At 46.1% G+C, this 121,896-nt stretch overlaps 1 protein-coding gene and 1 pseudogene across 1 annotated transcript; one reads left to right on the top strand and one right to left on the bottom strand.

The window, feature by feature from the left end:
• The first annotated feature begins 2,962 nt into the window (after window positions 1–2,962).
• On the top strand, window positions 2,963–109,839 carry MYZAP (myocardial zonula adherens protein). The gene is made up of 13 exons (XM_056130769.1): window positions 2,963–3,068; window positions 16,288–16,374; window positions 40,246–40,401; window positions 46,992–47,084; window positions 48,809–48,922; window positions 52,245–52,397; window positions 57,321–57,446; window positions 58,745–58,873; window positions 63,036–63,115; window positions 64,881–64,986; window positions 89,972–90,055; window positions 100,198–100,298; window positions 108,978–109,839. The coding sequence occupies exons 1-13, from the start codon at window positions 2,994–2,996 to the stop codon at window positions 109,072–109,074; spliced, it is 1,401 nt and encodes a 466-aa protein (XP_055986744.1). The 5' UTR covers window positions 2,963–2,993; the 3' UTR covers window positions 109,075–109,839.
• On the bottom strand, window positions 96,406–99,240 carry LOC130038875 (60S ribosomal protein L23-like; annotated as a pseudogene).
• Window positions 109,840–121,896: the final 12,057 nt, after the last annotated feature.

The raw sequence follows: 121,896 nt of genomic DNA, 5'->3' as shown, positions 1-121,896 counted from the left end.
ATTTAATTAAATTGATAATTTTTAATTGAATCATTGTGAATTACAAAGTTACAGAGATATTTATGATTGAGTTTCAGGCATATATTGTTTCAACATCAATCTCTTCACCAGTGTCCATTACTCTCCACCAATATCCTCAGTTTCCCTCCCATGTTTCCCCCTGCCTCCACCAACCTGCCTCTGTGGCAGGCACTTTCTCCCTCCTGCATTGACCTACTGTTCCCTTCTCAAACTTATCCCCCTACTCCTCCCCAGTGCCAACTTTCCTACTAAAGACCAGTTTTCCTATTCTTCATGTCTATTGCCATTTCAATTCAACTGCCATTCTATTGCAGTTGATATTCCTCTTTGAGCTTTCTTTATATCCTGCATTTGAAAGAGATCATTCTGAGTGTGTTCCTTTCCCTCGGGCTGACGTCACTCAACACGCATAGTATTATTTCTAAATTCGGTCCATTTACTGTACAATTGCAAGATGCCAACTACTCTCTAATATTTATTAATTTGACCTTTGTTGGGCTCTTCACAACACATCAATTACTGTAGGAGGACAAGGGGTGGGCAGAGAAGTAAACAAGTTCCTCTCCTCACCCTCTCCTCACCAAGGGCACAGAGTGTTGTCCCTGCAATGAGCCATAAAATTGCAGGCTGACTGACTACCAAGTGAACAATGTGAATAAGACTGTGGTAAAGGAGAAGAGTGGAGTCTGTGGACTCCTCTCGAATGGTGACTCTGTTTTGGGCGATCACTTGGGCACTGGCACTCACATAAACAAACAGTGAAGATGCCGGGTTGTTTTGAATCTGTCTGAAGTGTGGTCCATTTCCTTCCTCTTCATTGCAGCATAATAAAACAATAGTAATCATTAACTTCCTCTTCGGTGGAAACCTTGCAGCTATCTCTAACTCTTGCTGCTATTTGGCAGTCAAATTTTGACCACTTTTGTTTTTTTGAATTAGCCCCAACTTTTGGCCTCACACCCCACCAACATAGGATTTTGTGGAAGTAGGATGGAAAGTGACTGCTTGTGAATGACTTCAAGTTGGGAGAGTGAGTGGATGGCGGGATATAGTTGACAGAGGTTGGGAAGATGGTACAAAGGGTTGAGTTTGGCATGTGGGAGCCCTGGGTTCCATCCATGACACTGCATGGTTCTCTGAGCACTGTTGATAGGGACCCTTAAACACTGGACCAGACTGGGAACAACCCAACCCCCCCAAGATATCAAAGCCAAAAATGAACCCAAGAAATGCAGAGTTAGAAGACTAGTTAGATAAGTTTAGTATGCCTGGAATGTAGGGATGATGGCAGTGTCCACCTTGCTGGACATGTGGTGAGAACATGCACACATAGGTGCAGGCACAGCTGCAGCGAGGACAAGGGCAGGGAGCAGATGTGGGATTGAGGTGACTGAGATGCCCCTTCTGCAAAGGCAGCACCCTCAGGGGACCTGCTCAGAAGCACTTCTCAAGCTTCCTCTGTGATGGTGCCACACTGGCATCCAGAAGAGGATGAGCCCTCACGTATGACCTTGAGCTCATGACAAGAGAAGGGGACAGACCCAGGCTCCAGTGATGGCTTGGGTGAAGGAGGAGGCTCTGGAGGCTGAGTGGGGAGGCCTTCTGCTGCAGGCTTGGAGGGAACAGAGAAGCCAGAATTTCTCTGCTAACATCCACTTATCCCTAGGATACTTCATCCTAGTTGGTAACTGAGCACAGCAGATTCCACAGCACCTGGCTCAGTGCCCCTTGGCTGTGTTCCTGCCACCTGCTTCTTATCCCACAGGATTTTCAATGCCTTTAGGCACTTCGAGTCTCTTGACTTCCTCCCATATTTGCACAAGTGGGTTTCTGGGGTTCGAGATCTCATCTTCCGCTGGTGGGAAGTGTGTGGGTAAGTGATACACTAGGTCAGTCAGCAGAGGGTCAAGTTTAACTTCGCCACCTAGCAGCCCATCAGGTCCCTGTGCTCACTCTCCAGGAGAGTCAGCATTCTCATCTGCAAAATGGGGCTTTAGGAGGTTCCTAGCGCCTGACTCCAAGGTGGCCCTGTGCAGTGACTGGATGAAGTTGTGGCCTGCCTGGCGCCTGGCAGTCATTGGTGATGAACTCCATCAGGTTTGTTCCTACCTGTGCGTCAGGGTCCAGTCATCAGGGTAGTCATTTTCTACCCAGGCCAGCTCCGAGGCTGAGGCGGTAAGGGTTAGGGTGAGGGGAACGCTCCCTGATAGGAAAGTTGCGCCTCCTCCCTCTGAACCGCACCTGTCCATTTCCCAGTCCGCACTAGACTTCCCGAGAACAGCAGTGCGGGCTGCTTGGAAGGACACAGGGTTGGCACCCACCCTAGGAAGTGACAGCCGGTGAGGAGTGCCGCGCTTGCATGGGCCATGGCACAGGACAGGTGGCCCTTACTATCGCGGGGGCAGAGGAAACCGGGGTGTCCGGGCAGGGGGCAGAGCTCCTTCCCGCCTGGGGTGTGAGCCTGAAAGGGCTCAGCCCAGTGGGAAAGGGTCGCTCTCACCCTGGCAGCGTCCATCCTCGGTCCCTCGGACAGAGAAAATGCAGCCTGACGGGTCAGGCGGGAGAACTCCGGCCCGCCCCGCCCCGCCCCGCCCCCGGAGCCCTTCCAGCCCCGCCCCCTCCCGCTCCGACTCCGCCCCTGAATGATCCCGCCCCGCCCCGTCCCCGTTCTGACCCCGCCCCTCCGGCGCCCCGCCCCGCCCCGACGCTATCCGGGTCTCAGCCTCAGGCCCCGCCTCCCTTTGATCCCACCCCCTGGATCCCCGCCCCGCTCCGCCCCGACGCTGTCCGGGACTCGGACTCGGGCCCCGCCCCTCTGTGACCCCGCCCACGACGCCCCGCCCCGCCCCTCCGCTGTCCCGGGACTCGGACTCGGGCCCCGCCCCTCTGTGACCCCGCCCCCCGCCGGGCGGGCCCGGGCGCCTATTCCCCGGCCGGCGCGCGGGGCTGAGCCGCAGCTGGAGGCCCGCGGGATGCTGCGCTCCACGTCCACCGTCACCCTGCTCTCTGGCGGCGGCGCCAAGGCGCCAGGGACGCCCGGCCGGAGGGTGAGTAGCCGTGCGGTGCCGCTTCCCGTCTGCGGGACTCGGGGAGGCACGGACGCCAACTGGGGGGGTCAGCTTTCGGCCGGACCCCAGCCACGCCTCAGGCCGCTGCCCCTTCTGTCTGGACTGAAGAGTGCACGCCTTTACTCCGCAGCTCTTCCTTCCCCAGGCGACGGCGGAGACGCTGATTGCTGAGGGGCTCTACCCGGGGTGGGGGGGGGCTCCCCTCGGGCTAGGAGGGAGGCGGCGATCCCCGAAGCCCGGCGCGGTCAGCTCTCACCTGGGGGCCGGCGCGGGCAGCTCTCACCTGGGGACCCGGCGCGGGCACGCTCTCACCTGGGACCGGGCGCGCACCTCTCCGAGTTCGCGGTGCGCCTGTTCTGGGGCATGCCAGTCCTTTCTTCGTCCCCGCAGCGGGGCTGTGGTAGGCATTATCCCATCTCTGCAGTTCTCGAAGCAAGTTCTTTTAAGACCGAGCTTCGCAGGAGGTCTGCTTTCTGCAGTCACCTTTATTTGCTCTTATATTCCCCCGTTCCTCGTGGACACCTTTCTGTTATCTTTCTTTAGCCCTGACAAAAGATGTGGTGTTCTTCGTGTACGTGAGTCGACCACACTGCCAGTTAGGGTTGGCAGAACTTTGGTGTCTCCAATCATTAGATTCAGAAAACAAGATCCCCAGTAGATCTAAGAGGTTTTCCAACAACTTCCCCAGCCCTCCTCACATATGAGTTTTTGCCTTTCATCTATGAAATCTTTCTTTATCGGAATACAAGTGCAATCAGGAAAGAAGAAAATTTAGCCTTAAGTCACACTGGGTCCCTGCAGGAGGAGACTGCCTTGACTTCCCATGAAAGTCCCAGAGATGGGACTGGCTGGGCAGCTAGAGTTCTATGTGGGTGAATGCAAATGGGACTAGTATGCTAGATAAGCCAGTACGCTAGTTATAGTGTATCGTGTGCAGTATAGACAAGGTATATTGTCAATGTATATAGACAAGGTATATATATTAGTACTATAGCTAACATAGTATTTGTATTAGTACTTTAGCTAATATCTCTGAAGATTTTTCTCAAATTTTTCTGAGTTTTATAAAATGCTTTGCAGTGTAGCACAGCGGACAGTCTAGTGGAAGCTGTTGCCTTTTGAACAAGATGACAGGGAGGATGGGAAGACTTGCTGGATCGTATAGGGTTATTTATTCTGAGCAGAGTGATAAAAGAATAGACCTGAAGGTCTAGACCAAAGGAGACACTGAGGTCTTCTCTTATGATACCTACGTCTGCTTCCGATTCACAAATGTCACAGGTATTATCTCTGAGTATGAGGGGCAAGGCCTGGCAGAAAGCTGTTATCTGTTGGTCGATTTATCGATTTACTTGATTAGGTTTATAGTTCTCCATCTCAGTGATTCAGGGCTGAGCATTGAGCATCATGTCACTGATGGAGGCAGTTGCCACAGACCAACCTTCCTCATCCAAAGTAACAGTTATTATGGGGATAGGTAGAATGTTGACAAAGTTGGGTGGAAGCTGATTTCGAGAGATTTTTCCCAGAGTGCCTGAGGAAGGCCTCCCTCTGCAGGAGACATGTGAGTTGAGTCTTCCAGAATGAAGGGGAATTTGTAAGGCAGGTGACATACACATACAGAAAGGAGGAAATCATTCATCTAAGTGCAACCCTTGGCACCTGCTATTCAACAATGGCATGCTGGGTCTGCAAAACATCTTTATTTATTTACTTAAGAATAGCAGGAAGAATAGCCTTGGAAATGAAATTGTATATCAAGTAATCATGAGAAGAGTTCTTGAAGTGAAAAGTTTTTAAATAAAGTTGCGTTATTCTCGCTGAGGTTGGGCAAGCAATAACATCAAGCAATAGCATGCTCATTATTACAATAGCATTCCTGCTTCCTCCCAAGGACTTACCAAATGAGGGGCTACGGGGACCCGGCTGGCCAGATGTGGTGACAGTGACCAGTGACACTGAGCAGGAGCTCAGAGTCAGCCGGCAAGGGCATGCGGCTGTCTAGCCGTCCCCAGTGATCCTTGCCTGGTGCCTGCCGCTTACAGGAGCACTTCCTTCTTATCTGGAACCATCTCTCAAGGGGGAAGAAAAAAAGGTGGGAGGGTCATTTCTGCCAGCTGATAAACAAAGCTTCCAGAGATATTTGTGCATGCCAACCAACAGGAGTTGAGCAATTTAAAAAAAAAATCTGCCTTCCAACCAGTTGTGCTCTAAAAATAGTCTTATCTATGGCAATGGCAGGAAGAGAAATTGGCTGGGGGAGCTCCCCCACCAGAATGACTGTGCAGAATGGGGAGGGGGCCACATTTGGAGAAAGGTCGGCATCGCGCCCTCATTTTGACAGGAATTTTTGATTTCAGTGAATGGACCTTTGAGACGAAAGGTCACCGGTGTGGCCCGATTGTGTACTTTGGGGAAGGCATGTGTTGCTTGGTGCAGCCAAATATTTTTGGTGTGGCTGCTCAGCTCGGAGGCGGGGTCTCAGGGCTAGTATGGGTGTTGGTGCTGCGGCCCCTTTGTGACATTAGGGAAAAAAAAACAACAATAGCAGAACCTGCCAAGGCCACAGGGATAGGCCGGTCCCCTAGCCTGCTCTGGGTGAAATTTCTATTTGACAAAAACTTCCTGCGTTGAAAACGAGAAGGGCTCCCAGGCATCCCTCCCTCTCCAGTGTACCCCTGTCCTCCAGCCCTTCTCTGTCTGGTTGACTCAGCACTGTCTCTGCCTTGGCTACCCCTGAGTGGGTCTGGAAATTTCCCCTTCCTGTTCCCAGAGACAGGGGCCTATGGGCCCTGAGGGAGGGATGCAGGGCCTTGGGGACCACAATATCTGGATGCTGGCTGCAACAGCCACCTGGGAGGGGTGTGCCAATAGTCCCCTGTACCCCTCACCCAAACCTGGAGCCTACCAGGGCCCTTCAGGCTGAGTTGCTGATAGGCCACACCGTGGAGCTGGCTGTGGCTTCAGGGATGAGCCCCTGTAGCCAGCAGTGTCAGTTGTGGGCGCCGTGGAGACTTTGGAGACCTTGGAGCTTCGGTTCACCCTATTTGCATAGTCCCATGTGGGATGGACAGGAGTGAATTGTGGGGACTTTCAAGAAACTTACTTTCCCATTATGGAGATTTCTCCAAAAAAGTAAATAAAATATGACCCAGCGATTCCACATCTACTCCCCATACACAAAAACATTTATGCCAAAGGACATGTGCACACCTCTGTTCATTATAGCAGTTGATATAAGATTGCAGAGTCCAACTATGTATGAATGGATCAAGAAGTTGTCGGATATTTACACAATGGAGTAGTATACAGCTGTAAGAAAGGGCGACATCATACAGTGGCCACTGCATGGATGGAACTGGAGGGTATAGTGTTGAGTGAAGCCAGTCAGAAGGAGATGGACAGATAAAGAATGATCTCTCCTACACCAGGTATCAAGATTCATAGTAAGGGAGCAACAAATGGCCAAAGGCAACAGAACTGTGCTTAGCTGGGAGGAGGTAGATGGGAGGTGTCTTTTGGACATTGGTGGGGTCCAGAGGCACTTTGATTGTGAGTATGGTGTGGGAATGGTGTATGCATGAAGTTATTATTTGTATTTTAAATCATGTTGCCTCAATAAAGATGGGGATAAAAAGGAAAAAGAACTTGCTTTCCTTCCTCATATGGATATATTTATTGGCTGTGCCAGTAGGGAGTGGAGCAGGCCCCTGAGGGAAGCAGCCTGGCGGTCTCTGGCTGCCTGCCTATCTGTGTGGAGTGTATGGAGCACGTATGGAGTATTCACACCCAACAAGAAGACTGAGGTTGGGGTGGGGCTGAACCTGGCTAATTCACGAAACTCTTCGAAGTCTGCTAGTCTCAACAGAACCTGACAGAACTAGCTAGGAAGCATTCTGTGCTGAAATATTTTTGGCGGTTCTTTTTGGGATGGGCTCAGAGTTTCCTCCAGGTGTGTCTGATCCGGAGCCTGTCTGGGGCTTCTGAGAGCACACAGTGACTTCCTCTCCCTTCCTCTTTGCACGAGTGAGATTCACAAAGTGTCAATGAGACTGTTGACTCTGCTGGGCTCTTAAAGGCCAGAGTGATCTTTCTAAAAGGCAAAATCCTGTCACCCGATTCCTTTGCGTCAAGGGCTGCTCATTGCAACCAGGAAAAAGCACAAATGTCTTCGTTCAGTATCTTTCTGCCCGCCATTCCCCTCCGGCCCTGCAGCCAGACCCCAGCTGAGCTGACACATACTCTGTCCAGACGTTCCAAAAAAACTGCCATTTGCCAAACTTTTGATGCTGTGGCTTGCCTTGTTTGGTCCTTCACTTCCAATGAAAGGTCATCTCCTTCAGGAAGCCTCCCATGATTTCCCTCTCCCCCACCCCCCTCCACCCTCCCATGTTCCGTAGAGTTTTATGTACCTAAACCTAGAGGTCGTTGCTTGCATTAGCCATGATTTACGCCTTGAGCAGATGGTGCGAGGGACCCTCTCTCCCCAGGCTTCTTAGAGTGCTTTAAACAGAGGAGCTGGGGCCCAGAGAGAACGCACGGAGTAAGGCTCTTGCCTTGCATGCATTCACCCTGCGTTCATTCTGAGCACCACATATGGGCCCCCAGGTACTGCCTAGAGTAAGGAGTGAGCTCTGAGCACAGCCAGGTGTGGCCCCCACACAAAAACAGAAATGTAAAAAGAGGAGCCTATAGGGTATGAAAGGAGTAACTCTTGGCTTGGAATCGGCGAGTAGAAAACAGGAAGCAGAGCTTGGGCTGGAGCCAGTTCATGAACTGTGACCCGCTGGGCAGGAAGCAGGTGGCTGGGATGGGAGTGCTGGCCCAGGTGAGGTGCTAGACAGTTCTGGAAGCCTCCGGGCGTCCGAGCTGCCTCATCCTGCTGCGCACAGCCAGGATGTCAGCCTCTTGATTGTCAGTTGGTTGTCAACCCTAGATCCACACAGACTCACCAGGAAGCTCCAAATCCTTAGTGTGCTGGCCCAGTCCGGGCTGCTCAGATGAGGGCCAGGGTGGAGAAGTACGTCAGTACTTGGAAGTCATGTTAATGGGCAGAAAGAGCAGAACTAATTTTTTTTTTTTTTTGCTTTTTGGGTCACACCTGGCGATGCACAGGGGTTACTCCTGGCTCTGCACTCAGAAGTTACTCCTGGCGGTGCTCAGGGGACCATATGGGATGCTGGGAATCGAACCTGGGTTGGCCGCGTGCAAGGCAAACGCCCTACCTGCTGTGCTATCTCTCCAGCCCCCAGAACTAATTTTTATTAATTAGTATTACTGAGGACTGGAGCGATAGCACAGTGCGTAGGGCGATTGCCTTGCACGCAGCCAACATGGCGCACCCGAGTTCAATTTTTCCGCCCCTTTTGGAGAGTCTGGCAAGCTACCAAGAGTATCAAGCCCACACGGCAAAACTTGGCAAGCTACCTGTGACGTATTCGATATGCCAAACACAGTAACAACCAAGTCTTATAATCGAGATGTTACTGGGCCCGCTTGAGCAAATCGATGAACAACGGGAAGACAGACAGTGACAGTATTACTGACTTTTGGCTCACACCCAGTGTACAGCGTACTGGGTTATTCTGGGCAGTGCTGAAACCCTGGGTCCCATTCCTGCCCCTGCTCCTATCGCCATAGTCCAGAACTGTTTCTTTTGTTTGTTCTGGTCACAGCTGGCTGTTCTCAGTGCTTACTCCTGACACTGTGTGCAAGAATCACTCATGGCAGTGCTGGGGGGACCCTGTGTGACTCTTTCTTGCAGAGTTCGCCACATGCAAGAAAAGTGCCTTAACCCCTGTGCTGTCTTCTTAACCCCCAGAACTATTTTTGGGTTTGTTTTCAGGCCACAGGTGATAATCTCAGGAGTTTGAGATTGAGAACCAACTGACAATCAAATAACTCCTGGCTCTGCACTCAGGAGTTATTTCTGGCAGTACTCAGGGGATCATATGGGATGCCAGAGATTGAACCCTGGTCGGCCGCATGCAAAGCAAGCACTCTCCCCACTGTTTTATTGCTCCAGACCCCAGAACCACTTTTTTTTTGGTTTTTAATTGAATCACTGTGAGGTACAGTTACAAAACTTTCATGTTTAAGTTTTAGTCATACAATGATCAAACACCCATCCCTCCACAGCGCACATTTTCCACCACCCATGTCCCCAGTATCCCTCCCCACGCCCCATCCCAGCCCTCCCCTCCCTCTATGGCAGACAATTTCCCCCATACTCTCTACTTTTGGGCATTATGATTTGCTCAAAATTTCCCACCACCATTCAAGCCTGCCTGCCAGTGGCAGATGCTAGATCATTTATTTTCTGTTGCTTATTATGAATATCATGAGAGGTTGGAATTCTAAAATTTTAAATGGTTGGGGTCCAGAGACATCTCTGTAGGGAGCTAATCCATTTTGAGATTCATTTGGGAATCTCTGGATCAAGGCAGTTGATGTGCTGAGATGGCGCCCGGAGGCAGATTGTGGGTGTGACAGCCAGGACCCCAAGCTGGTGGGAGATGGGGAGGGATGGCAGGTCTCCCCTGCCGCCATGTGGTCTTGCATCAGCCCTGGAGCCTGCATACCTGGGTTTTGATTCTGGGGGGTTGTGGCTGCTGGAGTTTCATCTGGAGCAGGTAGAGAGCAGAGCCACTTTTTAAAGTGTCACATTTCCGTTCCAGCCTCCTGGACACACATGTGCCCCAGAGCTGTGTTCTGGTAGCTCTAGCTGACCCTGTGGCGGGGGAGGAGCGGTGGGGAAATCCCGGCCCTGCCAGTCTGACTCGGGTCTCAGTGCCTACTCATTCACCCCCATTCTCTCTCTGAACTCAGGCCCCCTGTGAAGCCTCTCATGGTATGGGAAGGAACACGCTAAGAAGTCCTGTGGAGTCAGCATTGCTGGAGGGAGGGGCCCAGACACTGCCCTCAGCACTCCCCAGGAAAGGAGCCTAAGTATGTAGGTCAGGGGCCCCTGGCCAGCGACTTCCGTCTGATTATAGGCCATTGGCCACGAGCAGTTCTTCCTGCAGACTCTCAGCCTCAGTGTTTACCATCTGGAGCTCCCTGAAGCCGACACATCTGCAGGCTCAGGGCCTGGCCAGCTGGGCCTCTTCCGCACATGGCCAGGCCTGGGTTTCTGGTGCTGTCCAGTGTGTATGTGTGCACATGTGTGTGAGAGAGAGACTGTTCATCGAGGGCTTTGTGTGTGTGTGTGTGTGTGTGTGTGTGTGAGAGAGAGAGAGAGAGAGAGAGACAGACAGACAGACAGAGACAGAGCGAGCAAGTGAGAGAGTTCATGTAGGGGTGTGTGTGCACACATGTGTGAGACAGTTCATGATAGGTGTACATTTGTAAGGGAGTTCATGTAGGGATGTGTGTGTGTGCGTGTGTTTAAGAGAGTTCATGAGAGATGTATATGAGAGACTGTTCATGGAGACAGAGTGTGTGTGTGTGTGTGTGTGTGTGTGTGTGTGTCTATCTGTCTGCATGGCCATGCCCACGGGAAACACACCTGTGTTGTTAGGTGGGGCCGGATATGGCCCCACAGTCACCACATGGACTTTGTAAATGCATTTGACATTTCCTTAGGGAAATTTGTCTTTGTAAACAGATGAGCAATCCCTGTTCCCCTCCTGCCCTGTTTATTGGTAATGGATAGATTTGCCTCCAGTGAGTCCCAGTGCTCCAGGAGGGAGAACTCCATGCTAGGTGGATGCTGAGTCTCCCTATGGACTCCCAAGGCTCTGTCTACACAGAGTGCTCAGAGGACCCCGCGGGCCTCCTGATGCCCTGTGGGGCAGACAAGGGCTGGGCAGACAAGGGCTGGTGCCCTGCCTACCTTCCCACCCGTTCCCAGGATGGTCTAGAGAAAGTGGAAGCCTCTCTGGGGAGTGTCAGATACACTTCGTCACTTCCATCTGCCTGGAAAGAAGCCCACGCTGCCAGTTACGGAGCCAGGCAGTACCTATTATGTGTTGCTTCTCTGCTCTGCTCTGTAAGTGCATCAGGAGCTACTGAGGTTCAAAGCTGGCTTGACCTCTGCTCCGCCAGCCCTGGCTCCTTGTGGCGTGGTGGACGGGATATGTGAGAGAGGGCCCATGTCTCACCTGGCCTGGCAGTCAGCTGTGACTCTAGCACTGGATCCTCCACATGGCTCAGAATCAAGAATCTCCTTTAGATCTGTCACCATGTACTTGGTTCACTTTCCTGATTCCACTTTGACCTCTTCACCTCCGGTAATCACCCCCCAAAACACAAACCCTCCCTTTACCCTCCCCCTCCCCCCACACCCCACCTGTTCTTGGACCTGAGAGTTTGCTTTTGTGTTGTGTTGTTGGGTGGCCTCATTTCTTTGTTCCTACCACACAGTCTTGTCTTGCTGTGAGACTTGGTAGTTTGGGTGCAGTGCACAACCCGGGGGCACACGTTTCATGTCTGCATTTACACCCATGCAGTGCTTTTGGCTACTGAATGCCCACATGCGCTTTCCTGCCATCCTAATGCCCTGGAAGGGAGGGCTGGCCCGGGCAGGGGTGTCCTGGGAAAGGTTCAGATTCTTTTGGCTCAGAGCTGAGCCAAAGTCTGAGCCAACCAGCTCTGGATTCCTGGCTAGAAAGTTCCCTGTCAGCTCCCTAGATTAGACCTGACCTCCAGGCAACTACATCATAGCCATCAACATCACAAAAGATTGTTCACAGTTAAATAAGCACTTCTTTGATGACACTGACTGGATTTTCCTGAGGGAAGAGTTTTCCAGGGGAGATTCCTGAAAGAATCCTAAAAATCCTGTAAATAATCAAGGAAGGTGGAGTGGACTGGGTCACCCTCCATTTTCACTGGTGGCTTTTCCTTAGCTTCTGTTTAGGGATCCAGAGTAGCTCAGAGACTTTCTGGGGCAGTCTCCTGTTGCCAGAGCAGTCCTGTGGGTTTAGGAGGGACTAATCATTCTCTCTGAATTTATTCTCCTTCATCTTTATTATTATTGTCACTGCTGCTTTTATTATTGCAATAAAGTACTTACACATACTTGAACTAGTTGTGAGCAATGAGAAATGCTGCTTTCCAAAGGGAACAACTGTTGGGCTGGAGCCATAGCACAGCAGGTAGGGCATTTGCCTTGCACGCAGCCAACCTGGGTTTGATTCCTGGCATCCCATATGGTCCCCTAAGCACCACCAGGAGTAATTCCTGAGTGCAGAGCCAGAAGTAATCCCTAAGCAAAACCAGGTGTCACACACACGCAACAGTTACTCTTCTTTCCTTAAAGACATTTGCTCGCTGGGAGATAGTACAATGGCTGAGGCCCTTTGCTTGTGGCTGTTTGACCCACAGCTCTCTGTATAGTCAGTCCCACGAGCACTGCCAGGAGTGATCTCAGAGCTAAGCATAAACCTGAGCACTGACAGGTGTGGTGGCCTGCCCCAGCCCTAAGACATTTATTCCTAAATCTGCATAGATCATCTGAATATATTTTAAAAACAAAAATGGGATGATTATTTTTCTTTTCTTGTTTTTTTTGAGGGGCTCATACCTGGCTGTGCTCAGGGCTTACTTTTGACTTGGGTCTCAGGTACTGTCTAATCCAGGGACCTTGTGAGGTGCAGGGAATGGAACCCAGTTTGGCCATGTGCATGGCCAGTACCTACCTGCTGGACACCCTCTCCAATAATCCCAAAAATGTAATTATTCTTTATTATGTAGCTTCCTTTTTAAAAATTTTCTCCATAGCAGCAATAGCCCAGTGGGTAGGGCGTTTGCCTTGCACACGGCCGACCCAGCAGACCCAGGGTTCGATTCCTCCACCCCTCTCGGAGAGCCTGGCCAGCTACAGAAAGTATCTCGCCTGCATGGCAAAGCCTGGCAAGCTACCCGTGACATATTCGATATGCCAAACAACAGTAACAACAAGTCTCACAATGGAGATGTTACTGGGCATGCTCAAGCAAATTGATGTACAACGGGAGGACAGTGCTACAGTGCTATAGTGCTTCACAGGACAGTGCATTTGGCTGTCTGGTTGGGCTGCTCTCTGGTTCTGTTCCCACCAAGGGTTCCAGTTGTGTCTGTATAGTTTGTACCCTATTGGTTCTGCATGGACAAAGTATGTCCCCAAGCCCTTCTGGGTTTCTCTAAGGAGAAGCATGTACAGCCCAGGACCGGCATGTGACTCAGGGGCTGGAGCACATGTTGTGCCCCAGGCTAGATCTTCAGCACCGCATAATACCCCATCCCTGCTGGGAATGACCCCACGTCATGAGCTGGAAGTAGCCAGAGTAATCACCGTGGCTGAAGGTAGCCTCATGCTCCTTCTGCAGCACCAGAAATGTATGAAAGCTAAAGTTTGATTTTATAGGTTCATTTTCCTGTAACCTGCTGTCACTGGGTACGGGCTGATAGCTAGGGACAACTGTGCTTATCCCATGGGTTGAATCACCCTTGGTACTCCTGCATCAGGGTTCTGAACATAGAGAGGGACCACCTTACTCATGTGTGATGGGGTCTGGGGCTTCTCTGGACCTGCCTCCTCTTCAGCCTTTTAGTTTGTCTCAGTCTTGGGGATTCTCTAAGCAGTCATCCCATCAAGAGCCATCATCACGGTAGAGTGCTCACCCGGTCCGCTGACCATGTTGTTACTGTCATGGGAAGCAGGACTGTGAGACCACATGTGGCTGTTTTACTCGAAAGCCTGCAGTGTGGAGAGCATATCTAGGGAATGATAAAAAAAATTGAACATTGATAGAGGGTCCTTGTGTTCCTGGCTTGAGAGGAACTTGCCTGCAGGCCCACGGCTTGTAGGTATGAGAAACTGTGTGTCTGTGCATTGTGTGGCCCAGTGCATCTGGTCATGCGAACTCACATGTGATTGCATATGCACATGTGTGCACACTTGCAGGGGCGATGTGATGTGGGAGAGCATCTTGTTTTCTCTGCAACGGTAGGCTGTGGGTTCAACCCAACCCCTCTGAGAAGATCAGGAGGCTCTCAGAGGTGGATGGCCCCTCCCGAGTGATTTCTGCTTAATGTTTTGTGCGAATTCCCTGGTGCAGCCAGACCAGGGCTGCTTCTCTCTGTAGGGACTGGACTTGCCGTCAGTGATTTTGCTCAGAGCTTTATCTCAGAGCTTCTTGGTGGAATGACTTGGCGTCTCCCTGGGCAATGCAACTGGTGGAACTTGGAAGGTTTTTGTGCCAAGTTGCTCCCTAAATAGTGGTGATAGACCTGAGCATGAGAGCATGTGGCAGGGTGGGTGGGTGGGTGGGGAAGAGTGCCTGGCATGGAACGGGAATGGAGGGAGATCCTGAAACCAAGACATGTGCTTGGGAAAAACAATGAGTTTGCTCAGTCATGAGGGAAGATTCGGAAAACAGGAGGCCTATTTCAGAGCAGGGGATTTCCACTCCTATCCCCAGAGTCACCCTGAGTTTAAACTTCACTGTTGGGAAGGTACAGTGGCCTCGTACAAAATGGGCAAGCTCAAAGGGGCACTGGGTGCTTGTGGAAGGGCTAGCCCGGGTTCAGCTGTGGGCTCTGTTTCCTGAGCACAAGAAATTCCAACCTTGGACATCTGCCAGGGAGGATGTGTTGGGTTCTAGGGTCCTGGTAGGTTGAACTTAAAGGTTTTATAGTCCCATCTACCATTGGGCTTCCAGGTGGCAGGGTATATTGTGCCCAGAGGCCACCCCAGGCACCAGGCAGACTCGCGATTGTGCAAACTAGCTTGTGGACTGTGCAGAGTGTGAGAGCTGCTGTAACAGGGCTGCTGTCATGGTAGCCAAAGCTGTATCACAGTATTAGAACCAGAAGCTTAGGATCAGGGCATGGTTAGAGGAAATCATGCAATTTTCTGCGACCTGGTTGGAACCGTAAGATGTAGTGTTAAGTGTAGTAAGCCAAAAGAAGAAAGAAAACACAGGATGATCTCGCTTATCTGTGGGACATAGAACAGTGGGTGAGAAAAACTTTCTAAGTCGTTTCTTTAATCAAATAAAAAATACTTTAAAAATCTAAACTTCAGGGGCTGGAGCGATAGCACAGCAGGTAGGGCGTTTGCCTTGCACGCGGCCAACCTGGGTTCGATTCCCAGCATCCCCTATGGTCCCCTGAGCACTGCCAGGGGTGATTCCTGAGTGCAGAGCCAGGAGTAACCTCTGTGCATCTCTGAGTGTGACCCAAAAAACAAAAACAAAATAAGTAAAATTAAATTAAATTAAATTAAAAAAGAATCTAAACTTCAAAAGGAAAAAAGATCAAGGCATGGGTAGGGCTGGCTTTGGAGGCTCTGCAGAGGGCTCTGTTCTCAGCTGCTCTTCTTGGCAATAATTTCCTCCTGTCCTGGATGTGGACCTGACTCCAGATTCCCCCCCAATAAGAACACTCATCATTTCCTCCATAAAAATCATTTATACATAAAAGAGGACAGGAGAGATAGTACAAGGGTAAAGCATTTGCACCCATCTGGCTCCAGTTTGATTCCTGGCATTGCATCGGGTCCCCTGAGCCTTGCCAGGAGGGAGGGATTCCTGAGCACAGAGCCAGAAGTAAGTCCTAAATACCAAGAGGTATGGCCCTCAAAACATATACACATACAAAAATAGTATATCCCACATTCCTGTCTCCTCAGAGCCTCCGTCCTCTCTCTCTATGAATTTGACTATACTAGGTACCTCCTATAAGTGGGACCATCCAGCATTTGTCACTTAGCATCGTACCCTTGAGGTTCTTCCTCATTACCTCCTGTGTCATAATTCCTTCCTTGTAAGTGCATGCAGTATGCACTCTGTGTATAAGCCACGTTTTATTTCTATGTTCATCCTTAAATGCTGTGAGAAAGGCTATCAGTCAAACCAGTGTATGTGTGTATACATACACACATGTATATATAGTTAAAAGATAGAAGATTCCAGAATACAGCTCAGAAGGCCAACCTCACATCCCATCATGCTCTGTATTTTGATTTTTATTCCCACACCTATGCTTTAGCCTCAGCTTATATCCTCGGGGGCCCTGAGCACTTGGGAAGTCTTAGCAATTTCAGTCTTTTCTGATCATCAGGATTGTAAGTGACCCTGAGGGGCTAGGCACAGGTGGATCTAACTCCTGGGACTCTGGGGTGCCAACACCCCCATTCTCTATGGTGGGGAGAAACAGGACCTCCCCTCCCCCCCAGTGGCTTCATAACAGATCTGTGCTCTGTCCATCCCAGGCAAATGTCTGCAGACTTCGGCTGACCGTCCCTCCTGAGGATCCCGTTCCTGAGAAAAGTGAGAAGAAGATTGAGAGGAAAGATCAGGTAGGCAGTCCCCAGACCCTATGGAGCCCGTTTTCCCCTTTGTTCTCTGCCCAGACCCCCCTCTCCCCGTGCCATTCACAGAGCCCGAATGTCCTGCCGGCGTCTGTGATAAAGGCCTTCTTCTCCTCACCCCTCTCTCCCTTCTTCCCACAACTCTGCCGTGCCTGCTCTCGTTTCGAGGTGAACACAAGCTCTGTGTTGTTGCAGAGCGGTGGGACACTGGACTCGGTGACAGGTGTGGTGGCAGGGAATGTGCTTCTCTTGAAAGAGTCCAGCTGGGTGGCACTAAAGGCCCCTTTGTGAGCGGCGGGCAGGGCCAACCCTCTCAGAGGCCGTGCTGGGACGGTCAGCTGTGGGTGGAGGGGCTGGCACACACTTGCTGAGGCTTGGGCCAGGGAGAGGAGGCTGGCCTGGGGTCCAGGATACTCTCTGGGGGAGACCACATGCTTTATATGTGTGAGGCCCTGCGAGTTACATCCTCAGAATCAGCCCCAGGCAACAGCATTTGAGCCTTTGTTGTAAAGGAGCTCACAGTTTTCTCGTGGGGCAGACCTAGAGCTAAGCCATGGTATGCCAGAGGCCTCATGTTCAGGTCCAGAAGTGTCTGAGAGAGGGGAGGGAATAAATGGGCTCCTTGAGACAGTGTTGGAGCAGGGCTCAAGGGACAAGTAGAAGGTGCAGCTCAGACCCGTTTTTTCTTTTACAAGCAATAAAAGGGCATGTGCCTTATTCTAGGCACCGGTGTAGACATTGTGAGGAGAGGAGTGAACACACAGAAATAGATCTGTCACCTCTGGAATTGATCTTTTAGGGGCAGAGTTCTTCAACTGCCGGTGCACAGACCTGCAGGTGTACAAAGGTTGAAAATCACTGGTCTAGACTGCCTTGGTTATCACTGCCAGTGCAGCACAGATACAGTCCACAGATACTTAAAAAATGGTCGAAGAATGCTGCTTTAGAAGGAAAATGAAAACTTTAAATTGTAGAATAATTTATAGAGTTTAGAAGGTAGAACATGCTAAAGTGGACAGTGGAAGCATGGGATTGAAGTATGGTTGTAGTTTTCTTGTGCATATCTATTTTACATAAGCATATAATAGGATAGTAGCATGATATGTTTTGTAAATATAATTATGTGACAATGGCCATTGAGCTTGAAGCCTTGCTCTGGAACTAGTCAACAATGTCCCCAGCTATAAAATGGGAAGCTTTTCTTTAGCTGGGAGACAGTCGATTATGTCCCTGACTTCAATGATGGTTATTTTTCCTCCCTTTTCTGTCCTTCTCTCCACTTTCAACTGAGTAGTCTGTGCTTTGCAAATGATGGAGGACAGGAAAAGGAGGTCATGAGGAAGGAAAGCAAATGATAATCAGAGTAGAGAAATGTGAACTTAATTGTTTAAAGAAAGTCAAGGAGCCAGAGAAATAATATAGCAGGAAGGGCGCTTGACTTGCATGTGGCCAACCTGGGTTTGATCCCTGGAATCCCATGTGGTCCCCTGAACCCCACCAGGAGTGATTCCTGGTGAAGAGCCAGGAGTAAGTAAGCCAGGAGTCAGCACTATTGCGAGTATCCCCTGTCCCCAAATAAAATTAAAACAGAGACAAAGTGAGAGAGTACAGTGGGGTAAGATGCTTGCCTTGTAAGTGGTTGACTTAGCTTCAATTCCTGGCATCACATTTGGTGTCCTGAGTCCTGCCAGGAATGGCCCCTGAGCACAGAGCCAGGAGTAAGCCCTGAGCCAGCCAAATGTGGCCTCAAAACAAAAACTACAACAAAACCCCCAAACAACCCCCCCAGGCATAAATTTTTTAAGGTGAATTAAAATAATTTTAAAAAGAGGATGAGTCTCATGTTCAGGATTCAGAAAAATTAATGGTCCTGGGAGCCAGCAAGGGAACACTCAGGGAGGAAGGGACAGACCTGGTTTGAATGGGCCCTTCTGGCCTAGGTAGGAAACTTGGGCAGCAGGAAGACAGAGATAGGGCTATGCACATTGAATGATTAAAAAATAAAACCATGAGTAGAGAGCTACGATCCAAGAGAGAGACTTAAAATGAGCAGCTCTTTACAGAAAATCGGCCAATATACTTAGAAATCTCTACTTTTGTGGGCTGAAGAGATAATACAGGGGTTAAGACAGTTGCCTTGCCTTATACTTGACTAACCTGGTCCAATCCCTGGTTCCTCATATGATTCCCTGAGCACTGAGCAAAAAAAAGACAAATGAAAAAGAAGTCTCTGCTTTGCAATCTCAGGCTAAGCTCATCATAGGTGGAGAAGCTCATGGGTGAAAGGTCAATGTGGAGCGGTGGAGCGGTTCCTTACTGTGGTCTCTGGGTGGCACCTTCCAGATTCCTTGGGTCAAAAGGGAATTTGGGATACTTGGCACTCAGTGTTTAGCCAAGGGTCTGAGTTCACATTAACAGTCAGCGAGATCATGGCTGCGACTAAGCAGTCCTCTCTAGAACCCGTCTGAGATGCATGCCAAGCTTGTTTGGTGGAATCCAGAAACAAGGAAACAGAAAGCATGGGCCATTCTGTCATACAGACAGACCTTTCAGGCAGTTCTGTCTTACCAAAAAACGAGAGTCTGAGAATCTCTACATGGGCAATCACATTATGATCGCTTATGTAATGAGTGAATGCTGATTAGACTCTGGATCGAAAAGTTCTCTAAAAGAGATATTGAGATCATGTACAATTTTTGAATATGAGCCACACTGAGATAATAGGGGATCATGGTGGCTTTTCTCATGGGTGATGATACTTGGGTGGTGCAGTGGGACTTTCCAGGGAATGTGTTTGGAGTAGGAGCTCATACCCAAGAAGAGAGTGGGAGCGTCTGGCCTCTGTGGTTGAACCCTGCTCTCCCACCCACCCCTGATGACCGGGACTGAGTGGGGTGCTGTGTTTCGGGGAGGGAGGAACTTCCGGTCTCACTGCCCTTCTCAGTCTGTGACTGTCAGAGGTTGCCAGCTGCTCAGAGAAGTAGGCCTGGCTGTGTTCATGACCATACCTCCAATAAAGTCATGGTTAACAGAGACAGATGAATAAAGTCAGACTAATAAAGGCAGGAGGGCTGAGCACCTGGAGGCTCGGGGTGGCTGTGGGAGAAGAGATCCCCCCAGTAGGATGGAACCAGACAGCGACTTTTGGGGGCTGTTCTGATCTGCATGTAGAGAGCTTGGGGAACTTGGTGTCAGACCAAAGCTGTGTGCCTGGGAGCCATGGATGCTGGACTTGGAGGGCATGTCCCTGCCTAGGTAGAACATTCTGGAAGAAGAGGCACCTGTGTGCTATGTCGTCCAGCAGGTGACGGCCCCAGTGGAGCCATCTGCCTATTGGTCTTTGCAGTGTTTTCCATGCTCCTTATGGCAAGGGACATTTTTCTTTACTAATCAGAGTGTTTTTCTGGACCCTCAGGCATGAACTGACGAAGTGCTGCTGATGGGCTTGGGTGATGAATGTGCATAGTCCTGTGATCTCCTGCAGCCACTTGCGGAGTGCCCGGGAACCCCTGGGGTGCAAGGCAGAGCTGGGGAGGCACGGGGAGACCATGCTTCTGCTGGTTTCTCCACAGGCCACTCAGGTGTGCAGTGCAGACCCGTGGGGACGGGCCAATGACACTAGAGAGCTGGGCAAGGCAGAGGGAGTGGGACTGGCTGTCTCCGTGAGACTGACATCCAGGGGTGCTGGACCAGGGGAGGCGTGACGTCATCACCTCGTTCTGGCTGTGTTCCTGGCCCTGAGCCCCCAGGAGCTGGAAGGTGGGAGTAGGAGTCCCGAAGACTAGACTTGAGAGAGCTTGGAGGGGCCACGTCAGAGGAGGTGGTTTAAGGTGATGGTGTTAGTGGAAGCTGACTCTGGGGAGGTGACGGTTCCCTTGCAGGGGGCTCCACAGGGCTTCCCCGTGCCCAGGCTGAGCAGGGTCTTCTGTGTGCAAGGAGCATGCCTCCCCCATGATGTCTCCTGACCCCTGGCTTTCCCATGATTGTGCTTTCCCCTTCCAGGCCCTTGTTGTTGCTGAGTGGGGGCACCAGAGGCGACTGTGAGGAGGAGTCCCTGCTTGGGCTGCCCACACGGGCTGATGGTCCAGTTGCAATAGAGTGTTCCAGGCTCTGGCTTGCCCTGGGGCCGCTGCTGTCTGGCTGCTCTGGGCACCTCTGGGCTCCTCTTCCCTTCCTGGTCCTGAGAGGAGAGGCTGGTGTGGAGGGCGTGGCAGCGGCCGGTTTCCCGCTTCTGATGCTTCTGACGCTGGGTCCGAGGCAATTACCTAAGGGGCAGCTTCTGGGTAGGGCCGCACTGAAGGAGCCCCTAAGGCAGATGCTGTCTGTGCTCACTGGGGCCCCCCACCTCCTCCCAGCTGCTCTCTGCAGGCCCCAGATGAGTGCCCACCATTCTCGAGTCCTCAACTTTCTCCTTTCATCCTGCCTGCCAAGAGCTCAGACACGTGGAGATCACTCGTGTCCTGCTGGCGCTGCTGATGAAGAGGCAAAGACCAAATGCCAGCATGGCCCTTTGCACCTCCAGCCGGGCCTGCCCCTTGCTCCCTTTGACCTTGGAGCTGGGTCTAGCCCCTCGTGCCTCTCTGTGCCAGTGCTGCCGCCGGGGTCCTGCTAGCCTGTTTCTGCTGCCTTGGGGGGCTTGCAACAGTCTCTCTGGGGAAGAGGCATACCCCTGTCCACTCTCTCAAGCCCCATCCCTCCAGCTGCCTGCTGCCTTCCAGGGCTCTCGTGATGCTAGCATTTGTAGGTACAGCATGTGGGGATTTCACCCATGAATCGCCATTAAATGAGCTATTTATTTTATTTTATCTTGGTGTGTCCCAGAGCTGGCAGTGGCTAACTCCGGCCTCTGAGCTCAGGAACTACTGCTGCAAGGTTCAGGAGACTCTGTGACTACACAGGGACGGGACCAGGGCTGGCAGCGTGAGAGCTAAGAGCCTTCATACCAATCCTAGCCCAGAAGCCTGTAAGTTAGTATTTGAAATGATGGGACTTGGGCCATTTATCCGGAAAGATGTGCCCAGAGCTTCCTGGGCAGCAGTGACATTTTGAAGCGGACACAGCTCCGTTCACTGAGAAAACGTTTCCATCCTGTGTTGAAATAACATGCCAGTGCATTTTGCATTCTCTTGGCCTGCTAACAGTAAGAGGAGGGTCTTTTTCTGACATTTATCCTCTGTATTTTCCTCAGAGCCACTTAGGTCTTGTCTGTTTTCAGGGGACCCTGATGGAGGCCCCTGGAGATGGGCAGGGACAGGGAAAGGTCATGCGGTGTGTGAGGTGGAGAGAGGGGCAGGGGTTGCCTGTGCCTGCAGCTGTCCCGTAACCCCTTCTCCAAGATTATTTCTTCTTTTTTTCCTCCTTCTCCTCCTTCTTCTTTCTCTCTTCTTCCTCGTCCTCCTCCTCCTCTTTCTCTTCCTCCTCTCCCTCCTCCCCCACTTCCTCTTCTCTCTCCCTTTTTCACTTTGGTGACTCTCCTCTCCCCTAGAGGGCACCCAGCTGCCCCTTGCTTGCTCCTCACCTGCTGATCAGAACTCTACCTAGGTATTTCTGCAGAGACAAGGACACACGTGATTCCGAAAACGAGGAGGTGACTTTGGGTTCCGTCTCTACAAGGCTAGCATGTGGTTCTGTATTTTGTTTTGTTTGGGGGACCATTTTTGGTGATACTCAGGTGATGCTAGCTCTGCACTTAGGGCATCACTCCTGGTGGGGCTTGGGTGACCACATGAGATGTTGGGATGTTGGGAATAGAACCTGAATTATCTATTTGGAAGGTGAGTGCTTTACCCACTGCACTCTCTCTCTCCAGCCCTCCAGAGCCTGGCATCATGCCTGGAGCAGAGATGGCACCTCCTGAGTCCGCTTGGCGATTAGGATGACTCAGTTTTGTACTAGCCTTCTGGGTCTGCCTACAGACCACCAACCCAGCACATGGGTGAACAGCAGGAATCTCTTGGCTCACAGATTTGGATATTGGACATGAAGGGCCCAGCAGGGTTGTGCAGTCTCCAGGGCTAGAGAGAGGCGCATCTTTGTTGCTCCACCTTCTCACCTTCGGCCGTCTCCCCACCGTTCTGGACTCATGGCAGGGAATCTTTAATTTTCACATAGGCTTACAAAAATGTGTGTATTTGATCCAAATATTGCCTCCCCACCTCTTTTTTTTAGGGGGCCTTGCCCAGAGGTGCTGGGGAGCTCTTGGGAGCCTGCAGGAGCTAATCCAGTACTCTGACCTGGCAGTGTCGGGTGGGCACCAGGGCAGACCCAGAGGTGCTGAAGGTGGGGCATGTGGTGCCTGGAGTCAAACTCGGGGCCCTGCATGTGTCAGACATGTGTTACCCCACTTTGTCTCTCCTTGGTCCCCAGACTTCCCCATCTTTTTATAAAAACACTCATCATTCTCAGATTAGGACCCACTCTAATGCCTTTGGCATGCAGGGCACTCTGGCGTATCCTTTTTGCAGGAAATAGCTCTATCTGTGAGAAGATTTTCTACTATCACCACCTTAAATTATATTAGCAAGTCAGAGGCATTTTCTGTGGTTTTTTATTTATATATTAAAAACCATTAATATGGGGCCAGAGAGATAGTATAGCAGGTTATACTTGCCTTGCACACAGCTGACCTTGGTTTGAACCCCACAACTGCACGTGGTTCCCTGAGCAGTGCCAGAAATAATTCCTGAGCACAGTCAGGATGAACCCTGAGCACCATGGGGTGTGCCCTCCCTTCTCCCCCCCCAAAATACCCAGACCCAGAAACATTGATAGTATGGGAGAGGAAATACTGGTTATCGTGGGCCCAGATTTTATGCTGAGAGACGGATAAATGTAGACTATGTTATGTACAAAACTGTAGCACATTTGCTGGCATGGGATAATAAATGATTTAATCCTGCTTTCAGACATGCACATGAACACACACATGCACACACAGACACACACACACACACACACAGACACACACACATGCATGCATCCTCCAAACAAGGTATGACAGATATTTTTGTGTTTTATCAGGGGCTGAATTTAGGCAGTAGAACCTGAGGGCTGTGATCTGAGCACCTGTGTCATTTCAGACAATAGGATCGAAGATCCTGTTCAATGGGAAGTCTTTCATCTGTTCACCAAATAGCCCGAGACAGGCTACATTTGAAGTAGCTGCTAGCACCGCTCCTGCCCAGTTGAGCTTTCCTGGCCTGTGGCTCTAAAGCCGCTGCTTCTTTCTAGATAGATCTAGGGCGTGGAAACTGGTATATTGGTGTGCCCAGTGCGGTGAGGTGTCTTAAAGGAGAAAGCCTCGCTTTCCACTCCATGCCTCTTTCTCCAAGGGCCTTGCTGGGCTTCGTTCTTGGTACAATTGTTTTGACGACACAATAGCTGTTGCCAGGGACTGTGTACAGCCGTGATTCATGGTGCAGCTGCCCTGGGTGTGATAGGGACAGGCCTCGCCTGCAGAGATAGCAGCTGGGTAAGGACAGAGGGGAGAGGCTGGCGGCCTTCGTCCTCATCGCCTGCTGCCTTCTCACAGGCCACAGGGGCCATCTCCTAGGGCTTCTGCTCCCCTTTCTGGCTGTGAGACATTAGTCTAGACACTGCCTGCTCTGTGGCTCAGATGAGCGTGTCCGGGAATGGGACACTGATGGGACAGTGGAGCACAGAGCTGTGATTCCGGTCAGTCACAGGTGTGTTGGCTGCCCCCTTCCTGCCTCGATGGCAGAGGGGACCCACAAGGGGCTGGACCGTAGCACTGCAAAGCTCCTTTCCACTCGCCCAGCAGCTGCTGCTGCTGCTTCTGTATGACATTTTGTGGGCTGGAACGATAGCACAGTGGATAGGGTGTTTTCCTTGCATGCAGCCGACCCAGGTTTGATTCCTCCACCCCTCTCAGAGAGCCCAGAAAGGTACCGAGAGTTGTCTCACCCGCACGGCAAAGCCTGGCAAGCTCCCCATGATGTATTCAATATGCCAAAAACAGTAACTGGTGGCCACTCGAGCAAATCAATGAACAACGGGAGGACGGTGCTACAGTGCTACACAGTGACATTTTGTATATATATATTTTTTCCTGAGGACTTTTATTTATTTTTAATTTTTTAATGAATCACCATGGGGTACAGTTACACTTACAAACTTTTGTGCTTGTGTTACAGTCATATAATGATCGGGTACCCATCCCTCCACCAGTTCTCATTCTCTACCACCAATTTCCCCAGTAGCCCTCCCCTCCTCATGCCCTCCCCCACCCCATCCCCTGCCTCTGTGGCAGGTGTATTTCCTATTACTCTCTCTCTCCTTTGGGTGTTGTGGTTTGCAATGCAGGTATTAAGTTCTCCCAACTTATTGCTCTTGCTGACTTGCTGATTCTCCCTGGGAGAGAAACTGAGGCCTGCTAGGGTTTTGCTGTCCGGAGTGAATCTGGACTTGGAAGGAAATAGCAGAAAAAAGATCCTGGAAGAGAGAAGTGCTCAGAGCCGTTGCAGTGGTTTCCAGAGGGCGTGCTGTGCTCCCGCTGTGCTTGCTGGGTGGTGGGGGAGGGGTGCAGTAGTAGCCTCAGTGGCACTGGGCAGTGCTTTCTGTTTGCTACTTTCATGTTTTTGTTTTGGATTTTCTTTTTTTTTCAGGCCAGCGGTATTCAGGGTTTACTCCTGGCTCTGTGGTCAGGGATCACTTTTGGTGGTGCTCGGTGGACCCTGTAAGGTGCCTGGAATGGAACTTGGGTCATCTGCATGCAAGGCAGGTGCTTTACCTGCTGTGATCTCTCTCCAGCTCAGCCAGCCTCTTCAGAAAAGATAGACTTCCAGAGGGAACACTGAATGATTTTCTTTTCTCTAAAAAGGAGGAAGGCCAAATAAATTGGGGTTGTCAGGGTTAGTGGGAATGTGGGAATATGAAGAAACTGCTAAACCGCTAGAGGCAGTTGTGTCCAGTATCTGTTAGATACCATCCCAGCCCGAGTCCAGCGCCTCGTGTTCCCCAACAAGCTTCTGCATGGTGGTTGTGTCCTTTCCCTGCTTGGGGCTCAGAGATGCTGGACACAGGTGCTGCGGTCCCCACCAGGTCTGGGACACCGCCAGGTCACCACAGAGGGTCCCCTGTGCCTCTTCTCCAGCAGGAGAGGCTGTTTAGGAGGGCTCCATATCAGAAGTCTAGGTTTCCCAGAGCATTCCACCTGGATTCTAGAAAAGGGGCAGCTGAAGCTCTGCCCACCCTGACAATCATCTCTTCCTTCAGGGGCTTAGCTAGCTTAAGGAGATGTTTCTTGTGTAAGAGCTGGAAAATAATCAGCATCACCAGGAGCTGATCTTTAGAAAACTGGTTCTTTTGGAGTTCTGCTTGGCTAGAAGATGTTCTTTCCCCTCCACATCTCCCCAGCGGGAAGACGGTCAGAAATGGCCAAAGGCCCACTGAGCCAAGGCTTTCCCCTCTGCAGCCTGCGGTAATCCCTTGGCTCAGCTGTCCTGCTGGGCGCGGGAGGCAGCCCCACGGCCAGGCCCAGGTCATTGCGCAGCTAGGCAGGTTCCAGCACATTCGGGACAGAATGTGCTCAAATTCTGACTCCGCCTGCAGGGTCCTGGCCACAGCGCCCCTCCTTGGCTCAGCGTCCCCACAGTCCCAGGCAGAAGAGATGGAAAGCAAAAGAGTTTGGAAATTATTTGGCTCTTACTGCCTCCGCTCCCGCCCCCCCTCCCCCAAGTAATTTCATTCTTGTTAGTGTCCCTCTAAGTCTTATTGGCAGGTGGACATGTAGACTAGCATGTAGGCAGCTACAGTAGGAGCTGGAGAGGGGCCTCACTGTGGCATCTGTCACTGTTGGGTTTAGTTGATGCTAAACTGTATTTCTGTTGTTGTTTATTCACTGAGATCCCATCCTTTGCCCAAATTAAATCTTTAGTGTTGGGAACGATCATGTACCCCAAATGTTCTGTCACAGACCCAATTCCTCCTTCCTTCCTTCCTTCCTTCCTTCCTTCCTTCCTTCCTTTCTTCCTTCCTTCCATTTTCCTTCCCTCCCTCTTTCCCCACCTCCCTCCATCCCTCCTTCCCTCCTTCTGTACTTACTAAGTAGTGATCTGTGGTTCTGGGAATTGAACCCTGGGTCTCACATGTGCAAGGAAAATGCTTTACTGTTAAGTTATATTCCCGACTCCTGGCCCTGCAGGATCTCGTTGGACTGGTGTTGAGATTTTAGTGGTAAAAATGGTGGATACAGTCTTCCATCCTTGACTGTGCTTGTCTCACTGTAAGGTTCTATATTCTGATTAAGGGTTTGGAAAACAGGGCCCCCATCTCTGGTTTCTCTGACTAACCCTCAGTCTCCTGCGGCAGTATGATTGGTCTAGCAGGATATGGACTGAGTTATTACTCTCACCGTTTATCTTTTTTTATGCTTTTTGGGTCACACCTGGCGATGTTCAGGGCTTCCTCCTGGCTCTGCACTCAGGAATTACTCCTGGTGGTGCTCAGGGGACCATATGGGTTGCTGGGAATTGAACCTGGGTCAGCCGCATGCAAGGCAAACACCCTACCTGCTGTGCTATCGCTCCAGACCCACCACTGATCTTTTCTAAGGCTCTTGCCATCACTGACTCTTTATGAAAACAACCAATGATGGACCTGTAGGTGAAAACGTCATCTAGGACACATCCAGGGAACAGTGGAGGGGAGAGGTTCTTTCTATGCTTCACTGACTGTGCCTCTTGTGTTTTTTTTTTCTTCTTTTTTTATTAGTGAAACACCATGAGGTACAGTTGTAGGTTTACAATTTTTTGTGCTTGGGTTTCGATTATACAATGATCAAATACCCATCCCTCCATCAGTGCCCATTTTCCACCACCATGGATAATATTCCCCCCATCCCCATCACCCCATACCCCCTGCCTCTGTGGCAGGGCAATCTCCTGTGTTCTCTCTCTCGTTTTGGGTGTTGTGGTCTGCAAAAGAGGCATTGAGTTGTGCCTCTTGTTAATTCTGCTATGTTCTCACACTTTCAGCTCATTGCTTCTTTTTCCCTTCTTTGGCACAGCTTTCTTTTTATTCTATTTTTAGGACTTTTCTTTTCAAGCCAATTTTGTCTACACTGGTTTTATATCCAGGAGACTTCTAGTAAGTTTTTACAATTTTATTTTTTAAAAAATATCAAGTAACATTATAAGGGGGCTGGAGCGATAGCACAGCGGTAGGGCATTTGCCTTGCACGCAGCCAACATGGCCGACCCGAGTTCGATTCCTCCGCCCCTCTCGGAGAGCCCGGCAAGCTACCGAGAGTATTCGATATGCCAAACACAGTAACAACAGAGTCTCCAATGGAGACGTTACTGGGCCCGCTCGAGCAAATCGACGATCAACGGGAGGGCCTTTACCTTTACCTTTTTACCTTAACATTATAAGGAAGTTTAAAAAATATAGAGACATAAACATATATGCAAAAGGAGATGAAATTGTGTCACGCTCCTTCTCTCAGCCCCAACCGCCCTAACTCAGGGTATTTTAAAAACATTTATTTATTTATTTATTCATTTTTATTGAATCCCCATGAGCTACATTTACAAAGCTTTCATGTTTGAGTTTCAGTCATACAAAGATCAAACACCCATTCCTCCACCAGTGCACGTTTTCCACCACCAATGTCCCCAGTATTCCTCCCCCCACATCACACCCCTCCCCCTGCCTCTGACTAACTCAGGGTTAATCCTGCCCTGTCCACACCCCCATCTGCTTCCTCTACCTTGAGTTCCAGGTACTTAAGCATGATTCTCTAAAAGACAAAGGCACTATCATAATATAACATAATCTCCTCACTGTTATCAGATCTGAAAATTAATATTTATCTTTAAATCTATGGAAGGAGAGATTCAGTGACACACAAAACCCTCCCTTTGTTCTTTACCTCTTACTGGTTTTGCATGTCTTCCTTCAGCTTTTAATCAGACATCTAACATCTTGTCAAAGTGCTCATAGTCCTGGCTCCTTGCAACATTGATGAGGGAACCAGATGATGGCTGGAGACAAACATCAGCTCTCTGTCTCAACTTCTGAGATGAATTAAGGATGTTGTTCCTTCAGCTGCACCGTATTTGCAAACTCTGAGTCATTCCCTAGCACCTCCCCTAGCTTCGGAGACTCCTGGTCATTCAGCAAATACATATTCAGATCCTTGCTGTGCTCAGTCACTTCTGGATATTGGGGATTAGAGTGGAAAGGAAGACAAACAGGGTCCTCAGTGTCTCAGAACTTCTAGTCCTAGGGGTGCGGTTGTGACTACATGACAACCCTAGGTGATGCTTAGTGATGCTGAGCTCTGTGGAGGCCTGACTCATCTAAAGGGTCACAGACCATGACCTTGAGGGAGGGCCTCCACCCAGCAGGGGGCACTGCAGGCAGAGGAAATGTCTGTGTGAATGCCCAAGGCAGGGAGAGGTGGGCTCACGAAGAGTGGGAAGGAAGCCCTGAGGTGGCCGTGGGGAGATGGGGCACTAAGGAGAGTCTGATGGAAGGAAGACAGAGAAAACCTTTTGTCCAGTCCAGTGGAGCTCCAGGCTCTTTCCTTGTTGTCATTATTATAATTTTTCACTGACTGGGATTCTGTGGTTTATAATACTGTTGTCAGTAATGGTTTCTCATGCACATAGTTCCAGGCTTTTGGCTTCTCTTGCCTGAGGCCTGGGCTGCCTCTGGAGATGCGAGTTCTAGTTCCTTTCTTGGTTCTGAGGTGTCCTGCGGGCATTGGAGGGCAAGGTCAGAGCTTAGATTTGGAAAGACAGTCAGGCACTTGAGTGGACAAGCTAGCGCAGCTCTACAGCAGGCCTTGTGAGTTCTAAGGAACAGAGTGGCAGTGAGCCACCAGATAGCAGTGCGTTCCCCATTCACTCTCTTCACCCCTGTTTCTCCTCTTCTGCTCCTGGAATTCTCTCCTGTGGAGTGACCGATGTTGATGACCCTGTCCTGCCTCTCAGTCCCAGGCTGGCCCTTTCCTTGTTGGTCTTATATTTAACCCCTGAATTGTTGCTGTTCTTGGATCACATGAGGCTTCAAGCATCAAGCCTGTGTCAGCCTCCCAAAGGCAAGAGCCTTTCCTCATGTATAGTCTCTCAGATCCTCAATCTGGATATTTTAAAATAACTTTTTAGTTCTGATTTTTGAAAATTATTAATACAATTAAAGTCAGGAATTAAAAAACTATGTCTGGGGGCTGAAGAGATAGCACAGCGGGTAGGGCGTTTGCCTTGCACGCGGCAGACCTGGGTTCGATTCCCAGCATCCCATATGGTCCTCCGAGCACCACCAGGAGTGATTCCTGAGTGTAGAGCCAGGAGGAAGCCCTGTGCATCGCCGGGTATGACCCAAAAAGAAAAAAAAAACTATGTCTGTTTTTCCACCCTCTAAATATCAGAATACTAAAATAAATAAATAAATAAAATAAATATCAGAATACTGAAGAGCATAAAGATGTTTTACCAACAATAACTCCCCTTCGCCCCTCCCACACCCCCAGAAAGAAGTTTTATGAAGGACACTATCATTCCAGACTAGGTTTCTGGGTGGGGTGACAGATGAGCGTCACTTCTCCTGGGGACCATGGAGACGTGTGGTAAGGACACATACGAGGGTGTGAATTTGTATTTCCAAACTTCTAGTGGTATAAATCATCAAACATTTTATTTTTTAAAAAATGACTCAATTCCAGCCTTCACGATGCTTTACACACACATACACACACACACACACACACAGTCGAAAAATAATGAAATGGCAGCATGAAAATTACACTTTCTTTTAATGCACTTTGGTATACTTTCATGTGCTAGATCCTGACATTCGTAGCATTTAGGATGGTACCTCCCAGACCTTGTTCATTGTCCTTCCTTGTCTGAATTTCCTCTGCTGGTGTGGGCCTCAGCTCTCCTGGTAAGCAGGGGTGCAGAGCCCTCCTGCACCCCCTGCTGCACCCCACCATCACAGGACTGGCCTCCCAGCATCCCTGGCTGTCAGGCGAGTCCGGTGAACGCCTGTGCTGTGGTGTTTCACCAAAGCCAGCGTCAGCATCGGCTTGTTTTGCAGGAACTGGGTGGGTGGAGTTGTGGCCGAGAGAACATGTCTTTGTTTCCTGGTATGTGGAGAGTTTCGTCAGAGTTTTTCCTCTTCCCAATTACGTGGTTGGGAAATCAGTGATCTCCAACTCAGCTGGTTACTCCAACAACCTGTGGCAGCACCTTCATCTAAGCTAGACACAAATGTCGAGCCTGGGGCAGCCTCTGGGAATAAATGCAGAGCATCATGACTGGGGGCAGTCACCACGCCAAACTTCTGCTCCAAGCCTACGCTCATCACAAAGAATGAAACAGACAAAGTGACAGGTCTAGAGATGGCCTAAACAGTCCTGAGTGAGGGGCTGCCTGGTCACTTTATTTGGTAAGCCCCTACACCCCCCTCATCCCATCATATACAACATTCTCCTTATGTTAGTACATGTCTTTTTTTTTTTTTTAATTAGTGAAACACCATGAGGTACAGTTGTAGATTTACAATTTTTTGTGCTTGGGTCTCGATTATGCAATGATCAAATACCCATCCCTCCACCAGTGCCCATTTTCCACCACCATGGATAATATCCCTCCTACCCCCATCCCTCCCATCCCACCCTGCCTCTGTGGCAGGGCAATCCCCTGTGTTCTCTCTCTCCTTTTGGGTGTTGTGGTCTGCAAAAGAGGCATTGAGTGGCAAACATGTTCAGTCCATAGGCTACTTTCAACATGCATCTCCCCTCCTGGGAGGATCCTCCAAACACCCTTTATTTGGTGCTCCCTTCTCTATCTGAGCTGCCCTTTCCCCTAGAATGCCCAGCTGGCCTCTAAGCTATGGAGTAATCCTCCTGGTGCTGATCTCAGCTATTCTTGGGTATTAATCTCATACTTTGTTACTTTATATCCCCCAGATGAATGCAATCTTTCTATGTCTATCCCTCTCTTTCTGACTCATTTCGCTTAGCATGATACTTTCCATATTGTACCACTTGTATGTAAATTTCATGACTTCATCTTTTCTAAGAGCTACATAGTACTCCATTGTGTAGATGTACCAAAGTTTCTTTAACCAGTCATCTGTTCGTGGGCATTCAGGTTTCTTCCAGTTTCTGGCTATTGTAAAGAGTGCTGCAATGAACAAACAAGTGCAGATGTCACTTCGACTATACATTTTTGCCTCTCTGGGATATATTCCCAGGAGTGGTATTGCTGGGTCAAATGGGAGCTCAATTTCTAATTTTTTGAGAATCGTCCATACTGTTTTCCAGAAGGGCTGAACCAGTCGACATTCCCACCAACAGTGAAGGAGTGTCCCTTTCTCGCCACATCCGCGCCAGCATCGGTTGCTTTTGTTCTTTTGCATGTGGGCCAGTCTCTGAGGTGTGAGATGGTACATGTCTTTTTAGAACAAAGAAATTGCATAGACAGGGCAGATGGATATATTGTAAATGAGCAAACACCCTGCACATGTAATGTATAATCTTAAAGTAAAGGGACTGTCTTGTGCTTCTGAGCAAAATAATGCTCTTGGAAACCTGCCTAAGTACCCGTGTCCTGAACAGGACTCTCCTGCTTCGCTGCTGTTTGTGGCCCTGATGCACATTGGAAATGTCCCTCACTAAACTGACTTTCCTGTCCTAAGTTTTCCTAGCAGGGTGTTTCCTGCTTTGCTGCACACTTGTGGCTCTGATGCATGTTTCCATCTCTCCTCAGTGAACCTGCTTCCCCCATGAGGCTGTCCAAATTTTGTTTTATTTTTATTTATTTATTTATTTTATTTTTGTTTTAATTTTTTATTTTATTTTTTCAGGTCAGCTTTGTGAGATCCATTATCTTTCTTTTTTAAAAAATTTTATTACTTGTTTAATTGAATCACCTTGAGATAGTTACAAACTTTCATGATTAAGTTTCACTCATACAATGATCAAGCAACCATCCCTCTACCAGTGTGCATTTTCTACCACCAATGTCCCCGGTATCCCTCCCACCATCCCCACCCCCTACCTCTGTGGCAGGCACCTTCCTTCTTACTCTCTCTCTACTTTTGAGCATTATGGTTCACAAGAAAGATATATGTTTGGTCCTTAATCTACTTTTAGCACGCATCTCCCATCCTGAGCGATCCTTCCAGCCATCATTTACTTAATGGTCCCTTCTCCATCCCAACTGCCTTTTCTCCAGCACATGAGGTCAACTTCCAAACCATGGAGTGATGCTCCTGGCCCTTATCTCTACTGTCCTTAGGTGTTAGTCTCCTATTATGTTACTTTATATTCCACAAATGAGTGCAGTCATTCTATGTCTGTCCCTCTCCTTCTGACTCATTTCACTTAGCATGATACTCTGCATGTCCATCCACTTATATGCAAACTTCATGACTTCATCTTTTCTAATAGGTGCATAGTATTTCACCAGTTGTCTGTTCTCAGACACTCAGGTTTTTTCCAGATTCTAGCTATTGTGAACAATGCTACAATGAACATACAAGTGCAGATGTCATTTCTACTGTGCATTTTTGCACTCCTGGGATATATTCCCAGCAGTGGTATTGCTGGGTCATATGGGACCTCAGTTTCTAGTTTTTGGGGGAATGTCCATATTGTTTTCCAAAAAGGCTGGACCAGTCAGCATTCCCAAGAACAATGAATGAGAGTCCCTTTCTCCCCATATTCGCGCCAGCACTGGTGGTGGTTCTTGTTCTTTTTGATGTGTGCCAGTCTCTGTTGTACTCCATTGTGTAGATGTACCAAAGTTTCTTTAACCAGTCATCTGTTCTTGGGCATTCAGGTTTCTTCCAGTTTCTGGCTATTGTAAAGAGTGCTGCAATGAACAAACAAGTGTCACTTCGACTATACATTTTTGCCTCTCTGGGATATATTCCCAGGAGTGGTATTGCTTGACAATCGTCCATACTGTTTTCCAGAAGGGCTGAACCAGTCGACATTCCCAATAAGATGATATCTCATTGTTTGGATTTGCATCTCCCTGATGATTAGTAATATAAAGCATTTTTTCATGTGCCTTTTGGCCATTTGAATTTCTTTTTTGACAAAGTTTCTGTTCATTTCTTCTCCCTATTTTTTGGTGGGGTTGGAGGTTTTTTCTTGTAAACTTCTACTAATGTCTTGTATATCCTGGATATTAAGTCCCTATCTGATGGATATAGGGTAAATAATTTTTCCCATTCCATGGACTCTTTCTGTATTTTGGTCACTTTCTTTTCAGGTGCAGAAGCTTCGTAGTTTAATGTAGTCCCTCTTGTTTATATTTGTTTCCACTTGCTTGGTCAGTGGTGTTTCATTCTTGAAGATACCTTTAGCTTCAATACCATGAAGGGTTCTGCCTACATTTTCCTCTATGTACCTTATGGATTCAGGTCTGATATTGAGGTCTTTAATCCATTTGGATCTGACTTTTGTGCTTGACATTAGACAGAGGTCTAAGTTCATTTTTTTACATTTAGCTGCCCAGTTGTCCCAGCACCACTCATTGAAGAGGCTTTTCTTGCTCCACTTCACCTTTCTTGCTCATTTATCAAAGATTAAGTGATCATATACTTGAGAGTCTGTGTCTGAATATTCAACTCTGCTCCATTGATCCAATACTGTGCTGTTTTAATTACTACTGCTTTGTTATATAGTTTGAAGTTGGGGAAGGTGATGCCACCCATCTTCTTTTCCCCAAGGATTGCTTTAGCTATTTGTGGGGGTTTATTGATCCATATGAATTTCAGGAGTGTTTTGTCTATTTCTTTGGAAAATGTCTTGGGTATCCTTACAAGGACTGCATTGAATCTGTATTATATTTTTATTATTATTTTATTTTAATTTATTTATTTATTGAATCACCATGGGAAAGGTTACAAAGCTTTCAGGTTTAGGTCTCAGTCATGCAAATATCAAACACATTTCCCTTTACCAATACTTATTTTTTACCATGAAGAACCCCAATAAAACCCCACCCCCCACCCCTCCCAGTCCCTGTGGGGCAGATGAATTCTAGTTAACACTCTATCTGCTTTGATTAGATTCATTGTTTCAATAAAAGATTCACCACTATTATTTAGAGTTTACCCCCCCCCCCCAATCAGACATGCTGAAGAAGCATTGTGAAGTGATTTGCTTTCTACAGCTGGGTTCAAGAATTAAATGTTGGTTTTGGATTTCTGCTATTTTACTTGTTGACCCTGGAAATATTTCTACTGAAAGTCAGATAGTTAAGAAATTGGTTTCTGTGCTCTGGAGTCGTGGCCGTGCGGGAGAGCCGCTAGTGGGGGGCAACTGGTGGCCTCGGTAGGGCGTGAAGGGCGGACCGAAACGCCCCCCTTCCCATGAGGTTTTAGTCGCCCCCACTCCCCCGGCTCATACCTGCTGTCCACAAGGCTACCATGCGGCCGCCATCTTTCTTTCCAGAGAGGAGAAGGCGACTGGGGCAACACCCTTTCCCCTCCAGACAGACCTGATGGCCTGGATTAAAGCATAGTCCGTTCACTTTTCTGCTCCAAGCTGCCGGGTTCTGCATTAAGTCCTTGTGCTTCTGGGGCCGTGGCCGTGCTGGAGAGCCGCTCATGGGGGGTGTATTATATTTTTATAATATAAAATTTGCTCGAGTGGGCCCAGTAACATCTCCATTGGAGACTTTGTTGTTACTGTGTCTGGCATATCGAATACTCTCGGTAGCTTGCCGGGCTCTCGGAGAGGGGTGGAGGAATCGAACTCGGGTCGGCCATGTTGGCCGCTTGTAAGGCGAACGCCCTACCCGCTGTGCTATCGCTTCAGCTTAATATTTTGACCATATTAATCCTTCTGATCCATGAGCTGGGGATGTGTCTCCATTTCTTAATGTCCTCTTTTATTTCTTGAATTAGTGTTTTGTACTTTTCTTCATATAGGTCCCTCACCTCTTTAGTTAATTCCAAGGTACTTGATTTTCTGAGGCACTATTTTTTTTAATTGATTCACCATGAGTAATCAAACACCCATCCCTTCACCAGTGCACATTTTCCACCACCAAAATCCCCAATATCCCTTCTTCTTCTCATTCCACACCTCCCCCTGCCTGTGTGGCAGACAATTTGCACATTACTCTTTTTCTCTACTTTAGTTACCTTCTATATTTCGAGATCAGACCCACCACCACTCATACCTGCCAAAAAGGCAATGCTAGACAATGTGTTTTGTATTGTTTGTTTTGGATGCAATATAATGTCACGTGGATGTGCACTATAGGAATTCTAAAATTTTAATAATTAGGGTCTGAAGGGGCTGGAGCGATAGCATGGTGTGTAAGGAGTTTGCCTTGCACGCGGCCGACATGGCCAACCTGGTTCGATTGCCCCTCTCAGAGAGCCTGGCAAGCTATCAAGAGTATCTCCCCCGCACGGCAAAGCCTGGCAAGCTCCCCATGACGTATTCAATAAGCCAAAAAACAGTAACAAGTCTAACAATTTGTTGTGAGACGTTACTGGTGCCTGCTCGAGCAAGTTGATGAACAGCTGGAGGACAGTGCTACAGTGCAGTGCTACAGGGTCTGAAGAGGTCACCGCAGCAGCAAGTTGCTCAGGTTCGAGGTTCATTTGTGTGTCTCTGGATCCTGGCCGTGTGGGAGCTTAAGTAGATGGTGGCCGGATGTGGCATCATCTCAGAGTCCCATGGGGGTGGGGAGGGAGAGTGCCCACTCCTCCCCTGTCCCGTGAGACCTGACATTTGGCGCCACTGCCACTTGTACCTGGAGCTTATTGCTAACTTCTAGAAAATGGTGGCTGCCCGAGTTCCTAGAGGGCAGGTGGATGTCTGAGGCACTATTGTGAACGGGAGTTTTTTTTAACATCTTTTTCTTCTCTTTTATTATTTGTAAATAGAAAAGCCATGGACTTTTGGGTATTGATTTTGTAAACTGCCACTTAATTATACAAACCTACTGTTTCTAGGAGCTTTATTATAGAGTCTTTAGGATTTTCTTAGTATCATGTCATATGCAAATAGTGAGAGAGCTTGACTTCTTCCTTTCCTATCTGGATACCCCTGATACCTTTTTCTTGTCTGACTTCTACAGCAAGTACTTCCAGTACCATATTGAATAGAAGTGGCGAGAGTGAGCGACCTTGTCTTGTTCCTGATCTTAGAGGAAAGGCTCTTAGTTTTTCCCCATTTAGAATAATGCTTGTTGTGGGCTTGTCAATTAACTTTCCTTAATTGAGGAAAGTTCCTTCGACTCCCAATTTGCTAAGAGTTGTTTTTTTTTTTTAATCATAAATGGGTGCTGGATCTTGTCAAATGCCTTCTCTGCATGTATTGATATGATCATATGGTTTTTATCTTTCCTTTTATTGATATGGTATATTATGTTGATTGCAAGCGTTGATCCATCCTTGTATCCCCAAGATGAATCCTGTTTGGCCATGGTGTATGATCTTTTTGATAAGTTGATCGATTCTATTTGCTAGTATTTTGTTGAGGATCTTTGTGTCTGTATTCATCAGGGATATCGGCTTGTAATTCTCTTTTTTTGTGGTGTCTGTCTGCTTTTGATATGAGAGTGATATTTGCCTCATAGAAATTGTTTGGAAGTGTTTCTGTTTCTTCAATTTCTTGGAAAAGCTTGAACAGTATTGGGAGTGGGTTCTCTTTAAAAAGGTTTGGAAGAATTCATTAGTGAATACATCTGGGCTAGGGCTTTTGTTTTTAGGGAGACTTTTGATTACTATTTCAATTTCCTTGATGGTGGTAGGTCTGTTTAAGTATTCCAAGTATTCTTGGGTCCACTTTGGTAGATTACAAGAGTCCAGGAATTTGTCCATTTCTTTGAGGTTTTCTTGTTTTGCGGCATAAAGCTTCTCAAAGTAATCTCTGATAATCCTTTGAATTTCTGTGGTTTCTGATGTGATGTCCCCCTTTTCATTTCTGATTCTGTTTATTAGGATTCTCTTTCTCTTTCTGAGTGTTGCTAGTGGTTTATTGATTTTGTTTATTTTCTCAAAGAACCAGCTCTTGGTTTCATTGATCTTTTGGATTGTTTTTTGGGTTTCCATTTTGTTAATTTCTCTTCTGAGTTTAATTATTTCTTTCCTTCTGGCTGGTTTAGGCTCTTTTGTTGGTCATTCTCCAAGCTCTTAAGCTGTGAGGTTAGGTTACTTATGTGGGCTATCTCTTCCTTCCGGAGGAATGTTTGTAGAACTATAAACTTTCCTCTTAACACAGATTTTGCCCTGTCCCTATGGCCTGTTTTAAAAGGGTGATTTCCAACATAGCTTCTCTTCCCAAGGATGGCAAGTAACAGGTATTTTGTTTTATACTTAAAAAAAAAAGTTCATGTTACACTTTTCAGAAAGAACAGGGGTTAAGGCCCATACCTTGCATATGGCTGGCCCAATTCAATTCTTGTCATCCCATGGTCCCCTGAGCATCATTGGGTACATTCCTGGAGCTCTCCTGAGCACCTCTGGATGTGGCCAGGGAGGCTCCTGAGCATAGGTAGAGTGCATCAGACCCTTGCACAAAACTGCCTGCTTGGTTGGCTGAGCAGTGCTGAGAGGGGCTCTTGGCCTCCAGAACTTTTAGGAGTTCCTTTCTCAAAAAGAAGGTCGTGTGAGCCAAAGCAATAGCACAGCAGACAGGACACTTGCCTTACATGTGGCTGACCTGTGTTCAATACCCGGCACCCCCTATAGTTCCCTGAGCTTGCCAGGCAGGAACCCTGAGTGCAGAGCCAGGAATAAGCTTATGTTATAATCACACAATATAAAAGAATCTGAGGGGAACAGTGACAGCCATCTCCCCCTTCTTGTCTGTCTCCAGCACCCCGTGCCATCCTACGACTCCTCTCGGAGCCTCTTACTATGAATGATTTGTTCTCTCCTTGGCTTGGCTTTGGCAATTGTCAAATGAATTGGATCATGAAGTAGTTATTCTGTAGCACTGTAGCACTGTCCTGCCGTTGATCATCGATTTGCTCGAGCGGACACCATAACGTCTCCATTGTGAGACTTGTTGTTACTGTTTTTGGCATATTGAATATGCCACAGGGAGCTTGCCAGGCTCTGCCATATAGGCGGGATACTATCAGTAGCTTGTCGGGCTCTTTGAGAGGGATGGGAGAATCGAACTCGGGTTGGCCGTGTGCAAGGCAAACACCCTACCCGCTGTGCTATCACTCCATCCCAGTTATTATTCTACCCCAGTGAATGATCTGTTGCACTGTAGCACTGTCATCCCATTGTTCATCGATTTGCTTAAGCAGGCCCAGTAACGTCTCCATTGTGAGACTTGTTACTGTGTTTGGCATATTGAATAGATCACGGGTAGCTTGCCAGGCTTTACCGTGTAGGCAAGATACTCTCAGTAGCTTGCCGGGCTCTCCAAGAGGGGTGGAGGAATCGAACTCAGGTTGGCCATGTTGGCTGTGTGCAAGGCAAACGCCCTACCTGCTGTGCTATTTGCTCCAGCCCAGTGAATGATCATGAATCACAATTTTTTTTTTCTGGGAGGGGACTGTAATGATATTTCGCAAGTACATGGAAATACACTGTGGGGCAATGGTTTAGAGATTAGAGGGAGGCAAGTGATACCTTTCTGGGATTCGGGCATCTGTGTTGTGGCTTATTAAAAATGTCTGCTTCCCTGGGGAAGGCTGGCAGAGGTCGAACTGCCTACTAAGGCACTGTGCTTGCTTATGGAATCCATTTAATGTATGTTATGGGGGCCCCTACCTTTTAAAACATCTAATAAAACCTCCAGTTTGGGGGCCCTCAGTGTCACACAACATTGGGTTGACTCTAGGTATGGGACTCTAAGCAAGGTGCTAAACCATCATTTACTTGAGTTTTCTCTGCTCTAGCAAGGACAGTTGCTCAGTCACAAAGTCGCCATGAAGATTCAAAGTAAAAAAGAACATTCCTAGCTCATAGCAAATGCTCCACAAACCTTCATCCCTCTTCCTCCTATCTCCAGTAGGCATGTCAGTGTGTGGCCTTGCTCCCATCCAGGGGGACTTGCATGTCAACACTGATTAAGCTTTGATTCAAAGCGTGGGCAGGTTCTCTGTGAGCAGGGGCACACTGTTTCCTCCTGGCTCTCAGGAGGAGTTCATGAACAGTCCCGCGGGGAGAGTGCTCCATTGCCCACTTTCCTAGCACTGGCCCCGAGTTGTGCCAATTTGTCTGTTCAGTGGTAGTTGGCATTTCCCCCCCTACCTTGTACATTTCATGTGTTGAGATGAGTGTGAAGACATACAGAGAAATTAGCAAAGAAGGAAAGTGGCATTCCCCAGAGTATGAGAGTTCTGGTACTCACTCTAATTATCATTCTTATTATCAGATGCACACACAAGTGCATCTGGCACTTTTGTGAGAATTTGGAAAAACTTCCCCCTCCAATCCCTGCCCCTGCCTTTTTCTGCCAAAGATGAAGCTCTACAGACAAACTACTAGAGCTAAAGAGAACATGTTCTTTTTTATTTTTTGGTTTATGAGCCACACCTAGTGGTGCTCAGGGGTTATACTCCTGGCTGACTTGGAGGGCCATACAGACTGCTGGGGATAGAACCTGTGTTGGGTGTGTGCAAGGACCTGCTGTGTGATTGCTCCGGCCCTAAGAGGAGGTCTTAAAGAAGAACTGGAGGAAGTGGCTTGTCTCCAAGGTGAAGGCTGACTCAGCTCATGCCAGGCACCACTTGGTGCATGAAGACCAGGGTGGATTTCTATGAACCACTTCCCTTTGCCGGGTGCCCTCCTGGCTGTGGTCACAGCTTGTATCACTATACATGGTGAGTGGTTGTCACAGATGTTTTTCTGAAGCCCAAAGAATCATTCTTTTCTCCTCCTTTCCTGTTCTTTCAGCCTCCTGACCTCAGCAATGAAGATCAGACCAGGAAACTTCCTCAGGGTGTTGTCTATGGTGTGGTGCGAAGATCAGACCAAAACCAACAGAAAGAAATGGTGGTGTACGGGTGGTCCACCAATCAGCTGAAAGAAGAGATGAACTACATCAAAGATGTGAGTCCTTTTAGGATCCCCCCACACATACCCCTGCCGCTAACCTAGTTTATGTTACTTTGGAGTAGGTACGAGGGCGGACCTGGAAGCAATGATGTGAGCGTGGTAGGGAATTTCTAAAGGATGCTTAGCATTACTCTTTTTAAAAAAATTTTTAATGTAGAAGTATTGCCATTTATTCAGCCATTGATTAGGCTGATTGAATTGGGCATAAACTCCACCTTGCTTTTTTTCTTCTTTTTTTTTTTTTATAAATTTATTTATTGAATCACTGTGAGAGCAGTTACAAAGCTTTCGGGTTTAAGTTTTAGTCATACAGTGATGAAACACCTGTTTCTTCACCAGTGCCCGTTTTCCACCATCAAAAACCCCAGTATACCCCATCCCATCCCCTCCCCTACCTGTGTGGCAGACGATTTTCACATTACTCCCTCTCCACTTTGATTTCATTCAATATTTCAACACCAGACCCACCATTATTATTTGGGATTTTACCCCAACACTCAGATCTGCCGAAAAGGCAACAATAGACAATTTGTTTTCTATTGCTGATTAGTAAAGTAAAAGTAAAGGCCCTCCCATTGATCATCGATTTGCTCGAGCGGGCCCAGTAATGTCTCCATTGGAGACTTTGTTGTTACTGTGTTTGGCATATCGAATACGTCACGGGGAGCTTGCCAGGCTCTGCCGTGCGGGCGAGATACTCTCGGTAGCTTGCCGGGCTCTCCGAGAGGGGCGGAGGAATCGAACTTGGGTCGGCCATGTTGGCTGCGTGCAACGCCCTACCGCTGTGAATAACATATTGTTGCGTGGCTGCAGTAGTGGCCACGCGATTTTGGAATTCCAAATTTTTAACAATTAAATCTGGAGGGATTTCTGCCAAAACCTGCTGGGTTACGAGATTTGTTCCTGAGTCTCTGGGATCATGGCCGTTAAGCAGCTTGATCAGGAGACAGAGAGGCCGTTTGTGGGTGGCAGCTTGGGGGTTTCATTAGGGCGGGGAGGAAAGGACCGGCTCCACCCCATCCTGTGAGGCCCTGAGTGTCTTGTCACTGCGGGCCCAAACTTGACTGTCCAATGGCCTCTGGAGGATGGTGACCATCGAGCCACCAAGGGGGAGCAGGCGGAGGGACAGCACCCTTTCCCCCCTGGGATGGCCTGATGCTGGTAACCTACTGTGGGGACTGGACCTTAGCATTACTTTGGATGAAGATGTTGCCACACATCCTCATTGCCTCATGTTCAAAGTACAGTCTAATTTTGCAGTGGGGTGTGGTGTGAACTTCTGGATGTTACTAAGTAGGAGATCTATGGTCTCCTTCTATATATAAAGGGAGAACTTTTGGGAGCGCACACCCTGTAATACTCAGGGGTTATTCCTGGCTCTGCACTTAGAGATCACTCCTGGTGGTGCTTGAGGGACCATATGGGATGCTGGGGATTGAACCTGGGTTGGCTGTGTGCAAGGCAAGTGCCCTACCCACTGTACTATTCTCAATCCCCTGAAGGGAAACTCTTTAGTGGACTTGCTTATTGTGTTAAACACTCCTGATACTTGAGTATGAACAAGTGTATAAATTTGGATTCTTTGGGATGTACGAAACAAAAAAACCAGCTTTAAGAGGCCATTTATTTCAAGTGGGATAGGGTATGTAGGTTCTAAGGCTAAGTGGGCCAGCTTCCAGGTTTTGGATCTTTTTCTCTGAATATCTCTGGGGCCTGGCCTCCTTCAGCTTCAGACTCATGGTATCATCTGAACAGGTCAGCGTCTAGAAGCAGAAAGGCCTCTCATCTCTGGATGCTCCTCAGCAGCCCTCCTCATGGTCAGTGCTAGATCCCTGCCCCTTCCCAGCCGACAAGGGGGATGGGGTGTCCAGAGCTGGCTCGTCCAGTTGGGTTGAAAGTGATGCTGGGAAGCCAGTCATAGTGAACATTGTTCAACCCAGGTCAAAATAAATGTGATATTGCATTTATCATCATTTCTGGAAAATACAAAAAGTGTCTCAAGTAAAACACAAAGTACCCATCATTCTAGCATTGGACAAGAACAACTGTGAACAATTTGGGGCATTTCCTTCAAAGTTTTCCTCTCTGTCTCCCCTCTTCATTCCTTTTTGGTTCTTGTGGTTTCTGTAGATTGAGTTAATTGACCCTTTTGACAGGGCTGTTGTGATTGTGTTGCTCTGAGGTGGTCCGACCCAGGTCACAGACTGACTAGCATGTCTCTCGATCTGCAGGAGACAGCAGCAGAGGCCTGTGAATGTAGGGCTCACCTCCTATCCAATCTTTGCTCTCTCTAGGCTTGCTTTTAAGGTCAAAAGAGTAGGAGTTGGAAAGGAACTGTTGAGGTCAGAATCTCCAGTTCTGTAAGCCCCATTTTATTTGGTTTGTGGATAAGACATAATATGTCTGTTACTAACTTTTATAGGGGAACATCTCTTATTGGATCTCAAAAGTAGTAAATGCTTTGGATACTTTAAAAATGTGTCTTGCAAGATTTCAATGCTTGTATACTTTTTATTTATTTATTTTTTTGCCACACCAAGCTATGCTTAGGGCTTACTCTTGTCTCTGTGCTTAGGGATCACTCCTGGTAGGGCTCAGAGGACCCTGCGAGGTACTAGGGTTTGAATTGGAGTTTGGTGGCTGTGTGCAGGTACGTGGGGTTTGAATTGGGGCTTGGTGGCTGTGTAGAGGGGAGATGGGATTTCAGTCAGGGTTTGGTGGCTGTGTGCAGGATTACCCCTGTTGTACCACTATGGCCCAATTCTTGTATACTTTTAAGAAATAAAAAATGAAATTTTTTTATTTTAAAAAATGATAATTGTTCTGTAGCAGTGTAGCACTGTCCTCCTGTGTTCATCAATTTGCTCGAGTGGGCACAAGTAATGTCTCACAACAAATTGTGGGACTTGTTACTGTTTTTGGCATGTCAAATACATCACAGGTAGCTTGCCAGGCTCTGCCATGCGGGTGGGATACTCTTGGTAGCTTGCTGGGCTCTCTGAGAGGGGCAGAGGAATTGAATTCGGATCGGCCGTGTGCAAGGCAAACACAATACCCGCTGTGATATCACTCCAGCTTTGGCTTCACTAATTTTTTTTAATCTTTAAAATCATAACCCAAAAGCAAAAAATTTTAAACATCAGAAAATTATATAATATCATTCTTCAAAATACAGAAAGTTTTCTCAAACATAAATTACTGATACATTGGAACAAATTAAAATGAACACTTTCAAGGTCACAGAGAAAGCTCAGTGAGCTGAATACATGCCCTGTATGCGAGAGGCCTAAGTTCAACCCTCTGCAGCATAGATCCCTAACCATCACTAAAGGAGCCATGGAGCTGCAAACAGCCCCTGAGCACTGCCATTTGTGACCAAAGGCTGCCGCCCCTATAAATGAATAGCTTCTGGAGGTCAGGGTTATGTCTCAGCAGTACAGCTCGGGGTTGCCTACGTATTGCTCAGGGGACTGTGTTGCGTGGTCATCAAACGTGGACCCCCCCCCCCCCCCCCATACAACCTGAGTACAACCTGTTGAGCTGTTTCTCCAGCCTCTCTGTTTTTAAAATATACATACTAAACTGTGGATAGAATTATGGTGAGATTTTCATCAGAATATTCTGGGGAAGGAGGATATAGTTAGGAATTAGATGAAATAGGATTGGCAATGAGTTGATGATTGTTGAGTGTATGGAGTTCATTATAGTGTTCTCTTTAATTTTGCGTATGATTAAAATTTTGCCTATGCATTACAACATTTTAAAGTATGTATTCTGTGACTTCCAGATTTCATTATCTAGGTATTCTTTCTGGGCTGTAGGGAATATGCACAGTTAACTAAGTAGAGTCAATTTTTTCTTGGTGTTTATAGTAAAGGGAACTCAAAACAACCACCTCCCTCCCTCCCTCCTCTCCCTCCCTTTCCTCCCCTTCTCACTTCTTCCCTCCCTCCCTCCCTCCCTCCTTCCCTCCCTCCCTCCCTCCCTCCCTCTCTCCCTTCTTCCCTTCCTCCCTCCCTCCCTCCTTTCATCCCTTCCTCCCTCCCTCCCTTCATCCCTTTCTCCCTCCCTCCCTCTCTCCCTCGCTCACTTCTTCCTTCATCCCTTCCTCCTTCCCTCTCTCTCCCTCTCTCCCTTCTTCCCTTCATCCCTCCCTCCCTTCCTCTTTCCCTCCATCCCTCCTTCCCTCCCCGCTTCCTCCCTCCCTTTCTTCCTCCCCTTCTTATGTTTGCCCATTTATTTATTTGCCTTCTTCTTATTTGTGTGTGAAGTTTAAGTATGTTCCTTTGATGGAGGCCTCCCATGGGTCCTGGGAGCTATCAGGGCTATACCCATCAGTGCCAGGAATAACTGTTCAACAGAGAAAATTAAGAAAACGCAGAAAGCCACATGCCAATACAATCAATGCACACAACACCTCCACCCTAACTAGCCTAGTATCTCCAGTCATCAAGCCGCCAAAGATACATTTTAGCCTTTCAGAGTATTTCATTCCCCATTTTCCAGTACAGGGGCTACTTGAACACCTCTATTCTCCTGTCTTTTTCTCATGGAAATAGTTAGGTGTTCTGTGCTCAGATGCCCCAGAAAACAGTGACCTGCAGTCAAAGTAGACCTTCCAAGCAGAGCATGGGGTGAATTGCCCAAGACAAAAAGAAGAGATTCAGGCTGCTCGTGCCTCTGGATGGCACACACCCAGCTTGTGGGGGTGGTTTTGACCCGAAATGCCAACCTCTGCCATGATCTGCAATTTAAAAGTAATTTCCAGGTCCCACCTTCCTCTGACTGGCCTCCAGTAAACCCTGCCTATCCACTCCCGGGTGCGTGCATGGGTTTATTTGCCCTTCCTCGCTTGCTTGCAGGTGACTGTGCTTGGGTGGATTCCTGCAGCGTTTTCTAGTGGGAATGACCACTCCCCCCCAACCCCCGCCCCCGAGTCCTTCCTACCCTCTGCTAGTCAGCCGACTCCGGCCCTCAATGGAGGCCGGAAGGAAAAGCTGTGAGTTTGGCCCTTTCTTTCCAAAATGTTTGTAGTGAAGGGCAAGAAAGTTATTTCTATTAAATAGGTTATAGGTTTCTCTGGATGTGACTTGGTGTCTTGACACCCCATCTTGCTCCCGATCCTCCCCACTAATCTTGCCTGTCTAATACAAAATAATGTGTTGCTCTGGAGAGGTGGGCTCATGATCATATAGCCTTGCGCTATACTGTCCCACCCATACTATCTGTTCTACTGAAACTGCTGTCATTGACTTTTCCTTCTAACGGAGGTTCTTATAATGAGGCCCCCACTGTGGGCCTTCCTGTGCTATGTGAGGATCTTAAGCTCACTCTATTTTGGGGTGCCGGAAGGAGGAGACAGGGCTATTGGTAAAGTTCTTGAAGATACTCCATGGAGAATTCTTTTTTAATTTAATCTAATTTTATTTTTGACCCTTACAAAGCTGATTAGGTTTCAGTGATACAGTGTTCCAACACCCATCCCTCTACCAGTGTATAGCACCAGTGTCCTCAGGTTCCCTCCCATTACCCCTGCACCCCCCTCCCCCGCCTCAAGCCTGTATCTATGGCAGGCACTTTTCTTCTTCTTCTCTCTCTCTCCGACATTGTGCTTTGAGATACAGATACTGAAAGTTTTATCATGCATAGGTATAATATGTATATCCTTTTACCTACTTTTAACATTCAGGTCTTGTCCAGCATGATCATTTGCCATGGAGAATCTTAAACTAATTTGTGTTGGTGGCGATGGATGTGTTGGGGATCAAGACTCTTTTGACTGCTTTTTTTCTTTCTTGTGTCCCAGGCTACTAGGAATAGATTCCTCCATGCCTAGGTCCTCAGGGGCTCCTCTTTCATAGTCCTGACATTAAATTGTTCCTTGTCAGAGTAGAGCTGGGGGAAATTGGAGGTTGTTTTTTGCTTTTGGATATTTTGGTGTTTTCTTGTTTGGGGTCATACCCGGTGGTGTTCAGGGCTTACTCCTATCTGTGTCGAGGTGATCACTCTTGGCAGGCTCGGGATCCATGGGAGGTACTGGGACCATATGAGGTACTTGGATCATATGTGGTACTGGGGATCAAACCCAGGTTGGCCTAATGCAAGGATAGTGCTGTATTATCAGTATGCTATCACTGTATAGTACTGCTATACTATCATTGCAGCCCCTATTTTGGTGTTCGTAAGCCACATGTTTACAGAGTCAACTTAAAACATATATTTTTTTAAACTAGTGGAATTATTTTTCTACTTGTGAAAATGTGAGATAAGAAAAAAGGCAAAACTTGTCTAGATTTTATTTAAAAATTAGTGTTGAGAAGCAAAAAATGAAAAGATTTTCTTTAGAGTTTATTATTTGGATAATTAGTTGTGTTATAATATACTTATTATTTTTGGATTCCTGTCTTGGTTTCAAACTACATAACAAAAGTGATCTCTCTTTTTTTTTAATTTCTCAAACTGTCCTATTTTTTGAGATTTTTTTTCTTAGAGTGGGACCCATCTCTCATTAGAGTCTCTTAAGTATTAAAAATTGCACTTGAAGCAGTTCTGTTTGATCACTGACTGGTCTTTGTGGATCGCAGGTGAGAGCCACTTTGGAGAAAGTAAGGAAGCGAATGTATGGAGACTATGATGAAATGAAGCAGAAGATTCGCCAACTCACCCAGGAGCTGTCGGTAAGTGGCTCTGAGACGGGACACGGGAAGTGGAGGTGTGCCGAGTGCCCCCTTCTCTTCTATCTGAGCTTATGATGGCCCCCTAAGAATGAATCATACTTTAAATGAATGGAAGGACTTTAGCACAAGAAGAAATGTGGTTAAAGAAACATTTTATATGGCGAGAATGAATAATCATTAAATTCCATGGTATTCCCCAAAGAATCAGGAATACAAGGAAACCAGCTATCACCAATACAGCTTGTCTATGAAATTAAGCATATTTTAAGGTATAAAACTCAGACACGTGGGGTAAAATGATCCCTATTTATGAACTATTTGATCTGACAGTAGAAAAGCCCAAGAAAACAAACAGCTACTGGGCAGGAGAGATAGTACTAGGGTTTACCTTGCACATGCCCATCCGGGTTTTATCCTTATCACTGAGGAATACCCTGGGCACTGCCAGGAGTGATCCCTGAGTACAAAGACAGGAGGAAGCCCTGAGCCCCAACCAAACAAATAAAAGAGATGATACTGTTATAATCGTGTTACCTAAACTACTATTTAAAAATATGTTTGAGTGATATGAATATATTAGCTATTTAAAAATTTAAGAAAAAATAATTCTTTTTGACTGAATATTTGTGATTAATAATCATAGGAGAACGCCCATGTTAATTGTTAATTTCTGCAAGCAAAGAACCATAATTACGACAGCCACACATTAGAGTTTAGTGGATGGCTGGGCCACAAGATTATCTGCTTGAGTAAGGCTGATGCCTTCATTATTATAAACATTTCTACCTCTCTCAGTCTCAGGTGGCATTTGCATTTGTGAAATTCTCAGCTACATATGGAAATCTGTCCTGACATCCATTGACAGATGCTGATGGCTGTAATTAAAGCCAAAGGGTAGTCTCTCCAGAGATGCGTACACATGCCACTGCCGCTGCTTCCCAGGGCTGCCTCCTGGGCCACTCCCCATCTCAGGCATGGAAGTGCCCTTCCCTGACCCTTCCCCTTGGGGTCATAAGGGTCCACCCGGGGCCTCCCCCCATCTCTGACTGATCGCCTGCTTCACAGTCCCCCTAATTTAAGTAGTCTCTAAGGACACGCCCTCAAGCACACTGAGTGCATACACCCAGCAAGGAAGCCACTTTGACTGCCACAGTGACAATGGAAAAATTTGATGAGCCCAGAGAACATTCTGTGGTGTGTGGGAAGAGTAAGTTGGGACAGGGTGACACCCTGGCTGTGCCTCTGCAATGCTGCTGTGGGCAGAGCCATGGCTCTTCCCACTCCGTTCTCTCTCTTGATAAGGGAGGGGGAATATTCTAGCTGTTAGGCCTGTGGGGACTGTGTAAATATTGTCCCAGAAATTTTCTTGCCGTTCTGCACCTTGTTTCAAGCAGATATTTGATGGTTTATTTTATTTTAGCTTAGTTTTTTTTTTTTTTTGGTGGGGGAGGGGGATGTTGTTCCTGCTCTGTACTCGTGACTCACCCCTGCACTCCTGGCAGGTCTTGGGGGACCCTATGGGGGACTGGGGGTAGAACCAGGGTTGGTTGTGTGCAAGGCAAGTACCCTAACTATACTTTTTGTGCACTCAGACGTTGAGTTTTGAGTTTAACTCAGGGACAAGGATGTAGCTCCAATCAGGGTGAAGCTCCGATGTGTGAAAGTGATGATTGTTGTGGATATACTTAGACTGATTTGGGGTGACTGTCTCCATGATCTTGCAGGTCTCACAGGCTCAGCAGAACTATCTAGAGCATCACATCCAAGCCCAGTCATCAGCCCTGGACAGTTTCAATTCAATGAACTCAACATTGGCCTCAGATTCTGTGAGCCTGCAGGTAACTGTGCCCTCCCTGTTCGAGCAAGAGGGACCCTGACCTAGTGAGCACGAGGGACCCTGGCCAAGCAAGGCGAGGGACCCTGACTGAGTGAGCACGAGGGACCCTGGCCGAGCACGCACAGCCCTGTGCTTCTGTAGCAGTGTGCTCACTCTTCAGACCCTGTTACGTGTGGCAGAAAGACAGGAGGGGCTGAAGGAAGCACTTTCAGACAGAGCACTAAGCACTGGAGTTGAGCAATTTCTGTTCTTATGAAAGGGGATTTTGATCCTGGCTCAGTGCTAGAGATGTCACTTGCCCTTTTAGAAGCCCTTAGCGAGTGCCTGAGTCAGCACATCAGCCAAAAATCCCCCCTTCCCTGTTGCCCATCACTAGCTCCAGTGTTAGAGGAACTTTCTTCTAACCTTCACCACGCTGTGAAAATGCTTTGAATTCCTTCATGGCAAGCCATACCTAAGCTTAAACACTTCTTCCTAAATTAGGAAGTATTGTGCTTCATTTTTAAAAATTCTTAAATCTTTTCATTTTGGGGTTTTGAGGTGACATCCTGCTATGCTCAGTACCTACTTTTGGCCCTGCACTCAGAGATCACACCTGGGGTACTTAGGGGAACCATGCAGGGTAACAGCTGCGTACAAAGCAGGTGCCCCACCTTCTGTGCTCTCTCGGGCCCTAGTAAGTTGTGCTCTAAAAGAAATCATGTTCATCACCAAGAACCCGAGCAGTGCTGGGTGGGCACAGGTGCTTCCAGGATCCCCCCTTTATGCAGACATGTGTTTGGCCCGGTGGAAAGGCCTGCTCTCCTGATTGAATCAGCCAGAGTTACTCTCTCAGAGAGGGTAAACACTGTTGGTCCTGATGGAGCTTCCCATCTGACATGCAGGTTAACTGAAAAAGGTTCAAATCCAAGCCCTGTATTTCCTGAAACAGCTGCCCTTGACTTTCCTTTCCAAATGCAGTTTCTGCCTCTCCCCCAGATTTATTTAGGTTTGATCTTTTACTCCACTCTTCTAAATCCCACAAGCTACTTCACATCCTTTCTCCTTCTGGGCAGAGAGAGTAGAGTGGATGGGTGCTCGCCTGGGTTTGATGCCCAGCACCACATAAGGCTCCAATTCCTGAGCATAGTACTAGGAGTAGACCCTGAGCACAGCCAGGTGTGGTCCCAAACCAAAATTAAAAGACAAACAAAGACAAACTTTCTGCTTCTCTGCTGGTAATGAGCTAAACAGACACATTTCATGAGGGTGGGTGGACGTCCCAGAGAGCCCATAGCACAGTGACAGTGAGGCCACTGTCCTCTGCTGTCTGGGTGGGCCCAGTGTTTGTGTTTGTCTGGGAGGTACATTTCTGTCCCACCCTTTTCCTTAGCACCTGCCAACTTTCCCCTGGCCTTGGGCTCCCAGGACTGGCTTATTCAGGAGTCTTTGTTCCCCTTCCTCCTTCCATGAGGGCCCAGGCCAGGGCTCCCCTTTCTTCCTTCTTGGACACGTTCTCATTCCCAGATGGCCAAGACCAATCATGCCTCACCTGGATTCAGACTCGGTGGGGGTGTCCCATGTCTCTTCCTGTGGATGAGGCCAGTATTTTCCCCCAAGGGCAGGTAGCCACCTGATCTGGGGAACCTAGTTAATTCCAACTATCGCTTTAGTCTTAGAGCTCTTGGACAACAGAGGGGTCTTGCATCCTCAAAAGTTAGATGATTATTTTTCAAAAAAGAAGAGGAGGGAGCCACTTCGTAGCCAGGAATCTTATGTGAGGGAGAATTGAGTGGATCTGTTATTCAGGACAGGACCTGAGCTTTCCCAGTGCAGTCATAGAGGCTGTTGGTTTGATTCCGTCAATGTTCAGGGCCACAAAGAAATGCAGTTCTCTGATGTTAGCAATCTAAGGCCAACAACAAAAAAAATGTTGTACACAAGGTGTCAGCTAAGGGTGGAGCAGTGTTCAGAGAACCACGGTCCAGGCTGGAGGTGCTCAAGCACTCGCCTGGTATCTTTGGACCCAGTGGTCTGGGAGGTGTGGTGGCCAGTGGCCAGGTCAGTGCTTTCCAATGTCCTTGCAATGGACTCTCCTAAGACTTCCCTTTCTCTAATAGACTCCATTTGTTTTCTAAAATACCTGTTCAGCATCACTGAAAATCCTTCCTCTGATTCAGGCAGCTTTGAGAGGGAGAGGCTGATTGTCCAGATGGGAAGCATGGGGAAGCTTCAGAGAACCTACTAAGAGACACGGGTGCTGGAGAGTCCAATGCCCCAGTCCCCAGACTCCTCATCAAAGGCCACAGGTCACTCAGCACAGGCTGGAGTCAGAAGTGGGCCATTACTATGCCCCATGTAGGAACTCTGGGCCTTTGGAGCTCTGAAAGGACAGCAGGCCAACTAGACACTAAGACTTTACATTGCAGCCATGTTGGTGGAAATGTCTTTGCTCCTATGGACAATGAGAACTGTGGCTCTCGGACTCTTGTCCAGCACGTGTCTGGCTCACTGAGCTCCGCTCCTGGGCACTGTTTTAATACCGAGTGCCTGGACCTCACTGTGCCCAGGCCATGCTGTCACTGTGCCAGCCGGCCGTGTGGAAGCTCCCCTAGTGACAGCCCCTCTAGGGAAACCAGAGAGGACTCTTCAGTCAACAGAAACACGTGTCCTTTTCCTGATTTTGTTTGGGAGTTAGCAGACACAAAAAAAAACGATCTCCCTCCATCCCAGACCATCAGGAAAACTTAGATCATGCTGAATTTCCCATTTTGTTATCTTCTTTTTTTAATCTCTACATCATTATGGTTGAGCAAATGTTCACACATTTTGTTCTTCTTCCCAGAAGGGATGGCTCTATACTTACTATTTTCAGGCCTCGGTTTTCATGTGCGGTGACATATTAGGGACTTTTTTCCATAGAAAGAAGCCATTGCAATTGCTCTTTAGCAGTGGCAAGTGGTGTTGGCAGTGACCGTGGGTGGGCTGGCTCTCTGCCATCTGGGGCGTCGCTGCCTGGCTACCTCCAGGTGCTGACACACACCCAGTGGCCAGTGACAAAGGTGGTGGCAGGATGGGTAGGGGGTCCTTGTATTTCAGTGTTCCTGTTCCCTCATACCTTAGATCAAGTGTGGTTTCTCTTTTCTTTTTCTTTTGGCTTTTGGGTCACACCCTCAGTGCTAGGGCTTAGTCCTGGCTCTGAGCTCAGGAACACTCATGGTGGAGCTTCGGTGACACTAGGTGGTGACAGGGGGCTGAGCCAAGACTGGCATGTGAGAGCAAGCACTATCACCCAGAGATAGCACACTATCTCTCCAGCCCTGCTTTCTCTCCTACCCACACAGAAAACCCTCGTGGACGTCACGCTGGCCAACAGCGACATTAAGGACCAGATCAGAAACCTGCAGCAGACGTACGAGGCCTCCATGGACAAGCTGCGGGAGAAGCAGCGGCAGCTGGACGTGGCCCAAGTTGAAAACCAGCTGCTGAAGATGAAGGTAACGTTGGGAAGGGAACATTCCCTCCGAACCTTCCTCTTTTGCCTTTGCTGTCTCTTCTCATTTCCATCTCTTCCCTCCTGCAGCTGGCTTCTTGCTTGGGTTCTCTCCCCTTTTGTGGACAAGGCTGGGTTGTGTCCTGACGGTCAGTCAGGCAGGGAGTACCTTGTGAGTGCCCCCGGCCTCCTTCGGCCTGGGACCCTGGCTGGGATAGCTCTCCGCTGCCCCAGCCTGAGGCTGGAGGCACTGTTCCAGTTCCTGAGGCTCGGGCCTTTCTGCCTGGCTTCCCAGGACTGAGCTGGTGGGCACCCAGGAACAAAGCCTGCGGGTACCCCATTCCCTTGTACACTCCCTCAGCAGGGTTTCTCATGAACATCCCTCCTGAACTTGACATACCTTTCAGACCAGTGGTAGGCTGAGACTCATGAAGTCCCGAATAAATTCGTTTGTATTTAATGAATCTGGAACTTCCAAATTATGGTCTGGGGATATGGGGAAAGGAGTCAAGGGACTGAGCACAGGGTTTACATGGGGGAGGCCTGGGTTGGATCCCCAGCAATGGGGTGTATAAACTCAAAAAAGTACACAGCACAGTGGCGGTGGCTCTGTCTCTCCCGCCGCCCGCGTTCGGTAGTTTGGTAGCCGGTTCCTCCACCCCAGGGAGGTCGATGGCAATGGGCAGGCGAAGGAAGGAAACGAGGGCCAGGCTGGTTGGTCTTAGTTTATTTCATTCCTCTCTCCATTCTCCTCTGATTCTCCTCCTGCTTCTTCCTCCCCCATGCTACTTCATTCTCCTTCTCAATCCCCCTTCATCCTCCTTCTCAGGAGTCTGGATTCTCATCCTGATCTCCCAGCCCACTCTTACAGTCTAGTTAAATCCCAAAGTATGAGGGGTTGGAGTAACAATTACACATAGGTGCAATCACAGACAATAGGGGTAGAATTCTTTCCCTCAGGGACATCCGCTCCTAGGACAGGTCCTCATTATCAGATCAATCCACCCTAGAGCGGATTCCCCTGGGTGTGTTTCTCCTCTCCTGGTCTAACAAACATATAAGCAGATATAATATAAATCATTTTGTATGGATACAGTAAGAAATACCTTAAACTTATAGAATTGCCCTTGTAGGGTCATACCAATCTCAGACTACAGTGCTCAGGCCAGATAGTCTTTCCTACCCCTAGCAGGATCCTAGTCTTGTCATTACTTTTGGATCATGACAGCATTTGTCTATGATCAAACTCTTAACTTATAGTTAAGAATCGTGGCACTTTGGCCTGGACCATTTTGGTGCCAGGGTAGCTCACCGCTTGCCCTAGGTCCATTCAGTTCCTCGTCAGGACCCTGCTTTTGGGGTGTTAGGAATTAAAGGCAACTGAGGCTTATGTCGAGAAAGCAGATGCCCGGGTGTGAATAATATTCAAAGCCAATTAAATCCTAAATTACAAAGCATAATGTTAACGGTCTTCCTGTATCTATACAAAAAGGACATTGCTTTAAAGTAAACTATTCAAAAGACATAAGGAGAGGATAAAGGCAATATTAACTTACAATACAATTTCAGTGTCCTAGAAGAATCTGACCTTACAAATGAACAGATACTGATTGGGGGGGAAAGCTGATTAACCGGTTGGGAGGAGAGCATAGGGAAGAATTTACAGATAAACACAATGGAATGGAAGTGCCTCAGGAGCACTGTAATAAACCTGAGTTCCTTGTGGCAAGGGGGAAAGGGCAAACCAATGTTAAGCCTAAAATATTTGGAGCTATATTCCAACAATGGGGGACCCCTGAATGCCATTGGGAGTGACCCCAAACACCTTCACAGGGGTAGCCACCAGCACTGCCAAAGTAAAATAGAAATTAGAGTTTGTGGCTTCCCCAGAGGAGAAGGCCTTATTGGTTGGAGTGCAGCCACATAATTTATTGCGTGACCCAGACCATGTTCGTTCAAAAGGCTGTTTCTGACTTAGGGGGAGCCTGGGACATGTCTGTCAGCTCAACCTGAGGGGCTTGGGTGGAAGTGACCTTCACACCTGGTGAGCACCTGCAGGCCGGCTCATGGAACCACCCAGAGATTTTTTTCATCCTTTTGTAATTCCTGGAACTGGCACAGAAGCTCCTATCTGGGAGCTTGCACAGAAGCTCCTATCTGGGAACAACCTGCACAGAAACTCCTCCTCCCCTCTCCCATTCTGCCCTTTCCCATGGCAACTTACCCCACACAGCCGCATGCTGGGGTTGGTGCAGCCCCATTGCCTGTGAACCTTGCCTGGGCGCAAGCGCACTTTCCTGCCCCAAGTCGGCCCTTCCGACCTGACTCCTGCATTCTGGATCTTCTCTGCCCAAGTCCCCAGACCTTCCAGTGTGGCCCTGCCATTGCACTGTATCGGGGCAGCAAGCTGGGGAGCAGAAAACCCTCCCGCCCTCCCGTCTGATCTGTCCCCACACCTGAAGAATCCTTCCCTGTGTCCTGCAGGCCTGCCACACCCTTCTGCTGGTGGGCGGCCGCCCTCATGGCCTCGCTCCTGACGGGCATCTCTGCTCTTTTTGGCTTCCCTGTTGCCAAGGAGCGGGGTCTGGTCCAGTCCACATTATCTGTCGGCTCTCTGCCGCTGTCCTCTGTGTTCCTGATAGCCGCACAGGAGCTGTGCTGTTGAGTGTCTGAGAACATCCACAGGTGGCTTAGCTCTCTGGAGGAGCCCGCCTCAGCTAGCCTATGGTTGCCTGTGTTAGAAACCCATGCTTTGCTTTGCCACCTGCAGGGTGCAGAGTACACAGGGTTCTGGAAATCTGCATTTGTGGTGGACCCAGAGCCCTGGGTCTCTCTCCCAGCTGGTGCCAGTCTTTGTTCGAGGTTCCCCATTTACTGGTGTGCTGCTCCCCAAACTTGCCAGTGATGCAGAAAATAGAGAATTTGAGGGCCTCAAGGAAAGCTTTTGCCAAGTCTTTGGTAAGTAGCAGGTAACCTGCTAAAGTTGGCAAGTATCTCGGCTTCCCCAGAGGCAGCCAGTAGGGATGCCACAGACCGTCTCTGGTAGTGACACCAGCAGGGATGCCACAGGCCACCTGTGGCTTCAGGTCAAGGGCATGGAGCATCTGCAACGTCAGAGCTTGGGCAGAGAGCACAGTGATCACTTCAAGCTCAACCGTTCACAGCTTTTCCCAATTTCCTCCTCTCTTGGATGGGCCTGCTCCAGCCAGCTCAGACCCCCACCCCCCCCCCGTGGGAATATTTCCAAAGGAATGGGAAGGATGAATCTGGATGGGTTATCTGCACTGACTGAAATCAGCCAGTATTTGTCCTCCCTCCAACTTCTCTTCACATGACTCCTCCAGTTCTATCTATGTTGTATTAAATGGCAAGATTCTATCTTTTCTTATAGCTGAGTAATATTCTGTTTCTATTGGTAAGTGTTCCATTGTTACAGTTTCTTTATCCACTCATATATTTTTGTGCTTTTGTGTTGTTTTCATATTCTGTCTATTGTTCTTAGCCCTGCAGTGAACATAGGTGTGCGAATAACTTTTTGAATTAGTGTTTTCAGATTCTTGGGATAGATAACCCGGGAGTGGGATCATGGAGTCATTTTGAAAGTTCATTTTTATTATTTGAGGAATAGCTACACTGTTTTCTATTGAGACTGAACCAGTGTCAATCTTATCAACAGAAAATGAGGGCTCACTTTTTCACCACATCCCTGCCAGCACTGTTCGTTTCCAAACTTTTTGACATATGCCATTCTCCTGGTGTGAGGTTATAATCATTTTGATTTGTATTTCCTTGGTAATTACTGAATGAATGCTTGGCCATCTGTATGCATTCTCTGAGCAATTGTCCTGCTCCCCTTCCCATTTTCTGATAGGGTTGTTAACAGAGCTTTTAAATATTGAACATTGATGAGGTCTAATTTATCATCTATATTTTTAACTTTTGATTCTGTGACATTAAGAAGTCATTGCCTAACCAAAGTTTGCAAGGATTGGCCTTGTGTTTTATTCTCAGAGACTTGTACTTTTAGTTTATTACATTGAGATTTTGATTCCAATCTGAGTTACTTTTTGGATGTGGTATGTTAGGCGTATAATTTTATTTACCGTAGTTCACTGTTATCATTCACTGTAATTCAGTTCTCTTTGAAAACACTATTGTTTTCCCATGATTGATCTTGGTTACTTTGTGAAATTAATCTTTTTTAATTTTGCTTTTTGAGTCACACCCAGCGATGCTCAGGAGTTACTCTTGGCTCTGCACTCAAGAATTTCCCCTGGTGGTGCTGGGGGAACCATATGGGATGCCGGGGATTGAACCCAGGTTGGTTGCTTGCAAGGCAGACGCCCTACTTGCTGTACTATTGCCCTGGCCAGAAATTAATTTTTTAATATCAGATAATTTATGTTTTACTATGTTCAAGGTCAAATCTATAAAACCAGATATATTCTGAAATAGAATATGGGTAGCTGTAATATCCCTTTCTTTCTCATTCCCTCCTCTCATATGTACAGGTATATATGTGCATATGTTTCTATATATCACCTTTTCATTTTTAATTTTATAATTTATTCTACTACAACCCAATTCTAACAATGAAGTGGTCTTATTTTTTCAGCCCACCTCAGACTGCTAAAGAATTTAAAACCTTATCTTTCTGAGGTTCATATTATCCAGAGGAAAAAACTTCTTAAAGCAGAACAAGAGGGAGCTGGAGAGATAGTACAGTGGGTAGGGCTCCTACCTTGCATGCAACTGACTCAAGTTCAATATCTCTGACATCCCACATGGTCCCCAAGCAACACTGGGCGTGGTCTGACCTGTGTCTGTGCAGGGGATCCTCCCAGGCAGCCAATGCCGTGTCTGACATTGTGTGTGCAGGGGGGTCCTCCCAGGCGGCCAACGCCATGTCTGACCTGTGTCTGTACAGGTGGAGTCCTCCCAGGCAGCCAATGCCGAGGTGCTTCGGGAGATGGCCCGGAAGCTGTACAGTCAGTACGAGGAGAAGCTGCAAGAGGAACAGCAGAAACACAGGGCTGAGAAGGAGGCCCTCCTGGTGTGTATGCTGCCTGGGTGTCTCCCCATCAGACTCATTGGGAGGCGTGTGGGGTGGGTGCCTGGGTGTCTCCCCATCAGACCCGTTGGGAGGGGTGTTGGGGGGTCCATCAGGCAGAGGGGACCGGTTGGCGGGGAGAAGCTGAGTAGCTCAGCAGTGCCCCTGGACCGAGCATGGTCCAGGCGGTGCCTCCACAGCCTGCTATCTGGGCATGCTGCAGCTACAGGCCGAACCCGCAACTAAAGGTTGGAACCCCATGAGTCCCATAAGTAACCACATGAGTGATGTGACTAAGTTGTGACTCCCGAGTTGCTTCCATTACAGTAATATGAACAAGGGTGGTGGGAACATCTCAGTTTATGAGTGTTCTCTTAAAGAGCATCTGTGAATACTCATAGGGGGTGGAGAAATGTATTCACCTGCTCTCTTCCCCATCCCTTCCTTGATTCATCCCAATACTTGCTTGGAATAGTCACCAATTTCCTGTTCCCCACCTCCCTCTTTTTTTTCCTTTTCCTTCTTTGGGCTTGGAGCAATAGCACAGCATGTAGGGTGTTTTCCATGCACGAGGCCGACCTAGGTTCGATTCCTCTGCCCCGCTTGGAGAGCCCAGCATGCTAGGGAGAGTATCCCGCCTGCATGGCAGAGCCTGGCAAGCTCCTTGTGGTGTATTCGATATGCCAAAAACAGTAACAACAAGTCACACAATGGAGACGTTCCTGGTGCCTGCTCAAGCAAATCGATGAACAGTGGAAGGACAGTGGTACAGTGCTTCTTGGGGCCACATCTAGTGGTATTCAGGGCTTATTCCTGGATATTCACTCAGGGATCACTCCTGGAAGTGCTCCGGGGACTCTATGGGGTGCAAAAGATCAAACCTGGGCAAGTACTTTACCCACTGCACTATTACTCCAGCCCTAGCCCCCAATTTCTGTCTCTAAGTCTCCCCTTTCTCTAGCTAGCTTGGCACTGGGCAGCATCCAAGTCACAGGGAGCTTTGCGATAAGAGACACAGATAGAACTCAACATCCAGCCAGGGATCAGAAATATTTGTCCACTCTTTCTTAGACATCTGGACTCCAGAGGGCCAAGGGGAACCAGTTACCAGGCCCACTGCAAAACCACATGCTGTGTCTTTCAGAGTGCCAGCCAGAATCGTGGAAGCTGAGTTCTTTGAGATGCATCTGGGTCCCAAGGTTGTGTTTTGAAAAACACATCATGTTGAAGCAAGACCAGATGCTGTTGGGTGGTCTGGGATTTCCGTGGCTGTGCTGAAGAGAATCTTGTTTCTTTTGCAGGAGGAAACCAACAGTTTTCTCAAAGTGATTGAGGAAGCCAATAAGAAGATGCAGGCGGCAGAGATCAGCCTAAAGGAGAAAGATCAGCGAATCGGGGAGCTGGACAGGTTGATTGAGTGCATGGAAAAGGTAACGGACTCTTCTCTGCCTGTGACCCACTTGCCTGGACCCCCTGAATTTCTGCAGTTCCTCGTGTGTGGGCTTGTCTGAAGGGGCGAGAAGCCTCCTATACCAATGGAGGGACCTCTCTTACTCCTTCAAACTGTGATATTCTTATTTTTTTAAAAAAGGACAAAACTGTTAAATAAAATCAAAGAATACTACAAGGCCCATTTAATAGTTTCCATTGTAACTATTTTAATGCCTGAAAACCCTAAGGTTCTATAGAAAATGAAATCCTTAGCAGTTTCACTGGGGCCCCACACCAGGATTTATTTACTCAGTGGGTCTTCAAGCCCAATAGTACATCTGGGTTAGCAATCACCTCAGCACCAGAACCTGTTGTTCTGGGGACATGTGCGTAGAGGGCTGGTTTCTCTGCATTGTCAGAGCTAGGGACACCCCGGCCCCATGGGGCATGGTAAGCAGGAGGAGGCAGGAGCAAAGGGGCTGAATATGCCAGAGTGGAGAAAAGCAGGTTGACTGCTGGCAGTCGAGAAGCCGGAAGAAGGCCAGGAGGGAGGAAAGAGGCCACAAAGGAAGTGAAGGGTCACAAAGGAAGGGTGATCATGAGCAGCTGACTTCTCGGAGAGGGGAGGCATTTTAGGGCCAAAGCTCTAGCTGGTTTCTGGGAAATGACTCTCTACTTTTTATTTCCGGGCTTCCGTGAAGAGTCACTGAGAGAATTCAGAGGGCCAAGCATGATGCCTGGCAGGGGGGAGGCACTTGCTCTTTCAAGCCTTGTACTGTGGACCCATTTCTCCTCCTGAGCACTTCATTTGGAGCATGCGCTTCTCTGACAGCTGAGGGTCTTGGGAGGCCCTTCCTGTGGAGCAGGCAGTGCCCCGTACCTTTATCCTGATTGTGGGTTCAGAGATGTGTACACGTGTGTAAGAAGCCCGTGTGCCAGTGCACACACAAAACTTTGCTGTACCTCAATCTAGACATCCAAACTTTTAAGTGTGCTCTGAGGTGTTGCCCTGCTTTGTGACAGCTTTGTTTGGGTGGGTGGGGGGGCGGTGGAGCGGGACTCACTTTTAGGACATTTAGGAATGTGCAAAGGCACATTCCTAGCTTGTGGCAACTCACCAGGCAACAGCAAAGTGAGTTGTCAGCAGAGACTTAAAAGCAACTACCACCAGCTGCCACAAAGGGAAAGTGAAAGTAAAACAAGGCAAAATATCTCACTAAAAGTTGGTCTTCCTTTATGATTTTAAGTACACCGATGGTGACATTTTCCTTCTGGTCAGAGTAAGTCTTTCCTCCACTTCCATTGTCTAGCCTTTGGTAAACCACTTCAAAGCTTCACAGTTAAATAAATTTTCAAAAATTTATTTGAACAATTGGAGATAAAGAGGTTTGAGATCTCTGTGACTGGTAAGAGTTTGTTGGAGAGAATTTCTCAGTCTAAAGACAAGGGGCATTATCACTTAGAGGAGAGCCTATAAATTAGCCTTCTAGTTGAAAAGAAGGACTTGAAAAGCTTCATTTTAAGGAAATTTCTGACTTAAAAAAAGTTTAGCTTATTTAAGTAATAAATACATTTATTTTAAATATTAAATTTCTAATATCTATAGAGCATTACTAGCACAATTTTAGTTATGATGGTAGCACTACTCAAAAAATTGTCTACATTGTTATATTATTCTTGAGGGGGGCTTAAATTTTTTAATGTATATATTTACACTAATATGTACAAACCTGTTGTTACATGTACCACTGAGTTCTGGAAGGTGAAAGTCAAAAAATTCAGGTGGTGGCTGGGAGGGTAGCCGGGAGGATCCATTTCCTGTTGTTTCCAATTTCTGGACTCACAGCTCCGTTTTCCAGTTCCAGCATGTAGCATGTAGCTTTAGCAGTTTCCAGTCTGGCTTTTCCTGATCATGACTCTGCTTCCTCTTTCAAAGGGCCCAACTGGATAATTCAGTTGGGCCCTTAGAAAGAGAATGCAAACTTAGAAACAGATAATTTTCCCATTTTAAGATCCTAAACATAATTACATCTGCAAAGTTCCATTCATTGTCCATGAAAAGGAACATATTTACAGATTTCAGCAATAAGAATATGGACATTATCAGGGAAACCATTGTTCTATCATAGTACCTTTTTTTCCCCCGCTTTTTGTGTCACACCTGGTGATGCTTAGGGCTTACTCCTGGCTCTGCACTCAGGAATTACTTCTGGCGGTGCTTGGGGGACCATATGGGATGCTGGGAATCGAACCTGGGTTTGTTGCATGCAAGGCAAACGCCTTACCTGCTATTGCTATTGCTCCAGCCCCAGTACCTTTTTTTTTTTACACTGACCTGCTTATCTAAATACCACCCAGATTGCTTATAGAATATTATCTGCATTCCAGAGCTTTTTTTTTATAATTTGAAAATAATCAAGAATTTGCAATATCACAGGCTATTGGTAGAAAGTATTGATTATTTACAAGTGTACATTTTCATAAGAGGTTTCCCAGCATTGCCGAGAGTCAGCCCTGAGCACCACCAGCTGTGACCCCCAAAACAAGTTATTTTCCTCAAAGGTATCTGATAGAGTATCTGTGCTGATGGAATCCTTTTTAAAAAAAAAAACGGCTTGATGGACCAAGCGTTAAACTACCAGTGCCATGCCTTCCCGGGAGGGAAAGGGTGTTGCTCCCTTCTGCTCCCCCGCCTCCCCACGTCAACCCCCCCTCCCCCGGCAGCAAGGTGGCTGCCGCCTCAGAGCTTATTGGAAAGCCAGGTATGAGCCAGCGGTAACGGGGCAACTGCAGTCTCATGGAAAGGGGGATGGTACCGGCTCGTCCTTCACGCCCGACCAAGGTCATGAGTTGCCCCCCACGAGTGGCTCTCCAGCAGAGCCATAACACCAGATGCACAGAAACCAATCTCGTAATGATCTGGCTCTTTGCAGAAATCCAAAATCATTATATGACATTATATGATTCACATATCAGCTATAGAAAACAAAGTATTTCACAATGCCTTTTCAGCAATTCTGATTGTTGGAGGGGGGGAATTCTAAACAATAATGGTGCATCTTTTGTCGAAATAATGAATATAATCAATGTAGAGAAGAGCTAAGTAGAAATCATCTGCCTCACAGGCATTGGGAGGGGTTGGAGGGGGGTATATGGGGGTTCTTGGTGGTGAAAAATGAGTACTGGTGAAGGGAAAGGTGTTTGATCATTGTATGACTGAGACTTAAACCTGAAAGCTTTGTAACTTTTCCCACAGCGATTCAATAAATAAATATAAGAAGAAAAATAAATAAAATTATGAAAAAAAAGGTAAGGTGGAGTTCATGCCCAATTCAATCAGCTAATCAGTGGCTGAATAAATAGCAGTATTCCTATTTTAAAAAAAGTGGCTTAAATGTTAGATATGTTAACATTTGTTAAATATGCCTCTCTGTACATATGCATTCATGGTTAGTTCATACTGGGGCTACAGGGATAGTATAGTGGCAGGGCGCTTGCCTGGCACTCCTTGTGATCTTCTATGCCAGGAGGAAGCCCTTAGGACTGCCAGGTGTCACCCCCCCACACAAAAAAATAGCATGATTCATTCATATTTATTAGACAAGAATTATAAGGAACTCTGAGAGACCATGGTTATGTTTTTTTCCTACATCTAAGGAAGATATCTTTGTTATCAAGCATACAGTTTGACAATAAGAAAGGAGAGTGTCCCCTGTCCAGTAAGCTGGTGTGTCCCTGGGCAGTTGCCCAGGTGACAGGTGGAGTCAGATTTCTTTCAGAGTTCTAAAAGAGACACTGTTTCTCACAGTTCTGGACCTTATTCCTTCAGTCCAAAGCAGAATCTCACAGCAACTATGGGTGTTTGTGCAGTTTTGGAGTCAAATGCCAGGGCCAGTCCTGGCCCAGTTTCCTGTTGTATTGTAATCCACGTTCTTCATCAGGTTCTCCTTCATCTAGGATATTTATCTTTAATACATAAATGTAGTCTGCAGATTTGGCTGCAGAATGATCTGTTCTGAGCTTCATTTGGGCTTTGGGGATGTGTGAAACCTTTAAGGGGCACGACATAAAAGACAAAAACTTGAACTTCCTGCAGTTGGGTTTGCCCGACCTGTGTTCTCTGCACTTCATTAGTTAAATATTGGTCTCTGTTTGCTTTAGGAGCGCCATCAGTTGCAGCTCCAGCTAGTGGAGCATGAGACAGAACTGTCGGGGGAGGTCGCGGATTCCGACAAGGAGAGGTGAGATGGTTGTCGCTGTCATGGGTTTCGGTGCCAGGCACTGTGTTCCTGTGTGATCCCTGGGTCCTTGTGTTTGGTCACCAATGCCTATGGACATGGACGTTCAGAAGTCCAGGCAGAGAGCTTCCCGACTGGAGCTGGTATTTTTAGGAGCTGCTGAGGAAGTTTTGGGGCCCAGGCTGGCTGTGAGTGCCATTGAGCAGAGCACACACTGGCGCCAATGCGAAAGGGCGATCTAGAAATGTCCTCCTGACCATGGCCTCACGGATGTGCCTTAATGACGAGAACAGTCATCAGGCCTGACTAATAAAGTGCCTGGGAAACACATTTGAAAATAGTGTTGTTTCCAAACACTTCTTGGCCACTCTTGGCCTTGCCCTCTGGTCCTGAGTACCTGAAGCAACACGTACTCTTTTCTAGAAACTGAAAGGCAGAGAGACTATGTGTGGCCTTCTAGAGAGGGGAAACAAGCTGGGATGTTCTGAGCAGTGGGGGCAAGTCCCCAAGACTCTTTGAAATCTATGAAACTGGATTTTTCCCCCCTTTTCTTTTGTTTTTTTGGTGGTATTTGGGCCATACCTGGAAGTGCTCAGTGGCTATTCCTGGCTGTGTGCTCAGGGATTGCTCCTAATAGTGCTCGAGGGACCATGTATGCTGCTTGGGGTTAAATGGGGGCTTGGCAGCATGCAAGGCAAAAGTCTTAACCCTTGTACTATCTTACTGGCTTGAGATTTCCCTCCCCTCCCCTTTCCCTTGTTTGTGAAGTTATAGCAGTTTCCTCCAGTCTTTAAGGTCTGAGGGAGGACCAGGTAGAAATGGGAATAGTATACTGCCTGCCAGACCTTCACGCAGTGCCCCCTTTGAACTGCCCCAACATGCTGGAGGACTCGGTTGCTAGTTCCTTTGTGTTTTGGGAACCAAGCAGAGAGTGTCTTAATTTGTGATAGTTATGGTGCTGGGGGAGTGTTGGTACTCAGAGGCTAGTCCTGGCTCTGTGTTCAGGAGTGACCCCTGGTGGTGCTTGGGGAGCCCTGCAGTGCAGGGACTGAAGCAGTGACCCGAGCAAGGCCAGCACCTCCCCCAGGACTATCTCTGCGACCCGCAAAGACGGCCTTTAAATGGCCCCGCAAATGGTGCCGAGAACAACTCGATTCCAGAGATCCCAGCACACTGCCCCATGATTTCAGGTGTTTCCTTGCATCCTTAGTTCTCTCTCCTTCTCTAATCCTAATCAAGGGGATTTACTGGATGTCCCAAGACTGTATTAACCCCCTACAGAGTCTCTCGTGCCAACTTGTGGTGTTGAAAGAGGACTTCAGACTCTGGCAAGGTGAAACTTGCCAGTGGGAATCTGAAAAGACGCTCGGTCTTCCCTCTGCCGTGGGGCAGTGGGGTGGATGTTGGTTTCAGGAGTTAACACAGAGAGAAGACTATGTCTTTTTCTTTTTTCTTTTTCTTTCTTTCTTTCTTTCTTTCTTTCTGTTTTTTGTTTGTTTGTTTGTTTTTGTTTTGTTTTGGGCCATTCCCAGCTATGCTCAGGGCTTAGTCCTGGCTCTACACTCAGGACTTACTCCTGGTGGTGCTGGGAGGTGGGTTAGGGGACATATAGAATGCTGGGGATGGAAGCCCTGTGCACTCTGGACTACAGCTCTGGCTCAGGAGGCTGCACTACGGCCCTGTCTTGGTCTGGCTGATCATCTTTTCCGACTGCGTCTCTATTGCTGTTTGGACAAAGCCTCAGAAGCTTCTCTGCCTTTTCTGCTAGGTATCAGCAGCTGGAGGAGGCATCTGCCAGCCTCCGGGAGCGGATCCGACACCTGGATGACATGGTGCACTGCCAGCAGAAGAAGGTCAAGCAGATGGTGGAGGAGGTGAGTCTGAGAAGGGACCTGGACTTGGCAGGGATCCCTAGGGGTGGTGCCTGGTGGGCCCCGGATGACATCCCACCCTCTGGGCTTTCTGTGACCCGCAGAGAACTAGTTCAAGCCTCTCGGTCTCTGAGCCCAGAGGAACTTCTTCATCTGTCTCTTGGGGGCCATAATTATCTCTCTGCCAGAGGCCCAAATCCACAGCAAATGCTGGCATGCTGTGCGAATCTCACTCCTGATCAGAGACCACCAGTGTGGCCCCAGGGGTGTCTCAGCTCAGGGGGGAAAGGACAAGCATCTTGCCCAGCTGGGCTGCCCCTCTGGTTGGGTTCCTTGCTGTGCTGGAACCCTGTCCAGGGCCCAGGGCCTGCTCACTCTTTCCATTTCTCCCATCTCTCCCGCTTCTCCCCATCTCTCCCCATCTCTCCCGTCTCTCCCTGTCTCTCCCCATCTCTTCCATCTCTCCCCATATCTTCCCATCTCTCCCATCTCTCCCAAGTCTCCCCTCTCTTCCCATTTCTCCCCACCTCTTCCTATCTCTTCCGTCTCTCCCCATCTCTTCCATCTCTCCCCATCTCTCCCATCTCTCCCCCTCTCTCCCTGTCTCTCCCTATCTCTCCCCTCCCTATCTTTCCCCATCTCGCCCATCTCTCCCCACCTCTCCCTATATCTCCCATCTCTCCTGTGTCTCTGTTTCTCCCATCACTCAGGTCTCTCCATTCTCTCCATCTGCTCCTCTCCCTATTCCCTCCCTCCCTCCCTTCTCTCCTCTCACTGCTTTTTTCCCTTCAAGCTTTCCCCTTCTCACAGCCTTTTTCTCTATGTTTGTGCACAGGGAAGCCGAGTGATGTGTTTGTTATAGCTTGTATCTACCTACAACTTTGTTTTTTAAACTCGAAGACCAGATTGAACATTGAGAGTTTACTAAGGGTCGATCAATGACTCTTTCTTGCCAGATCAAAGGGAATCTTTGCTGCAGTGAAGCGAATCCCATTGCATCCAAGTTTGGTTTTGTTTCTTACTCAGAAAGGCAAATGAGAAATGGGACAGTTAGAAATGACGGGGTTGTAAGAATTCCACAGGGGCAGAGTCTCCCACAGCAGAGCAAAGAAAAAGCTGTGGGGCCAGAGAGAGAGAGAGAGAGAGAGAGAGAGAGAGAGAGAGAGAGAGAGAGAGAGAGATTGCTCAGTGGACTCCAAGCAGGCTTTGCATGCAGGAGTCCTGGTACCACTTGGTTCCCTGAGCACTGCCAGGAAAGAACCCTGAGCACCCAACAAGAAAGAGCTTTCAATAATTGCTGGGTATTGCTCAAAATAAATAAAGAAAAGAAAAAAGGTTACAATTTTAAGTAACATATATTTAATAGTAGAAACTGGGGTGGCGGGGGTGGAGTTTTCATCTCTTTCTATTGTTTTGAAAAATTTCTTGACTTTGTGAACAGATCACTAACATGTAGCATATACCAGCTCCTACTAAGGAGCACACAGGACAGACAAATAGAAGAACAGGATGTGTCTGTTCACTCAGCTAGGAAACACTGGCAATGTAGCAGGAGATTAGGGCTGGGAGTTGGGAGGCCAGGGAGGGCCTCTCACTCCTCCTGCTGCAGGATGCTCAGATGTTGACCAGGATGTGTTCTCCAGTGAGAAGCTCAGGCAGACTTGAGCGCTATGGCTCACGGGAGTCAGAGAGCACTGGGTGTAGGGTGGGGAGAGGAGTTCGATGCAGAGTTGGACATGCACCGCCTGGGGATGCCCGAGGGGCCTCGCCCACACAGTCTCACCATGACTGTGCCTTTCCCAGGGGACAGAGTCTGTCATCTTAGCCTCCCCGAGAGTCAGGTGGACTCTGCTCCTAAAGTCTTTGCCAGGACAGGCTGTCCCGCCCCCATTGGGACTCTGCAGGGCAGGGTCTCATTCCCTTCTTCCTAAAATCAGGTCACCAGGGGCTGGAGAGATAAGTTCCCTGGGTAAACCATTTGCCTTGCATCCAGCTGACCTGAGTTCCATTCCCTGAACCACATAATGTCCCCTGGAGCCCCGCCAAGAGTGATCCCTGAGCACAAAACCAGGGGGAAGCCCCAAGAACCGCCAGGTGTGGCCACCAAACAAAAGAAAGAAAGAAAGAAAGAAAGAAAGAAAGAAAATAAATTTAGAGCAGCAGTAGCATCGCCATAATGCTCGATTGCTAATTCAGGGGCCAGAGTGATAGTACAGCAGGGAGGATGTTGGCCTTGCATGTCGCCAACCCGGGTTCAACCCGGAATCCCATATGTTCCTTTGAGCCCTGCCAGGAGTGATCCTTGAGTGCCGAGCCAGGAGTAAGCCCTGAGCACTGCCTGGTATGGCCCCCAAACCAGAAACAAAAAGAAACCATAAGTGTTAATACTATTGTAACCATATTACCTAAGCTACAATAAAATCGTTAAATATAAATGAGTGCTGATCTTGGGCCTCTGTCTTGTTATCCCACCTGGGATTTCTTATGCCTTCAACAAGCTTCCATGGGCACTGGTGGGTTTGAAATCAAGTGTGAACTTAGATCTTCCCCATGAGTATTAGTGTCTGCACCTGGATCTCCCCAGTGAGGATGGAAGGAGGTGCTAATGAATTACCTTTCCTCTATATTTGAGCAACGATCATGTAGTAAGGATTAATGTTTGTGTTTCTTGTGTATTGCAGCATCTTAACTCACACAAAGGATGGTTTAAAATTACAGTTGTTCTCACTATCAGTGTGAATCTTTATTTTAAAAAGGCAAAAGATGCGGGTTGGAAAGCAGGGAAAACTTGCCTTGCATGCAGTTGACCTGGATTTGATCCCCAGAACCACATAGGGTCCCCTTAGCCCCACCAGGAGTGATCCCTGAGCCCAGAACCAGGAGTAAACCCAGAGTACTGCCAGGTGCGCCCCCCTCCCCACCCCACCCCAAATCAAACTGAAATAAAAAACAAAAATCAGAAGCGTAAAAGCATAGAGGTACATTGGTAAGTGAGCACATCCACACATTCAAGAAAAGGGAGCATTCTAGCTATTCAGAGAGTGCATCGAGAAACTGAGGAAGAAATTGCCTAGGTGCACTGAGATTGCTGGACGCAGGTTTCAGGAAAGAGGCATCAGAAGAGAGAAGAGGTTTTGTTATATATTGGGATGCAGGATCCAGCCAGCACCACTGGGGGGCACTTTCAAAAAGGCAATTTTCAGCTTTTCATTCAGTGGAATGAAAAGATTTCTAAGGCTTGCAGTTCTGGGAAGGTACTGACCCCTTCCGAGGGTGCATTTCTTAGGAGATAAGAAGTTAGGGTAATAATCCCTCACACATGCCTCCCCCAGTAACTAAAAAGGACCAGAGATATAATATGAGGGGGTGAGGTTCTTGCTTTGTATATGACAACCCTGTTCAGTAGCACTGCATATGGCATTCTTGAGCACAGACCCACAAATAACCTCTGAGCAGCACCAGTGTGGTCCCCAAGCCCCCAGTAAATCAATAACAAAGAAGAGGCCATAGAACTACAGAAGCTCCATGTAGAGAATCCTCTGTATGGTGACAGGAGCCTCCTGGTGTTATGATTCAGCATTATCATGATTTTTGTGTTGGCAAAATCAGCATAGTCAAAGCAAGTGCTCTTCAGGTTTTGGGCTGAAGTCTGAGAAACCTAGATGGCTGGAATGCTCACTTACAGAGTCTTGAATTTGGACTGTGGACTCTAGCTCCCTGCACAGAGAGACGAATGTGAACTGGAATAGAGGAGCTTCTGGGACACTTCCTCCTTCCCATGAAGTCTGCAGGTTTGCGGTGTTTCAGTCCTAATATCAGTGAAGGAGCTGGTTTATTCAATGATGGGCTTCGTTTCTGAAGCCTTGATCACCCGGCTATTATTAATAAGGTCCTTGGTATCCTTTATGCCGAAAAATGCATGTTCTTTCACCTCAGTAGGATGTATGCTCATCCTCATCCTCACCTTGGATTGAGGAGTCCAGTGGCTAGCACTGCTCAGCTCACACACGGGCGGAGGCCCCTGTTTAAAGAAAGTGTTGGCCTGGTGTTGCTATTCTTTGCTCAACAGGAGTTTAGTGTGTAGGTTATGTAGGAAGGACTAGTGTTAGGATGCCCCTTGCCAAATAAAGGTGTGAGATGCATCTTAAGAACCACATTTAATGAAAAAAGACAATGCCAGAATGCCAGGTGTCTTGTAGGAAGTGTGGGTGAAATTCCTCTGAATCAAGTCTGCTTTTGTGGTAGTGTCAGGGGCTGGATATTTCTGTATTGCTAGTTCATGGGATTGGCTTTGGCTCAGACAAACATCAAACCCAGATACATATTCCCTGTAGACTTTTTAAGGGGTTGTCAGGAAATTGGATCTGCAAAAATAGCATTCAGGAATTGGCCCCCTCGGTGGCTGGTCCTGGCCTCACAAATCTCACACCTGGTGTTAACTGAGTCCCAGAGAAACCATGGTCCTGGGCTTCATTTCTATGGAACAGAGTTGTTCACTGTTGAGATTAGATCCCTGGAGTGTCTTGAATCTTCAGCAGTGTCCCAGGAACCAGAAGACTAGAGAGGAGCAGAGGCCGGAGGGAGACAAAGTGAATGTCCTCACTGACCATAGGGCAGTTCCCCTTAGTGGGGCTGTTCCCGCCTCCCACCTTGTCCTCTCCAGCCCAGCCCCTAAGAGCCAAAACGAAATGGGACACAGGGGAGGTCTGCCAAGGAGTATGTCTCTGGAAGGAAGAATTATTCTTATTTGTCCTCTAAAGGGCGGGGGTGGTATTTACATTCTTTGGCCAATGGGCAATGATATTTTTCAGCTGTCTAGGTGATATCTTAGTAGGAGCGACTTTACCTCTCCCGATGAAAACCCTAGGCATCCTTCTGTTTCATCATTTTCATCTTCGGATTTCCTGCTGCACTTTGCTGAGGAAGTGTTCCTCCAACAGAAAGGGTCTGAGGGCTTGTCTTTCAGCTGCAGAAGCAGCAAAGGCATCATCCCCACGTGATTTTGGTGCAAAATACAAAGGTGTGAAGGAACAATTTTTTTATTAGTATGTTTCTACCCATACTGGACTTCAGGATTGCTTGGGAAACTTAAAGAAACTGGCCAAGGAGAGAGAGAGTACAGAGTTAGGGCACTTGCCCTGCCATGATGGAGTTCAGGGAACCTGTGATCCCTGAGCACAGGACTAAGCCCTGAGCACTACTGGGGGTGGCTCAAACAAACATAAATAATAATAATAAAAAACATGAAATAAGAATATATTAAAAACTCGCATATTCTTTGTCTGGAGAGATAATTCAAAGAGCTGGACACATACTTTGTATGTGAGAGGCCTGGATTATTCAGTTGTCAACACCACCTGGCTGCCTGGTACCACCAGGAGTGAACCACAGTTACAGAGCTGTGAGTAGCCCCTAAGCACAGCTGGTTTCACCATCCCCAAACAAATAAACAAATGAACCAACCCTGAACTTACAAACTTTGGTAGACAGAGCTGCAAAGGGATGGGATAGAGGAATCTTTAATAGCATGTTACACTAATGGTTTTCAGAGAACATCTGGACTCTAGTTGGTGATTGGGGGCCAGGGTGGTTCTGGGGATGGAACTCAGGGTCCTGGGCATGCCAGGCACATGCTTAGTCATGTGAACTGGCTTTCTGGATCCTGGTTCATCTTAAAGCACCAGAAGATGCCCATTTGTAGCCAGAGTTGAGAGCCTGTGTGTGGGAAGGTTCTGCTCCACCCTGTGTCGTTGGCACTGAGACCACTCAGCAAAGCAATTAATTGAAGAGATCCTCGTGAACCTCATTCTCCTGTGCGCATGTGTCCCCTCACACCCTGCTTCATACAGTCCACTTCTGTCTCTACTGAAGGCCTTCCATGTGGCCCCCTTGCTCCTCTTTAGAGAAGAATTCAATGCCTGATTGAAAGGAGATAATTAAAAAATAATAAAAGAGCACATTTGCAGTGCAAGATAAAGCAAGATTTGTTTTTCTGTTCTTGAGAAGTAGTTTTGAAAGTATTCATTGGTCATCCCTTAGGTGTTTTGCTTGCTCTTAAGAAAGAATGAGGCTGTGGGGCCAGCAGAGAGTACAGGATAAGGCACAGGGATAAAGTTTGATCCCTGGCACCCCATATGGTTCCCTAAGCCCCACCAAGATGATCCCTGAATGCAGAGTCAAGAATAAGTCCTGAGCACTGCCAGATGTGGCTCCCAAACAAAGTAAGATCAAAACAAACTAAAACAGAATGATGCTATGGGCATAATGGAATATTTTTTTGGAGAGCGGGTGGATGGGTGGGATAAGCTCAAGTAGAGAGACTAGATGATGCAGAACTCCAGAGAGTTTGATGTTCCTAACCCAACCAACCTCCAGTGTCAGAATTCCTGCTCCCATGACCCTTGCTTCCCTCCCACCCACCCCCCACCTCCATAGCAAGGAGTCTTTGATCTCCAACTTCTGTGCCAGTTAACAAAGAACTTTCCTTTTCCTCTAGAAGTTGAAATAACTCACCTCCCAGCCTCTGAATCCACTTGCACTCCATTGCAGCTAGAGACTTTTCCTTCTGGGTAGAAATGTAAGGTAGCCAAAAAGATGGAGTTAGCATGCACTTTAAAATTAGACCTGTACTTATTAGATGTGGAAACTCTAAAAAGTTCATGTTCTGGTCTGCAAAATAGGGTACAGGGTAATATCTAACTCAGAGGGTTTGGAGGGACCTGAAAGGTGAGGGGTGGGAGGAGAAATAATGAAATGATGTATATAAAATGTCTATAACATGTTAATCAAAGCTTAGAAAACCCTGCAATAACTGCTGGCACTGCTGTGACTGTCGCTGCTGGGTGGGGTTCTGCTGTATACATCAAAAAACTTGAATTAAATTAAAAGCCAAAGTTTCTGGGTTGATTTCTTGACAATACAGAGATCTGCTCTTCTCTTGCGAGTCTGGGAGTCACATGGAATCTTGGGGTATGCTTCTCCCATCTACATTCTGTGCCGATTGCTAGCTAAACCATACATCTTTTGAGTAGAGCCCATAAACATAGAGCAGTTTAAACAACGTAGATCTTCTCCGTCCCAAACATCTTCCCCATTTGAAAGTACCAGCCCTTTGTAAGCACGGAATCTATTTGATAACTATTGTACTATATGCTGGGATGCACAACACAGAAGTACCTTTTGGCTAAATGCTCTGTGTTTAAAGGATTTTGACTAATTCCGACCACTGATAATTATCCACATGGGGATAGGGGAAAGGAAGTAGTGAACAGACCCCACCACCTAATCCCACTCAATTCGACTGTTCCAGATCATGTCTCACGAGCTCTTCTCCAGATTTAGTCTCCGGTTCTTTGGAAGATGATAAAATGGTAGCCCACTCTGGGTTGGAAGCAATTCCTTTTATTGTTGATGATTAGAAGAACATTTGTGCTCTCTGCTGGGAGGAGGTGGCATATATCTGTGACGAACTGATGAACCGAACAGGAAGGACTGCTTTTGAGAGGAAAAATTAGCCATGTAGGGCTCATTTGTGAAAATACCCGCATACTGTGACCTGACCTTGTACAGCCTTCAACCGCAGAGCCAAGAGAACTCAAAGATCCAAAGAGTATTTTTTAGAAATGTGGGTTCCTAGGCATCAAGGAATAAGCTGCGATGAAAGATAGCACTTAACAGGCATTCACCAAGTACCAGGTGGAGACTTGTCGTAAGCCCTTGGACAATGGAGTCTGATTTATGGGAAACTTCAAGAACAGGACACATGCCGAGGACATGGGAAGTCTCTGGAAGGTTCCAGTGCTCTGAGAAGGAAGTCTTCCAACCATTTTCCCTCCTGCCCCCAAAATTAGCAGTGGCCAAGTGTCCATGTTGTTTGATTATCTCTGGATGTGAGGTGTTGTCTGAGCCTGTCATTTCTCATCAGCATCTCTTGTCAACTCTACACTACTCTTGTTTCTCAAACCTGGTTTGCTTTTACCTCTAGGGGCAGCTTGTCTGAAGAGACAGTCCCAGTATTTTTATGAAAAGGAGTATGTCTGGGGTCAGAGAGATAGTACAGCACGTAAAGCACTTGCTTTTCATGCAGCTGACCCAGGCTCAATCTCTGGCACCCCATAGGGTCCCCTGAGCACTGCTAGTAGTGGTCCCCTAAGCACTGAACTAGGAGTGAATCCTGAGCACTACTAGATGTGCAAAAAAAATAATAAATATTCTGCCTGAAGAAAAGAGAAATAGGTTCAGCTGAAACAGAAATGAATTGTAGTGCAATATATGCCTTGCATGCTTTACTTTTATGTTTGTCTTTTGGGGCCTGCCACAGATGCTGATGTCTTCTCGGCATTGCTGCTGCAAAACAGTAGCAGTGGTAGCAACAAGGATGCTTCAGGGCACCAGGGCTGTGTGCCAGCCTGTGATGATACAACCAGAACCACAGTGAATGGTGGTAGCCTGTATCAGCTGGTTGATGGGCAGAGGGAGGGAGTTCATTGCAGGGCTGGGGAGATGTAGGCTTTCCATTTTCACCTCTTCGCTGTGGCAGCAAGCAGACCCTGGTGTCATGTGAATATTTGTCTTTGGTCTTTCATTAGGTGCTTCTTTCTAGCTTAAGCGAATAAAGGATGGGAAAGGAAAGCACTGGCTACTTTTTCCCATTAGTAATGAACTAGTCTAGCAGGTAACCTGTGCTATTATTGTTTCATTGTTGGCCCCAAGACCCCAGTAGCCAGACTTCCACAGGAAACTTTGGGTGTGATTTGAGCTTCGCCTAACTAGCTAGAAGTTGCTTTAGCTTTGTGACCCACTTGCACTGCTTGGAGAGATACCTTTCATGTCATGATATTTTCCTAAATCACCAATGGAAAAGTTATGGCATTCATTCAAGATTTATTACCTAGCTCTTAAAAAAATCCTATAAAATAAGAGAATGTAATAAACTGTCTCTTCGAGTTATCCGTTCCCGCCTACACTATGAACTTGACTCACTGCCTTTCTGTTGTGCGTTAGGTACTCAAATCCCACCCTTCACCCAACCTTCTATTCATCCTGCCCCTTCGTGCTTTCCCCTTTACCTTGGAATCAGGAATGTAGGGCTCCTAAAACTCATGGCCATTGCCATCCCCACCTCCTTCCAGGAAACATGATTCAGAAATCTGAGAAGAAATTTGTTTATAACAAATGAAAATGTCATCGTTTCAGAGTCTAGTGTTTAGTATTGCAGTGCTTGCATATTTTAAAATCTTAGCTACTTCGCCTAACAGGTGAAGTGTTTAGATATGATCTGAGAGTTTATGTTATGAGTGCCTATGCATTCCAGAAATAGTGTAGGTTCATTTGAAGACACATAAGAACAGAAGTCATCCTTTTGAGAAGTTTTTTCTCTCTTCAAAGGCCAATACAGCCTCTCCCTGTGGGGACATGGTCCTAATGTGCTGGGAATGATCTTAGAGCTTCAGCATCTACTTCTGTCCAGGGGGGTCATGTGAGGCTATACCACTGCTCCCATTAATTACCAGCTCCTGAAATTCTCTCCTTCAAGGCTGCACATAGAGACCTTATTCCTATATTGAGCCTCACAGGTCACCATCAACATCAACTCTTGTGTTGATCATTAGAGCAATTTTTTTTCAGCAGTCTCAGCATGCAGCGTGCTGGGGTACCACCCCACATATTGCTTGTTTGCTTGCTTTGGAGACAACACCTAGAAGTTCTCAGGGATCACTCCTGACTCTCATTTGGACAGTGGTGAGCTCAGGGGACCATTGGGGGTACCTAGGATCAAATCTGAGTTGGCAGTGTGCAACGCAAGTACCTTGTTGTACTAGATCTTCAGCCCACCCAATTTTTCCCCCCAATACCAGCCTATGTGATTGGTTTCAAAGTTTTATTAATTTAAGTTTTCTTTCAAATGTAAGTAATTATAGGAAATGATGAACATCAAAACCCACATACTCTCCTCTGAAATGAACAAATGTTAACATTATGCTATGTTCCAGATTTTTTTTCTAAGAAAGAGCAGTAGAGAAAAGAGAGTTTTTCCTTTAGTACCAGGAATGGAATCCATGACTTCACATGTGCAAGACAAATGCTCTACTATTGAGCCTCATGCACATCCTTTCAAGAAGAGACCCTTGGACTGGAGAAATTGTGCAGTAAGTTAGGTGCTTGCCTTGCGTGTGCCAAGCAGCATTTGATCCCTGACAACATTTATGGTCCCCTGAGCATAGAACCAGGAGGAGCCCCTGAGCACCACTGGGTGTGCGCCCACTCCCTAAAAGCAAATAAAATAGAGACTCAGCGACTTACCAATTCTATCTTTTCTCTTTCCCCCTCTTCCTCTCATACTCCCTCTGAGAAACAACTTGGTCCCTTATCCAGGCCAGGTTTTGATGTTTTGTGCTTTTTCAAAAATGCATTTGTATGCCTCTATTATCAGTATATCATTTTGTTTCTGTGTTTACAAAGATTTTTTAATTTATAATATATAAGTAATTCTATTGTGAATATAATTGCAATTTACTCTTTCTTCCAATTTAATTTTTTGTGGTTTCCACAGACACACCTGAATTTTTCATTATCTAAAAATCCAGTGTGTGAATATATTGGAATGTTTCCTATGGCCAGACATTCAGCCCGCTTCCAAATGTATATTCTTCTGTAAGCAATGCTGCTTATCTCTTGTGCTTCCCCAGTAGGGAATTGACTTGCAGGAAGGGGGGCATCGCCGATCCCCCTCCTTCATTGGTCCACTTTTGTTTGCCTGCTGCCCAGTTGTCTCCCGCCTCTGTCTCCTCCTGCACCCCCATACCTTTGCTTACCTGCTCCACACCCTCCCCTCTGCTGGGCACCAACGGCCTGTACTTTAAACTAGTTGTGAAATAGTGTGTATTAATTTTAATTTGCATCATCCTGACCGCTAATCATCCTGATGGGTGAGGCCGAGCCTCTTTCCATCAGCATTTGGCCATCTGGGCCTCCCTCTGTATGAACTAGATGTTCCCTGGTTGTTTCTGTTTCTTTTTGGTGAGTTGCCTTCTTCCCTGCTGATTTGTAAGCACTCTGTATATGCTCAGTGTTGACCATTTTCCGCTCCCCCAAATATTTGGATGTCATTATATTCTCCCACTCAATGTTTTTGTTTGTTTATAGTATATTGTAGATATGGTATATGATACAAGTTCTTCATTTTAATCGTTAAAACTTCTCTCTGTGTGTATTGTATTATCTGTCTTGTTTATTTGCATAGGGACTTTTTTTTTTTTGGATAATGGTTTGAGTTTGATTTGCATTTTGAGATTTACAACTCCTGACCTTAGGTCCTCCACCCTCTTTTAACGATGGCACTTAGCATCTTGCTTTATAGCCTGAGTTTTTGTTACAGTGTGCTTATTTATTTTATTTGTTGTGTGTTACACAAGAATGTAAGCTCCATGAGGGCAGAGAGGCATTTGTTTCATTCAAAGCTGTATCCCAACCCCTACAACGACCACCAGCATATGGCAGGTGCTCAATAAACATTTGCTGAACTAATAAAGATTCGTCCATAGATTCATCCATGTGGAGTTTATTTTTGTGTTTATGGCATTGATAGAGACTGCTTTTTTGGGGGGATGGGGGATGTTTTCTGGCTTGTCCATTCTTGACCCCCTGTCTTTTCTTTATATTCTCTTTATCTTGCTGCAGTTGTTACTGCAGTTGTTTCTCTGGTGTGGTTGTCTTTGCTTATTTTCATTCCTCTGCTAAAATTACCAGGAAACCAGGCTTTGGCTTTAGGGTTGGAAATGGTGTGGTAATGAGCCAGGTCCAACTTTTGGGGAACTCTTCTTGGAGAGTTAGTCGGTAATCATTTATGAAGCACCTTCCATGAACTGAATGCAGAGCAGACACGAGTTCCTGCCCTCAAAGGACTTTCTAAGAAAATTCTTATTAGTTTGAAGCAGGTTATTTGTGTTAAGCAGAGATCAACACGGTCTGCTAAGAACACAGAAAGTGGTTTAGTTCATAAATTAAGTGAATTTGACCTTGAAACCTGCCCCTGCTCCTCACTGGACTTTGTCTCTTAGGTGAGGTACTCATCCTCTCCAAGGATCCGTTTCCTATCAGGAAAATGGGAATGATAACAGTCTGTGCATCATGTTGTAGTGCTTGACGTAATCACCATATGGGGGGTGGGGCTATAGTACAGCACCTGTCCTGTTCACTAATTCTGGTGTGGGGAGAGAGTATTTAGGGAGACAGTAGGATTTGTTTGAGTCTCACAGGATGAATTGGATTTTTCAAGGCAGGGACTGAAGGGGTGGCTGAGGAACTCTCCAGACAAGAGATGGAGTTAAACAAAAACCCAAAACCCCAAACCCAGAAAGCAGAAAGCACAGAGTGAGCTCAGGGTGCAGTAATCTTGTCTGGCTGGATTGTCATAAGGAGCAGTAACGAAGGGGCTAGAAACGTAGGCTGAGGCCTGTTGTGGTGGGTTAGCACAAGCCTTCATGACTCTGCTCCTCATTCTTTCCAGACTCCTCAGGGCCTGAGCCGCTGAATGAACAGGGGGAGAGGAATGAGTAGCAGAAAGCAAAGGCAGTAAGGAGACAGCCCCAGAGCCCCTGCTGTGGGAGGGGCCCTGTATTCTGAGCACTTGAGCTGGAGGAAATGTTTTAAAGTGTCGGTTTCTTTGCCCTGGCTCTCACCAGGTGTGGATCTAGTAGCTTCCCGGTACATCCACCCGTTACTTTGGTCTGAAGCAGTTCTCTCCAAGACTCCTCCTCTCCAGCTCTTTCTTGGTCCTTTGACCCTGAAACAACACCTACAGGTGAAGGCACAGTGGGGGTGACACAAACATGCCCCCTGCTCACATCTTGCCACCCTCATCCTCAACAGCAGCTTCTCAGCACTTTCCCGCCTGCGTTTCCTTCCTCTGCTACCTGCTGGCCTCATCTCACTGCTCTCCCCACTGACAGGATTTTCATCTGTGGTGCCCCTTGAAATGCCTGGGGGAGGAGGAAAGAGTAGCCTGCTACGACATTCAGGCCCAGCGGAGTCCTGGGAGAGAGGCACTCCCTCAGCCTCCTGCCTGTCGGGCCGGCCTGCGGGCTACTGAGGGGGGATTGCCTCACGAGGGGGGGTTGAGAAGGGTGTCCTTCACGAAGGGGGTGTCACCTCAGCAAGGGGGGTGTTGCCTCAGTGGGGGGGGGTGTCACTTCACGAGGGGGGTGTCGCCTTATGAGGGGGGTGTTCCCTCAGTGAGGGGGGGTGTTCCCTCAGTGAGGGGGTGTCACCTCATGAGGGGGGTGTCGCCTCAGTGAGGGGGGTTGCCTCACGAGGGGGGTGTCACCTCATGAGAGGGATGTCGCCTCATGAGGGGGTGTCACCTCAGCGAGGGGTGTTCGCCTCATGAGGGGGGTATCACTTCACAAGGGCAGTGTTGCCTCAGCGAGGGGGGTGTCGCCTCAGTGAGGAGGGGATGTCACCTCAGCAGGGAGCCCGCGTCCGGTGGGTGATGGGTAGGCAGAAGGTGTCACCTCAACAGGGGGCTGGCATCCCGCAGGAGAGAGCCGGCTGGGCTGAGGAGGAGCTGCCCGCCTCTGTCTTGGGTGACTCGGCCAGGTTGGCCCAGAAGGAGATTCTGGCCCGTGAGTTGTGCCTTGGGGACGGCCACCAGGGATCATTCCTGAGGAGAGTGGCCCGCCCGCTGGGGGTTGTTCCTGAGGAGAGTGGCCTGCCTGATGAGCCTGGTCTGCCGGCGTGGCCCTCGCCCTACTCCTGGCACGTGGTGCAGTAACAGGCCTGCCCGAGGTCCTGGGCGTGGGCTCCTCCAGGGGGCAGCCGCCCTTCGCTAAGGCAGAGTCGAACCCTGTTAGATAGTCCGGCTACAGAAGCCAGCGCCTCCGACACCTCATGAAGGGATGGCTCTATTATATATGACTGCAAACTTAATAGAAAAAAATGGACAGAAATATGTGCCCTGTTCCTAGGTCGCCTGGCCGAATGCCATAAGACACATTAATTGAAAATGAATTTCTACAAACCCAGTCAAGGCCCATGAAGATGAAAAATGTACCCTTTTCCCTTCGTTCCTTCATTGATTTTTCATTTTCCCCACTCAGAGCTGCATTTAGCAATTTTTCAGTTTCATGTTGTTGTGGCCTTAATTCATTCCCTTCACTGCCCCCGAAATAAGATAATGTTCCATTTTCCTTGTCCTCTCGAAACTGTTCATTCTTTCCTCCTGCATTAGTCTGGGTCACGCTCTGAGATGGTCATATTTCCCTGCTTGCAATTGTTTTTTTAGGAGAAGGTGGGTAACTCTATTCATTTTTTAAAATTCTTATTGTGGTAGTTTTCAATCAAGAAGAATATACTCGAAAAGCACAATGACTTTGACATTGTAGAGTTAGAAGAAAGGAAGCGATAGCAAAAATTACAAAAAGTTTTTAAAGGAAGAAATGTGGGTTATTCTTTTTTATTTTTTTTCATGGTGGAGTTCATGAGGATCAAGCATGAGCCCTGTTTTGTGCAGGGAAACTAAATATTAGATCACAGAGAGAACAGGAGGCTGACAGAAAACCAGGTCCTGTCAAGGGTATGAGGAAGCAAAGGGAGAAGGTGACTAATGCCCTGAGTGAACTCTAGAAGGTTCTTGCCTGTCCTGTAGCATCCTTGATCACTTACTAATCCATGGGTTTTAGGGGAGTTAAGGGTCTTGGGGACCTTTAAGCTATTTCCTTTTGGAAGTTTCATATGACCTAATAGCCATGACTTCCTATGAGAAGTCTATGAGGGTTCACCATTAAGTGACACATGGCTTTACTCTGACCTAGAATTCACACCCTGTGTTATTTCATTTTGACTCAAAGTTTTGATGGGCAGTTATTCATCTCTAATACATTTTTATTAGGAAAACAATTTCCTTATTAATGCAGCTTAATTCCAGAGGTCTTATAAAGTGAGGCTATGTGGGAGGGACCCCAAAGTGGAAGTATTGAGAGAGGCAGTGACTTTATCCACTGAAGTCTGGTGTTTCCGAACACACATGAGCACAACCACGCTCAGCCCTAACCCGTGTCTTGTTGGTCCTCAGGAGCTATTCCTAAAATGAAACTGTCACTGTCACTGTCCTCCTGTTGTTCATCAATTTGCTCGAGCGGGCCCAGTAACATCTCCATTGGAGACTTTGTTGTTACTGTGTTTGGCATATCAAATACATCACGGGGAGCTTGCCAGGCTCTGCCGTGCGGGCGAGATACTCTCAGCAGCTTGCCGGGCTCTCCGAGAGGGGCAGAGGAATCGAACTCGGGTCGGCCATGTTGGCTGCGTGCAAGGCAAATGCCCTACCACTATGTTATCGCTCCTAAAATGAAAAAAAAAAAAGAAATGAATTTCAAAGAACATAAAAAATATTATGATAAATGTGAATAGTATATTAAAAGCATCTCATTTTCTTCCCTTAGAAAATTTTATCAGTTTGATTCAGCTGTTTTATAGTCTCACATATGGCACTTTTTCAGTTACATACATCTTATACATTGCCAGTGAGTGATATACCCCATAACACAACTTTATTTATTGAGTAATTTGGATGGTTCTGGGGGCAGCCACACCTGGTTGTGCTCAGAGCTGACTCCTGGCTCCTCGCTCAGGGATCGATCCTGGTTGGGCTTGAGGGCCCATGTGTAGTACCTGAGATAGAATCTGGGTTAGCTGCATGCAAGGCAAGAGCCTTTCCTAATACTGTCTCTCTGACTCACAGCTTCTTTTTAAAACCATACCAAATTATATATGTATAACTATATTATTAAATAATGATATGTGTATAATTATATACATACTATTGGATAATATAATACTACCAAATAATAGCAATAATGATTTTCTGCCACGTTTCTTATTCTCTTTACAATACCAGAGTCAATATTATGTTGCACGGGGTTTACACAATTGAGTACTATTCACATAATTCTAATTAGAGGCTCTTATCGTTTTTTAACATCTCACATGAAATGACCCGTGTCTTACACGTCTGTCACTGGTGGAAGAAAGTTTGTGGAAGCTAAGAAGACCTGCAGGCTCCTGGACTGGCTCTGAATATACCACAGACTTTTACAGACTGTTTACACCATTTCATTTTGGTCTGGTTGACATACAGTCTCCTTTGGAAACAAATTTGGATGAATCCTTTGATGACAGCAATTTTCCCCCAAAGTTTATAAGAACGTGCAGATTGATGGGGCGCTTTCACCCTGTAAGCTAGCTGTGCCTTTCTAGAATAGACACAGCAAGCAGCTGTGCTCTGTGACCTTGTTCTCTAACACCAGGGAAAGGTATATGCAAAGGATGGTAGTAATGGTGCAGAGTTCAACATGGCTTTGCCCTAAAAGGTCGACAGAACACAGAGAGAGAGTTGGCCAGGAGAGATTGCGGGGAGCTAATCTGGAGCATGACTATTGTGTACGGCGTGGCAGCGGCCATACAATATCTGTGGCAGCAGGTTTCCTGGTGGAGGAAGAGATAGTGAAAGTCTTTCCTGATAGAGGTACCAACAGCCTGCCAAAGGCCTGAAAGAAGCCCGTAGGCCCACCAAGCACTGAAAGTGAAGTAGCTGTTATTTTTTTAAATTTTAGTTATAACACATGATTTACCAAATTGTTCATAGTAGTTATTTCAGGAATTCAATGTTCCAACACCAATTCCACCACCAGTGTGACCTTTCTTCCACCAATATCCCCAGTTTCCTACCCACCAACCCAGCCTGCCCTCTTAGCAGGCATGAACAAGTACACTTCATACTATTTGTTATAAAGCAAAGGCAAATGGAATTTTCGAAACTTATATCAGCATAAATCAATTTGTGATCATTGCTATGTCTCACAGTAGTGTTTCTGAAATCATTGTCTGAAGATTTACTGAGATGATTTGTGCTACTTGAGCAGTTCTTTGTTATTGTTTTCAATCATTGAGCTTAATGGTCTTCCACACAACTTTACCATCAGATTTGCTGAATCCTATTGGCCTGACAGTACTATGAACTTTAGAGGTGGTTCATGGTCCAGGACCTATGGAACAGGAACAATTTGCTGGCTTGGCAACTTGATCAGGTTCAACTGTAGAGCTGGGCATTTCTGTGTTGGAGGTTATTGGGTGTGGCTGTGGGATGCGATGTCTTCAGGAAAAAAAGCAATCTACTTGTACCCATTCTGTGAAGACCCCAATGTTATTAGACCAGAGCAATCTACTAGGAAAGATTCAGCAGCATCATGTTCTTTTCAAGACTAGTTGCGGACCTGGGCCATTTCTTTGCCCACAATATGGTGGGTGTGGGTGAGGGCTGCTGGTTTATCCAGCAAGGGGTGAAAAAATGAAGTAGTTTTTGGTGTAAGAGGATACAATGGAACAGCACCAGCTTGATATGGAACTGGGCAGAAAAGGAGGGACTACAGCATGAATTCTCCAAACCCCTCAAGTTCACACTAGGGAATTTGAAATGTTTGGTGCTTTGGGAGGGTGTTTATTTTTGTTGTTGTTGTTGTTTATTTTGTTTTTATACATGGAAAGGGATGTATTCAGTATCCTTGGGCATCAGACATAGAAGTCAATATTTTATTACAGATTCTCCTGCGACTCCTGTGAGTGGCCATGGCTTAACTCAAGGTGCCTGTGCAGGATACCCCATCATGGGTGATGAGAAGAAAGCCATAATTGTTACAGAAGTCTAGCTTCTGGGGTCTTGGAGATGGCGAAGTAGAATTGGACACCAACCAGAGGCTACCTTTAGTGTTCTAGTACTATCTAGGACTCACAAGAGGTCGGTGGCAACCTCTATTTAGGACAGGGCCTGGGTGGCTCCCTTTCCACAGTTCTTTCAGCAGCAGCTTCCCTGTAGCAATTCCACAATGCCACCTTCCTCCCAGCATCAGCTTCTCATTGGAGCTTCTTTCTTTTTCAACACCTCAAAGGTCTGTAGAGCCTGTGCTTAGATACTTGAGGTGGCTCTGCCCTTTTGTCTGATTAGTCATGTCTGATGTTAACAACAATGGGAATACCCATCAATCTAATTGATTACATAAACCAGTCAGTCAGATCAGCTAGACCAATCAGAACTCCTTTTACATGCAGTACCTTGAAGGTATAGTGGAAGCCCTTGCCTCCTTCACTTCATGGTAGTTAAAAGTATGTAGACAGCCCCCTCCCCTTAAATAACAAGCTGGCCTGTAATCTTAGACAACTAATAACCTGAATGATTGGTTAGAGTACTAGCCATCTGTTCAGTTGAGTTCCAAAGAAAGGTGCTGACCAAAACAAAAAGAAAAATTATTTTAATATCAGGTGAAAGATTTCAGATTTGATGGAGATTTGTTTCTCCCCTTTGTTGTATAAAGGGTCTGCTACTTGATATTTTAATTTTCAGCAATATTATAGTTCTGGGAAGTGGATTTTGATCATTTCCCATTTCTGAATACCCTGGCTTAAACCCGGTCCTCCTGAGTCAATTCTGACTCCTGGTGGCAGCTGGACCTAAATTCAGTCTCACACTGGGCACTGCAAAATCATAAAGTTCAAATCTCCAAACTCAAAATGCATCAAAAACAAGAGCAAAGGTGTCAAAGGAATTCATTTCCCTGCCTATCGCTGCACTATACCCTGGATTTTGTGGGGGGGGGGGGGCGGTCTTCCATTTGGGGCAGTACTTTGGGGTCTACTAAGTCTAACTAAGTCTAACTAAGTCTACCTGAGCCCTCTAGGTCAGGAAAAATATGTTCTAAACAATTGGACCCCTGGAGTCGTTTCCCCCCTACACCTGCTCAGGACTTCCTCCTGGCTCTGTGCTAAGAGACACTCCTGGTGGGACACAGGGGACCGTATGAGGTGTCAGGAATGGAAATCATATGGCTGCATGCAACTCCTTAAGAGGGACTTGTGGTTCATTCGTTGACTGAGAATTTAATGACCAAGGTGTCTACTCCCCAGAAACTCACAGTTTAAGGAGAGAGAAATACTAGCAATGACATAGTAATAGCTCATTTGAGGAGGCACTGTTTAAACGCTTTTGAAATTTGGCAAACAGATAACATCATTATCCACACAATGTGTGATTTCAGATAAAAGGAACTCAAGACATGGGAATTCTTTTCTTAGAATGTTGCCAAGCCCAGAAGCATCTGAGTCTGCCATTTTAGGAACCAAGTGCTTCTCTGAGAGGAAGGTAGTACCAGGGGAAACTGTGCCAGAATGTGAATTTGTCACCAGTATTAGGACATGCCTGGCTGGGGTGCATGCCCGCTAACATTATTCCTTCTCTAGTTTGAGAAGCAAATCCAGAATGAGGCATTACTGTGGTCACAGAAAGCGCAGCAAGTCCTCTAATAATGTTCTGTTTGATGTCATTAAAGCAATAATTAGAAGAGGAAAAATAATAACCCCCAGTCCACTCTCTCTGTAAGGGTCTTCATATTTTTGGGTACCATGACTTCTTCCCACAACCCACCCTACTCCCCCAAATGTGCGTATTTGGTACATCTATATCTTTAAATCATCTCCATGTGGATTGTGTGTATGTGGGCTGGTGCCCACCTTGTGCCCTGAGCTGTCAAGATTGGACCACAAACCTCCAAGCTAGACTAAGACAAGCTGGTTGGGAAAAGGAATGGATGAACACAAAGTATCAATATTAGAAGTAATTTGGACCTATACTTGGCACTGTATTTGTGACAGAAGAATGTTGTAGGGACTTTACTTTTGTTTGTACCCGTTATCTGAGGGTACAGTGTCTTCAGCAACAATGGACTTCACTCAGAGTCAGAGCTTCTGGCCTCCTAGAACCCAGTGAGAAATGTGAAGGAAGCACCAACATGGCATTCCTGCAAAGCAGGGAAGCAAATACCTGTGCCTGTGTTTAGGGAGCACCAGAGCACAGAGCTTCTGGGAGCCTCATTACTGGAAACATGCACTTCTAGCGGAAACTTGAGCAGCTGCAGCCTTGCCATGTCTTTTTCTCCCCAGAGTAAGATAGTGCACCCACCTCGGTTCCAGAATGCACCCACCCCTACCCTGTGAACCGCAGCTCTGCCTTGGATTACTTTCTTTTCTTTTTCTTTTCTTTTCTTGTCTTGTCTTGTCTTTCCTTTCCTTTTCTTTTTTCTCTTCTTTTCTTTCCCTCTTTCTCTTCTTTCCCCTTTTTTTCTCTCTTTTCTCCTCTCCGCATCATATTTTCTTTTCTAGTTCTCTCTCCTTGTCTTATCTTGAGCCACACCTGGAGGTGCTCAGGGCTTACTCTTGGATTAGGGATCACTCCTGGTGGAGCTTGGGGGACCCTGTATGGTGCCAGAAATCAAACCGTGGTTGGCAGAATACAAGGCAAGTGCCTTAAACCCTGCACTATCTCTCTAAGCCTTGTTTTCCTTTTTCAAGTGAAAATTTAACAGACCAGGATCAATAGAACTTTCTTAGGCTCTTGCTTCCAAAATTCCTTGGATTACTTTGGAAGTAGAAAAACTCCTGTGCAAAGCCACGTTTTATGTCATTTTGTTAAATATTAGAGTTGGCATTCCTGGAACATTTTAGCAAATTTCTATACTTATTTTTCTATCACTGAAAGATTTCATAAGTCAGTTTTTAAAATACTTAGTGCTATAGGAAGGAGTTAAAAAAGAACTCCATAAGGATAGTTTTTGTTATTTGTTGGTTTGTTTTGAGAATTAGTCATATTGAAATTTAAAGAAATTCAAACAAAACACACTTTGGGGAGCTTGTAATTCTCCCGCAATCCTCAAACTATTTTATTTATTTAATTTCTCTTTCATCTATTATCTTCATCATTGAAAACTTCTGTTTTTCTATCTCTAGAGGCTTTTTGTAAATATCTTTTCAACTTGAGGTATGTTTGTTTTTAGTGGGTGTGTAAAGTATTTCCCTCAAACTGATAGTCCCTAATTTACTCCCCTTTCCTTTATAGCACTTAGACATTAAGGTTATTTCCATTTTCTCTGTATTATAAATAATAGGAGTGAGAATATCTCTGTATATATAGCTTTTTGCCTCTGTCTGAATTATATCCTTAGGATAAATTCCCAGGAGTGGGATTAGTGGGTCAAAGGGTAGGAACAGTTTTATGGCTCTTAATATTTATTGCTGAATTGCCCAAAAGGTCATTCTAATTTACAGTACCACCTGCAGTAGTTGAAAGTGGCTGCCCCTCTCAAGTCCTTCCAATTCTGGTTTCTTCAGCCAATAGTTTAGTAAATTCAGTAGAAATAAAGGCTGAGTAATTTATTACTGTGTTTAATTGGGAATGCCTTTTGCTATTAGCATTAGCTATTTTTCTTAAGTGTGTCTGATTATAGTCTGTTTTATATAGTATGTTTTTCATGTAAGAGGATTATATTTTTGACACCAGGTGGAATTTAAAAATCTCATAATGAAAATGTCCAAGACTCTCTTGAACACAGAGCAATTCGTGAAGCCCCCTTAAACACATTACCCAGATCCAAGTAAGAGCAAGTGTTGGCCACATTTATGAGACTCTGTGTGATCTTCCTTTCTTTTTCTCTCTCCCCCTGTTTTGTGTAGTTACTCTAAAGCAAACCCTAGGCATTCTGAAGGTTTCCTATCTCGTTTGCTATGCATCTCTAAAGCATATGTCCTTTTAAAATTATATGTTCAGAACACCCTTATCACACCCAACAAAATGTATAATTCCTCAGTTTGTTCAATATCACTCCATAAGATTTCCTAAAAAGGCTTAATTATAGTTTGGGGTTTTCCTGAGTGTTGCTGGGGGACCTGGGGGTCCATTCCCACTGATCTTGGCCAGCCATGTCAGGCATTTCAGTGTTTGGGCAGCGGTAGGGGGGTGCAGAGGGGGCATCCCCAGAGCTACCTTATTGCTGCTCATGGCCACTCCTGGTGGTGCTGGGGTGAGGGTACCTGGTGCTGGGTCCTTGTGCGTACCAGGCAAGCGCCTCTCCCCTCTGAGCCTCCTCTCCGGTGCCTATGTCCTTACTGATGCTTCGTGCCAGTCAGCACACAGGGAATGGTTATTCTGTTTGGTTCTAATGCCTCTATAATATTCTAATCTAGAACGTACTGCTACTTGTTTATTTAGCTGCCCCCCCTCACACACACACTCACTCACACATACACTCACACACTCACTCACACACACTCACACATACACACTCACACTCACACATACTTACACACTCACACTCGCACACAAACTCACAAACTCACACTCACATTCACACTCACTCACACACTCACACTCACACACAAACTCACATTCACTCACACACTCACGCTCACTCACATACATTCACACACACTCACACACACTCACTCACACACACTCACACACATACTCACACACTCACACACACGCTCACACACACTCACATACTCATTCACACACACTCACACACTCATACACACACTCACTCACACTCACACACTCACACACTCACTCTCACACACTCACGCACACTCAGGCACACTCACACACACTCATACATACTCACTCTTACACACACTCACTCACACAGAGACTGACACACACACACACACAAGTTTATTTTTCCTGAGTGACTTGTTGCTGGAAATTGGGCCATTTTGGATTGGGCTTTTGTCTCCCTAATAGTCCTAAGAGCTAAAAATTTGATTAGATATGATGCTGCCGCTGCTGCCACTGCCGCTGATTGTGTGTTTTGTGGTGGGCCTGGAGAGACAAAAATCCTCCAGTAACTCCCCTGTGTAGTCAATTTTGTGCCATTGTAGGAACATAGTACCTGGTTATCCCCACTTTGGATGGTGCTAAGACTGGCAGTGGGTGTTGCAATGACCAAAACACAGTTTGCAACATTCCTCCATGGCTTTGCCCCCAACTGTTCTGTGTGATAATGGCAGGCGTGGTGAGACTCTGACTCTGCATTTCTCCCCCATTTATTAATGGGAAAGCTGTAAAGTCAAACTTGCCCGCCTACTGTGGTGGCACAGGGGTGGCGCAGGGATGGCGGGGCAGTGTTTTACTCTTTTCTCTGAGTTGCTGAGTTTCTCAGGAAGGAGTTCAAGCCTCCCTCACATCCAGTAGTACCCAGCGAGGTATTGTTGCTCTTTGTGTTTTGCTCTCTGTATGTGGTGTGGGGATCATACCTAGCTCTCTCATGCAAGCAGGTACTTTGCTGTTGAACCACATCCCTGGCCTAGTTTTGACTTCTTAGAATCATAAAATAGGCTACCAGAGAGATGGTACAGGGATTAAGGCGTTTGCACTGCATGTGCCCAACCATGGTTTGATCCCCAGAGACTTGTTTTCTCCAGTCCCCACCAGGAGTGATCCCTGAGCAAAGAACCTGGAGTGAATCCTGAGCAGAGCCAGGTGTGCCCCCCCCCAAACAGAACAAATATAACATAAATAAATAAATAAAAATATTTACATATCTGTCTATGTCTACATACTCTATGGGTTTTTTGCAGTTACACTCATTATTTTTTGATGCCCTTTTGCCCCATCCTTGGCCAAAGGGAGCACTTCTTGCCCTCATTTTTAGCATAACAAAGTGTCTTGGGATCATCTGGTACATTTGTGTGTGTGTGTGTGTGTGTGTGTGTGTGTGTGTGTGTGTGTGTGTCCCCTGAAATTGATCTGCTCCTCCAGGATGTCCTGAGGCAGTTTTATTATTTTATTGGATACAAATACTTTTTTATGTCAATCCTTGAATTCATCCTTTTCACTAATTTGATATTCAGTTAAGTCTCTTTTTTTCCCATTCTCAAGTTCTAGGATTCATTTTTTCCCCCCTTTTTCGTTTCTTTTTGTATTTGTAAAAAGTGCTTTCAGAGTACAGTCTATGTATGCAGCAAGGTGTTATGCAAGACAGCTTTCCCCTTCTCCTGCTCCTGGTTACTCCCTTCTCCCTCTAGATAACCGCTTCTCTGTCATTAAGACTTGGTTTTCTTTGGAGTATTTTGTTGTTGTTTTTGCAAGTAAAGGCATTTGCATACCCTCATATGGTTTACACTAAAGGTATCACACATACTTAGAATATACCACATGTTCTGGCAATTTAGAAATTCATTGTTAAGGTGTACCATGTTTATTTAACTATTATGTACTGGTGGAGTTCTGTTTTCTTTTTAACCTTCTAAAATTAAAACCCTATATCCAAGTAAATTTTTTGAACAGTGTGTCGTTCCTATAAATGGTATTGCTGGGTAGAAGGCAAATGTGCTTGTAATTTGTCTAGTTATTGCAAATTCCCTTCCATTAGAATTGTTTAATTTTGCACAAAGGGTATTTTTAAAAATTGCAAGTGCAGATTTAGTATAAAAGAAGCATGGGTACTTTCTAGCCATCTTGTATATTTAGTCTTAAAAATCACAAATTATTTCTTAAACTTACACACTGTCTTACACAAAGGCATGACCTGGTACTAAATACCCTGGTTTCTGCTTTTAGGAAGCCTGTATGATAGAGACATAATATGAGGATATAAAATGAAGTTATAGTAATCCAGTATGGAATATAAAAATGAAAGCAAAGTCCCAGCTCAAATCTGTTTCTTTAATGGCTTCCCAGACCACATAAGTGCTCTGTCCTGTGAATTCCATGAGCATTTTTTAGGGTGAGTGATCCTTTTAAAGACAATGACTAAAATTTTGGCACTTGGTCAAACAAACACTAATGGGAATAACTGCTGAATGCCTAAACTGAGGACTGCCTGGTAAACTCAGATTGAACGATTATTTTATGTAACATTGTTTCTGCACTTTCCGAAGAGTGAGACATCCTGAAACATCTATAGAAGGTTGATGTGACTTCTAATGCAAGATCAGAATTGCGGTTAAACAAATCTCATGATATGTGAGTTCAAATTCACTTGTGCGGGATTTCTCTTCCCAGCCCCTGTTCAGAGCTTCTACTTAAGTGAACCTAAAGCCATCTGTGCCTTTGATTAACCTGTAGAGGTCTATGTTTTTAATGAGTCATTTTTCTTTTGTTTCTCACTAGATTGAATCACTGAAGAAAAAAGTGCAACAGAAGCAGCTCTTAATATTGCAGCTTTTAGAAAAGATATCGTTCTTAGAAGGAGAGGTAAGCTGCTTTGTCCTGTAAGTTGGTTTTCCCCTCCACCACTAAATTTCATGTTGCTGAGTCTACCACCGACACTTAATTAAAAATACAGCTATTTCCTGGCCTTATAAAATTGATTGAAGGTTAACTTGCAGTACTGAAATGGGGTTGTGACAGCTAGTTTTTCTCTACCATCGGGCCCTCCTTAATTCAGCTCACAGCTCACCTCGGCTTTGGGATTCATTTTTCTTCAGGAATTTCCTTGGCAGTTCTGATAAACTGCGAATACCCGTCATCCCTCACATTTGTCGGGCCCTTTGTAACTTGTGCTCCTCCATGCTTACATCCTTTGCATGCCTCGCAGAATTCTCTCTGTAGCTTTAATCATGGGGTATGATCTTTATGTTGACACACCGAGTAGAAAGATGTCCTGCTTGGTGAACATTCAGCCAGGCTCAGAGAAGGACCCCAAAGCCCAAGCTCTTTATATTTTGGAGGTGACAGTATCACTCTTAAGGTTGTTTAGTATTCCCAACTTGGTGGCTTTTGAAAGTCATCTGGAGGATTTTGTGCAAATTCCGGAAAAGGAAATGATGGTGCTGGAACTCTAAGAGCTTAGGTGTCATTAGGAAGAGAAGCCAAAATCTATTTGCTCTCAAGGCTCTTCATTAAGAACTTGGCATGGAGCCTCCACTCATCTGTCCTGTGCCTGCTTCGCCTGCGACCCCCCCATCCCACACACACACACCCTGGGGTGGGGGCACAGCCCCAGGGAGAGTGAGGAAGTGAGGGGAGACAGGAAAGAAGAAAGGACATTCATTCACCGCCTACTGTATGCTGGGCATAAGGAGTTATTGCCATATCCTTCACAGAGCACAGAAGGACACAGTGGGGTCGGGCTTGGCAGAGTCTGAGCCCTGGGTCAGATCTGATCAGCCAGGAAATCTTGGAGATGTCTCTTTGTATCAGAAAATTAAAATGACAACTACCTTTTCATGGGTCTGGTCTAGAAATGTAACTGCATGGAAAGTGTCTGGTACATCCTTTATGCTGGGTAAAGTTTTTTTTTTCCTTTTTTATTGAATCACCGTGAAATACATAGTTACAAGATTGTTAGTGATTGGGTTTCAGTCATGCAATGTTCCAACACCCTTCCATTCACCAGTGTACATTTCCCATCACCAAAGTCCCCAGTTTTCTTCCCACGACTCCCCTATAGCATCTCTGTCTCTATCTGTCTGTCTGTCTGTCTCTCTCTCTCTCTTTCTCTCTTTCTCTCTCTATTGCAGTTTGCAGTACCAGTACTGAATAGTATCATGTTTGTCCCTTTCCCTCCTTTCAGCACTCGGTTCTTGTCCAGAGTGACAGAGTGATCATTTCCAACTATCATTGTCATAGTGGTTCCGTTTCTGTTCTCACTGCCCTCCACCAACAATTGTGCCAAGCTTCCTACCATGGACCAATTCTCTTACTACTATCCTCAGGTATTCTCATACTATGACTTATTTGATTTTTTTATATTCCACAAATGAGTGCAATCATTCTATGTCTGTCCCTCTGACTCATTTCACTCATCCTGATACTCTCCATGTCCATCCATCTATAAGGAAATTTCATGACTTCATTAAATTTTAATTGACCCCTTTTGTTCTCCCTTGGGTGCCCAGTGAGTTAGAGTCTGTCTCCCCATCTTGTCGATGGGGGAGTAGGGCTCAGGAGTGTTAAGGAAACTGCTCTTGTTTTTTTATTATTATTGTTGTTATTTGTTTGGGGGCTACACCCAGCAATGCTCCAGGCTTGTTCCTGGCTCTGCATTCATGAATTAATTCCTGATGGTGCTCTGGGGACCAGATAGGATGCAGGGAATTGAACCTGGGCCAGCTGCATCAAGGCAAGTACCTGCTATACTATTTCTCTGACCCTCTGCTCTTGTTTTATTATTCTTAATATGTAGCTGAGGGCCGAACTTGCTGCAGGGCAGACACAGTGCCTGCCCACCTTTGTCCTGTCCCAGACGAGGAAGTTGTCTGGCTCATCTTGGTGAACTGTCCTGGAGACTGCCTGGGCATGGGAACTGGAAGTGAGATGAGTTGCTATGCTCACTGAGGCAAATTTCAGTTGTGATAGGATTGAGAAAAAGCTGCATTTTTGGGGAAGGGGTCTCTGAATTAGTGATGTGCCCTGAGGTGCAGGGGTTCCCTGGGACTTGGGGTACTCTAGAGCTGCATCTAGCAATGCTGTGGGAAGCATGCAGTGTCGGAGATCAAGCCAAGCTTGGCCGAAAACAAGGCAAGTAGCTTAGCCCCTATACAATCTAAGGTGTTTTAGAGGTTGTTTGAATACTTTCCAAATCTATCTAGTTATTTTGCTTTATAATTCAAGGTTGTACCAGCTACTAAGAATTTCTATTATTTTGACCATGCTAGCTCCAGCAATTGGATATCTTGAGATTCTATCCCTTCCTTTAAACCATGATTGCTCCCTACCGTGGTCTGGTAACCACCCCACATTCCATCAATTAATAAGGTGGCACTTCTTATTAAGGGCCTCACTGTAGGCTCTGGAGCAGGTTGCCTGAGTGCAAATCTCAGCTCGTCTGCTTCCCGTGAGGAGACTGTGAGCGGTTCTTGAACTGTCTCTGTCTCAGTTTATGGACAGTAAAACTCGGAACAACATCTAAAATGGTCTCCTTTAGCCAAGGAGACAATGCACAGGGCTGAGTGGTTTCCTTGCATGCATGAGGCCCTGAGTTTGTTCCCAGGCACCATGTAGTCCCCTAAACACTGTGAGCTGTGACCTTGCTGGTCCGCAAGCACTGTCAAGGGTTACACTCATTTCGTTTTATTTATTGAACTTTTACTCAATGTTTTAGAGCATCGAGTAATCTGAATTAATTTTTTTAATTGATTGAGGTTCTGTAATTTGCTAATGATGGTTCCTCATGCACCTAATATCAATACTACACACATCACCAGTGTCCCCACCTCCCCTGCTCATGAACCCTAACGCCCCTCTCTTTCAATCTCCCTTCCCCACTGACTCAGTTGGGTGGGCCTGTTGTCCCATTATGTTGGCTTTGGCCTTTTCCCGTTACCTAGCTGTGTGTCTTTAATCCCACATAGAAGAGAGATCATTTGTGTCTATCCAGTTCCTCCTGATTGACTTCACTCAGCATGATCGTCTCTAGTCCCATCCATGTTGCTGTAGATTACATGATTTTATTCTTTCTTAGAGTTGCACAAAAGCATTAATTTTAAAGGATATATGCACATCTATATTCATATTTACAATGTAGGAGAGCCAAGATATAGAAGCAATCCAAATGCCCAACTACAGATAAATTGATCAAGAAGCTGTGATATATGTACCCAGTGGAATATTATAAGCACTAAGATAGAATAAAAGTATGCAACTTTCAGTCATTTTAGTTGTGGTGTCTGTGTACCTCTTAGTTGTCATGCCCCTCCCCCCCCATTCACATTCCTGCCTTCAGCGTTTGTGACTCTTTGCTGGTGGGGCTTGCCTGCTTCTGGCCGTTTGTAGTCAGGGAGAGCTGTGGGTGCTCATAGCTCTGAGCATCAAACTTTTGGCTCATACCGGCAAGGCAGTACATTCACCCACTGGGCCATCCTGTAGGCACTTGGCTCACGTCTTCAAGAAGAAATAGCAAACCCTGCCTCTCCAATATTGAAATGCTGTTCAAATGAATCCACACATGTAGTGTTTCGTAGGGCCGATGAGCTTTCAGAGTTGCAGAAAGCAGATTTCATTCCCCTTTTCTGTGCTGCAAATCCTAAACTCACAGCTCAGTTCAGAAGCCTGAGGGAAGGAGTCAAATGCCTTGGTTCGCCCATTGTGCCTTTAATATGTGCTATGTGGTACATAAACCTACTCCATGACCGCTGAGCATTCCTGGGACTATGATGAATTTTCCTGTAATATTGGGGCGGCAGCACGCGCCACTAGGGCTCCACATTCACATTTTATTGGACCCACATTCTTGCTTGGTCTGAGAGTTGCTGCAACAGCTGCTCACCCCTAGGGTTTGAAGGAGTGGGAGGAGGAGGTGACCGACAGGCATTTGTGACATAATTTCCCTCAGACACCAGAAGGTGCCTATCTTCTTCCATCCTGGCAGACCTGCCACCTCCCAGGCCACTGGTGGCATGCATTTTACATATGAAAACCAGATGGTGGTATTTGGAAGCAGGAAACCCTGGATCTCACTCAGAGACGTGGCCTCATAGATCCCTGGACACTGTGGGCTGATGTTTGTTCCAACCCAGAAGCCAGATTCTCTAAGACTGAGAAGGATGGAGTCTCTGATTTCCTGTCTCAGGTTCTGTTGCAATTCATGTTTGAAGCGCCCCTTAAGTCTGTCTCTTCATTAATTTTCCTTCTGCTGCCCATGCTCTGGCCCCATTCTTTTGTCTGTAATCTTGGCTGTGTATGAATTCACATGTATAAAATGCATGTATTTAAAGTGCACAAGTGCAAGTGCATGGCGGGTAGGTCTGCACCTTAGAACTAGCACCACAATCAAGACACAGCATTTCCAGTGCTCTCCAGAGTACACTTCCCTCTGCTTCCTCTTCATGCACTGCATCTTGATGCCACTGTGCACTTCTTTGCATTTTCCATAAGGGCTGCATGTGCTGTCATGCTCTTTTCTTTTGTGTATCTGGCTTCTTCCTTGCAGTGCAGTGATCTGAGATATCGCTGGTGCCCCAGGCCTGCCTTTGGACTGTGAATAGCATTCTGTCCAGCGGCCAGACTGCCACTGCTGATGTGCCTATTGTTCATGGGTTGACATTTCTCTGCATTGTTCCCAGGTGGGAGTTATAGAAGTGTATAGAAGTGTCTGGAACCATTGCTGTATCAGGGGTTATGTGCCCTTAGTGCAGCTTCCTGTGTTCTGGAAAACTCCCAGAAGTGGCAGGATTGTGTTATCTGATAAATGGAGGACTAAAGTTTTAGGAGACTGTTGGAGGCACTATCAAAGGGGCTATAGTATTTTGCATTCAGATTATTTCGTCCCTCTGCATCCCGACTTGGTGGTGTCAGCCTTCCTCCTGGGCTTGATTGGCATTGAGAGATCCCTGGTACTGAGGAGAATCAATCAATCTTTCTCCCTTTCTCTCTCCCTTTCTCTTTCTCCCTTTCTCCTCTTTCTTTCTTTCTTTCTTTCTTTCTTTCTTTCTTTCTTTCTTTCTTTCTTTCTTTCTTTATCCTTCCTTCCTCCCTTCCTTTCTCCCTCCCTCCCTTCCTTCCTTCCTTCCTTCCTTCCTTCCTTCCTTCCTTCCTTCCTTCCTTTCTTTCTTTCTTTCTCTCTCTCTCTCCTTCTCTCTCTCTCTTTCTTTCCTTTTTTTCTTGGGTTTGGGCCCAAAATGAACGCTTGGGATAACTCCTGGCTCTGCATTCAGGCATTACTCCTGGCAGTACTCAGGCAATCACATGGGATGCTGGGGATCAAATCAAAGTAGGCTGTTTGCGAAGAAAGTCCCCAACCTTCTGTACTATCTCTCTAGCCCTAATTATCATCCTTTAAACATGCGTATCTGGCTTGGTCTTCAAGCCTGTATTCTCCTTTGAACATGTATCTTGCTTGCTTGTCTGTCTGTTTCTTTGCTCTTATTTTCATTCTGGAGAAGCCTGTGTTTTCTCTTGAAAACACACTTCTCCCTTTATCTCTTTTCATATCTTTCCAAATAAGTTTCAATAAAACTGTCCTGTTTAATAAAAATGTGTACCAGTCATTTATATGCCTTGCTTGTTTGTTTGTTTGGGGGCTACACCCAGTGATGCTTAGTGTTTTACTCCTGACTGTGTTCAGGAATCACTCCTGGTAGTGCTTAGGCAACCCTATAAGTCTGGCAACTGAACCAAGGTTGGCTGCTTGCAAGGTAAGTGTTCTCCACTATCTCTCTGGACTTTGTCTTCTTTTTTGAAGTGTCTATTCAAATCCCTTGTTACCTTTTTAAAAAGTTGTTTGGGTTGGATAGTATGGTGATTAGGGCACTTGCCTTTTACGTGGCCAACCCAGGTTTGATTCCCCCCCCCCCCCAATATGGCAGCCCAAACTCCAAAATAAATAAATAAATACATTTTAAATTAAAAATTTAAATTAAAAATTATTTTGGGGGCACAACCAGCAGCACTGGGTGGTGGGGTTATGCAATGCTGGAATAGAGCCCCATCCTCATGCTCACCCTGCCCACCGTTTTTTTAACTTTTAGTTTATTTGGGGGGAAAAGGGGGGCAATTTTTTTCTTTTATTAGTAATGGATTGAATCTGTTGAGTCATATCCCCTCACCCCCACCCTGAAAGCAAGTACTTTCAATGGGTTCTTTTTAACAAATACACAAAAGAGTCAGGTAATGCTGCCCACATTCGAAGCAATCCTGGGCCATAAGTCTGCACATCCCTTTGCAGCTGGGCCAGTGATGGCAGAACCTTTTGTTTCGCCTTTATTATTTCCTGTGACCCCCTCACTGCCTTCAAAATAAAGAATGATGCCGTCTTTTCTCTGATACGGCTTTCATGATTGAATTGTGCTGGATGTACCTTCTTCCTGAGCTCATGTTTGCCTTTCTTGACTGTGGCCATCACCATGTCACCCACACCAATGGCAGGGAGTCTGTTCAGTCACCCCTGGACTCCCTTCACAGAGATGATGGACAGAGTTTGGGCACCTGCGTTGTTCACACAGCTGATCATGGCTCCTACTGGAAGACCCAAGGAAATCCAAGTCTGGGTCCCAGAGGACCCACCATGTCCTCGCTTCAGCCGACATCTTGGAGGCTGCAAAGGGCAACTTTTAGTTTTCTATTACTGAGTTGTATGAATTTTTATATTCTTTTAATATTCTGGATATCAGTTCTTTGTCAGATGTATGTGTTGTAAATATTTTTTCCCATTCCATGAATGGATTTTTTTATTTTATGAATGATATATTGAAAGATATTTTCATTTTGGTTTTAATTTTTGGTAAAGCTCAGTTTACTTCAGCATTTCCCCCTCTGATGTTTATGCTTTTTTTTTTTTTTTTTTTTTTTGCCTGAAGAGACTTTTGCCTACTACCAGGTCACAGAAATTCTCTATTACTATCATTGCACCTAAAGTTTTTGTTTGGTTGTTTATTTGGGGGTGGGGATCACACCTAGTGGTCCTTAGGTGCTAGTTTTGGTTCTGTACTTGTGGTCAGGCCATCCCTGACCACACTCAGGGGACAATGTGGTGCTGAGGTTTGAACCCAAACCTCCTCCATGCAAGACCTGTGCTCCAGCACACTGAACCATCTCCAGACCATTTTTTTTCTTTTTCTGTTTTGTTTTGCTCTATGATCCATTTTGTGTGATTTGTGTGTGTGTGTTTTGTATGCAGTAAGGATAGTATCCTCTCACATCGAGAGCCTTGTTGTTTTCATTGGGGATTTTTAAAATCCCTGATATTGATAAAACAACCAGTATTATGTTCCTTTACCAGCAAAGCTAGGGGATTGTTGATATTGTGTTTCAAAATGAAAAGCTTTTGTCTCTGTTGATATTCTTTATTTTATTTTTTCTTTAATAATCATTATTCCTGACCTTTTAGTTTTGTTTTGTGTTCTGGGGTTATACCAGCAGTACACAGGACTTACTTTTGACTTTTGCTTAGGGATCTTTCCTGGTCAGATTCTGCCAATCATTTGTGGTGCTGGGGATAGATCCTGGGCCCACAGTATGCAAGCCCTACCACTTCGTTCCTCCTTATAATTATTTTACCTTGCTCTTCTTTTTCTAGCTTCTTGAGGTGGGCCTTTGGTCATGTATTTTGCTCTTTTAGACTTTGCTCTTTTTTAAATTGTAGCTTTTAAACTTACAAATATTCCTCTGTGCACTGTTCCAGATGCATCTCATAAGCTTTGATGTTTTGTATTTTCAGTTTTTCTCTCCAGTTCAGATATTTCCTTATTTTCTTCGAGATTCTTCTTGTAAGTGTGCTAACTTCCAAATATCTGAGGCGACCTTAGATATCTTTTTGTGTTTCATGGAGCAGGAGAGGAGGTTGTCCCAGACCATGAACCTTCCAGGATCACATTGGCTGTGTGGAGGCCCCAGACTTGGAGCTCAAGGCCCAGTGCTGGTCAGGCAGTGATTGGAAACCATGGAACCATCCTCCAAGATCTTTTTTGACTTATAATTGCTAAGGACAGAGAACATACTTTGCACACTTTAAATTTATTCACGCTTATTAAGTCAGTTATATTGACTTAGTTATACTTGGGCAAGTAATATGAAAGGAAATACTTATTGTGGAACCCAGAAGATGAAGCTCAGAGAGAGCACCCGTCTTGCAGATGTGAATTTGGTCCCTGGTGCATGTTGAGTGTGATCCTGGGGGCTCTGGGGTGGGACTTCAAGCAGTGTGGCCACCCTGGGCAGCTCAGAGTCAGCAACACAGGGTGGGAAGGAGAGCCATTAACCCCAGGACTTAATACTCACCTGTGATTATTTTTGTTTTTCCTGTTTTTTTTTTTTTAAATTTTAAATGTATATACACATGTAGTTAATTTAGCAATAACTGAGAGAAGACAAGACTCATTATTCGGGGCTGGAGTGATAGCACAGCAGTGAGGGCGTTTGCATGCACGTGGCCGATCTGGGTTCAATTCCCAGCATCCCATATTGTCACCTGAGCACCGAGTAATTCCTGAACGCAGAGTCAGAAGTAACCCCTGTGCGTCGCTGGGTGTGACCCAAAAAGAAAAAAAAAGGCTCATCTGTTATGGTTTAGACTGTCCACATCTATGTTTCATTTTATTCCCCCAGAGCTCTATTATTATATGCACCTTTTTAAAAATGTTATATCTTGATGATGCACAGACCTTTTCATTATTATAAAATGATGGTCACTGTCTCTTTAGTCTTTGTCTTCTTTAACTCTGTTTTATCTGAGATTTATGTAGCTATTCCTCCTCTGTGTTTACCGTTTGTATGTCTCTGTATCTTTTTCCATATACTTATTTTCATGGCCCGTATTGCTAGAATTAAAACTCACCCCTCATTTGGAGCAGGAGTTCATAAACTGTAGCTCACGTTCTGTGTTTCCAAAGCCAATGAGCTTCTGTTTCTCTGGAGCCTTTCAGCTTGCGCATCACATAGCAGTCTCGGCCAGTGCACAGCTTCTGTTCCACAACAAAGGAAACACCAAAGCCTCCTGTCATTTCCTGCTAGGCCACAGGTGCTTGCTGCTCCAAGGGGATTTCCAAGAAGACAGACAGAGTCATTGATTCTCAGTAACATAGTCAGGCTTCGGGCACAAGTATCTAGAGGAACGAAAGATCCCCATACCCCAATAGACAGAGACAAGCTCTGCGACTCTCCTTCTGGGATTTTGATATTTTTTCCTTCAGATTTTCAGGCACCTTCTCATCTCTTTTCACTCTGGTCACCTTGACTCTCTTGTTCCTTGCCCTTCACTGCTCTCATGGGGCAAGTTTCCAATTCCTGAGCATCTAATCATCAATGTAATGCTTGGCTCTTGTCTGAAAACAACACTACATGGATTGCTAATTTTATTCCCAAGGAGCTTGTTTTACTTTATACGTTTGAGATTCTGAATTTTCAACACCTATGAAATACTAATTATGAAGTTATAGAGGTATTTCCCACTAAATTAAATTAATAGACTTGCCAGTTTATAGTTTAATGAGGGACCATTAAAAGTTGAGTTGTACCTTCATTATAATTGCAAAAAAAAGTGATAAACATGTAAATACCAATCAATAAGAGACTAGTTAAATAACTGTGCATCCATACAGTGGAATGTTATGAACACATTAAAATGGTTTGTTGATATAAAAAAACTAATAAATGTGAAAAGGTATTCACAACAAATTGTTGAGTGAAAAAAAGCAGATTGTTGTATTAGATTAGGAAATTTCTCTTGTTTCTATTTATGTAAAATTGGATACATATGTATCTATATACACAGAAAACTCTCCACAAGGATTCTATCGATATATTTATTCAATTCCTGCAGTGTGAGAGATGCCTGATAAATTAGCTGTCTGTGGCGTGAGGGAAATTAATATATATATATGTATATATATAAATGTTTCATGCATTGTATCATGCAGATGAACATATTTGCTTTACTAAAAGTTCTTTCTCACCTCTAGAATAATGAGCTACAGAGCAGACTGGACTACTTAATGGAAACGCAGTCAAAGACTGAAGTGGAAACGAGAGAGATTGGAGTGGGCTGTGATCTTCTACCCAGGTATTCTGGAATTTCCTGTTTTTCTGACTCAAATTCCTCTTTGATTTAAACAAAGATTACTCTGTTGAGCTGGTATTATAAGAAGTGCTTTCTTTCAATCAAAAATGATTCTGCTAATGGGAAGTTGTGAGTGCTTGGGTCTGCCTGGTGCTGTGAAGAGGGGGCTGTGGGCAGGGGAGACCAGAAGAGAGACTGCAGCCCTCTCAGAGTCTGGTCTCCATGAGCGTCTGTCCCCCCTCCCCTCTGCACCTCCCCCCTTCTGTCCTTCTTCCTTCAATCCTCTCTCCCTTCCTCCCCCCTCCTTTCTTCCCTTTTTGGTTCATCCTTCATGAAACGCCTGTTGGATGCCTCTTCTGTGCCAGACGTTCATGACATACATGGACAGGAGCAGGACCTGGTTCCTAGCCCTGGGTGTAATCTAGAGGGGGCACGTTGATGTGTCAGCAGACTTTGTTGGTTTGGGATCATACCTGGCCGTACTCAGTAGCTGCTCCCAGCTCTGTACTCAGTGTTCACTCTTAGCGTGTTATGGGCTACCAGGTGGTGCCAGGGATTGAGCCTGGGCCTCCTGTATGCGGTGCATGTACTTAGCCACTTAGCGCTCTGCCTGTCCCATGTATGAGCAGACCCAAAGTGTCATACCAAGAGAGGGAAGATCAAATCTTAAGCCAAGGTCAGCAGTCCCGTGTTGTAACAGGGTGGTGTCAAATCCTGCTCAGATTCACAAACAACCTGTCCTGTTCACTTGCAGAGATTCCTTGAGTGCATACACAGTTCCTCCAAGCTGGCTTGTGGAGTTGTTTCTGAACTGGAGGGCTGACTCTATGTCTGTTCCCCACCTCATAAACTGCCAGGTCCAGAGGAGACACCCAGCAAGTTTCCAAGGAGGACCTGATGATGTGTGTTGGGTGGCTGAGTGCAGACGGGTGCATTCTTGTGAGATCTGGGTGTTGGTGTGTACCATACTAGACAGTGGTGTAGAGCAGAGGAGAGCAGGACCCTGGCCTCTGGATGTTTCCCTGTGTGGGAACAGCTGAGAAGTCATAGGCCTGGAAAGATAAGAGCCAGCTGGTGGCTCTGAATGAGCAGAGACGTGCCTTGAGGCTGGGTATGTTTGCTGGGGCCTCAATTTCCCATCTGTGCAGTTTGCACAGATGACTTCTCCGGTCTGACCACCCATAGCCTGTGTCGAGGCCTCATGTCCCTGTTCAACTCTCCCCACTCATTACTGACATTGTCTTTTTTGTGTCCCCTTAAAATGACCTGCTGGCCCTTTTCCCAGAATATTAAAGGCAGCAGTAAACTCATTTTTGGGTTTTTGGGATTTTTGTTTGTTTGTTTGTTCGGGTCGGTACTTGGCAGTCTCAGGCCTAATCCTGGCTCTGTGCTCAGGAATCTCTCCTGGCAGGGCCCAGGGGACCCTTTGTGGCACCAGGAACTGAACCTGGGTAAGCCACATGCAGGGCAAGTGCCTTACCCTCTTTACTGTCTCTCCAGCACGAAACTCATTCTTTAATCATCTTCTCATTTCTTTCTGATAGAAGCAAATTTCTGCTATCATTCTGATGTAATTTACAGAAAATATTATTATTATTATTATTATTATTATTATTATTATTTATTGGGCTGGAGCAATAGCACAGCAGGTAGGGTGTTTGCCTTGCAAGCGGCCAACATGGCCAACCCTAGTTCAATTCCTCCACCCCCCTTGGAGAGCCCGGCAAGCTACTGAGACTATCTCACCCGCACGGCAAAGCCTGGCAAGCTACCCATGACATATTCGATATACCAAACACAGTAACAATTGTCACAATGGAGACGTTACTGGGCCTGCTCAAGCAAATCGATGAACAACGGGAGGACGGTGACAGTGATTATTATTTATTAGTGAATCGCTGTGAGGTACAGTTACAAACTTACGAACTTTCGTGTTTGCATTACAGTCATATAATAATCATTTACTCATCTCTCCACCAGTGCCCATTGTCCTCCACCAATGTTCCCAATATCCCTCCCACCACTCCCATTCCTCACCCTCCACACCATCCCACCTCAGCGGCAGGGCATTCCCTTTTGTTCTCTCTCTTTTTGGGTGTTGTGGTTTGCAATAGAGGTATTAAGTGGCCATCATATTCAGTCTATAGTCTACTTTCAGCACACATCTTTCAATTCGAATGGTCCTCCCAACATCCTTTAGTTGGTATTTCCTTCTCTGGCTGAGCTGCCTTTTCCCCCAGCATGTAAGGCCAGTTTCCAAGCCATGGAGCAGACCTCCTGGTCCTTATCTCTACTACTCTTGGGTGTTAGTCTCCCATTCTGTTACTTTATATTCCACAGATGAGGCAATCTTTCTATGCCCATCTCTCTCAGAAAATATTTTTTTTAAATGTGAATACAAAGGGGAAGATAAAATGTAAGCAGATTCTGGGTCTCTCTGAAGTGGGGTGTAAAGTGCATGATATGAAGGTTGCCCCAAAGAATGACTGATCACATCCAGGGGTTCCTTTTTCCCCCAGTACAAATAGTTTGGTCATTTCTCTGCTCCCCCCAAGCCCCCGCAAGAAGCAAGTGACTTAGTCCATTTTAATTACCCACATAATAAATCTTGTTTGGCTAAAATGGGTAAAAAACTATGTCTGAGGCCAATAAATTGTTTGTTTTTTGAATTTCCACATTCTGGCTTACAACAAGCTTTTCAATCTGCATGCCACAGGCTAGCCTGAAGCGAACTTTTATGGCGAAGTTATGAAACCACAAAGCGGTTTTCATAATGGAAGTGCTGACAGACCCTTCACTTACGGCCGCTCGAGCCTGGGAGCTGCTGCAGGCTCGAGAGGCAGCTTTGCCATAAACGTAGCGTTTGCTTTCCCTCAGGATCCATCTTAGCACTTTAACGACCCGGGCAATCCGCAAAGGAAATGAAAACTATGTCCCCCCATTTCCGAAATGGCAGAATCATATTTCACTGGTTTCCTCCTGCCTGTTTATGAAGTGCCTACTATGTGAAAGGACTGCGCAAGGCAGGCGCTGGGAGTGTGGGCTTGGCTTGCAGATCCCGGACAGTGGACCTCTCATCTGGGCCCCTCTCAGCTGGATTCTGGAAGACCCAGTAGGTTACCAGAGAGCTGGCCTTTTGAGATCTGGCCTGCCTGCCCTGCCATACCCCACAAAAGAAACCTGAGAAACTCAGCTTTTAAAGCAATTTCACATTGAATTCCAGGTAAGATTTTGCTTGGAGAAAGGAGTCTATGATCAAACACAAACAGGAACCTCCTTGGTCTAGTGAAATGCTTGTGTTTTTGAGCTATCAGTCTTGAGGATCAGAGACATAAAGCAATTCCCTGGGGGAAATCACACAGCAGCATTAGAACTCAGTCTTCTGAGCCCAGGGTTAGGTTAAGTTCTGTAGTTACATGTGTGGTTTTCAATACTCCATACATGAGAGTTGCTAACTTGTGTTGTATATGTTGAACAAAGTCGTGTTGGAAAATTCCCAGTTCTTACTTTGACTTCAAACTTGCATCTAACTAATACAAGATTCCATGGTGTTTTTTCAGAATATTTTTTCAGCAACCTTTCCAGAGGTTTTAGATCAATTACAGCATTGAATGAAGCCTCAAATGTGTGGGAGTGTTGTTCCTACTCCTTGTTCTTCCCCAGAGAACTCCACAGTTGTGGGTCCCCTTCAGCCAACTTCTAACCGAGTAGAGCTTTGGGCAAGTTACTTAGCTCTCTTAGTCTTTGCTTATTTCGTCCTGAAAATTAAAATAAGGAAGAGAATATTATAAAGGTGTAACAAAGATGTGGTCAGTCTCACAGCTGCTCCGTCCCAGGCTGAGCCTCCGAGAAAGTTCAGACCTCCTCCCTCTGCCCCTTTGCTCCTCTCCCTCCTACCCCCTTCTCTCTCCCTCCCTCCCCTACTCTCCTTCCTTGACCCTCACTCTCTCTCTTCTCTCTTTCCCTCTTTCCTTGCCTCTCTCCCCCTCCTATACTATACATACACTCACACAGACACACATAATCACTCGGACACATACACAGAGACACACACTCATATATCCTCACACAAGTAATCTCATACAACACAAAGACACACACATTCCCACACAGTAACACCCACACACATTAACATACTCTCACACACAGACCCAGGCATGCACTCACACACATACACACACACACACACACACACTCATACATTCAGTCACATGCACAGACATGCAGTATCATTTCCATCAAAATTGGCCCCTTGGATTTAGTGAAATTGAATGTATTTACTTTGGTTTGTGGGCTGGAGTGACAGCAGTAGGGCGTTTGCCTTGCACGCAGCCAGCCCGGCCGAGCTGGGTTCGATTCCTCCGCCCCTCTTGGAGAGCTCCGCAAGCTACCGAGAATATCTCACACGCACAGCAAAGCCTGGCAAGCTACCCGTGACGTATTCAATATGCCAAACACAGTAACAAGTCTCAAAATGAAGACGTTACTGGGCCCGCTCAAGCAAATCGATGAACAACGGGAGGACAGTTGGTTTGTGGGCACCCCCAACAGTTCTCAGAGCTTCTCCTGCTCTGTACTCGGGATCCCCTGGCGGGGCTAGGGAAATGCTTTGCAGTGCAGGGTGGTCAGGCTGACTGAGTGCGTGAAGGTGCATCTTTCCAGCCTCCCCTGCTGCTCTACTAGGCCCAGGCCTTTTAGGGAATGGAGGTTCACTGGGGGCAGGATCTGTCTCTGGCTATTTTGGAAACTTTGGACAAAGTCCAAACTGTTGAGTCTTCCCTGGAACCTGGATTTGAAATTATCCCCACCAGCCAGCTGCGATGGCATGTCACTCAGACATGGGTGCCAGGCAGTGACTGTTCCTTCCTCTCTCTGCGGCAGGTGCCATGGGCCTGCCTGAGCTCCATGGTGCTCTTCTCTTTTCCACTTGCTCCTTCTGGAGGTCTCCAGCCTCCAGCCCTCCCTCAGGGCTCGTGTCTCCAGCCTCTCCAGCCACATCCTCCCCACTTCATCTCTTGGGTACTGATGCGAGAGATAAGCAAAGGAAGGAATCACTGCAATTTCAAGGACTTTCAAGGCCTGTTTTTTAAAATACAAACTTGAGTTTGGTTGGTATGATTTGCTATGCTAATTAAGGCCATGGAGAGCAATTTCATGCGAAGAAAAAAGTGAAAAACAGCAAGAGCGACAACAGGAATGTCCCTCTCTCCTGCCCCTTAGTGAAACTTGCTTTCCAGCAAACTCATAAATTAGGTCTTAATAGGTTCAGTTTAATGAAAAATATTCCCAGCGGTCATAAATGCCTGGCACATAGTAAGCACGTTAACCTGCCTACATTCCATATTTCTGTGGTAGAGACCTGAACACAAAATAGCTTTTTTTAGTTAAAGCTTTATTTGCTGATTCTGCAGTTGTTCCCCTACCCGTCCCCCCCCACCCTCCCCAACTCCCACCCCAGGAACAGCCCCTTTATGAATTAGTAAAAAGTTAACAATATCCTTAATGTGGTAAAAAGAATGGTTGAATTTCAGTTCTGGGGTTGAAATGATGTGTTCTTAAAGTTCTGTTGTTTCCTAGTGTTTAAATAAATCCCTTCATTTTTGAAAGACTAGGCTATTCGAGCCTGGCTTTGCAATCCAGAAGGCCCACCTTAATAAATATTTTTGTACTTAGTGGGCTTTTTGGACACTGTCACCAAAGACAACTTGCATAGGTGGAATTTTCACAGTAGCTAGCACAGACCGTCCTTTGCCCTGTCCCAGGTCGCTGCTGAGCTGCAGCTCTGACTGGTTTTCCCATGGTGACCCGTGACACTCTGCCTTCCCTGATATTTTTGTCCTCTGCTCTGCTTTGTCACCTGTATACTCTGCCTGGTCTGAGATTGGGTCAGGAAGATGACTGAGATATGGGTTCATCCTTGGGGAATTGTAATGATCAGAGGATGTGGGGATGGGTGGGTGTGATAAGATTCCCCACCAGTGTGTCCAAAACCTGTGGGACAGTAAATTTTGAGAGGTCTACAGGAAGGGCAAGTGGGGACAGGTGGGAAAGACACACCGAATGTCTGGGGGAGACACATGTCGAGTTGGAAATTCCCCGCCGGCTTCTAACAGGCCCCATTAAAGAAGCATCTACCGGCTCCACTTCAACTGCTGATGGGGTAACAGGAGATGTTAGTGATGTGTATTGTTGAGCTAATCTGAATCTTGTGGAACCAAAAAACATGGTTCAAGAACTGCGAACTCTGGAGCACTGTGTGTGGTGTGTGGCAAAGGCCCTCACTGGGAACGTGGCCACTACCACACAGTCCTCTGTGGGGAAGATGAAGTCCTCACCCCTTGCCTCTTCCATTTCTATCCCTTGTCACCATCTTGCCCTTCTGACACTAGTCATTTGGGAATATTGTCATGGAGTGAGGTTTGGTTTGAGTCCTGAAAGACTTGCTAAAATTTATGAGATGAGTTTGACCAGGGAAATCTTTGAGGCCACTAGGAGCAAGGCAATGGCTGAGCCAATGAACAGTGCAGGGTATCCTGAGGATGCGTTGCCTGTCGGGGTCAGCGGGAGAGATAGGTGCTGACGAGTACTCGGTGGAGTGACAGGGACACTCTGAGAGTTCTAAGGGTATAACATGCCCCAGTTGTCTATCTAGGAAGATGTGTCTTTGCTAAAAATGTATTTAAAGAGGGAGAAGATTTTGCCAGCACTAAAAGCAGAGAGAACATTTAGGATACTACTGTGATATGCAAAGAAATTCACGGTATCACAGTCCTCCCGTTGTTCATCAATTTGCTCGAGCGGGCCCAGTAATGTCTCCATTGGAGACTTTGTTGTTACTGTGTTTGGCATATCGAATATATCACGGGTAGCTTGCCAGGCTCTGCTGTGCGGGCGAGATACTCTCGGTAGCTTGCCGGGCTCTCTGAGAGGGGCGGAGGAATCGAACTCGGGTCGGCCATGTTGGCTGTGTGCAAGGCAAACGCCCTACCGCTGTGCTAAATTAGATGACAGAAAAGTTGCTAAGAGAATAGAAAGATAGATGAGATGACAAAAAAAAAATTTAGAGGTTGATTCCATACTCATCTGCTTGAAAGGGAAAGGGAGACCATGGAGGAATGTTTTTATAGACTGAATTTTGCAGAATTTTTTTTAACCTGGAAGGAGTAGAAGTAATTTCTGATCTCTTAGTCTTATGAACCACCTAATTGCAAGGATGGCTGGAAAATGCAGTTGAGTTACATGTCCAGAAAAAAGAAATATGTCTCTTCCTTACTCACCAAATCCTATTAATCCTGCCCCACACCCCCGCTGTCTCAGTGGTTTCTGCTTGGTCTGCTCACAGCTGGCCTCTTGCATATTCACGCTTGTGCTTGCATTGCTCAAGTTCTGGCAAAAAAGGAAAATTAAAGAGATTTAAATGCAGGGACTTATGCAAAGCTTTAGATAGTGAAGGGAAACCCAAGAGGTCATTGAACCTACAATCCTGGTTGCTGTGTCTAGTCTGGGCCTGAGGTGGCAGGGGAAAGTGTGTGGTGTGTGGAATAGGTCCTAGCTGGGGAACCTGACCACTCCCAAGCTGCTGTCTGTGGGGAAGACAAGTCCTGGTCCCTTGGGTCTTCCATTTTATCATCCCCTGTCACCATCTCCCAACTGTCTAAACCAACTAGAAGCTGAAGAGTAAGTGGCACCATGATGGCGACTTTGAGCTCAGAGTCCCAAGGTGCCAAGTGAGGTGGAAAAGAAAGCAGCTATGAACAAAGAATGTCCAGCACAGTCTTCCTGTCTGTTGCAGACCCAATATGTCGTCTTCATATTCTTATGTGTATGGATGTCCACCTGGCCCCCGGTGCCGTGTAATCCCATCAGCAGCCAAGACTCAGAGACTATAAAAACCAGATCCCGGAGGGAGAACAGTGCAGTCTCCTGCCCCCGCGCCTGGCATTCGCGGCCGCGCGACATCTTATTATGACATCTCATTCCTACTTTGACAAACTGGCAGGCTACCGAATGTAACCTGCCCACACATCAGAGTCTGGCAAACTCCCTGTGTCGTACCCAATATGCCAAATACCAGTAACAATGATGGGTCTCATTCTCCTAAAGAGCCTTGAATATAATCTCAGGACTAGGATGAAGGAGACGTTACTGGGGCCTGCTCGAGGCAATCGACGAATAACAGAATGATCTGTGATCTGATCTGTGATCTGAATGTCCTACTAAAAGAGGTGCATGGCTTACCCTTTTCTCAATCATGGCTATCTCCACAACCTCTCACTCTCCAGACTTTCAATTTATTATTATTATTATTATCATCATCATCATTATTATTTTGTGTGTGTGTATGTGTGTGTGTGTGTGTGTGTGTGTGTGTGTGTGTGCCACATCTGTGCTTGGGGCTTACTCCTGATTCTACACTCAGGGATCACTCCTGGCAGTGCTCAGGGGACCATATGGCATGCCAGGAACTGAACCCACGTCAGTCATGTGTACGGTGAGCACCCTATCTGCTGTGCTGTCCCTCCAGCCACATCCAGACTTTTCACATTTAAACACGACAGTTAGCTGCACACATATGACCTGCCTTTTAAGTGTGGAAGCGATCATTTCCTAGAACTGTGTACTTTATAAAGAAGGTGGAGACTTCTGTTTCATCTTCGTGACTTGCCTTTTCTCCTTTCCCAGCCAAGAAGAGAGGACTCGGGACATCGCAGTGCCTTCCAGGAGCTACACTCCATACACAAGAGTCTTGGAGTTAACCGCCAAGAAAAATCTGACTTAAGCACTCAGACACTACCCTTTTGACAGGCCTTGGTGCCCTACGACTTGCAACCTGGAGTGACTGTTACTTTGTCCTGGACACAGTTTAAGTCAGAATGGACATGGCAGAGGTCAGAATCCATTTCTAAAACAAGAAGGAGAAGGAGGGCTGGGAGAGGGGCTCCTAAGGGCTGATTTCAAACACCCACCAGCTAACCCTGCTGTACTGGGCCAAGGTTCATTTTCCATGATTCCCTCATGATCAATTTTCTATTTAGACTTTGGTTGGGAGGAGAAAGGGCATTACTTTGAAATCTCACGTGATTCACACCAGGATCTTTTATTACCGCATAAAGGTGTGGTTTACCTATGAAAGTATTAGAGACAGCGTTTCTCTGGTGCTGAGTGGCTAGCCCATGGTAACACTGGTACCTGGGAGACTTGAACCTGGGCAGAAGGAGCAGCCGTCTCCTCCTGGTCACGAGCTGGTGTGGGAACCACAACCGCCTCAATCTGACATGCTAAGCCTTTGGTTTAGTTTGTGCCTTATACCTTTACTGACTGGGTCTCCTGAAATCACTGTATTTATTCAACCTGTGATTCCCCCCCCCCCTTTCTCACTTTAACTGAAGGAATTTTATATATTGTGGAAATTTAATCATGTAATATTTTCGGTAACATAATCTGTATTTTTGTGAAATGAATGAGTAATTTGTTCATGCATGCTCGACTTTGGTATTATAATTGGTGTCACATGTGTTTAATAAATGCCATATATTTTGTTCTACTAATGTTTCTGTGGTTGTACCCATGACCTTGTAGAATTACACAGAAGGGAGAAAGATTTCAGCTTTGGGTAGAGTGTCCAAGTCAGAACATGGGGATCTCTTCATTAGTCCAGCCCAGAGAAGCATTTATGAATCATAAGAGAATGGAGTAGTGAGTGGGGAGAAAGAGGGAGATTTAGTCTAAACAATATGGACAAAAACTGAAGAAAAAAATGACCAGAGATGACCCTTTGTGATCTTTGATCAAATGAACTTTAATGGTTCCCGACCCACTAACCCACCATCTGCAGTTACTCCTTCAATATTCCAATATACCTGGATATTGAATTATAATTGGGGCAGTTGGACTTTAATATTATATAGCAAATGAATCTCACTGAATGAAGACCAGCAGGCTTTTTTTTAAATATAAAAGCCACTATATCCTATAGTAATGCCTCAATATTTTTGTCCTAGTGCTCCCAGGATTTCTCAAAACACAGAGCATATATGTTTGCATTGTTTTAAAACAAATCCAACCCAACAGGAGAAGCAGAATTAGATGCTATTGTGAATGTGGGTTCTGGAGTTCCCCTGAATTCAGTCATGGGGAATTAGCCAGGGACCAACCACAGAACTGCTTTGAGCCCCTATGGAATGGGGGCAATTTTCTTAACCTGGGTGTCATGAAGGTTAGAATTAATAGCAATGAAGTTTTTGCACCACACCCAGTGGTGCTCAGGGCTTATTTCTGGCTCCGTGCTCAGAGGTTATCCTGGCAGTTCTTGGGGGATCAATGGCAATAACAGGAATTCAAATCTGGACTGGCCACATGCAAGGCAAGTGCCTTACTCTCTGTGCTCTCTCCCTCTCTGCCCTGATGTCTATGAAGTTTTAAGAATAATGCTTGATACAATGCGCTTAAAAATATTAGCTATTATAACAATTAAAATAGGGTGGTACTGGAATAAAGATAGACTCTCAAATCAGTGGAACAGAATTGAGAGCCCAGAGATGAACTCTCAGATCTGTGGACAGTTAATCTATGCCCAACAAGCTAGGTGCATGACGTGGACCAAGAAAAACCTCTTCAACAAATGGTGCTGGGGAAACTGAATAACCACAGGTAAAAACAATGAAGCTGCAGGGACAGAAAGATAGTACAGTGGGTAAGGCACTTGCATTGCACAAAGCCAATATAAGTACAATCTCTGGCACCACATATGATTCCCTGAGCTCTTTTGAGCACAGAGTCAGGAGTAATCCCTGAGTACAGCCAGGTGTGGCCACAGAATCCAAAGGAAAGAAATGATCTTGGGCCCCTATCTCGCACTGTTTCCAAAAAGTAAATTCAAAGTGGGTGAAAGAACTTGAGACTCATCCAGAATTTATAAAGTACACAGAGGAAAGTAGACAAAACTTCAGAATGTGGATCTCAGAGGGATCTTTAATGACTTAACTACGATGACAAAGAGAACAAAAATAAATAAATGATACTTCACCAAATTAAAAAGTTTTGCATAGCTAAAGAAACGTAAGCTAAATAAAAAAAAAACACCTACAGAATAGTATTGTAACAATACATCAAACAAAGGGTTTATATTCAAGATAAAGAAAGCAAAGTTCACATCAAAAAAACCAATAATCCCATCCAAAAATACAATGAGAGGAGATGAACAGACAATTCTCCAAAGAGGACATTCAGAAGAACAATGGGCATATTAAAAAGTGTTTGTTGTCACTTATGAGGGAATGAAAATCAAAACAGCAAGCTTACACCAGCGAGAATGGCAAGTATTAAAAAGGCTAGAAAGAACCAGCCTTATCAAAGATGTGGTGAAAATAGAAGCAGCATTCACTGTTGGTAAGAGTGTTTTCTGTTTCACAATATGAAGAGTCCTCAACAAAGTAAGAATAGAACTTCCATAGGACCCAATAATTCCACTTCTTGATATCTACCCTGCAAGCATAAAAAATTCAAAGAGATATGCATACCTATGTCCATTACAACACATAGTGAACATCTAGGATATAGAAATAACCCAAATGTCCAATGGCAGATAACTGAATAGAGAGGTGATGGCATATCTACATGATGGAATACAGGATCAAGCTATGAAGCCACTGCAATTGAGATGGGACTGGAGGGTGTCATCTTGAGCAATGTTTAAGGCAGTGTGAGAACAAATACCATGATTTCACTTATTTGTGAACTGTAGAAAGACAAAACAAGGGAATAGACAATATCAAACAACAAACCCAAATTCTTGGATCACAAAACTGACTACAGAGCAGAAGGGGAAGGAGAGGGGGAGGATGAAGCTCGGACTGGAGGTGACATAAGGACAGTGGTGGAAGGTCAAAATCATTTTGGTGGCGGTGGGATGCAGTAACTTTGTACATCAATACCATAAACTTTCACAGTACTGCAACCATATTCCATAAATTATAATAACATTTTAATTTAAAAATATTTGTGATTATCATTATGTACTTTCACAACCACTTTTCACTTACTATGACAGTTCTTTATACACACCTGATTTTTGCTAGAGTTAATTGGATTCCATTTCATTGTTGTACTGATTCACTCAACCTATCTCCTAATGTTGGGCTTTTGGGAGTCCTCTAATGAACTATCTTGTGCAAACTTCATTGTACACTTACTAATTATTTCCTCAGGAAAATTTTCCAGCAGAGGAATTGCTGAATCAGAACTAATGCATAATGTAAGTATCTTTGGGCATCTGGCTCAATTTGGCTAAAGGAAATTTGAATCTGTTGAAATATTCACCAACAGGATGGAAATGTTCTTTTCCAAGTCCTTTGCCAGCACTGGGGATTAGACTTGAAATTGTATGTAGTTTTGGGCTTCAGGCAAACCCAACCCTCCAAACGGAGGCAGTGAAAACAAAGTTCCTTCCGGATATTGCCTTTGGATACCTGAGTTGAAATGGCAGGTGTAAGCTGCAGGCTCCCAGCCATCCCAGGCCCCGGGTGCTGGGCAGCTGGTAGGAAACAGGACCAGCTCCTGGAAGCAGAGACAACCTACTGCTTAGTGAGCCAGAAGCAGAGTCAGCCACCCGGACAGAAAAAAATCAGGCCATAGCTGGAGAGGGCAGGCAAGTAGGACATGACTCCAAGTCCTTTTCAGGGCCAAGTGGGGGAAGAGGATTCCTGGGAAGTGCTGGGAGACAGTTCTCCAGTAGAGGGCACCCCACCTGATCCCAGAGTCTAATCTGGCACTCTCTCTTCTCTACCTTTTTGTCCTGACTCAGGCCACTTCTCTGTTGTGGCTCTTCTGGTACCAGCAATTGGAAGCCAGGCAAGTTCAGTCAGTGCCCACCGGTTTCTGGGAAGGCAGAGACACATGTCAAGACCCTAGTGCTTCCCACATTTGTTCCCAGTGAGCTTGGCACCTCTGAATCCTGCAGATACTTATTATTCAACCTTCTCTTTCTTACTCCTACATAGAATGAGCCCCTCAGGGAGGAGACTCATCTCAAACTTTCAGATGCACGAAGAAATTGACTAAGGAAAAGTTCTAGAAAAAGCCTTGGCTGAGTTCCTGAGATGGGCAATTTATACACATCTAGTCTTGGTACCAGTGATGTATGGATGGTATTATTTCTATTATTTGGTGACTAGGAAGCTGAAACTTGACGGGAGATGAAAATTGCCTGACCGATTACAGAATATGTATGTGAGGGGGCTGGCAAAGAGTCTGCCCCATGTCTGTCACTAAATCCTAACCCCTCTAGTCAAGTCACAGGTGCTCTGGGAGACTCAGTATCACAGTACGCGGCTTTTCCCAGGAGGCAGGTACAATTGCAGGTCCTTCCTAGGCTTTCCAAATCACAGTACATAGGGTAAAAGAGGCTAACCCGCTCAGTCCTATGGTCCTACAGGGTCCCAGTAATGCTGCTGATCACTGCAAAGGAGGTATTTGTTGCACAATGAATATCTGAAAATATCAGGATTTCCTCTTGGACACATCTTAGAGACTTAATACTGGTGAATGGGTTTGTACTGAAGAAAAGTAGAGCAGAATAAAAACAAAATAGAATGGTTGATCAAATACATTGTGGTCTCCCTTCTTCATATGTGCATGTGCCAGTAACCCATTTGACTTTGTCAGGGAATGAAAAGCCCAAAAGGAAAACTGGAGATGTGTTTCTGGAAAACAGAGACCAGAGGCAAAGATAACAGAGGAATGCCACCGGTAAATTTAGGGTAAATTCAGAACTGAGTGCTGAAAGGAGGTAATGTGATATACTTGATAACCTTTTAATACCTGTATTGCAAACCATAATTCCGAGGAGAGAGAGAGAAAGAGAGAGAGAGAGAGAGAGAGAGAGAGAGAGAGAGAGAAAGAGAGAGAGAGAGGAGGGAGGGAGGGGGAGAGAGAAAGTGGGGAGAGAGGGAGGGGGAGAGAGAGGAGAGAGAGAAGGAAAGAGAGGTGTGTCTGCCATAGAGGCAGGCTGGGGTGGTGTGGGGGATTGGTGAGAGGGAAACTAAGGACATTGGTAGTGGGAAATGGTCACTGGTAAAGAGATTGGTGTTGGACATTGTATGACTGAGACCCAATCATAAACAACTTTGTAACTGTGTATCTCATAGTCATTGAATTTTTTAAAAGCTGAATTTTAATTTTATCTTGCAAAAAAAATTAGGGTAATTTGTTAGGTAGGTAATACATGGTAGGACACATAGATAATAGAAGTACATAGATGTCCATCCAGTTGCTCTGGCAACATTTACTGAATAGATTTGCCAATTCTACACTTAAGAGAGCTTATAGCATTGTTGAAACCAATTGTTTATACATGCATTGCTTTGTTTCTATGCTCTCTATATTATTAGATTAACCTTTTTACCCATCAATTGGTACCTAACTAGATACCAATTGATTACTGTAGTTTTCCTTAAAGGTTTGAAGTCAGGTAGCACTAACTAACTTTGTTCTTCCTTTCCCATTTTTTTCTATTTCATATCCTTTGCATTACCCTATAAATTTTGTAGTCTATCAGTTTCTTTTTTTCTAATTTTTTTATTTTATAAAATAGTTCACAATATTTGATTACATTTAATATTCAAACACCAATCCCACCACCATTATACCTTCCGACCACCAAATTTTGGGTGTTTCCATCGTGAACCCCAATCCCTGCCCCAAAGCAGAACTGAAATAATATATTTTGTATTGTTTGTTATGAAAAACTACTGAAAATGCTACAAAAAAGTATTCTTAGAGGAAAGAGTGTGACGATTGTTATATTTCACCCAGAGACTGTTAAGTCCTTCTATAATAAATCACTAACATGTCGTTAAAGGTTGAGCCTTGTGTGCTTTTTATATATGTATCTGTTAAAAAAATGCATATTTTCCCTCTAAGATTGGTGGCCTCCTACTTTGAACACTATCAAATTTGGTGCCATAATCTTGGAGTACAGGTAGAGTGTGTGGTTTGAAGGTCCAGAAATAGGTTCACTCATGGGTGATGCTCTGCTTAATTGTGTGAAGAGTGGCTGTGAGCTTGGTGGCAGCTGGGTTCTGGAGGTTATCAGCTACCAGGGCTGGGTCTCTTGGGGTGGCAGGGATCTTTGCATGAAATAGCCTAGTGCAGGGTCTGGCGGTGGCATTGTTATGGCCTAGTCTATCAGTTTCAACTGGAGACATCTGGGATTTTTGGTTGAGATTGCACAAAATAGTGAACCAAGTCTTCATTTCCAGAATGGAAGTTTTCTTTTTATTTTAGTCTTATTTTTTTTGTTTTTGAGCCACTCCCAGTATTATTTAGGGCTTTCTCCTGGCATTGCACTCAGGGATCACTCCTGACATTGCTCTGGAGGACCAGTGCAGTGCTCAGATAGAACTGGGGTTGGCAGTGGGCAAGTGCCCTACCTGCTGTACTATTTTTCTATCCCTTTGTTTTTGCTTCTTCTTCTTTTTTTAATCTTTGGGGAACGCATCCAGTGGTCCCTGGGAACCTACTTCCAGTACAGCACTTGGAGACTGCATAGTAGTGCTTAGAGGACCATGCAGTGCCAGGGGTTGAACTTAGGCTTCCTACACACAAAGAGTGCACTCCAGCCCATTAAGGTCAGCATGATTCCAACAGTGTGTTTATGCTTCTGGTGTACAAAGTAAGCGCAGCTTCACCAGCACCAGTGCCCAAAGTTCTACTCCATTGTTCGAGGGTCACTTCTATTCTGCCTTTCCCTCCTCACCCACCTTCTTCTGTGGTACTTCAGATGGGCACACTTTTCTTATGTCTAACTCCCCTTCTGTTTGTTATTGTTATTGGGAGTGGGGGCTGCACATTTGTCTATGAAGCGGGCACACAGAAGCTCGAGGTGTGTCAAAGGCAGAATAGTTTGTTATGCCAATAGAAACCCCAAGGAGTACAGCCTGCGGGGTCACACTTGGATGTCTGAGGAGTTTCGGGAGATTGAATGTGCAGCCTCACTGGCCTCAGTCCTGCCAGGCAGGCACTTTTGTCACTGAGGTATCCCCAGGTTCCATAATGTATTTTGTATGTATAATGTATTCTGATAAAGATATAGTATTGTGGAATTCTGAACAAAATATTATAAGAAAAATTAATTTGTGCCCAAGGGCCATAAAACCATGTAATTTGAATGCAATAAAATATAAATAAATGGCCCACAGTTCTTGGGGGCTTTCTCTTAATTTTTCAACACATACTTTAGAGCTTTAACATCCAGCATTTACAGCATTCACCTTCCTGAATTAAGAGTGGGAGGGGGTTTGAGAAATAATTAGTAGGCAATTTTTTGGCCCTGGGACTTTTCTTGTAAATGTTTTCTTTGGCAACCATACTCTTGAGAACAGGAAGTTACTCTCTTGTTACAGATTTAAGACTTTCCTGAGCCAAATAACAGAAAGCTGGATTAATGCTGAAATGAAGGGTGGAAAAAAAAACCACTCTAGGTTCTTGCTGCAGATTAATGACATCTTACAAATATTTTAATTCTCCCCTTTCTTCTTAACTTGCCACCTCCTGAACCTTCAGCCTGAAAAAAAAAAATGGTCATTTGTAGCCCAACTCTGAAACGATCATGCTTCCCATGAATTTATTTTAAAATATTTGGAAGGCTGAAGAGAAGGGAATTGGGGCTTATCAAGTTAATCTTTTTCTTATACAAAGCTCCCAACAAGAAATTAAAAATAGACAATGTAATTATAAGAGGCTAATGTTTAAATGTTAATAAATATTCCTAATCTTAAAAAATATTATTATTATATTATTAGCCATGGGCTGGAGCAATAGCACAGCGTTAGGGCGTTTGCCTTTCACGCAGCCAACATGACCGACCCGAGTTCGATTCCTCCACCCCTCTCGAAGAGCCCGGCAAGCTACAGAGAGTATCTTGCCCGCACAGCAGAGGCTGGCAAGCTACCAGTGATGTATTCGATATGCCAAACACAGTAACAACAAAGTCTCCAATGGAGATGTTACTGGGCCCGCTCGAGCAAATTGATGAACAACGGGAGGACAGTGACAGTGACAGTGATTATTAGCCATAACTAGCAGTGTTCTAGGCTTACTACTGGTTCTGTGTTCAGGGATCTCTCTGGGTGGTGTTCAGGGGACCCTATAGGGTGCCAGGGATTGAATCAAGTTGGTGCAAGGCAAGTATTATTTCTCTGGCTCTTCTTGGACTTTTTAAAAATGCTTTACTGGGGGAGAACCCTCAGGGGTGTGGGGCCTTTTCCACTGTTACTGGGACTTGTAGGGCTGGAGCGAGAGCACAGCGGGTAGGGCATTTGCCTTGCACGCAGCCAACATGGCCGACCTGAGTTCAATTCCTCTGCCCCAGCAAGCTACCGAGAGTATCTCGCTTGCACGGCAAAGCCTGGCAAACTATCCGTGATGTATTCGATATGCCAAACACAGTAACAAGTCTCACAATGCCCGCTCGAGCAAATCGATGAATGGGAGGACAGTGACTGGGACTTGTGGGTCAGGACTTATAGTGTTGGCGCCCTGGTGGTTTCTGGCACAGCTAAGGTTCGTAATTTTGAAAAATTCTGTGCTGCCATACAAATCCATCTTAGCTTGTATGTGACCCAAATCCTACAATTTGGAACCTTTTGTTTACATTATAGAGTATTTTCCTTTCTGTGTCTTATAAAGGAAATAGTTGTGCCTCTGATCACTGTTTTCATCTGTCTGCTTGAGGCAATGTTCCTCCCACTCATTCATTACAGTTTGCTAGTCTTCTGACAACTATTTTGACAACTCAGGGTTTTTCTTTTTAACCTTATAAGCAATCTTAAATTACTCATAGCTGTCATCCATTAGATATAAAAACTAAATTAAGTCTGAGAATTCTAGGTGATGGAAAACATTATCCAGTTCCCTAAGATATGGGCAACCATGAGAGTAGGGAAGATTGATAAAACCTGAAACTTCATCAATGTTGGGTGAGTATTTATTTAAGGGGAGCTTCCTGCTTCCTGGTTTACTGCATACCAAATATTTCTTCTCAACATTTATGAGCTTAAATAGATGCAGATGTGGCCAAAGAATGTATTATAGCATTAATCATGTGAAAATCATATAATTTACATGTTGAAAGGCATCTTGGAGTTTGTCAGGCTGAGTACCTCCATTTTAAATAGGAGGAATCTGAGGCCCGTGAAAGCTAATCAGCTGGCCATGGAGTTAATAGGAAGAAAGTCCTAGTTCTCCTCAAATGTAGCTGGGGATTGACCAATGTCAACATCTTCCTCTAACTCTCAGATCTAGGTCACTCGGTTTTTCTATAGACTATACCTGTCTTTTTTTCCCCTCTATATTTTTAAGTAAAAGAAAATCAAAAAGGGCTCTCCCCACCCCTGCCCCAAAGAATTCTCCCAAACATATGTGACCCAGGCATTTTGGGGTCCTTCCTTGTTGCTTCCCTAAATTGAAGCTGTGTTCTTTTCCATGTCAGATGCTTGCTTTGTGTCACATCTAGTGAGAGAAGAGCGATCCTCAATGCTCTGAGGTACCTCAAACTGCAAGGCACCAGCACATGGTAAGCTGACATTCCAGGGGAGTCTTCTTGCCACGGTTTTTCTTCTTGCCATGGAAGACACTGCTCTCAATTTGCTTCCCAGGAAGTCCAGAATGGAAGAAGATGATGAAATTTGTCTCTTGGTGACATTAGCCTCTTCATTTCTTTTACTGTTTTCCAATAAACCTGTGTGTTGACCATCTTTTCTCAAGCACAAAGAAGTGGAAGCATATTTATCTGAGCTTATTTTATTAATGAAATAATTGTGTCAGCTAGACTTATGACATGCTGGATGTTTTATGTCGGATATACAGGGTTTTTTTTTTTTTTGAAAAGTCGTAGGCTGAGTCCACTTAAGTATTAAGTGCAAGTCCATATCCTGCCTTGTAACCTTGAATATGGACTAACTTGTTTGGTTTTTATACCTTTCTTTTTATCTTGTCCTCCATACTCTCCAAAGTCCTGGAGAGGAGATTTCCTGGAATACTCCCTGTTGCCTGAACTCTCTACTATCACAATTACTGTCAAATAGCTCAGTCTTTCTTCCCCTTTCAAAAGGAAGGGTTTCCTTTGATCAAATTTAATTCCAGGTCATCAGCTTAGCATGTCTTTTGTGGGAAAGGCAGTTGGAACAAATTCATACTCAAGTGTAAGTCACCCATAGACCACACACTCTTTCTAGGATTCCTGTGACTTCAAAGGAAGATTCTTTTAAACCTTGTAGTATTCTTGTTTTGAATTGAATCACCATGAGATACAGTTACAAAGCTTTCCAGTTCGAGTATCAGTCATACAATGATCGATCACCCAACCCTCAACCAGTGCACATCTGCTACCACCAAGGTCCTCAGTATCCCCCCGACCTACCCCTCCCCCTGCCTCAATGGAAGACAATCTCCCCCATACTCTCTTTTGTATGCTTGTTATGAATAGCATAGAATATCGCTCAGCCCCGAGATTGACTGCATGCTCCTGGAATTCTAAAATTTTAGATAATTAGGGTCTGGAGAAATCTGCAGCAAGGTGCTCGGTTTGGAGATTCAAAGACCGGCCCATCCTCTATGCCTTGAGGCGTGGAGTTTGCAGTCCTGAACCCGCTTACTTGCACTTCTCACTGGGTTCTGGAAGTTGGCGGCTGCGGAGGTGGTTGAGGGGCAGGCGGAGGGATGACACCTGCTCCCATCTGAGGCACCCTGTGAAGTTGGCCTGGCTTAAAGTTTGGAGGCATCTCTGCAGCGAGCTGCTCAGTTCAGAGCTTCTTTTGTGTGTCTCTGTAGTATTCTTATTGGTGAAATTTCCATCAGCATGTCCAAGGAAAGTGAGAGAATTGAAGGGGAAAGAAAATAGCTAAAATCTTATTCAAGATTCTGTTTCTTAACTTGAGAGCAGGGGCCTTAGCTACAATGTCTACATACTCTGTATCTGAGAGCACTAAATATGAGCTTTCTTTTGTGAGTATGTGTGGGGTGGCAGGGAGGATGCCGCTCCTGGTGGCACTCAGGGCACCACTTGGTGCTGGGAATCCAGCCATGGGCTCACCCTGTGATGAGCATGCTCCATCCCTGTGGGCCATCTCTTAGCCCCTGTATATGATCTTTCAGCCACTTTTTCTGAGTTCATTCATATAAAGTCTCAGAAAGATGTTATTATCCTATCACTATCATTTTGATCACTAATCATTAATATTATAGATATGTAATCACATATCTAATCAATAGTTTATTTATAGATTATAATAATCTATTACAAATACATAATCACATATCTAATCAATAGTTGAATTTGTTCATTAAAAGATAAAACTGTGTGGGTTTGCTCTTCAAGCCCATGTTCTCCCTCAGATATGTATCTTGCTTGTCTCTATGTCTCTTTGCATGTGGCTTGTTCCACCAAATTCATTGTGTGTCTGTCAAAGGAGCAGACTTGGGGAGGAGTGGGTTGGGAGGGAACCTGGGGACATTGGTGAGGGGAAAGTCACTCTTGTGGTGGGATTGGTGTTGGAACACTGTATGCCTACAACTACTGCATTATGGACAACTTTGTAAATTGCTGTGTTTTAATAGAAAATAAACAAAATTTTTAAAAAATTAACTTTTGCAAAAGGAAACCTTTGATAGTTTTTCCTCTCTTAATGATCCCCTTTCATGCTATCAAGAAGCTCATCAAACCCTACAGTAGTCTGAAGTGGGAGGCCTGTCACTAAATTCTCCATAGCCCTGTGAAAGTCTGAAGAGAAAATAATTCTTTCCTTCTTACTTGTTGAACAGTATTTGGCTGAGATTTTCTCACCAGACTCTCCCTATTTTTTTTCCATGGGCAACTGCCCCCTTGATTGATCCCATTTCCCTCAGTCTTCATTTTTCTAAGCAGCTGAGCAAACAAAGATGCAGGCGGCCATTTTAATGTGCTTCCTCCTCCAGCCCTCTGGGATGAGTTTCTTTTCGTCCTGTTCATAAACCAGTGGCCTGAATGTGCTTGGAGGAAGCAGCAAGGGTCTTCTGTCAGGATTAATTTTAATAGGCCTCAGTCTGTCACTTGGGAAACACAGGCCTGGTAAATGGCTTTAAATTACTATTTGCTGATAAAGAGAGAGATATGAGCTGGAAATTTGGTTCCTCGCTTCAGACAGTTTGGATAATGCAAGAATTTGCTTTTAGTGTGTTGAGCATGTACTTTATAGCTTTAAGCCCTTGGGTAGCTGAAGAAAACTTTCCTTGTGGTGGGACCACAGGGAAGTACTAAGAGGCGATATGGGACATTTTGTAAAATAGAATTTTAGAGCCAGAAAGGAGAGGAAGAATTTATCTACAAATTCCTTGTTGCCACAAAACTTTCTTTGAAACTTTCTGTTTCTGATTTCTCTGCAGACAAACTTTATCCCCTTATTGCCCCTTCCATATTTTTGTCTGACTTGTTACCAAATATTTCCCCCTTTTTCATTGTTTTTCTCATATCCAGTTCCAACTCCCTATTCCCTCCCATACTTTCCCTTCCTTGACCGCCTTGTTAGTGATTTTGGCAGTTTTGGGTCGAGGGACAAATATTGAGTCA

The sequence above is a fragment of the Sorex fumeus genome, unplaced genomic scaffold (assembly GCF_029834395.1).
Source record: "Sorex fumeus unplaced genomic scaffold, SorFum_2.1 ptg000081l, whole genome shotgun sequence".
In the NCBI taxonomy this organism is placed as follows: Eukaryota; Metazoa; Chordata; class Mammalia; order Eulipotyphla; family Soricidae; genus Sorex; species Sorex fumeus.
Note: the sequence above shows the minus strand (reverse complement) of the source record. Positions and strands in the feature narration are given on the sequence as shown.

Bases quoted from the DNA above. Each gene is read 5' to 3' on its own strand.
- MYZAP (XM_056130769.1), top strand. From the start codon at position 2,994: ATGCTGCGCTCCACGTCCACCGTCACCCTGCTCTCTGGCGGCGGCGCC. The intron at 40,402-46,991 runs GTGAGTCCTTTT...TGTGGATCGCAG, and splicing joins AGATGAACTACATCAAAGAT to GTGAGAGCCACTTTGGAGAA. The intron at 58,874-63,035 runs GTAACGGACTCT...TGTTTGCTTTAG, and splicing joins TGATTGAGTGCATGGAAAAG to GAGCGCCATCAGTTGCAGCT.